General features: G+C 40.6%; 1 protein-coding gene across 1 annotated transcript; it reads right to left on the minus strand.

Annotated features, from left to right (window-relative positions):
- Positions 1-290: 290 nt before the first annotated feature.
- ALG14 (ALG14 UDP-N-acetylglucosaminyltransferase subunit) lies at positions 291-86,457 on the minus strand (the record flags this gene model as incomplete). Its single annotated transcript, XM_080690490.1, has 4 exons — positions 291-521; positions 50,398-50,529; positions 75,462-75,613; positions 86,322-86,457. The coding sequence occupies 4 exons, from the start codon at positions 86,455-86,457 to the stop codon at positions 291-293; spliced, it is 651 nt and encodes a 216-aa protein (XP_080546616.1).
- Between the last annotated feature and the right edge of the window lie 53,589 nt (positions 86,458-140,046).

The raw sequence follows: 140,046 nt of genomic DNA on the forward strand, positions 1-140,046 counted from the left end.
CATACAAACTCTATATTTAGGTTGAGAAAAAATACCACTAAAATAGCCAAAAATATTTGCAGTTACTAATACATTTATTTAAAAAAATTTTGGTGTTACAGAGACATAAACATTTGAGGTACTGTTTATTAATATTTGTCTTCTGAGCGAAGCCTGTTTCTTCACTGAATTCTCTGTACATTTTTTTACTCTCGATCATTGATACTTCTCAGGACTTTCAGATGTGTTTATAATAAATATATTATAGTAAATATTGTGGACTAAAAATTTTTAATGTAAGTTGCCATTTATCAAACAATTCGTCCGAGGTACACAGATTTGGGATACTTGTCCTTAAGAGTTGGCCACTGAACAACGAAGTAGTCCGAGAGATGAAAGAGAATCTTCCCAGACAGGGATAAAGTTTCTACTCGGCAGATGCTTTCAACGTAGACAATGATCACCTTCTTTATTCCTAGTATTCCAAGGAGAAGGGCAGATACACAGATAGGAATACATGTTCCTGGTCCATTACACAACACCTTAAAAAAAAAGTTCAGAGTCAAATTAATAATATAAAAACTAACCTAAGTGAGATATTTTGCACTAAAAACAGATCTTAGAGGGGATTATTAGTCCCCTAGTCTTTTCTCTTCAAGAACCAAGATGTAAGCCAGGTGTGGTGGTACATGCTTATAATCCCAGTACTCGGGAGGCTGAGATAATGAGGATTGCAGGTTTGGGGTCAGCCTCAGCTACTTAGGCCCTCTGCAACTTAGTGAGACTCTGTTTAAAAAAAAAAAGAATAAAAAATGGGGTTGGGGTATAGCTCAGAGGTAGAATGCCCATGCATTTGGTCCCCAGTACTGTGGGCTACGTCCTCTTGGCTTTCCTGCTCACCAGCTCTGTGACAGGGCAATAACTTAACCTCCAACTTCCAGCACAGCGCCTGGGCTAACTGGGGAGCCATGCTCTCACTGGGGAGCCATGCTCTGCTCTTCCTTGCTTTGTGAATCATGAACAGCACACAGTTATATAGACAACAGATACAATCAACTAGGAGCCATTCACTTTTCTTTCCTGCACCAGCCCTATTTTTTATTCTTTAAGCCCTATTTTTTTTATTCTTTAAGTCTTATTTAAAATTTTTTTTCTTTTTTTGCGGGTCTGGGGATGGAACCCAGGGGCATTCGACCTCCAAGCTACACCCCCTGCCCTATTTTTAAAAAATCTTTTATTCTTTATTTTGAAACCAGGTCTCACTGAGTTGTGGAGGGCCTCACTAAGTAGCTGACGCTGTCCGTGAACCGCGATCCTCCGGTCTCAGCCTCCCGAATGCTGGGATTACAAGCGTGTGCCACCATGCTCGGCCTATTTTTAATTTTTTATTCTTTAGTCTCGCTAAGTTGCAGAGGGCCTCACTAAGTAGCTGAGGCTGGCTGCGAACCTGCGATCCCCCTGTCTCAGTCTCCCAGGTACTGGATTTACAAGTGTGTGCCACCATGCCCGGCTTATTTCTTATTTTTTGAATCAGGATTTCACTCAGTTGCTGAGGGTGGCCTTGAACCTATGTTTCTTCTTTCTCGGCCTCCCAAGTACTGGGATGACAGGTATATGCCAACCACACCTGGCTAACAATTTGTTCTTGATGGAGGGAAGTATGCTTTTAAATGACTATTATGTAGAGTATTTCTGTGGGCTGTGAAATCATTTTGGGGGTTCAATCCAACAAATATGATATTCTAGAGAAGGCTACCACATAAATGAGATTTTTTCCCTCAAAAATTTATCTGTTTGTAATACAGAAGAATTTTAAAGCTCAGGAATTTTGCTAATTTTTTATTTTTTTTTGCAGATGAAAAAACTGAGACATAGAGACATTGGGCAAGATGCTTGATCATTTATTTACGAGGTAGAGAAGTTTTATTGCTTTCAGTCATTTTTTTCCTATGTTGTTCTATCTAGGAAATGGGTAGTCTGAACCAAATGACTTTCAGTGTCAGTTCTAGGATTCTATCACTAAGTTTTGTCTTATGTCTAAATTGCAAACTTGCTCTGAATCCTTTCTGGGCTTAGCATCCTAAAAATCCCAGTAATGCAAGGCACAGTTGCCGTTTCAGATGGGGTGGGGTTTTTCTTTAGGTGTGGGGGCCTGTCCTGTGTGCCACAGGCGGTTTAGCAGCATTCCTGGCCTCTGTCCACAAGATTCCAGTCGCCAAGACAAGAAGGACAAGCCATCAAGAATGACTCCACGCGCTGCCAAATGTTTCCAGCTGACAACCACTGCCTTAGTAATGCACTTCCTAATCCTTGGATTATTTGTGTCGCTTTTCTTAATCTTCTTCTAAATAGCACAGAACAAAATAGTGAGTGCAGTTAAAAAACATCGTCATGACTGCTTGTTGGATCTCAAAAGTCACAAAAGTAGCTTCACATTTGTTGCCTTTATTTATTTATTTATTTATTTATTTATTTATCGCACTGCTGGGAATGGAACCCGGGGGCTTATTACCTCCAAGCTGCACCCTCAGCCCTATTTTTTATTCTTTATTTTTGAAATAGGGTCTCAATGAGTTGCAAAGGGCCTAAGTAGCTGAGGCTGTCTGTGAATCGCAATTGTCCTGTTTCAGCCTCTTAAATGCTGGGATTACAAGCCTGCGCCACCACATATTAATTAATTAATTAATTTGCAGTACTGGGGGTGAAACCCAGGGGCATTCTACATCCAAGCTACACCCCCAGCCCTATTTTTTTATTTTTTACTTTGAAACAGGGTCTCACGGAATTGCAAAGGGCCTCACTAGCTGAGGCTGTCTGCAAACAGTGATCCTCTGGTCTCAGCCTCCCGAATGCTGGGATTGCAGGTGTGCACCACCACGCCCGGCCATCTGTTGCCTTTAAAACATGTGCGCATCCAGTATGCGTTCACTTCAACACTTGGTTGACCCGCTGTGTACAAGCTATGTGTACACTGATACGAGAGGACTGCGCGTGACTGGGGATTGGTGTGAGACACAGGAACAACCCACCATGGACCAGAAGTAGAACTGTTAAGGTAAGAGTGGAAATTAAAAGTATTTTGTTTATTTATCTCCGTTGTATATCTCCATGTTTTGAAGCACCTACTATAAAAGTCCCGGGTACAATAAAACCACAGGATTATAAATCAGAAATTGAAAAAAAGGAGAGAGAGGGATGGAGATGTAGTTCAGTAGTAGAGCACTTGTCTGGTATGCACTGCATGACCTTAGGCACACCCCCAAAAAAGGGCAAATTAATCTCAAGAAAAAACACTTTTAATTAAACATAGGTTTTAACTTTGCATTGCAGCAGCCTAGGCAAAACATACATACACACACACACACACACACACACACACACATATATATATAATGCAGTTTTCATTATTCAAAAAATCATACCAGAAAGACTTATCCCAAGCATTGAACAACAAAAAATTTACTGAGAAGACAGTCTAGGTAAAGATGATGTTAAACAATATAATGGCTGGAGCTGTCTTTTTTTTTTTTTTTTTTTTGCGGATCTGGGGATGGAACCCAGGGGCATTTGACCTCCGAGCTACACCCCTTGCCCTACTTTTTATTCTTTATTTTGAAACCGGGTCTCACTGAGTTGCAGAGGGCCTCACTAAGTAGCTGAGGCTATCCGCGAACCGTGATCCTCCAGGTCTCAGCCTCCCGAATGCTGGGTTACAAGCGGGCAGCTTGGAGCTGTCTTTTTAATTTCATATGAAACATAGACATAGTCTTCATATTTCCATTTCCAAAAATACTATATATATATATATATATATATATATATATATATATATATATATAGTTTTTTTTTTTTTGGTGTGTGTGGTACGGGAGATGGAACTCAGGGGCATTTTGTCTCTGAGTTACACCCCCAGCCCTATTTTATTTTGAAAAGGATCTCACTAAGTTAAGGAGTGCCTCCCTATATTGCTGAGGCTGGCCATGAATAGGCAATCCTTCTTTCCCAGCCCCCCAAGTACTATGAGTACAGGCGTGTGCCACCATGGATCACAAAATACAAGTTCTTAAAGATGGCCATTTCTTTGACCATCTTTCTTCCTTACTGGTCTGTAAGCTCTTTATGGGCAGGGTCCATTTCTAGGACATTCTACAGTCTGCACCTGGAACTAACAGACAAAAAGGAAAAGAGATGGAAAGGAAAGAGCAAGGAGGGAAAAGGCCGTGTGGATCTTTCTTTGCCCGTCCTAGGTGGAGTCAAGCGGGAGCCTTTGACAGACGTGACCGTTTGCAGCTCTGCCACACACACTTATCATAAAGGTGGCTGGCTGCCATAATGTCTATAACTCGCAGCCTCCATTTATTGGCTTTTCAGCATCTCACATCTGCTCACCTTTTTTCTCAGGAAACCCACTATAACCCTCATCCTCATTTAAGTGTTTAGAAAGAGCTGACTCCACATCTGGCTACAGGGAAAGGACATATGATTCGTGTCTGGCCAATCGGAGCATCAAAATCCTCTGGTGAAAGTCACTGGTTCAGGGAAGAGGATGTAATCCAGTTAGAAACCACAAGACTTGGTGGACCATTTGTTGGGGCTGCTGAGAGAGCAGCGCCTTTTCTACTGTTCTGGAACCCTGGAGGATGTGGACCTGGCACCAGTAACATCTTGCTTGCCGCCATGTAGAGAGCTTGGGAATGAAGCCATCACAAAGCTGAGCAGAGCTGAGAGATGAAGACAGGCCAGGTCCCGCAGGCAACATTTACGATCCATGAATCCAGCTGTGCCTGAAGGAAACCAGATCTCTCTCTAGACTTGCCAGGTATGTGAGCAAATACATTCCATTTTTCCTTAAGCCAGTTTGAATCAGGATTTCTGTCACTGGCAATAAAAAGCACACTAATTGACACAGTTCTTTATTTTGTCTAACTCTGACTAGCCTCTGACCATCCATGGCGCCAACGAGTAAGTGCTCAATATGTACCTGCTGGTGGAATTATCGAATCAATAAATAAATTTCTCTGAGAGCAGAAAGTCCAAGAGATGAAATGATGATAATGTAAGTTATGGGTTCAGAAAATAGAAAGAGTCCAGGGCTACTATAAATATGAAGTCATGAAGGTAGATGAGACAGATCAATGATCAAGAATGGTTTAACAGGATTGTCATTCTGTGGACTTGGGTCACCATAGGTCAGATCCTGATGTCTGACACATGGCATCTGCATCTATAGAAAGACATATTGAACTCGAGTAGTCAGAACTCAACTCCTAACTCAGCAGAACTTTCCCCTCCCTCATATTTGGGGCAAGATCTTGGGGTCTTGGATTGGTGGTAGGTCAGAGATCATGTGGTTGAGGATGACCCAAAGAGCATGTGAAGGTGGGGGTGAAAGCTATATAAAGAGCCCAGCTAGGACTTCAATCTTAAGAGACTGGACAGAAAAGAAGAGTCCAACTTTGAGGCACTGGTCTGAAAATCAGACTTTTTTTTTAGTGGTATGGGGATTGAATCTAGGGACATTCTATCTCTGAGCTACACCCTCAGTTATTTTTATTTATTCATTTATTTTTTGTGGTACTGGGGATTGAACCCAGGGGCATTCTACCTCCAAGCTACACTCCCAGGCCTATTTTATTATTTATTTTCAAACAGGGTCTCACTAAGTTGCAGAGGGCCTCACAAGTTGCTGAGGCTGGCACTGAACCTGCAATCCTCCTGTTTCAGCCCCCCAAGTGCTGGAATTACAGGCATGAGCCACTACACCAGGCTGAAGACCAGAATTTCCAATAGCTTCTTTCTGGTAGATGAAACGGCTGGAGAGAGGTCATGAACTATGGGAACATAGTTCAGGGAAGATTTTACTGAGCTCTAGAGCCATGTATGAAGCCTGAGAAATAGAACTGTCAAAATTGAGCCAGTTCAGGCAGGTAGCCTATATGGAGAAATTAGAGGACAGCACGAAGTCACTTGCCTATCCCCAAAAGTGTGTCAAGGAATGTAAAATAATTACTGATGTTTTTGCAGCAAGGAAAGCTACAAAAATAGAGACAGAGAAGTGATCTTTAAATTTGGCCAAGAGAAGAGTAATGGAAACTTCAGAGATGACTATTATTTAGTGAGTCACTGGGCTAAAATACTGGGCAGGGCAAGAGAGAGAAGAGAGAGCATGCTGGTAGAGGGCAGCTCTACCACAGGTAGTGGCTGGCTGAGCTAAGCAGTTCATAGAACACACCTAAGGTTTATAAAATAAAATATAAAGGCCTAGAATATAAAGCTAAGGTTTATAGAATGGGATAAGTGATGTACATGTGAACATAAATATCAGTGGGACCAAAGTGATGGCTGAGGGAAGAAATGATTATATGGAAAAGGGTGAGTTTTTTTTTTTTAACACTGGGAGGAAAGGGTGAAAGGGTGAACATTCAGAGTATTTGGTTCATGAGGTTGGTTTGGGAAAAATAGTTCTTTCTGATAACATGATAAAGGATAAAATAGTTACTCAGAAGTTTGCCATCAACAGACTTTATTTTAAACATAGGTAAGTTTTCAGCCTAATGTAGAAACTAAAGAGAAGCTCAAAGAAGAAAGTAATCTTTTTGACACATTGGGGATTGAACCCAGGGGTCTCCCAGTGAGATACAGCCTCAGCCCTTTATATATAACTATATATATTTTATTTTATATTAAGAAAAGGGGGGTCTGGTCTCCAATTTGTGATCTTCCTGTCTCAGTCTCCCAAACTGCTGGGATTACAGGTGTGTGCCACCTCACCTGGCAAGAAAGAAATCTTTTAACCTAACTGATCTGATATATTTGGTAAATTCTCTCTAAATTTATATCTTTGCACATACATTTATATTCTAGTAAAAAATACATTTATATATGAACATATATGTAAGTATTAGAGCTTATACATATATTATAAAGTTATTTTCAGTTTATTTTTGTAAAATAATTTTAGAAATCCTTAATGACTATGTATATTTAATCCTATAATGTCATAATTCATTTAATAATTCCCTGTTAATAGAAATGGTTATTGTTAGAAATTTAGGCTGACTCCTTTTTATTACACTGTTCTAAATCATGTTGTTAAGAACATCTTTATATATAAATCTGTGTCTTCTAAAGTATTAATTTTATATTGTAGCTCATTCCAGCATTTTTAACTGAGTAATAGGTTAGCAGAAATAACTTCAAGGATTTAAGGAAGTTGTAGAAAGTGTAATAAAAGGACTGTTATGGATCAGGGACGGGCCATGTGGTCTTTTAAAATTTTTGTTTTTTTCCCCTGCCTAGAATGTGAATGATTCCCTACCATATGAGTTCTGGTAGCAGGCAGACCCTGTCTCTCATGACAGATGTGAGGTAACTCTTTTCTAGACCCCTTCTGTAGCTAGAAGCAGCTGGCAGGTGGGCCAGTGACTTGTCCAGATGTCTCTGCCTAGACCTGACCAGGAGCTAGTGGTGCAGAGAAGCAGGACTGGGTGAGAGTTCTGGTGGCACAGATGCCGCTGGCAGCGCCCAGTGTCCAGCACCAATGGTGCCAGCCTTTGTAGTCACTGCCCTGTAGAGGTGGCACAAGTGTCCTCTGAAACCAGTTCTGTGGCCATGGAATTCTGGCCACAGTTCTAGCTGTTCAGCTTCCACTTTATCCCTCTGTGTTTTCTATTTTCTTAGCATTTCTGGTAATTGTGAGAGTTCTCAATGGCCTTTCACTAAACTCTTTTTGTTTCAAGTGTCAAGAATGGATGATGGTTTGCTACCAAGACCTGAAACTAGAATAAAAGGAACAAAGCTTTTGAGAGCAGCAAAAGCAGTCAGAGAAGGAATGGATTCCATCAGGGCCTTCAAGATTTCCTCAGGCAGGACTAAATGCACAGGGAGCACGGAAAGCAGATGGGGCGAGACACGGATGAGGATAACGTGGCAAAAAGAGACCAGGTGAATGCACCAGAATTTGGAAAAAAAAAATAAGCAAAAGGCTTCACCTAAGAGAGAAGGGCAAGAGCAATGTGATGTAAGCCTTGGACAGATGAGAGTAATCAAGAAAGTTAAGAAGCTGGGTGTGGTGGCACATGCTTACAACCCCAGCATTTGGTAGGCTGAAACAGGAGGACTGAGGTTTGAGACCAGACTCAGCTACTTAGTGAGGTCCTTTGTAACTCAGTGGGACTCTCTTTCAAAATAAAGAATAAAAAATAGGGCTGGGTGTGTGGCTGGGAGGTAGAATGCCCCTGGGTTCCATCCCCAGTACAAAAAAAAAAAAAAAGAAGAAAATGCAGTTAGAAGGCAGGTGGTCTCTACTAGGTAGAGGAGGACTGGAAGGCTGGGATAAAACCTGAGGGAGGACAGTGCCAAATGTCAGCGCTCAGTGGAGGTGGAAAGCAAGAAGGAAAAGAATGTGGAGCAGATGGGGTGATGCATGCTCCTGGCACACGCTATGGTACATTGTATTTCTTTATTTTCTGTATATTTAATCAACTGAGTAGTAACAGCCAAATAGAAACACCTAAATATCAAGACAATATGAAATAACCAAATAAATCCTAAATTTGAATCACCAACTCTTAGTGAGCCTCCAGATCTCTTAGGAATCTACTGCTAACAGGATTTTTAAAGCTATCATCATCATGTGCACAGCATTTTGAGGTTCACTTTTCTGCTTACATAACTATTTCCATTCCATGTTTCTGCAGAGGCATTAGTTGCTCCACTGCTATATACCACAGTCCATCTAGCTCCCTTATTTAAAATCAGAATATTGCCGGGCGTGGTGGCGCACACTTGTAATCCCTGCGCTTGGGAGGCGGAGATAGGAGGATCGCGCAGGTTCGAAGCCAGCCGTGCTAGCTTAAGAGACCCTGTTCCCAAAAAACATATATAAAAAATAGGTCTGGGAGTGTAGCCCGGAGGTAGAAGGGCTTCCAGAAACCCCAGTACCACCAATAAATAAATAAATAAATAAAAATAAAATCAGAATATTTATTGATTTCTATATATTGTCTTTAAAAATTGTATGAAGCTGACTATATGAACAGGAGCCAGTGATTTTAAGCTAAAATTAAGCTAATGGTGAAAACATCACCTCTTAGCCACTTTTCTATTTCTCTTTACCCAGGTGTAGCTTTTATCTTCTTTTAAACCGTATCAAAAAGGTAAGTTATCAATTATTTTTATCTAGTCTAGTGCACAAATGTTTTAAGCATACTGAATTCATTGTTGGCTCCTCAAACATCAGCTACTTGCATTTTGCTTGATGACAACTCAAAACCAAACAACCAGAACCTGTTTACAATGTAACCAAATAAATAACTGGGAAGAATGTTATACTTGATCCTGTGGGATTTTGCTCAGTTAACAAATTCCCTAAACTGATACCCTATCTTTGATGATTTCCATTCAGTCAAGAGTATCCCTAATCATTGTATATTCATATATCCAGCAAGTGATAGCCATGAAAAAGGAAGGATTCCTGTTATTTGTGGCAACATGTATGGAATTGGAGGATACTATGTTAAGTTAAATGCTCCAGGGACAGAAAGACAAATCCTGTAGATTCCCACTCATATATGAAAGCTGAAAAAATTGATCACATAGAAGTAGAGAATAGGTCGGGCGTGGTGGCGCACGCTTGTAATCCCAGCATTCGGGAGGCTGAGACCTGAGGATCGCGGTTCGCGTACAGCCTCAGCTACTTAGTGAGGCCCTCTGCAACTCAGTGAGACCCGGTTTCAAAATAAAGAATAAGAAATAGGGCAGGGGGTGTAGCTCAGAGGTCAAATGCCCCTGGGTTCCATCCCCAGACCCGCAAAAAAAAAAAAAAAAAAAAAAAAGAAGTAGAGAATAGAATAGAGTCACTGAGGTCAGGAGGAGGAGGTTGGCAGGGGGGACAGGGAGAGGGTGGGTAATGAGTACCAAATACATTAGAGCAGTGAGGACAGACATGCTGATGTTATAGGACACAAAAGGGCAATTATGGTTTACAATACTAATTATACATTTTAAAATAACAAGAAGAATTTGAAGGTTCTCAACACTTACAAATGAGATTTGAAAAGACAGAAATGCTAATTACCCTGACCTGATTATTTTACACTGTATAACGTATCAAATTACAATCCATAAATAAATAAAAATATTATATGCCAATCAAAAAATTAAAGAAACAAAAACAAGAAGCTGAATAACACAGTGCTTATGTGTCAGGCTTTGCAAACTTGCTGACCTTGCTTAACAGCAGTGTGACCTCGGAGAATTTACTTATTCATTCCAAGTCTTGATTTTTCCAATCATAGGTTTATTCATTTAAAAATATTTTATTGGGCAATGATCATATGCCACATGCTGTTCTGGGCATTAGGGATATGTGTATTAGTGAGCAGAAGTCCTTGTCCTCACAAATTTTGCATTCCAGTGGGTAAACAAACATAAAAGATATACATATGAACATATACTATGAAGCAGGATAAAGGAACAAGGTGATATGGAGGGCAAAGATGACCATTCTAAGATGACTTATGAGGAAATACCTGATGAAGTAACACAGATACAGATTAGAGCAAGAGTCAGGACAGAGAATGATATAGATTTAGTGGACTGACTGAGTTACTGAGGGTCAATAATAGGGTTTGGGAGGCTGTGGAGGAGTAGATGCTTGAGACAGTTTATAGTCAAACAGAGCTGTTATCCACAAGTGAAACTGTATGTTAGGGGTTTGAGATTCTTGTAGTGAGTAATATAAGCCGAGATGTAGGGAAAAATGGGATTGGTCCTACTGATTCTTAGGGGGAGGTAGAAAATCAGTTTTAAGGTATTCTCTTTTTGGGAGTCTGAAATGGTAAGGTTGAGCATGTCGGGGACAGGGAATGGCAGTCCAACTAGAAGCAAATATAACATGGGAAAACGGTATCTTCACAAGAGTGATGCAGTAGAGATTAAATAAAATATGCAAAGAATTTAACACAGTGCCCAGCCCATGACAAACTGTCAGTAAATAGCAGCTATTGTTATATTTTACTCCAAAGTAAAACAGCATGCGAGTGGCATTTTTCAAACTTTAAGAGTGCTGTGTGAGCCTGGTGTGATAGTGCATACCTGTGATCGTGCTGAGCCGGGAGGATCAAAGATTTGAGGACAGCCTCAGTTAAAACTTAGTGAGACTTTCAACAACTTAGTGTGACCTTGTTCCAAAAACAAAAAAGAAAAAGGGCTAGGGGTATAAATCAGAGGTAGAATGCTCCTGTGCCCAATTCTCAGAACAGAAAGAAGAAAAAGGAGAAGAAAAGAAAAATGTACCGTGTGGAACAAAGGACAAGTCTTGTTAAATTACCTGGGTTGTATCAATCGTATCCAAAGCCTGTCACCCTGTCATAGGCGTAGCATTAATCTGCCAGAATTTAGCCTACTTCTTCAAACATATACGGTAAGAGTAATCCTACCATTTTGGTCTCTTTATCTTCCAGTTATATTTTTTGCACTGTTTGATCTACTCCAAGTGATACTTGTATGAAAAATGACAGAAGACAACTGATTTCCAACAAGGACACTTTCTGGACTTCCAAGCTGGTGAATGACCAGTAGTTATTCTGTTCTGATCTGCAGTGCCCGTGGAGTATATTTCTCGGCCTATAACCAGTTGTCTCTGGCTAAGAACATGGTGAGCAAGCCCGATGACATGATGAGCAAGCCCTGATCTCATGTATTTCAAAAGAAGAAACTGGCTATTTTGCCCTTACATGGAAAACCAGTGCCCACACTAGTTGGCAATTCATTCCCTTGCCCTGATGTTCTACTATAAAAAATAAGTACACAAATAAAATAAAAACGTAAAAAAACCCTTTTTGTCAGAATGGTCAGGCATGCCTGCTTAGCATCAACACTGAAGATTACTGTCAGGCTAACGATTGCTTTCCCAACTTTCTGGCTACTTCCATTCCAAGTTTAGGAAACTGAATCATTTAGTTTTCTTGTTCTCTGGACCAATGGTCAAGGTGACGATTTCTTGCCTTCATGGTCTTTTTGTTTGTTTTCATTGTATTTTCAACCCACCAAGGTCTTTGAACCTATAAACCAGTATTTTTTTCTTTTTGTTTTCTCAGGGCTTTCAGAAGCCAGCTAAAGTGAAATATAGTCTCAGGAATTAATTTTGTTCTGTCCCTTCCCTTCAGCTTGAAGAGGAAGGGAAAGAGACATTTACTGGGCACCTTCTACTTGCTGGGCAAAGAGACTAAAGTGTAGCTTTCTGTACAACTATCATAATAGGTTCCCCTTTATCTGTGATGATGTGTTCCAGGACCTCCAGTGGATGCTTGAAACCACAGACAGTATGGAGCTCTATATATACTATGTTTTTACTGTACATACATATCTATTGACAAAGTTTAATTTGTGAATCAGGAACAGAAAGAGATTACCAACAATAACTATAATAATAAAGCAGAGTAATCGTAGCAGTAATCTGTACATCTTAGCAATGTTAGAATGCATTTTTCCCCTTTCCTTATGGAGCTGAGAACTTTGACTTTTTACGTAAAGGAAACACTTTATGGCTTCTGTTTGGCAAATCCAAAGTGTCAGCATCACCTCTCTTGGGCTGTGGGCCTTATTAAAAAAAAAAAAAAAAGGTTACTTGAATACAAGTACTGTGATACTTGAGAGTCAGCCTAGTAACAAAGAAGGTCATTAAGTGGCAATGGGCAGAAAATGTATATAGCATGGATATGCTGGACAAAAGGATGATTTGTGTTCTGGGCAAGACCGAAAGGGATATCCTAAGATAGGGCTACTAAGAACAATGTACAGCTTGAAACTTATGAGTTGCAACTTAGTGAGACTCTCAGCAACATAGTCCAAAAAATAAAAAATAAAAACAAACCAAAAATAAGTAAATAAATAAAAAAGGTATACAGCTTAGAGGTCGAATGACCTTGGATTCAAAGAATCCCAACAAACACATACCTCTCCAAAAAACAAAACAAGCTTCACAATTTTCCAGTTGATACTTTCAGATTATAGGTTAACTAAAACTATAGAAAGTAACACCTCTGATAGGGGGACACTACTGTCTATTCACTTAGACCCTATAATATCCTTGTGAGGTAGGTGCTGCTAAACTCATTTTGTAGATTAAGGGACTAAATCACAGAGCAATGAAGTGACCCACACAAGATCACAGGACGAGTTGGTGAGCTAGCAGAGACTCAAGTCTGTGCTTTGGAGACTAAGCCAGTGTCCTCTTCACAGCACAGGCCCACTTTGGGCCTGCCAATTAGTTACAGCATTAGTTGGAAGTAGAATTAGGAGAAGGGGGTTCCAGGGCAGATTATGGACAATTTAGTTGAAGGTTACATGGCAATTGTTTAAGTTTCATAGCTTTAACAGAGAACTCAGTGGTAGACTGTCACATGTTGTTGTACTCAGATGGCTTAGGAAAGCTTTTCCAAAGAGAAAATAGTGAAACGGTTAACATTTTCAAAAGGAAAGGGAGTATCATTTCTAAACAGGAAGAACTGGCCTGAATTCAAAGTAATTCTATAACCGACCTCTGTCAAGGCACTTTCCTAAGTAGGTAAGTGATATTTTCCTCATGACCCTCCCTTAGGTTTTGTATATGTACGTATGTATTATATTTCTATCTTGCTGAATTGAAAACTGGTCTGCAATTTTCCTTAGACATTTTATGTGTAGACTATTTTTGACTTTAAAAAGCTTAAGAATTTTAGTAGCAGATTATTTGATTTCTTAATTCTGAATCAAAGTATAAGATATAAGAACATTTATGAGAGTCTGGTTGCCAGGGAGAAAGAAGAAGAGGAAATGAGGGAGAGGGAAAGAAACAAAGAAACACCAGGAGAGAGGGAGAAATAGAGACAAAAATAAAGAGACAGACACAGGCACATACTTGAAGACAGTGTAACAGAGGTGAGAAGACAGAATTTAACAAATCGAGATGCATTAAATAGCTGTATTCTTGGTGTGGCTAAAGAACACAATACTTTGGAACCAAGTTGAGATTCCACATCTTGAATAAGCTGCGAAGGTCATCCAAAGAACAGGAGCTTTCGTCTGTGCACTCAGGCTTTCCAGATTTGTTTTCCTTTAGTTGTTCACCACATACTTTCCCAAATCCTAGCAATGGTGCACTGACATCACCAGTAACCCACAGAGGCAGAATAGTAATGCTTGTTAAATCCTCCTGCAATAGCAACAGCTGACGGCATTCACAGAACATGGACGGGATATAGGGAAGGCTCCCAAGGGTGGAGGACAGGATAGTAGGGAGGTGGCAGGTGCCCCATCACAACCCATCCCTGCTAAATGAGCATGTGGGGAATGGTTTGCTGCTCAAGCTGAGCATTACATACAACCTGGGGCCCTGGGGGTGATACCTGGGTCAGGAGGGCCTCACTGGTGGGGCTCAGTCTGTCAGTGTGGCAGATGGAAGGCTGTGCCAGATTAGTTTTAAGGACAGGTACAGCAGGTACTAATCCAGCACATAATTTGGGAAACATCTTTTCTGACCAAAGGCCTCATTTTTTTTTTAAAGGAAGATATTCTTAGCCACTGTGACAAGAATATTAAACCTCCAGGTTTTCTAATTCAATTACTGAACCTCCTGTTTCTTGCAACAATAGTTTCTGCCAAACTGCAAATAAGATGAAGTACTTGAGGTACAGTGAGCCTGGGGGAAAGACGGTGGCGAGGGCACAGACACTGGTGCCCCGCTGGCTGGGGCGAACTCCTGGCTCTATCACTTCTCCCGTGTGACCAGTGGCTAGCTATTTCAACTCTCTGTGCACCCATCTTCTGGAAACGATTCAATGGTGCCAGCCCCAAGGGGTCATAGTGAGCATTATGTGGAGTGAAGTCTGCAAGGCACCTAGGTCACAGCCAGCCCCAGATGAGTAAGTTCTGCTCCCACTCTTAGTTTCTCTGCCTTGGGATGCCTCACATCAAATACCAGAAGAGGTCTGAGAGCTGAATGGGGGCACACAGAATTTATGGCATATATATGGCAGATGTTCTTAGGATGACAGTGGCTCTTTTGACTGAGTTTATTTTTCCCTCTTTCCCCAAATCGTGCTGAGGGGGACTGCTGGGCCACAGTCCAGGCATCTTGTGTTGGGGCAGCAGGTTCTCAAGTTCTCTTTTAAGAGCCTTTTGAGGGAAAAAGAGGTGGGGATATGTGGTTCAGCAAACAGAGCAAATAAGGTGCATTATGCTATTTACTGGTAGGACTTCTCAGGATAGAATTTAAGATAATACTGTTAGAGAATTTAGAAGTCCATTCTGGGGTGTAAAATAGAATTATGCTAACCAGGATTAAATCGCATTTCCTGAGTATCACAGTGTTTCCAGGGAGAGTGGGTGTCATGCAGCCCTCGATGGCACTCCTCACTGCTGCTTGTGACTCCGGCCTCCGCTGGCTCCTAATCCCCTTCAGCCTTCTCTGCCAGATCACCATGGCACGAGTCTTTGAAACAGAGAGCTAGATCTGAGGGCAAAACCAGGCTCCTTCTGGCTGGGGAAATGCTGGTGCTATGAAAACACGAAGAGAACAGAAGCAAGAGCCCCATGCACATGACAGACACTGACGTTGAGCGTAAAGCTAATTATTAGCAAGTGTGTTCAATCCACACTATAGTTCTAATAACTACCACCTGCCCATCATTCTGGGTTGTCTCATCTCTATGTCGTCATTATGAAGTTTACTCATGAATTCAGTGATTGCGCCCTGAGCAGAAGGGTGGCACGGGATAACGATTAGACTATGCGTGCAGTAGCCTCAGGCTCTCTGGCCAGCTAGCCACCCAACTTTGGGTGAGTCAATTTTCTTTCTTATGTCCCAGTTTTCTTATTTGTAAAATGGGGCTACAAATGACAGGTAACTAACTCATAGTTGCTGGGAGAACTAAGTAAGTTACTATGTATAAGGTATTATAGTGGTACCTAGCTTTTATTTTCTCCCTCGGAACTAGGGCCTGGAAAGACCAGGAAGCCATCAGGAAGCTTACAATCTAGAAATGAGATACTGCAGTTAGCTCCTTTCACATGCTTTGCACAAAACAGGCGGCCAGCAGAAGTGTCAAGGGAAGCCTGCAGGAACTGCCCCTTCACTCCTTCATGTAGACGATGTCAACATGTGTTGGCCAGTTTATCACAATACATCAGAGCACACATGGCTTTATATGATGCTTTGAAATCTAAAAGTTCTTGTAGCATCCTATAAAAACTGACTGTAAGAGAGCTCATTCCAGGAATCAAATTCCCCCATCCCAGGTAATCTAAGGCAAAAGGAAGAATGCAATTTAAAAACTCAAAGACAATACGCTGTCCGCAAGATAAACAACCTCCAGGTCAATTCAATTAAGTATGCACTTTTGTTAAGTTTTTTTAAAAAGTAAAATAGGCTAGCCGGGCGTGGTGGCGCACGCTTGTAATCCCCGCGCTTGGGAGGCTGAGACAGGAGGATCGCGCAGGTTTGAAGCCAGCCGTGCTGGCTTAAGAGACCCTGTTTCCAAATAAAAATATAAAAATAGGTCTGGGAGTGTAGCCCGGAGGTAGAAGGGCTTCCAGGAACCCCAGTACCACCAAAAAAAAAAAATAGGCTTCACGTGCTCTATTTGAGTAGTTAGACATACTTATGCATAAGACAGGAGAGTATACAATATGCTGGTATTCTTGAAAACATGTGACCCTTAATATCCCCAACACACTGACTTCCTTTTGCACCCTTCTTCATTCCTCCTCCTCCCCCCTCTCTGTGTGTGTGTCTCTCTAGCCAGTGAAAGGCAAATCTCTGTGTGACACCCTACCCAGGAGCTCTATCCTGCCAGGGGATTTCCTCCCTAGCTCCCTGGGGGCTGGCCCGGTGCTCCTACTGGTCAAGTCCCTCTCTTGACTGCAATTGTCTTTCCCAGCCTGGAGTTCCTATGGTAGCCTTCTAATCCTGCTGAGGGAGGCCACTGGCAGCACGGTCATTTGAAATTTTATCCTTATAACTTTAGGAAACAGGCTTTTAATTTGATTTAGTTATTTCCTTTTCTCATCCAAACCCTACCAATTTTACCCTGAAGGCCTCCCCAGAACTGGTGCTGTTCCTTGTCTCTACTGCCCCTACCCGGTGTGAGCCGTCTCTCCTCTTACCTGGGTCTATCAAACCTCCTACCTATTTTCTCAGCCTCATCCTCTCCTCTCTTTCACCTTCTATGGTGCTGCTACATGATGTTTTCCCAAAATACATCGTTCTTCTTCAGTGGCTTCTTTCTGTCTCCAACATTAGGTTCAAATATCCTGGATTAAAATTTCCTTCCTAAGACTCACTATCTATACTGTTGGTCTTTGTTGTTGTGGTCAGGCTCACCTGAATGATTTCCATGTGATAGAAGGGCTGTCATAAGTATTGTTCCAGTTAATATCACAACAATAAATGTGAGGAAGCAAACACCATATTCTCATGTAATAATATCTGTTTGTAGCCATGTATTATGCTTTGGTGACCATTCAGGTACAACCAGTTTTGTCATTCTAAAGCAGACTTCTCCAAATACTTTCTTTGTCCAAATTAATGAGTTTTGGAACACATAAGCCAGGATTAGCAAAGATTTGGCCAGTGTGAATTAATTCAACTCATGCTTACTGGAAATCAAAAGCTTTGGGCCTGGTATTCCCACGTTAAAAACAAAACGGGGATGAAGAGGAGAAAATAAATGGCCAAACTGGGGGTTTAGAAAGAGGAGAAGAGTGGGCCACAAATCATGCCAAAAGAACGGTCAATCGTTGCTTAGGTTGGTCCTGATCAAAGGATGGCAGGTAACACATACTCATCTTTGCAAATGATGTCTCATTTCCTTGTAGTCTCTGTAGCCACAATAGGAGGTAGCTATGTTTATCCATATTTTAAAGGTACAGGAGTAGACTAGCAATATTTATTTTGCGTTGTGGTAAGTCTTAACACTTGGAGTTCCTGTTTCCCTGGAGGAAAGAGAATGTCTAGGTTTTAGGAGGGAAGTGTAATTTCTTTTTCTCAGACCTCTTACTCTGTCTTTCCCTAGGGGAAGGCTGGGTTGGCTTTATCAGTGAGATTAGAAGAACAGATTGAGGACCCTCAGCATAGCCAGCCCTAACTGCAGCACTGATCAGAGAAGAGGTTGGGCGTACAGTCTAATTTAGGAGAGAAGTATTAGTGATAGCTGCACATATATGTCACTCCAATTTGGCTTTAATCAGTTGATAAAGCTAATAATCTGATTTCTAAGTCTTACTTCTGAATTGGCTATGAATATAAGAGGGGAAGGCAGAGGGTTAAAAAGCCAAATATAAGGCACAAATATAGGCATTCAAGAAACATTTGTTAAATGAATAATTTAATTTGTCCAAGGCCACATATAAGTTCCCACTCTAATAAGTAACAGAGTAGGGACTTATATCCATATGTGACAGAAAAGCCCATGGTTTTCTAAAATTCTATTTCAGTACTTCCTGTATGATGTTTTATTTCTATTCTTCAACCCACACTTCAATATGGCTGCCAGGCAATTGGAAATGCTGGTTGACATGGGCATTAACTGCCCTAAAAACAGGTATAAGCCTACCAACTTTGCGGATAATCTGTCTACAACAGTGATGAGTTCAGCATGTCTGCATGCTACCAGCTATATCACTGGCCAGTACCACACCCTCGAGGTACCTGAGGAGGGGCCTGGAAGATGCGGGGAGGTAATGGAAGTGGCCCCAGCAGCAGCAAGCAACAGATGGGGGAGGAAAAAGGCAGCGGCCACGCACGAAGGGGCCAGAGACCGAGCACCAAGGAAAGGAGGCTGGAGGCCACACAGGACTTCCAGGGGAGGTGGGGAGCAATCACAAAGCCCAGGAAAGGCAGATTAAAAATAAAAAAAACAACAACCCAGGAGTAAATCACTTGCTATGGAAAGAGTTGGAAACAGATTTTCTATTTCATGTTGAAATGATAAAAAGTCATTTGATGATGAGAGCTGGCCTGTGTTCCGGAAGCCTTCAGAAACTCAGGAAAACACAAATACAAGCAAGAACAACAACCACAAACCATGGAGGTGGAAAACAGTTTGGGGAGCCAGATAGGAATCTTCCTGCAGGCAAAAGTGAAATGAAGGTAACGGTGGTATCCATCGCTCACCCCTCCCCTCCCCCAGTTACACAAGGGGCAAGCTGTTTGGCTGGGGACCACGTATGAGCTCAGCGGAACCCTGTTCTAAGTGAGCTAATATACTTGCTTTTTAAGAGTATCTGGAAGAACTCAGGATTTTGTGTTCAAAACACCATATAAAAATGGGGTCGCCTTTGCCTTCCAAGCAGTTTTTTTGCCTTTTTGGGCTTGGTCTCTTTTTCCCCTCACCAGAGTGGCACACAAAGAATTCTCTGACACACTGCCCCCACTGCAGATGAAAGAAAGAGCTTAAGTGTGAGTGAAAGCAACAATGTTTAGAGTGACATTTACTAGCTGAAAACAGTGAAATCAGAGCGTTCCAGTTCGTGGAGATTAAATGTCAGGCTTTAAGCATTTAGCAGAGTATTAACTATGGAAGTTTTAAAAATTTAGGATTCAATTTTAAATTGCAAACAGCACTTCAGACACATAAAAGAAAAAAGTTACAGTGAGGAAACAATTGAGGAGCTGCCTAAGAACCTATATTTTCTATACAAAGTGAGCTACAGAACAGTTGGTAAGATCAGCTCAGCAATGGTAGTGGTGATTGCTGTTCACTGTTCTAGATAGAGAAGGGAAGGGAACATTCCCTGCACGTCCCACTTTGGAAGAGACAAGCCAAAATCTAAAACACAGACATCTCCAGGCATATAATTTTCCACAATGGGCATGGACTTTAAAGGTCTAAAGTTTTTTTTCCCTTTTTTTTTTACATTATGGTTTTAGAAGGAATGCCTTTTAAGGCATCAAAAAAGTTAGAGGGGGGAAAAGATCACTTTTTTTTTTCTTTTAAGGATATTTTCCACAGATAAATTTACTCATGACAAAATTGGCTATAACTCCAAATATAACCTTTATTTCTGTAACTAAATGGTAATATCTTGGCATTTGACAATATCCTTCTTTCATCCTCAGTTCAGCTAGTAAGGATCTTCTGTTACGCTTACTGTGTTGGGTAGACACAAAGCTAATGACACTGGTTTACATTTCGAACTTTGCTTTCAATATCTTAAAAGCATTATATTTAATCCTCAATATCTTTATGAGGTGGTTACTCTTATCCTCACTATTTTATAGATAAGAAAATTGGGGCTTCAAGAGATTAAGGATTTGCTCAAGACCACAGGACTACAAAATTATATGGTGTTTAAACTCCAGTCATTGAATTCAAAGCCAGTAGTTCACTTATACTCAAGAAACTCTTCAGTCCAACAATGACCACAGGCATATGAAGAAATAAAGTTCAAGTAAAGAAATGCTGTGGCAGGGTCTGAACAAGAGAGATGCAGTGAGCAATCCAGGCTTGAGGAGACCTCACAGAGGAAGATATTTAAGCCAGGTCTTCACAAGGAAAAGTTTATTCAGGTGAAAAAGGCAACGGTTACTCAAGGCCTAAAGGGCTGTATGTACCGGAGCTTGGAGGGCTTACCATGTCCATGGAATGTTCAGAGTTGTGTGTGTGCTTTAAGGAGGGAGCCTGGATGCAGGGAGACAAGGCTGTTTAAAGTTGTAAAGGGAGGCTAGAGCAGGGAAGCTAGGGTCAGGGAAGGTTTCTAAGCCAGAGTAAAATGGTCCCATGACCTATTGGACATAGGTAGTAGGGGAGATAAATTCACAGTTGCTAGCTTTTTATATTACTGCATACTTTAAGACTCGAGAAGCAAGGAGATAAGTAGATTATCAGTAGGAATAGGAGGCAAAAAGATGTATACCTTAGTTCAACTTTAGAAAAACTGATAGAATAATGTATTTTATTTTGTTTGGAACTTTACCAAGAGCTATTCAAGATTGAAGACCATTACATCAAGGATAGTAAAATTGGTCATAGTTCTTCAGTTATCAGTACAATGCTTTGGATTAGTCTGAATTGTAGCTATGCTACTCATGGTAGGTACAAAATTGAAGCCGGTACCTGGGAAGCTGAGACAGGAGGATCGTGGTTTGTGGACAGCCTCAGCTACTTAGTGAGGCCCTCTGCAACTTAGTGAGACCCTTTTTCAAAATAAAAAATTAAAAATAGGGTTGGGGGTAGAGCTCAGAGGTAGAATGCCCCTGGGTTCCACTTCCAACTACCTCAAAAACAAAAACAAAAACAAAACTGACCTATTGATCATGCTACTGGGTTCCACTTCCAACTACCTCAAAACCAAAACCAAAACCAAAATTGACCTATTGATCATGCTACTTGTTGTGGTCTACAACTGAGTATTTATATATTGCCAAACATGTAATTTGATCATAAATTGCTTCCCTTTTATTTTTCCTCTTTATTACAATTACAGCATTATATTTTTGGACTTAATGTGAATGCAAGTCACATTAAACATAAAGTTTATTTTAGGGTAGAAGGTTTTTTTTTCCATAAAAAGAATACATTAGACTTGAAAGGTTTGGGAATCACTAGTGAGAGACAGACATGTTAATGAACTGAATACAAGGCAACCTAATGAAAGCACCTGAGAGGCAGAAAGTACAAAGGGCAGCTTACTAACCTTAACAAGGTTAACAAGGAAGAAAGGTACCAGACATGGGAAATTTTGGAAAGGTCGATGGAGGAAGGACAATATTAGCAGGTGCTAACTGAAATCCTCTGTTAGAGGACTTTAGTATCTGCCTCCAATGATGCCTACTTATTTTGACATAGCTTCTATTAGTATCATGTTCTTATTTATTTACTTATCTATTAATTATTAATACCACTTATCAGTGGTATTGGGGATTAAACCCAGAGGCATTCTAGATCTGAGCTACACCTCCAGCCCCATTATATTTTTATTTTGAAACAAGGTCTCACTAGGATGATGAGAGTCTCAATACTTGCTGAGGCTGCCCTTGAACCTGTGGTCCTCTAGTCTCAGCCTCCCAAGTACTGAAATTATAAGCGTGCGCTCCCATCCCCAGCTTATCATGTTCTTTTAGATGCTTCTGGGCCTTGATCTGGAAGGCTTCAATGGGCAGAGCATGATGAAACTAACCTCTGGGGTGTTTATTCCAGAATCTGAAAACTGTGGCTTTGTTATTTTTTTGTTAATATTCTCTTTTTTAGGATAAATCTCTCTACTTCCTCCAAATGTTTCTCATTTAACATGGTTTCATATTCCCTCACCATCTGGGTCATTTTCCTCTGAACATGCTCCAATTTGTCAATGGCCCTTTAAAAGTGTGGCATCCAGAACCAAATGTGGTTTCCAGAGCTGAAATATACAACTGTATTTCCTAATATTCCCCAAAGAGAAAAGCTTATTCCTTCACACAGACAGTGAGATCAGAATAGGAGAGGGGGGAGGGAGGATCTAATTTAATAATCATTGTCTCTCCAGTACTGAAAATTTTCACTTTTTTGTTTAAGTAAGTTGTATTTTTATTTTTAATATTTGCAGTTAGATTTCTGACCTCAAAGAGGCTTTCTTTCTCATTTTGAGAACAAAAATGTGGGTCTGGTTAACAAATACTAACAATTATTTTTACTTGCTGATTGTAGTTGTTTACCAGCATCTTATAGTCATTTCCTTTCTAAAGATACTTTTCTCTTAACAGACTGCCCTGTGCATATTCCAAGTCAATCTAAGCAAGACTAGCAGAGACACTATCCTTCCAGGGGTTCAGTCTATAAAATAGAATTAGTACTTCTGCCTTAGTCTGAATCTGGTATGTGTATGGAAAGCCCTTGCATTCCTGCATGTCCAGTGAACCTCGGCTATAGCCCTAAAATGCATAATTTCACCAAAGCTTGTGATTTTTTCATCCCATTCTGACCTGAGACTACAATCCTGCAGTAACTTGACTAGCTCTTGCCAACACGTTATCCACAGGGGCTAAAGCAGTAGCAGTCCATTTCCTCATCCCCTTAAACCACAGGCCTAATGACCCTTGAAATTATCATAGACCTCTGCATGAGGACATCACTCTGGCACAAATACTAGCTTGCTATCTACCCTGAATGCAATGATTTCAATAAGTAATGGATAAGTAACTTTATATCATATCTGCTAGTTGTCCAAGTTTCAACATGCGTTTCTAGCTGAGAAGACCAGCTGCAAGTTAAACATGAGAGTGGACACCTTTGTTTTGTTTTGTAAGCTTATGTAAGTATTCAACATACATTCACTAAATGAATTAATAAAATGACCTGGTGTGGCAGACATATATCTTTGTTTTTCCCAGTATTCCCTTGAGAATTGTCTTTTCTACAATCCACTTAATCTACTGGGCCCACCAGTTATGAGGCCTCACAAGCTAGCAATGGTGTCATGAATCAGGAGTTTTATGAGAATACAAATTCTTAAACCCTAGCTTCCCAACAGTAAGTAAGTATCTGCATTCCTTCCTATATCTAGAGAATTGGAAACATAAGGTCAGGAGCTTTGATAGTGAGGGTGGTAAATTCTGCAGGCAGATCATTCAGAATAAACTTTATGTGAACCTCTGTCACAAAACCAAGGCCAAGGGGATAAAATGAACCTCTAGGGAGAATAGGCCATGTTTCTATTATTGACTTTCATAACTAATCAAACACTAGCATTAGAAATTTTCTTTCTTTTTTTTTTTTAGTCGGGCATGGTGGCACACGCTTGTAAACCCTGTGCTTGGGAGGCGGAGACAGGAGGATTCCGCAGGTTCGAAGCCAGCCATGCTGGCTTAAGAGACCCTGTTTCAAAAAAAAAAAAAAAAAAAAAAAGGTCTGGGAGTGTAGTGTAGCCCGGATATAGAAGGGCTTCCAGGAACCCCAGTACCACCAAAAAAAAAAAAAAAAAAAAAAAAAAAGAGAAGAAAAGAAATTTTCTTTTTCAAATACATTTGAGATGAAACTAACAAATTTCTAGTGGATTAAATACAATTTTTGCAAGGTCAGCTTTAGATGATAATGCTATTTCAGGATTTTCAGAAAAGAATTAGTTTGTGTAAAATGAAAAAAAAACACTTATATATTGGGTTAAAATTATCCAATGAATAACGGACAGGTTGTATAAAGCTTTTTAAAAGTTGCACTAGGGGCGGGGCACGCCTAATGGGGCCTGGGTCGCGGGACTCTGGGCCCCCGGCCGAACTGCGCGTAGCACGCCAGACCCCTGGAGAAACCGGACCCAGTAAGACGCTGGGTTCTGGGCGGGGGTCGCGGGCTGGGCACGCCAGATGGGGCCCGGGTCGCGGGACTCTGGGCCCCAGGCAGAACTGCGAGTAGCACGCCAGATCCCTGGAGAAACCAGGCCCAGTAAGACGCTGGGTTCTGGGCAGGGGTTGCGCGCGGCGCACAAAAGCCGGGGCCTGGGTCGCGGGACCCTGGGCCCCGGGCCGAACTGCGCGTAGCACGCCAGACCCCTGGAGAAACCAGGCCCAGTAAGACGCTGGGTTCTGGGCGGGGGTCGCGGGCGGGGCACGCCTAATGGGGCCCGGGTCGCGGGACTCTGGGCCCCGGCCGAACTGCGCGTAGCACGCCAGACCCCTGGAGAAACCCGACCCAGTAAGACGCTGGGTTCTGGGCGGGGGTCGCGGGCTGGGCACGCCAGATGGGGCCCTGGTCGCGGGACTCTGGGCCCCAGGCCGAACTGCGAGTAGCACGCCAGACCCCTGGAGAAACAAGGCCCAGTAAGACGCTGGGTTCTGGGCGGGGGTCGAGCACAGGGCACGCCAGCTGGGGCACGGATCGCGGGACTCTGGGTCCAGGCCGAACTGCGAGTAGCACGCCAGACCCCTGGAGAAACCGGGCCCAGAACAGAAAAAGATAAAGAAAAATATCGGAGAGGTGGTAAGAAAGCCGTTATGGATGCCAGGACACTGGAGATGCAGACAAAACTTATCTAAATGCACTGGAACTTATAGAAAAATTCGCCGTGAAAGAGGACTGCTATTTCTCTATATTGTTAAGAATCTCAGACATCACATATAAGGAGAGAGTTTAGCGGAGACCAAGGAGAAATGCGGTGTTGAAAGAGTTCTTCGCGATGGTGGTGGAGACTTGTATTCAGGAGAAGCAGAAACCGGATCTTACCAACTTTATTTTTTTGGAGAAATTACACCAAATGTCGAATGCTACCATCACGCATGCTTAGGAACACTGGACAACATTCAGAGTGGAAAAAGAGCCTGGGAAGGATTTGAAACGGTGGAGGCAGTGGCAATGCCAGTGGCCAATATTCGGGGGAGGCAGAGATCTGATACATTACAACTGGAACCTTTGAAATACTAACCACAGAGACAGTGATCGGAACCTGCTGAGGGGTTAGGCGGGCGCCGGGGCCAGTGGCCGACATCGGAGCTTGCTGTGAGGCAAGGCCACTACTGAGGCCTCCGTGGCCGGGATTGGAACCTGCAGAGGGGTTAGACCGATGCTGGGGCCAGCGAGGCCGGCATTGGAGCCTGCCATGATGCAAGGCTTGTGCTAGGGCCTCCGAGGTCGGGTCCGGAGCTTGCTGAGGGGTTAGGCTGGTGCTGGGGTCAGCGAGGCCGGCATCGGAGCCTGCCATGAGGCAAGGCCAGTGTTGGGGCCCCCGAGGATGGGACCGGAGCCTGCTGAGGGGTTAGGCCGGTGCTGGGGCCAGCGAGGCTGGCATCAGAGCCTGCCATGAGGCAAGGCCGGTACTTGGGCCTCCGAGGCCAGGATAAGAGCCTGCCGAGGGGTTAGGCCGGTGCTGGGGCCTCCGAGGCCAGGATAAGAGCCTGCTGAGGGGTTAGGCCGTTGCTGGGGCCAGCGAGGCCGGCATCGGAGCCTGCCTTGAGGCATGACCAGTGCTGGGGCCTCCGAGGCCGGGATCGGAGCCTGCCGAGGGGTTAGGCCGCTGCTGGGGCCAGCGAGGCCGGCATCGGAGCCTGCCTTGAGGCAAGGCCGGTACTGGGGCCTCTGAGGCCGGGATCGGAGCCTGCCGAGGGGTTAGGCCGCTGCTGGGGCCAGTGAGGCCGGCATCGGAGCCTGCCGTGAGGCAAGGCCGGTACTGGGGCCTCCGAGGCCAGGATAAGAGCCTGCTGAGGGGTTAGGCCGGTGCTGGGGCCAGCGAGGCCGGCATCGGAGCCTGCCTTGAGGCAAGGCCGGTACTGGGCCCTCGAGGCCAGGATAAGAGCCTGCCGAGGGGTTAGGCCGGTGCTGGGGCCAGCGAGGCCGGCATCGGAGCCTGCCGTGAGGCAAGGCCGGTACTGGGGCCTCCAAGGCCAGGATAAGAGCTTGCCGAGGGGTTAGGCCGGTGCTGGGGCCAACGAGGCCGGCAGCGGAGCCTGCCGTGAGGCATGACCAGTGCTGGGGCCTCCGAGGCCGGGATCGGAGCCTGCCGAGGGGTTAGGCCGCTGCTGGGGCCAGCGAGGCCAGCATCGGAGCCTGCCGTGAGGCAAGACCGGTACTGGGGCCTCCGAGGCCAGGACAAGAGCCTGCCGAGGGGTTAGGCCGGTCCTGGGGCCAGCGAGGCCGGCATCAGAGCCTGCCTTGAGGCAAGGCCGGTACTGGGGCCTCTGAGGCCGGGATCGGAGCCTGCCGAGGGGTTAGGCCGCTGCTGGGGCCAGTGAAGCCGGCATCGGAGCCTTTCGTGAGGCAAGGCCGGTACTGGGGCCTCTGAGGCCAGGATAAGAGCCTGCTGAGGGGTTAGGCCGGTACTGGGGCCAGCGAGGCCGGCATCGGAGCCTGCCTTGAGGCGAGGCCGGTACTGGGGCCTCTGAGGCCGGGATCGGAGCCTGCCGAGGGGTTAGGCCGCTGCTGGGGCCAGTGAGGCCGGCATCGGAGTCTGCCGTGAGGCAAGGCCAGTACTGGGGCCTCCGATGCCAGGATAAGAGCCTGCCGAGGGGTTAGGCCGGTGCTGGGGCCAGCGAGGCCGGCACCGGAGCCTGCTGTGAGGCAAGGCCGGTACTGGGGCCTCCAAGGCCAGGATAAGAGCTTGCCGAGGGGTTAGGCCGGTGCTGGGGCCAACGAGGCCGGCAGCGGAGCCTGCCGTGAGGCATGACCAGTGCTGGGGACTCCGAGGCCGGGATCGGAGCCTGCCGAGGGGTTAGGCCGGTGCTGGGGCCAGCGAGGCCGGCATCGGAGCCTGCCGTGAGGCAAGACCGGTACTGGGGCCTCCGAGGCCAGGACAAGAGCCTGCCGAGGGGTTAGGCCGGTCCTGGGGCCAGCGAGGCCGGCATCGGAGCCTGCCTTGAGGCAAGGCCGGTACTGGGGCCTCTGAGGCCGGGATCGGAGCCTGCTGAGGGGTTAGGCCGGTGCTGGGGCCAACGAGGCCGGCAGCGGAGCCTGCCGTGAGGCATGACCAGTGCTGGGGACTCCGAGGCCGGGATCGGAGCCTGCCGAGGGGTTAGGCCGGTGCTGGGGCCAGCGAGGCCGGCATCGGAGCCTGCCGTGAGGCAAGACCGGTACTGGGGCCTCCGAGGCCAGGACAAGAGCCTGCCGAGGGGTTAGGCCGGTCCTGGGGCCAGCGAGGCCGGCATCGGAGCCTGCCTTGAGGCAAGGCCGGTACTGGGGCCTCTGAGGCCGGGATCGGAGCCTGCTGAGGGGTTAGGCCGCTGCTGGGGCCAGTGAAGCCGGCATCGGAGCCTGCCGTGAGGCAAGGCCGGTACTGGGGCCTCCGAGGCCAGGATAAGAGCCTGCTGAGGGGTTAGGCCGGTACTGGGGCCAGCGAGGCCGGCATCGGAGCCTGCCGTGAGGCAAGGCCGGTACTGGGGCCTCGAGGCCAGGATAAGAGCCTGCCGAGGGGTTAGGCCGGTGCTGGGGCCAGCGAGGCCGGCATCGGAGCCTGCCGTGAGGCAAGGCCGGTACTGGGGCCTCCGAGGCCAGGATAAGGGCTTGCCGAGGGGTTAGGCCGGTGCTGGGGCCAACGAGGCCGGCAGCGGAGCCTGCCGTGAGGCATGACCAGTTCTGGGGCCTCCGAGGCCAGGATCGGAGCATGCCGAGGGGTTAGGCCGGTGCTGGGGCCAGCGAGGCCGGCATTGGAGCCTGCCGTGAGGCAAGGCCGGTACTGGGGCCTCCGAGGCCAGGATAAGAGCCTGCCGAGGGGTTAGGCCGGTGCTGGGGCCAGCGAGGCTGGCATCGGAGCCTGCCTTGAGGCATGACCAGTGCTGGGGCCTCCGAGGCCGGGATCGGAGACTGCCGAGGGGTTAGGCCGCTGCTGGGGCCAGCGAGGCCGGCATCGGAGCCTGCCGTGAGGCAAGGCCGGTACGGGGGCCTCCGAGGCCAGGACAAGAGCCTGCCGAGGGGTTAGGCCGGTGCTGGGGCCAGCGAAGCCGGCATCGGAGCATGCATTGAGGCAAGGCCGGTACTGGGGCCTCTGAGGCCGGGATCGGAGCCTGCCGAGGGGTTAGGCCGCTGCTGGGGCCAGTGAGGCCGGCATCGGAGCCTGCCGTGAGGCAAGGCCGGTACTGGGGCCTCCGAGGCCAGGATAAGAGCCTGCTGAGGGGTTTGGCCGTTGCTGGGGCCAGCGAGGCCGGCATCGGAGCCTGCCTTGAGGCAAGGCCGGTACTGGGGCCTCGAGGCCAGGATAAGAGCCTGCCGAGGGGTTAGGCCGGTGCTGGGGCCAGCGAGGCCGGCATCGGAGCCTGCCGTGAGGCAAGGCCGGTACTGGGGCCTCCGAGGCCAGGATAAGAGCTTGCCGAGGGGTTAGGCCGGTGCTGGGGCCAACGAGGCCGGCAGCGAAGCCTGCCGTGAGGCATGACCAGTTTTGGGGCCTCCGAGGCTGGGATCGGAGCATGCCGAGGGGTTAGGCCGCTGCTGGGGCCAGCGAGGCCGGCATTGGAGCCTGCCGTGAGGCAAGGCCGGTACTGGGGCCTCCGAGGCCAGGATAAGAGCCTGCCGAGGGGTTAGGCCGGTGCTGGGGCCAGCGAGGCCGGCATCGGAGCCTGCCTTGAGGCATGACCAGTGCTGAGGCCTCCGAGGCCGGGATCGGAGCCTGCCGAGGGGTTAGGCCGCTGCTGGGGCCAGCGAGGCCGGCATCGGAGCCTGCCTTGAGGCAAGGCCGGTACTGGGGCCTCTGAGGCCAGGATAAGAGCCTGTCAAGGGGTTAGGCCGGTGCTGGGGCCAGTGAGGCCGGCATCGGAGCCTGCCGTGAGGCATTACCAGTGTTGGGGCCCCGAGGCCGGGATTGGAATCCTGCCAAGGGGTTAGACCGGTGCAGGGGCCAATGGCCAGCATCGGAGCCTGGCGTGAGGCAAGTTCACTCCTGCGGCCTCCAAGGTTGGGACCAAAGCCAGCTTAGGGGTTTGACCAGTTCAGGGGCCAGCGAGACCAGAACTGGGTCTTCCCATGAGGCAAGGCCGCTGCGTGAGCCAGCGAGGTCTGGATCAGTCCACTGAGTAGCCAGGCCACTACTGGGACCATCAAGAGTGGGATCGGTACTTGCAACGCAGCATGCACAGAGAAATATCGCAGAAAATATAAATCAGACGCTTCTCTTAATCAGCAATAACTAGGAGGAAAAGGGCAACAGGAAGAGGTTGAGCTATAGAAAGGGCCCTATAGTGAAGCAACTAATGTGACCAATCAGAGGGTATCTAATACTGGAGGACGGAGCCTCTTTAAAATGCAGGAGGTACATAAACAAATGTATCAAAGTAAATCACCAAAGAAGTGTGGGATGGAGGGAGGGGGAGGGAATGGGACGGGGGCTGGAGGAGGGCTAATTGGATGATGTGTGCTTGTATATCCTCTCAAGTCTTGTACTCCAATGTGATTGATATATGACTACAATGCACCAATTAAAAAAATAAATTAATTAAAAAAAAAGTTGCACTAAAGTATATTAACATAAAATTTACCCTTTTTATGTGTATAATTCAGTGGCTGTAAGTATATTTACAATACTATATAACTTTTACCACTGTAATTTCCAAAACTTTTTTATTATTCCCAAAAGATATTCTGTATCCATTAAAGAATATCTCTCTATTTTCCCTTTCCCCTCTCCCTGATAACCTCTAGTCTGTCTGCCTCTATGAATTTGTCTATTCTGGGTACCTGAAGTTGGTGGAAAAATACACTTTTTCCTTTTGTGCAGAGTTTTCAAAATTCATCCATATTGTAGCATTTATCAGAATTTAATTTTTATGGCCAAATGATGCTCCATTATGTTTATTCATCTTCTGATGGATTAGGTTGTTTTCATTTCTTGACTATTATGAATAATGATGCTATAAACATCAGTGTACAAGCATCTGCTGGAGTTCCTGCTTCAGTTCTTTTGGAATTATACCTAGGAGTGAAACTGCTGGATCATTCAGTAGTCATATGTTTAACTTTTTGAGAAATCTCTACCTAAAGCTTTTAAAGAAGACTTATAACACAAAATCGATTGTTTAGAAACTACATACTATAAAATTATTATTTATTACTTGATATTTCATTTAGCATTACTGGAGATAGGGATGTTGCTTTTAGTATGTAGAACAGAGAATATATTATTTCCTTGAAGTAAAGTAAGGAGAAATTTCCAGGTAACAGCAGATCCCTAAGAAAGAAGTTGCAATAATTATACCTGGTTGAAATTCAAACACCAGAATTTTGACAAACACAAAATATAGTCTTCTTTAGAAAAATGAGTTTCATTTTGAAATAAAGAATGAATCCCATGATTTGATGACATGGTTGTAGTCTCTGTACATGAAATAATTGATTAGTATTCTTCAAAAGTATAAAAGTCATTAAAGACAAGTAGACTGAAGAACTGGCACAGACTAGAGGAGATTGAGGAGATCTGATAATTAAATGCACTGTGAATCTTAGATGGAATCCGGAACAAAAAAGAACAATGGTTAAAAAAAAAAGGCTGGTAAAATCTGAAAAAAGTCTAGAACTTAGTTAAAAATATCATAGGAGTGTTAATATTTTGGTCTGATAACTATGCCATGGTTACATAAATGTTAAAGTTAGTGGAAGCTAGGTAAAAGGTATGCAGGAATTTGCTTCGATTTTTGAAATTTTTGTGTAAGTTTAATTTCAAAATAAAAGGCTAAAAATTTGTAGTCTCTAGACTTTAAAGGGAATCTGAAATTATTAACCCAAATAACTAGCAATGATAAATTTGAAGTTATAAATTTTATCCTTAAGCCCCAAATTCACAGATGAAAAAATATGGCTTTTATAAGTTGGTGCCTCTAAGAACCAGTTCTGTCCTGCACTCTCACTGTCACAGTGCCATGTGTTTCTTTCTCCTAAATCTATCTTCCTGATGCTTTCATCTTTATCTTCTAGAACAGACTTAACATAGGGAGGCTCTTCTGAACATTTATATCTTCTCAGATAATCATCCTCTTCAGCTGTTGCCAAATCAGTGGTTTTAGCTCAGATTGCTCCCTGAGTTCTGACAGTATATCTAATCGCCTACTGGATGTGCCTACTTTAAAAGCTGCTTAGTTTGACTTATTTGCCCAAGTCAGAAACATAGGACTCAGCTTAGTCTTGTCCTCAACCATCCCTATGCTCTGCTCCTAGTCAGTATCTTGTTCTACACTGTAGCATAAAATCCCATATATCCATTTCTGAAAGTGTAAAGCTGAAATTCAGTCATCTTTATTATTAATAGAAACAGATATTGTCTATCAATAATAAAAGATAACATCTCATTTTGGTCTAAAATGCTAAGAGATTGTGGTTATAGGCAAATTCAAGACTTTTTTTGGTGATACTGGGGATTGAACCCAGGGACATTCTACCTCCAAGCTATACCCCCAGCCCCATTTTATCCTTTATTTGGAAATAGGGTCTCACTAAGTTGTGGAGGGCCTCACAAGTTGCTGAAGCTAGCCGTGAATCTGTGATCTTCCTGTCTCAGCCTCCCAAGTACTGGGATCATAAGTGTGCACCACCACTCCCGGCTTCAAACTGAGGACATTTTTGATAGTGAAAATGGCCTTTTAAAAGAATAAGAAACAAGCTACTGTATTCTGATGTTTCTATTAGCTCTGTGACAGCTCATTTGTGTATTATAGATTTAGAAAATACCGCAATGATGAGTTAGTTATTTTTGCCATTCCTAAATTGTACAAGGATAAGAGAGCTTTTGACTGAAAAGGGGAAAAATCTTAATATCATTCCTTATTTAGCAAAAAGTTTTACAAATTTGAAAGATAAAATTCCAATTTCAACAGGGACTAGCAGAAATAAAAACAAAGTTCTTCCTTATATAAACAAAGACATTAAAGTCAGAAGGAATTGTTCCTAAAATATATTTAGAATACTATGTGCTGATCTAGTCACACTATGATCAGAAAGTGACTCAGAAAAAAAAAAAAGAATGGGGGAGGAGAATCCACAAGTAGATTAGTAAAGAATCCAAAAGATCCCATTACTTCCTGCTATGGACTGGATATCTGTGTGCTTTACCTGGCCCTCCAATTCATATATTGAAATCCTAACCTCCAAGGTGCCTAGATCATTTAGGAGGGCCAGGAGGTCATCAGGGTGGAGCCCTCAGAAGGGGAGTAGTGCAGATGGGAGTAGTAAAGAGACCTCAGAAAGTCCCCCTGAGCCTTCCGACCCTTCCAATGCTGTGGTGACAGTGAGCTGTCTAAGAACCAGGATGAGGCCCTCACCTGACACCAGATCAACTAGTGCCTTGATCTGAGTTCCCAGCTTCTACAATCACGAGAAAGTCACTGTTGTTGTTTGTAAGCATCCAGCTTATGGTATTTTTGTTATAGTACCTTGAATAAACTTAAAACGTTTCCATAAAAAACAGGATCCTTTCTTATTCTTTATTGTTTAAGTCCATGAACTAAATTTGATTCAAAAGAGCTTTAATTTAAAATTAAAATATTTCAACAAATATAACTTATTATTTCATCATATGAACTTTCATGTAAGCATGATTTAGAGCTTTTAATGAAAGCCATGGTAACTTGATATCTCTGGCTTAGGAAAATAATACCATCTAATGTTGTCAGATATGAAGCTGAAACTAAACTTTTTGAATTACTGTACAATTGTTTTGTCTTATTAGAGTAAGTTACAATGTTATCGTACTGGAGCCTGAAAAAATCTTTGTAGCTTATTCAGTGATAATCAGTTCTCCGCAATTACTACTGAGGAATACAAATATAAGGCTTGACAATCACAAAGGCATTGTCAGCAAAGTTAGTGGAAGTTTTGGGGTATCCCAGTCAGGCAACACTATGCAGATTGGTCATATATTCATTATATGTGGGCTCCCCCTTGAGAACACCTATGCTTAGTGGGGCCTGTTCCCAGCAGCCTTGCTTTGTTGCAATTTCCTAATAAATCATCATTTGATAATAAGTGAACTAAAGACTCTTAGAGCTGGACAGGACCTTAAGTATCAACAGTGGCATCCCAGGAAAAGTTATAATCTTTTTATTTTTTATTTTTATTTTTTGTGGAACTGAGAACTGAACCCAGGGGCCTGGCAAAGAGTAATCTAATGAGACTTTATTCATCTTTCTTATATTTGCTCTGCTGATGAAATAACCAAACTAAACCAACTAACCAAACAAACAAATCCAGAAGAAAAATTTCCCTCTTATCACAAATATTAGGATTCCTATATATGTCTAAACACAGAACTATCTCATTTTTCCAGAGCAGGATAAATAACAGGTCATATTTCAACTTGACAATAAGTTGTTATTCATTCAGAATTCATCTTAACTCTCTATCTTTTTAAAAGCGTTCTCCTGCCGTGTGTGGTGGTGCACGCTTGTAATCCCTGTGCTTGGGAGGCAGAGACAGGAGGATCATGCAGGTTTGAAGCCAGCCGTGCTGGCTTAAGAGACCCTGTTTCCAAATAAAAATATAAAAAATAGGTGTCTAGGAGTGTTACCCGGAGGTAGACGGGTTTCCAGGAATCCCAGTACCACCAAAAAAAAAAAAAAAAAAAAAAGTGTTCTGCTTTTTATAATAGGAATATAGCAGTCTGAACCTAGATATTTGTAGTGTTTGCCAAAATCTAAAATTTACCTAATGTGCACTGGCTATGAAGTCAAAGGAAGTCAATCAGTTATTACTATCCTAGGGAGGACTAGTCTTCAACTTGGATATTTTGCTATTCTCAGGTCCCCAGTGAGATAAAATGCCTCAGTATGTAGTTTTAGTCATGTATCATTTTAAATTTTTTTTAGCATTGCCTTCAAGTCAATTTTTTTTAACCAAAGAAAACCTTCCAACATTTCCAAGTTTATGATACTTCAGCTGAATTATGCAAGTCTATTATGAAGCAACAGTCTATAGTTTACCCTTTATCCAACTTTTATCATTTTGTATTTAGAGCCATTTTCAGAAATACAAATGAGGTGATTGCTAAACAATTTCTACTTCTTCCCCAGAGTCTGTGGGAGCCTGGGCTTTCAGTATTGTTCACTCTTTGGCTGTGAAACAGCCTTCCTCTTCTGGTACTTGACCCATTATTGATTTAAAGACTGACCTAAGGTTGTTGGTGGATAAGGCACATGCCAAAGAGCCCCTTCATGAGAGAAGCAGGTTCAGAAGGATGTCCTTGAATGGTGGCCCAGCAGAACGGAGCTGGGATTCATTGGTAAGTTCTGTCACACTGTTTTTGGAAGGGCTGGAGTCTGATGAAAACATGAAAGGGCCAGAAAGGCAAGAACAGAGAAGCAAATAATCCTTAGTTGTTTTCATGACTAAAGGGGCTCACTGTGGCATGAAAATCAACATGAACACAGAAATACCATATCCAAGCTGGGCACTGTGCAGACATTCCTTCCTCTAAGTTTAAAAATGTATTAACTCCTTGTTGGTCTCTTGATTTTTGGAAGAGAACATTTACCTAATGATAAAGAGTATGAAGTGGAGGGAGACCATGAAGTTTCCCTATTGACATATAGTTATGTTCACATGACAATTAATTATGGTTCTTGTGGAAAAGCTGAGAAAAAGGAGGTATGTGGAAATTAAATAGCTCATCTAAGCTTGTTCATATATTAGAATGTAGATTTAGATTTTAAAATCTAGTATGTATATGGCCTACGGCTATTTCCTCTGTTCCTTATAGACAGTATACATTTGATTATCCTTATGGAGGAAATAAATTGATAATGTCTCATTTGTACTGTGGTCTACAGCTGAGCCTAGAGCTGAAAGTTAGTAGAACTGGTTTTTGGTCTATGTTTTGCTATTAGTTCTATGACTGTGGACAAGACACCCACAGTCTTTTCTTGGTTTTATTATCTAAACTTTGAAAAGAGGCCTGTGGGATTAAATTACCATTAGGTATTGATAAAGGGCAGTAAGCTGGAGTAAGGGCCAGGGCTGGCAGCTCTTCCTGACTTTTGGGTGAGGACTGATCAGGGATTCCAAACAAGGATTGAAAATGGATCAATCAGGGCCCAGATCTAAAGACCAATCAGGACCCAGATCTAAGGACCAATCAGAGGAGGATATATAAGCTAGTCTCCTGAGAGCAGAGGTAGAGCAATGGGAAGAAAAGCAGAGATCAGCACAGAGTAATGGTGAGGAGAGAGGCATGGGGATAGCGGCTGTGGCTAGAGTGTTAAGTGAGCTTGCAGAGCAGTAGGGCCAGAAAAACCATATCAGCCAAAGAGATGTGATGGTGTCTCCTTGGCAGCAGTGGTGCCTGGGCCCAGTGTGAACACAGGGGTGAGGTGGCCCTTTTGAGGTCCCTTCCCTGTGGGTGCCCCACTGCCTTTCCCTCACTGATTCCTGTGTTGCTTAAGCTAAATTCATTTGGTTTTTGGACAGAAGGTAAGCCAAGGGTCCGAGGCTGACACTTCTTTGCCCTGGCCATGGGTAGTCGTTCCTTTCTTAATATCATCTACATACATTTATGATTACGAGTATATAAATGGATTCCCCAACAGAGAATCACCTATTTTGATTGTTCTAATCAAAAGTAGAGGTATGGAATATGAGGATATATGCTGATTTCTACATCTGGAAATCCACTGAAAAATAAATGATCTAAGAAATATTAACTACAACAATGAAAGTGGCAACTCCAGGACTTTAAAGAAGTGTTCAGGGACAGCAGGTCTCTGTCTTGAACGGTGTGTAGTCAGCCCACCATTGTCACAAGACACGCAGTTAGTCCACCATAACATCAGACCTTGGCGCTGCCTCTGTCCAGTCAGGGCCTCAAACAAGGCCTGAAGGCTGGACAAATGCAGCCTAGTTGAGAAGCCACCTAAATGAAACAACAGAGGTAAGAGACTGCAGGAATGGCACAATTTGGCTCAGCCCTTTCAATTTTACAAAAGGAGAAAGAATATGTTTTTTGGTGGGGTGTGAAATACCTTGACCAAGCCCATGGTTCAAATACTGACTGACTACATGAAATAGACAAAACACGTCTATGTTGACTGTGGCCCAAGGATCATCAGTGTGCTTTAGAATTAGTTGATAAAAAAGAGAAGACCAGGAGGCCTGATAAATGCTAGTTTTGGAAATAAAAAAGTGCTCGCTGGAGCAAAGAAAAGGCATTGAGAAAGGCCTTGTCTGGGCCTTTGAATAAAGTCCATCAGTAAACCAACCACCCCTGATCTTACATATCTAACTCCCATGATGCTTACAGTTTGCTTTTTTTCCCTCTTCAGTATCTGTGTGTCCCACAGTCAATAGCAAGAAAGGCTTTAAAACAAAGAGTTGAAGTCCATGATGGAATTCAAATCTGAAGGGGAAACAACCACAATAAAGATTAAAAAAAAAAAAAGATCCAGGTGTGGTGGCACACACCTGTAATCCCAGTATTTGGAAGGCTGGGAAAGGAGAATCACAGGCAGAGGCCAGCCTCAGCAATTTAGCAAGAACCTCAGTATCTTAGCAGGACCCTGCTTCAAATAAAAAAGAGGGGGGGGGACATGGGTGGAATACCCCAGGTTTGATTCCCAGTTTTAAAAAAAATGAGTTGGTATGCTAGGTGACTAATAATGGGAAAACTGATGAAAATTAAGTTCATCACCCAGAGTCCTGAGGGAAAAAAAATTCCTGCAAAGAGGCTGATGATGGCAGTGGAAAATGAGATAAATAGGCCAAACTCTATAGTTTTTTTTTTTTTTTTTGTGATGGTACTATGGACTGAACCCAGGGACATTTTGCCTCCGAGCTACATCCCCATCCCTATTTTTTATTCTTTATTTTGAAACAGGGTCTCACTAAGTTGCAGCAGTACTCACTAAGTAGGTGAGGGCTGGACTTGAACCTGCGATCCTCCTGTCTCAGCCTCCCAAGTACTGGGATTACAAGCGTGTGCCATCTCGCCCGGCCCCTATAGCTTTTGTAAAGAAAACAAGGTGGGAAAAGATGTCAAGTGAAGATGAACATAGGTACTTAGACATAAATTCCACAACTAAGGATAATGGATACAAACCATAGAAAGAGGAAGCAAATATGCAGGGTAAATGCTCAATGAGACCTATGTACCGAGGATGAGAAATAATTTTTATTTGAAGAGAAGAACATCTTCCCTTGAAAAGCTGAAATGAGAAAGTTGGCTTGGGATTAACTCAGTAACAACAAGCCAGGCTTCCTGAGCTCTAGGTGCTGCTCTCCCCCAACAAAACATCATGTTGTATAAACAACTCTTTTGAAAAGTGGCATCTGGAGCTTTGAAAATGTGGACAAAACTGATTTAAGAATGCAGCACCTGCCTTTGGAGAAAAGTGATCATTTGGCTCACAAAAGCAAACCTATTTTTACAAATTGTCAGTTGTAAATATATTTTAAAAACTGCTTGTGTTGAAGATTTATATAAGGGTCTTAAATGTGGATTCAGGAAGATCAAGAATGCAAAATGGTATTTTGCTAACAAACGGAATTTGCTGTCCTTTGCAATTCTGCAGCTGATTCTACTGCAGGATCTCATTCTTCATGGCAGAATATGGAAATTCTAACATTGTAAACACATGAAACTAATAAATCTGGCGTTCACATTTCTTAAAAGGAGTGGTTAGTCACAACATGTTCTGTCTATAATTTAAAGGTTTATCTATCATCAGGAAACTTCTATTTTTAAGAGTGTATAATACCAGGTCAATCTCTCTAACCTGTTTCTAATTGGACCTTTATTTTAACCTCTCTAAACAACAGTGCTAAAACACTTTTTTTCCCCTGTAAGCCACACAATGTTAGAACTGTGTAAGATGTTTATTTATTCTTCTTAGTATCTATGTAATCAGAGTTTCGTCATTTCTTTTTTAAGATCCTTTTGAAGAATATTTTTATAGTTATTTGTCCATGTATTTTAGGGAAAAAAGTCAAGGTACCCTTTTAAACATGTAGAAAAGACATCATGGAAGGGAAGAAGCAGTGTGGCTTTCATCTCATATAAAATGCTATCCTTAGCTGGGCATGGTGGCACACACTTGTAATCCCAGTACTTGGGAGGCTGAGACAGGAGATGGCAGGTTTGAGGACGGCCTCAGAAAATAGTGAGACTCTCATCAACCTAGCGAGACCCTGTTTCCAAATAAAATATAAAATCAGGTTGGGAGGTATAGCTTGAAGGTAGAATGCCTCTGGGTTAAATCCCCAGCACTTAAAAAAAAAAAAAAAAAGATATCCTGGTATAAATGGAATCTCAAATTGTATCCTAAGAGGGAAGTGATTGAATTTCATTTATGTTATAAACTTGGAAAAAAATTACCAGCAGATGTCACTGTATTAATATTACTAAAGATTAAATATCATAACAGAGCTGGGCATGGTGGCACACACTTATAACCCAGTACTTGGGAGGCTGAGACAGGAGGATCACAGGTTTGTGGGCAGCCTCAGCTACTTAGTGAGGCCCTCTGCAACTTAGTGAGACCCTGTTTCAAAATAAAAAATAAAAAAATGAGTTGGGGTGTAGCTTAGAGGTAGAACATCCCTAGGTTCAATCCTCGGCATTAAAAAAAAAAAAATTATACCAGAAGGCTAGAATAAAATGGAGTCACCAAACAGCAAACTAACAAAGGGTGAATGCTAACCTAAAAAGGTATATGTTACCCAATGACTTGTGGGGAGGGAAAATGAGAAATTATAAAGAAAGACTGTGAAGAGAAGATGGCCTTTCATCTCTATAGGCTGTGAGGAAACATTGTCTGGGTTTCAATAATTTTTTTTTGTTGTTAAATAAAAGATCCTATGTGGGCCAACCACACTAAGACATTAAAGTAAAACAACTACTGATGAAAATGTTTTGGAACCTGATAAAGATAACCATGGCACAATACTATGAATGTATTAAACGCCACTGAATTCTACATTTTTTTTGGGTTTGTTTTTGCTTTTTGCAATACTGAAGATGGAACCCAGGAGCAGTCTACCTCATCTACCTCTGAGCTACACCCCCCAGCCCTATTTTTTACTCTTTATTTTGAAACAAGGTCTCACTGAGTTGCAAAGAGCCTCCTTAAGTAGCTAGGCTGTCTGTAAACTGCAGTCCTCCTCTCTCAGTCTTCTGAGTGCTATGATTACAAGTGTGTACCACCATATCCGGCCTGAATTATACATTTTAAAATGATCAATTAAAAATTGTATTTGTGGTACTACGGATTAAACCTGGGGCCTTGTACACGCTAGGCAAGAACTCTCTCAGTGAGCTACGTTCCCCAGCCTGTTTTATTCTTGAGCCAGGGTCTTCCTAAATTGTCCATGCTGGGCCCTATCTTGTGATTCTCCTGCCTCAGCCTCCTGAGTAGCTGGAATTATAGGTATGTGCCACCATGTCTCACTAAAATAGCTAATTTCATGTTACACAAATTCATCTCAATAAAATAAAAGTAAATCTGCTGTGCTCTTTCACTTAAGGAGAATGAGAAACTTTGCTATTTCCTTTTGATGGCTTTGAGAAATAGAATATCTAACACTTTAGGAATGTGTTATAAAATTCCACTGATGAATTCCAGGAACTAATTAAGAAACAAAAGTTAACCAAAAAGCCAAGTGTGGTGGCGCACGCTTGTAATCCTAGCATCCGGGAGGCTGAGACAGGAGGATTGTGGTTCGCAGACAGCCTCAGGTACTTAGTGAGGTCCCCCCCGCAACTCAGTGAGACCCTGTTTCAAAATAATTAATAAAAAATAGGCTGGGGGTGTAGCTTGGAGGTAAAATGCCCCTGAGTTTCATCCTCAGTACTGCAAAAAAAAAAAAAAAAAAAGGTAATCAAAGAGAAGTTATGTAATCCCCCATTCTATTTTTCCACCCCATTTATTTATTTATTTATTTATTTATTTATTTATTTATTTGGTGGTACTGGGGATGGAACCCAGGGGCCTTCTACCTCTGGGCTACACTCTCAGACCTATTTTATATTTTATTTTGAAACAGGGTCTTTTAAGCCAGCTGAGGCTGGCTTTGAACCTGCGCGATCCTCCTGTCTCAGGCTCCCAAACGCGGGGATTATACGCGTGCGCCACCATGCCCAGCTTTTCCACCCCATTTTAAAAGTAGTAAGCTTTCATCACCATTTTAATAGCTTCCCTGACTCCTTCCTTCCTATCTCCCTCCTGCCTAACCTCTCTTCTTCTCTCTTCCAGTATTTATTGAACTTCTACATGCCCCAAACACTTTAATAGGTGCTGGGGTTGCCAAGAATAGGACATCTTACCTTTCCTTAAGTAGCTCACAATCTGTATTCAAATTTATAAAATTTCCCACGCTACTTTCATACCAACTCTAGTTATAAAATCTCAAAATCTTTAATGATCTCATGTAAGTGGACTGTAGCAGCCCTTCCTAAGCTCTCCCATTACACGCACAATGATCTCTTCTGTTTGTGTTCCCTTCTTTTCTTTTTTCAGATTGAAGGGAGATTTTTAAAAATTCTAAGCCCAAATATCATCTTCTTAATTTGCAAATGTTATACAAATAGAGTTACTGCTTCATATAAACACTTATTTATTTATTTTTGTAGTACAGATTGAAAAAAGGGGGGAGCATTCTACCTCCGAGCTATACTCCTCTGGGATTTCAGGTGTGTGTGTGTGTCGCTACATCTGGTTTCACATGCACCTTTAAAATGGGCATGTGAAAAAAAGTCTATGCACTGGACTGGTTCTAGGAATTACTTATGCATTTAAGATCATCTCAAAGATTTCTTTTCTTTCTGTTTCTCCCGAATGCAGGGATTAGGAGCATGTGCCACCACACCCTGCCTAAAGGTCTCCTTTCTTTTTCCCCATTCTCTGTTCTCACCTAGACACCAGCGCCTCCATGAGGCCAGGTCTTTCCGAGCTCATTGCTCTGATGATGCACCAGTCCTTTCTGCAAATCCAGCTTTACTTCCACATTTCCCTTTGTCTTAACCTCTCACAACTGCATTATTTTTTCCTTCCACTTTCATTTTTGCTTTCTCTGTAGCCACACTGCAACCCTTAGTGAAAACACACTAGCTTTCACCTTGGAAGGAAGAGGCCCCACTAGGCCTGGATCTAATATGCTCCTGATGGGCTGGAACAGTGACAACTCAGAGAATGACGCAAGCAAAGCCAAACCAGAGAGCAAAAATGGCAGGCAAAGCTATGCTGGCTTCGGGAGAGGGGAAAAATGTCATGTTTGCCAAGTGGAAAAAGCATCAACTTAGAAAGAAAAACCATTTTCGAGCTCCTGAGCATCCCTGAAAAGGGAGAATAAAAACAACCCAAAGCAATCTTTAACTGATAATACACAGCTTACTTTTAGCAGAATGTGTTCAGAGCTCTCTCAAAATGTGAACTGGAAGCCATAATGTTTAAATTAAATACCTCATCTGTGGGTGGAAGCAGCTACAGGTTGTCACCCAGCCAATGTGTCAAGTGGCACAGCTGGCAACTTCACCGTGCAGCTGGGGAAGCAGTTTGTCCGTCACAAGAAACCAGATATCTGGGGGGATTTTCACATCAAGTCACTTCTCACGCTAGACTCTGACGGTCATCAGATTGGTTAGATGCACGTTACAACACAGAGCTACTTTTTCTGTATCTGTGTGAAAGTCGCTAAATATACATGCCTAGATGAAGGCAAACAAGCTGGAAAGAAACTATTGGTGTTATCTTGATGCCTTACAGGAGACTGGGCAACAGAGGAGCTGAAGAAACTGGAACGAGTGGCTCCCAAGTATGACTTCATTCATCTTGGAAAACACCAAGCAGGAGACAGCGTGGTCTCATTGTTTCCCATTGGACCTGGCTTGAAAAAAAAAATCTCATTCTCACTTTAGCTTCATTTATATGGGCCGGTGTCTTGGGAAGGCTGACCTTGTATTTGTCTAGCTGAGTTTCCTTTGACCATGTTATAAATGTTTTTGATGATCAAAAGATATAATGCCAGATGATTATACAAGCAAAATCAAACCAAAAGGGGAAACACAGAGTGTTTCTCTCTAAGTGTCCTAGCATATCCACAAAAAGCTAACTGACTCTTTGTGGTGTTTCAAACACATGTTAATTAGTAGGCCAATAAAAATTTTATATGCTAGGCAAATAGTGATAATTCTGGTACCACCTAGTTTGTGGCTCACAATAGAAAACATCTAACTTTAAAAAAATCAGAGTCTCCTACTTACAGACAATAACCCACTATCCATGTCAACAGCTTGTTATTGCTATGAACTTAGGTACTGTACAGGTCAAACTGGGTGGAAAACAGGGAAAAATGCCTAAGTTAAATAATGGCCCTCTTTCATACAAAGCATGAGCATAGATGTAATAAATACATGCAAATTTGCCACGGTGAATTAAATCAGCTTCAGCTTCAGGCAAAGAGGCAGAATAGTCGATCAGAATGGTCCATTTCTTTCCAATTTGTTATACATTGAAAATGAGCCATTTATTTTTTACTTGATTAGAAATTAAATTAGGCTTCATTTTTGTATGCATAGCTCTTTCCTCGAGTATTTCATTTAACAACAGCCAGGTTGGAATGAAGCCAGTTATCAAATATTGCAGACTTTGGAAAACCTTCCTGCTTTTCTAGACTCTTAATAAGGCCTGAGAAAAGCACCAGCTTAGAGAGTGGGTGTCTTTGTTTTTGTGATGACTCACATTATCCAGCATTCATTCATTTATTTTTAAGTCATTCCACAAATATGAGGAAGCATTTCACTAGGAAGGGGCCCTGGAAAATGCAAAAGTACTTGTCCTTTACCCTCAAGGACATCACAGATCTTCCCCCACCCCCGCTGTTCAACATAATTCGTCCTTTTACTTTAATGACCCGCAATCTTGCAAATTAAATTTCCCTTTTTTTCTTAAAACAAACATTTTTTACAAGTGTGTCTGTGTCCATGTATGTTTATTTACATATATTTTGGTGTGTGGGGGCACTGAGGATTGAATCCAGGGGCATTCTGTTTCTGAGCTACACCCCAGCCTCAATTTATTTTTCTTTATTTTGAAACAGGTTTCACTAAGTTGTGCAGGGCCTCAATAAATTGCTGAGGTTGGTTTTGTACCTGTGATATTCCTGTTTTAGCTTCCCAAGTACTGGGATCACAGGTATGAGTTACCACATCTGGACTTTGGATAATATTTTTTAGAGAATATAAAACCATTCTACTGGCCCAAAGACTTCTAGTTTTAGGAGAAACTAAAGAAAATAGAATAATAAGGAGATCTTTGGGCTTCAAGATACAAAACTGATTGATGGGATTTGAATGTGGGATCAGCGCATACATGATATTAGGGCAAAAAGAGCATAGAGGAGATTATGAAAGACCAAAATCAGTGGCACCGTTTAAACATGGGCTTAGAAGGGGGCTAACAAAGTGTTCCATGACCCCACTAGCAATCAATACAATTATGAGAAAATTAGCAAAGATACAGAAAAAATCCAACAGCATCATCAATTATAAAATTTAGCAAACAATTATAGAACATTACACACAATAATAGTAGACTACTATTGTGTAGTGAATGGAATATTCACCAAGTCAGAGCATAAAACAAATCTCAATATATTTAAAAACAGTGTATGTTCCCTAACCATAATGGATTTGTACTGGAAACTGGCTAAACATAATTTTTAAAAAATCCTAAAACTTGGAAATTAAACAAAACACTACATATTCCATGGATCAAAGATGAAGTTTCGAAAAACATACATATATAGCATGGAACTGAATGAAATGATATTACAACGTGTCAGTATTTGTAAAATGAAGCTAAAGCAGAACTGAGACAGTTTTAGCACTAAATTCTTATAACAGAAAAGAGGAAAATCTTTAATAATCTAAGTTCCTGCATAAGAAACCAGAAAAAGAAGAGCAGAAAAAACCCAAATTAACCAGAAGAATGGAAGTAATAAAAAAGGGGACAAAAATCATCGCAAAGCTGATGCTTTAAAAAGACCAATAAAAGCCGGGCGTGGTGGTGCACGCTTGTTTGTAATCCCCGCGCTTGGGAGGCGGAGACAGGAGGATCGCGCAGGTTCGAAGCCAGCCTTGCTGGCTTAAGAGACACTGTTCCCAAATTAAAAAATATATAAAAATAGGTCTGGGAGTGTAGCCTGGAGGTATAAGGGTTTCCAGGAACCCCAGTACCACCAAAAATAAATAAATAAATAAAATAAAAAATAAAAAGACCAATAAAATTGATATTTTTAGTAAGATAAAATTCCCTATATCAAGAATGAAACAGAGGATGTTTCTGTTTAGAATTTAGAGATCCTAAAACTATAGGAAAGGATAATGAAGGTATACTACAATGAACTCTATACACATACATTTAATAATATAGATAAAATAATCCTTACCACAAACTATCAGAATTTACCCAATGTAAGATCAATAACATATTCTATGACTACTGAAGAAATATAATCCATAACCTTAGTGTGTTATGCGTAAGAAAAAAATCTCCAAGACCAGATGTTTACACTTTAGAATTTTACCAAACATTTCAAGAGAATGAATATAAATTATAAGCAATTACTTCTAGACAATGAAGAGGAACAAATACTTCCCAAATCATTTGATGAGGCTAGTATGACTTCAGTGTGAAAACTAGTCAAAGATAGTCTAAAAAAGAAAGCCAAAGGCTAATTATCTCTCATGAATACTTTCATAAAAATCCTCAACAAATTACTAGTAAATCAAATTCATTAATATACAAAAGAGTCACATACCATGATCATAGGATTTATCCCAGAAATGCAAGACTGTTTAACAAAATTAATCAATATAATACATCCCATCAACATGCTAAAGATAAAAAAATAACAGGATTGTATTAATTGATGCCAAAGCATTTGATAAAATTCAACATTTTTCATGTATAAAACAAAAACATAAGCAAATTAGGAATAAAAGATATGATGGTAAATGCTATGTCAGCTTGACTTAACAACGGGGTGCCCAGACATTTAGTCAAAAGTTATTCTTAATGTGCCTGTGATGGAATCTGTGGGTGAGAATAACATTTAGACTGGGTCAAGCAGATTACTCTCCCTGTGGTGGGCCTCATTCAATTAATTAAAGACTTCCATAGGACAAAAAAATCTGAGTAAGAAGGAACTAGCAATTTGAGCCAGTTACACAGTCTCTTCTTGCCTTTGTACTGAACTGAAAAACTGGCTCAAGCCTGTCAGCTTTTGGACTGAACTCATACCATTGGCTTCCCTGAGTCTGCAGCTTGATGACTGCAGATCTGAGGATTTCTAACCCTCCACATTGTGTGAAACAATTTGTTAAATCTCTCCATCTCTCTGCCCCACCTCAATAGAGTTAGAGACAGATATGTGGACATCTACATCCCATAGGCTTTGTTTCTCAGAAGAACCTTCCCTAATACAGGGAGGAAAGTTGCTTAACAAAGAGCATCAAGCTGAGCGTGGCGGCACACCCCAGCAACTCCAGCATGCAGGGAGCTGAGGCAGGATGATTGCAGGCTCATGGCCAGTGCAAGGTAGTTTAGTGATACCCTGCTTCAAAATAAAAAACTAAAAAAAAAGGGGGTGGGCTGGAGTGTAGCTCAGTGGCAGAATATATTTTCTTATTTTGAAACAAGTTCGCACTAAGTTGCAGTGGACTTCATGAAGTCCCTGAGGCTGGCTGCCAACCAGTGATCCTCCTGTCTCAGCTTCCCAAGTACTGGGGTTACAAAGTTTACTGGGTGTTTCCTTTTAACTACTTGTAATGTTGTAGACACTGAAAGAGGTTAATAAAATACAACTCATATTCTCAAGACGTTTGCACTTAGCTTTAAGAAAAGTAGAGCTGGGCGTGGTGGCGCAGGCTTGTAATCCCTGCGCTTGGGAGGCAGAGACAGGAGGATTGCGCAGGTTTGAAGCCAGCCGCGCGCGCTGGCTTAGGAGACCCTGTTTCCAAATAAAAATGTAAAAATAGGTCTGGGAGTGTAGCCCAGAGGTAGAAGGGCTTCCAGGAACCCCAGTACCACCAAAAAAAAAAAAAAAAAAAAAAAAAAAGAAAAAGAAAAAAAAAAGAAAAGTAGAGTAAAAAAATAGGTAAGCATGAAATAAAAGTAACTAAGCTGAAATAAAGAGATCCTATTTAAATCAGAAATAGTCCTTCTGTCTCTGCAGCCTATATTGGAATAGTTTTAGATTTTGTGGTACTTGAGATTCTCTAAGAAAGCAGTTCTACACAATTTTAAAATTATAAATACAGGATTTACAGGGAGAATCTACCATACTATAACCATTCAGCTAAGGGCAAAGCCCTCACAACCTGATCACCTCCCAAAGGTCCTTACTCTCAACTACCACTACCATATGACCTTAGATTACATTTCTAACCCATAAAATTTGAAGGAAACATTCAAAATAAAGCAGGGGCAATGAACCTCCTTCCATAGGCAGAGGAGTTAGGACACTGCAACTGGGGGGTGAGAAGTGAGATGGCACAGGGGCAGTGAAGATGGATAGGAACAGGACAGACTGGGGAACAGATTGAAGACATGGTTGTCAGAGTTTGCTACTGAACATAGGAACTAGGTTATGAGAGAGAGGAATTCAGGATAACTTCTGGGTATCTGACGTGAGCAAATTCACCATGATAGGGAATGGAAAGAAATACCTACTATCTTGGGTCAAGTAGGTTTCAGATGCTTATTAGATATCCAGGTAGAAAAGTAGCACATAGCAGGCATTTGATATATACTTTTCAGTACTTTTAATAGCTACTGCTTTGAGGATGATACATTCACCTACAAATCAAACATATAACAAAGCAGTCAAAATCTGACATTACTGTACTACTTCCAAGGCTACAAGAGAGACAGGCATAAGTGATTGAAATGACCAGATACCTCTGTTCATTTGATGAAATACGTCATTTTTGGCTGCCACTGATACTCTCTGACCTAGATTTTTAATAAAAGGATGCTGAATTTTATGTCAGAAACTTTAGACAAATGCCACCAACCCAATTCAAGCGCTTGCTCTACTTCTCCAGGCTTTATAAACACGGGAGTGGTTAAGTGTCAAGAAAGAAGCAAGCAGTGGCTTACCACGTCACCAGCACTCAGGTATGATTAGATACTGCACACACAGCTACTCAAAGCTAATGCCCTGATGTTTGTGACAGAGATCCCCATTCCAATCCACTTTATTTTTTAATGCATATTTATAAAAGTATAATTTACACACATAAAATTTACGCTGTTTAGTGTACAAATTTGAGTTCTGACAATGACTTATAGTCAAATAACCACTACCATAATCAAGATAGAACAGTTCCTCACCCCAAAAATTTCTCTGAGTCTTTCTGTAGTTAGAGAGACTACTCTTCCTCACCCTTTGACCCTGGTAAACACTGATGAAGCCGGGCATGGTGGCGCACGCTTGTAATCCCCATGTTTGGGAGGCAGAGACAGGAGGATCACGCAGGTTCGAAGCCAGCTGCATGTGCTGGCTTAGGAGACCCTGTTTCCAAATAAAAATGTAAAAATAGGTCTGGGAGTGTAGCCCGGAGGTAGAAGGGCTTCCAGGAACCCCAGTACCATAAAAAAAAAAAAAACTGATCAATTTTTGGTCCTTTTTTTTTTTAAAAAAAAAAACAACAAAAAAAAACCTCAAGCACAATCCTATGAATCTGTGACTTTTATTCACAAATGCCTGGCAAAGTCCTATAAAAATAAAACATCATAAAAATATGATATATGAAATATTAGAACCACATCAAAGTATTTTATAACTTTGTAAGAAAATAAATCATCTATTCTAATTGTTAAGGATTAAATTCAGGTCTCCAAAATAGGGTATATAATTTTTCTCCAAGCAAGGTTTTTCACCTAATTGTCTTCATAAAACAGCCTTATTTTTAATATACTTTCAATAAACAGATTTACAATTTTTCTCCTCAAAATAAGCTGATATTTTAGGCTACCATCTCATCCAAAAAGTAAATTAAGAGATTAAAAATAGCAAATTTCCTCATAAAAGTTATTAATTTTTTTATTTTGGTAGCACTAGGGATTGATCACAGGGGCATTTTACCTCTGAGCTACACCCCAGCCCTGTTTTTTTTTATTATTATTTATTTTTTAAAAAGTCTCACTAGGTTGCAGAGAGCTGGCTGTGAACCTGAGATCCTGTTTCCAAGTAAAAAGTAAAACAAGGCATAGGGCTGGGGGGCGGGGGAGGTGTAGCTCAGAGTTAGAATGCCCCTGAGTTAAATCCCAACAACCACACACACATACCAAAGGAAAAGAAAAAAAAAAAAAAGAATATATGCACAATTATCTGTGGTGATGGGAATCAGGACAATGGTTGCTTGGGGATAGGGGCTGGCTGGGAAGATGCAGGAAGAAACATTCAGGGGTAATGGAAATGTTCTACTTCAGATCTGCACATTTTACTGTGTGTAGAGTATCTTTTTTTGAGTGTGGTAATGGGAGTTGAACCCAGGAGTGTTCTACCTTTGAGCTATACATCCAGCCCTAATTTTATTTTTTATTTAGAAACTGGATCTCACTAAATTGTGGAGAGTCTCACTAAGTTGTTAGGCCGGCCTGGAAACTGCAATCCTCCTGTCTCAGTCTCCCAAGTACTGGGATTACAGGCATGTGCCATGATACCCAGCTCTAGAGTATCATCATCATCATTATCATTATTAATTATTATTATTTGCAGTACTGGGGATGGATTCCCAGGCATTGCATCTCCGAGCTACAACCCAGCCCTACTTTTTAATCTCTTTATTTTTGAAACAGGGTCTCACTGAGTTGTGAAGGGTCTTGCTAAGTAGCTGAGGCTGCCTGTGAACCACGTCCTCCAGTCTCTACCTCCCGAATGATGGGATTACATGTGTGCACCACCATGCCTGGCCTTCTAAAAAGTATTTAAAAAAAATCTCATGTGGAAAACTACTCATGTAGAAAATTCCAATTTCTCAATTTCCATCCAAAAGAGGGATCCCGCTGTAATCCAGCAGATGAAAGGCAATGACCAAACAGAGATCTTTCTAAATCATTGTAGCTAGACATATTTCAGTTCAGTTATTCATGAGAATAACATACACCTTAACAGAACTTGTGTATCTGGAAAGCAAATAAAACTTTCCTTTCAGGCTATGCCAGTTAATGGATTTTGCCTTCAATAGAAATGTGGGTATCATTTAAGAACTGTATACTGCTACTGTGATAACATATCCACTGATACACATTGTCCACTAAAGTACATTTGGAATTTAATAATAGAACTTCATAGTAAAGACCAAAAGAGAACTCAAGACATTAACAGATAAAGAAAGAAAGGCTGGACACAGTGTGCAGTAATTACATTTTCACCGTTTTATTTTCTGAACTACTTTCTTAGAACACCTGACGGTATGTGACATTCTGCCTGCTGAGTACCATATTTGGTAACAGGGCCTAGACAAAAACAAAAGACTATTGAAAAAGAGTAAAAATTGACTGTCCTCTGGTCGGCCAGCACATGATGCTGGCTATAAGCCATAGACTAGGAAAAGAAACTGGTTAAACATGCTGCTTTTAAGTGTTTATGACATGATGCGAGGAGAAAAGGGCAATTATCGAACCTGGGATGCTCTATCACTAAGCCACACCCCAACCCTTTATATTTTTTATTTTGAAACTGGATCTTGCTAAGTTACTACATACTGGCCTTGAACCTGTAATCCTCCCATATCACTTTCCCAAATACTGGGATTATAGGCATGCCCTACTGCACACAGCTGAAAAGGGCAAATTTTAGAGTTCAAGTAACTGCAAGAAAGGGAAGGCAAAAAACTCTCACCTCTTTTAGCAGAGCACATTTAAGTGAACAATTTTAGCAAAGTTTAGTAAGAAGTCTAGTATGCTATCTGGCACACTTATAAATGGTAGCTGTTTAAGGAAGCAATAAATTTAGTTACTAATGAAAGATCCATAGGAGAGGTACCTTCTCTCTTAGTGATCATCTTGCTTACCAAATCTGGCTTTATTCTGTGAACTAGAGGAAAGGAGAGCCATGTGGAGTACAAGGTGGTGAGCACTGTGGAGAACCAGGACTGCTGGACCTCACGGCTTCTTGGAATTCGGTGAATGTAGTATTTGGTATGCTGGAAGAAAACAAGAGAAATCCAAATCAATTGGGTACTAAGTTAAACATTTGTAGAAACAGGAAATGCTTTCTTGTTTATTTTTTATTTCATTCTAATCACTTTCATATTAGAGCTATAAGGCCTATATGATGCTTTATCTAACTATCATATCACTTAGGTATGAAAGTTCATAAATATAATTTTTAAAATGTTAAAATTAGTTTTGACAATAAGTTGGAAAAATTTTTCTATAAAATATATTATGGGCCAAGAGCTTAACATGCTACTATACAAAGGTCCTGTAAACAGATATATAAGACAATCTTCTATCAAGATGTGCAAACAAGACAGATAATTTCAAGCAAAATAAACACAAATAACCAACAAATATGAAAAATGGTCAAAAACTGAACAAAAAAGGAAAAAAAAACTAGTCATTTTTCACCTACCTGATGAAAATGATTGTGGATACTCAGTATTGTTGAAGGTTTAGGGAAATTGGTATTTGCATTCCCTGATCAAATACATTGGCACAACTTTTTTGGGTGGGCAATGTGGAAGTACTTGTGTGAATTTTAAATGAGTCTACTTTGGAGGCACCATTTCTGTTTCCAGAAATATATCCCACAGATGTGCTCACATGTCCATCTGTTCATATTTGTGGAAACTGAAAACAGACCAAATACTCTGCAATAGAAAATAGAGAATCTATACAATAAAATAATATTAACAAATAACACAGATCTACATGAATTTATATGGCAGATATGACATTAAGTGAATCCCGCAAGCTATATAAAAGTATGTTAAATATGATCCAATGTTTTTTAACAAAACACTCATATGTACAAATACATTCGTATTTGCCTGAAGAAAATCTGGAACTACATACCTTAAATTATAAAGACGATATTATAGAGTATTTTTTTTATCTGCCATGTCATATATATCTTATGTTTGAGATTCAAAAGAATATATTCTTAGTTTTATAATCAGAAAAACAACATATTTTCTTTGGATCTAAATTTCAAGTGTATTAGTTATCTATTGCTGTGTAACAAATTACCTCAAAATTTGTACCTTAAAACAACAAATATTTTTTGTTTCTCATCGTTTCTGTGGATCTGGAATCCAGAAGTGGCTTGGCTGGGTAACTCTGACCTAAGAGTGTCTCATGAACATGAATCAAGTTGTTGGGTTAAAAACATTTGAGGGCTTGACTGTTGCTGGAGAATCTACTTTCAACATGGCTCACCCACTTGTCCGGCAGTTTAGTGCTAGTAGTTGACTACTAGTCCTCGTGTCTTGCCACATGGGCGTTCTCAATTGGCTCCTTGAGTGTTCTCCTTACATAACAGCTAGCCTCCAAATGTGTGCACTCCAACAAAGGGCAAGGCAGAAACCACAAAGTATTACTACTGGTTATATAGGTCAACCCTATTCTAAATGAAAATGAGCTATACAGGAGTGTGAATATCAGGAGGTGAGACTCATTGAAGGCTTTCTTGGAGCCTGGCTATCATACAGTTTAAGTCAGAAGATAAAATAACAAATATTTAATACTCTCCCCCTTTCCCTTTGACCTTGAGAATCAATTTTCTCTTTGAGAAAAGAATAGAAAGGCCTTTTCCCTAAACTACTGGAAAAAAAACATTACTACTAGTCTAGTGTTAAGACTATTTTTTTTTCATTCAGAAAAAGGTGTAAAATTGTTTGGAGCTTTCTATTATGCTCAAAGAGGCGTAAGTGTGGTTCTTACATATTCAGCCACCAAGTGAAAATGACCCACATTGTGATCACTCTGTTTCCCTACTAATGGCAAAGTATATTTTCTTTTCTTTCTATGGTATATCAGTTAAGAATGGGGGATCTGGGGTCAATTTGTTCTTTACTATTTTTATTTATTCATCATTTATTCACCAAATCAATTTTTTTAATTCCAAAGATTCAATGTTGAACTAGAAACTAGTATTGCATAGTTTCCAAACTATAGTACAGGTAGCTGTAACCATACAGGGAGCAGTAACCAAACAGAGGCAAACTTGTTTAAGGTTTGTGCTTGCTTGATTGGTGGAGACTGTTAATTGAAAAATGAGTAACAGGTCAAGTAGTACTATCGAAGCATAAATCCCTTCTCAGATACCTTTTTGCTTAGAAGTGTGTGGACAGTTAATATGGTATATATACCATATATTATATAAAATCATCTTTTGGGATCTGGGGAAGTAATCAAACACATTAATATTTCTATAGTAAAATATGAATATTCATACTAAGAGGGATAAATGGACTATAAGCCTCAAATCAATTCAAATAAGGTTTTTCTGTTAAATAAGCTTGTGAAAAACTTGAAATTATTTCCTCTGGTTTTCAGAGTTTTAAGATTTTTAAATAAGACTATAAACCCATATTATAAGATAAATTTGAATCCCAAAAGATTCCATGTTATTATAATTATTATGACAAAGAAAACCCATTAAGGTGTTTTTTTAATTGAATACAGGGACATTCTATCTCTGAACTATATCCCATATATAAACTTATTTATTTCTAAACTATACCCCAAAACAAACCTATTTATTTTGTGGTACTGGGGATTGAACCCAGGGTTATTCTACCTTTTTTTTTAATAATTTTTTTTTTTTTGGTGATGAGATGAAAAACTTGTGGAGATAAACATGCACACATCACTCAACCCCTACCCAGTCCCTTACCCCTTCCCTCCCCCTCCCTTCTACCCATGCTTGTCTTCCTGATTGACTCTGATATGTTTAAGTACATCATGTGCTTTAAAGAGTTTCCCTTATCCTCCCTCTTATCCCCTCAGATATGTCACCTTCATTGCTCCTCTATTGGGTCGCTTCTTCATCTAAAGTTCCTCCTGTTACCCATTTCTCTCTAATATTTTGCACATTAAAAAAAAGCATCTGCTGGGCGTGGCACACGCTTGTAATCCCTGAGCTTGGGAGGTGGAGACAGGAGGATCGCGCAGGTTTGAAGCCAGTTTCGCTGGCTTAGGAGACCCTGTTTCCAAATAAAAATATAAAAATAGGTCTGGGAGTATAGCCCAGAGGTAGAAGGGTTTCCAGGAACCCCAGTACCACACACATACAAAAAAAGCATTCGATTTCTTATTTTTTTGTGAGATTTCACTGTTTATGCCATAATTTTGTTCTCCCTTATGGCTGGGCAAAATTCCATTGTGTACATATTCCATGGTTTTGAAATCCGCTCATTTGTTGAAGGACATCTTGGCTGGTTCCACAGTTTGGCAATGATGAACTGTGTAGCTATGAACATGGTTGTTTATGCATTAGTTTGGTATTTGGGTTTTTATTCTTTTTGGTAGATACACAGAGGTGGTATTGCTGGATCATATATTAAGTTCACTTTCCTTCTTCTGAGGATCTTCTATACTGTTCTCCAAAGTGGTTGCACCAACTTGCAATCCCACCAACAATGTATTAGATCTTCTAGATCTTCTATTTCTCCACACTTATTCCCACTTACTGAAAACCTGAAAGCCAGAAGGTGAGTAACTTTGATAGGATGATCCACTCACAACCATTTTTTTTTTTTTTAAATAGAGATCACTTGGATCTGGAAATCTACTGAGAGATTAGGTGAGGCAGCGGCAGCTTCTATTGCTTCCTGGCCACGCAGTTGAAAAAACCCGCTGGCCCTTTGCTGTGAAGCAGTCCCCAGTTCCAGGCCTGCTGCACAACAGGCTTTGGGCACAGCCTTGCTGGATCCAGACCTGGCCTTGCCACAGGTCAGGCTCCGGGCCCAGTCTCACTGGCTCTGGACTTGGCCTCGCCAAGCGGCAGGCTCCGGGCTTGGCCTCGCTGGCTCCTGACCTGGCCTTGCTGCCCAGCAGGCTCTGGTTACTCTCACTGTGGGCATGACATTTATAGAGGTTCCCATTTTCACACACACACACACACACACACACACACACACACACATAGGAGAAAATAGCATGTCATTTGCAGAAGCTGAGAGCCCAATACCCTAGCCTCAATGGATTTTATCTCCCCACTGAAAGTGGAGGCTCCTAGCCTCAGCGTGGAGAGCGAAATCCGCTGCTCCAAGCACACCCTGACCACCAACACAGTGCATAGGAGCACAGCGACCATGAGCCAAGGTCTCCCGGGACACCTGGCACAGTGAATCAGCCCAGCAATATGGGTGGGGCTCCCTCTGACTTGCCCTGGACATTTTTCTTATATAGTATGTTGTCTGGAATTCCTGCACATGTGCAGCAAGAGCAGTCTACTTTTGGGGAGATATTTTCAAAAATTCAAGGTGGATTGGATTGCATCTGTCTGCCTCTCCTGAATACTGGCCGCCATTGCTGCCACCATTTTGGTCTATCTAAACAAAACCTTTTCTTACATAGTATGTTGTCCAGAGTTCCTGAGCATGTAGAGCAGCTGCAGTCTACTTTTGGGGAGATTTCCTCAAAAGTTCAGGGTAGATTAGAATGAATTTATCCGCCTCTCCCTGATACTGGCCACTGCTGCCACTGCCATCTTGGCCCTCTTCCTGAGCATTTTTCTTACATAGTATGTTGTCCAGAATTCCTGAGCAGGTGAGGCAGGAGCAGTCTTTTCTGGGGGGGATTTATCCAACAGTTCATGGTGGGTTGGATTGGTTTTATCTACCTCTTCTGAATACTGGCTGCCGCCGTCTCCACCATCTTGGTCCATCTCTTCTTTCTTATATTTTAGTTAGGAAGTCATGGGTATAAATGTCGCTCTATATTGTACCGATTAGATATTAAACCAAAATCTGATGTTCGGGGTTTCTCAGAGGAATACCTGTCCTATTTGTCCGCTGCCAGGAATTGTTGCTGCAGCTGTGGTTGCCATCTTGGCCCCTCTGTCGGCCTTCTACCTTTGAGCTACACCCCCAGCTCTATTTTATTTTCCATTTTGAAACAGGGTCTCACTAAGTTGCAGAGGGCCTCATCACTTGCTGAGGCTGGCCTGAAACCTGAAATCTTCCTGTCTCAGTCTCCTAAGTACTGGGATTACAGGTGTGCATCACCATGCCTGTATTTTTATATTATATTTGGAAAAAAGTTCTTGATAAGTTGCTGAGTGTCCCGCTAAGTTGCTGATGCTCGCTTTGAACCTGCAATTCTCCTGTCTTAGTCTCCCAAGTCTGGGGATTACCAGCATGTGTCACCATACCCGACCAAGAGAGTCTTATTATAAAATGTTGTTTGGATGTTACTTCTGTTGAGCCTTAGGCCTTAAGTCCCTTCTGTTGAGTTCTGTTATTTTGCTATCATTCCTGCCTGGTAGCTAAGTGGGTCATGTGCTCCTTCCTAGAAAGGGTGTTTTAGTTGAGTGTTTTCTCTCTGTGCAGTTCAGTATGTATATCTGGAATACAGCCATACCTTGCATCGTGATCTGGTCTCTGTCATTGAAATGGCCAAAGAAAGTAAAACTTTCTCTATCTCTATGTTTTTATAGAAAACGATAAATCTTAGTGAAACATCCTGGCTATGTATCTGAGTTTTTCTAATTAAGGAGGGCCAAGGGCCATGTCTTATTCTAGATACCCCCAGGGCTCCCAATTCTCCCTACACAATTTAACTGATATATAACCAAGTGTATAGTGGAGAGATAGACAAAAAAAGTAGAATGCTGAAGAGTAAAGAAAGAAAGAAATGGACTTTAGGATTCTAGTTTGCCTGAAATTATATAAAACAAGAGTTAAATACTAATAGTATATGACAACTTATAACTTTTAAGTGTGTTCCAGAATTACATCACTGCTAAAACCCACAAACATCTCTGGCTTCAGATTTGTGAAAACCAAATAGAAGTTTGTAGTGATTTAGATGGAAATAATTCCACCAAAGAATCCAGATGGCATCATAAACCACAACAGAGCAGGCCAAGTGGTCTATGAAGTCATTTTTTGCTGTTACCATGCACTGAAATGTACAATATATTTATTATTTAATCAATGCCACACTACTGCAGAATCTTGGAAACAAGACAAAAATGAAATGGTAAAATTTCATTTAACCAAAGATGGTTTCAGCTTTCTTTCAAAACATTAAAAAAAATACAGTATGTATGTACATTAAAAAATTGGATGGCTCAATCATTATGTAATCAAGATGACTACAATTTTCCACAAAAAACAATAGATATGCATGTCTTTCAAGTATTTGGCAGATGTTTACTTCACAGTAGCTGATGAAGTCCCACAAAGTGACACATGAGTGGGGAAGCTGTGTTCCACACCGAGTCCTGGTGATCGCAGGCTCTGTCACTGAGCAAATCCGCCTCTCTGGGCTTCAGTATTTCTCGTGAAACAAGTAGGCCTGGCTCTGATCAGGCATCCTCCATTAGCCACTATGATCCCATAAGTGACTTTTGAGTTTGACTTGTCAAAGACAAACAGGGCTGTGGCCCCAGCTCCACCCAAGGTCCAGGGGTCACTCCTTGTTTCACTTTGAGAAGCCCTTCTTGTTTGGTGGTCTCGGGATTCAAGAAAATAAAAAAGCAGTCTGTTTCTGAAACAATTATGAGATTGTGGCCCAAAAGGTTATTAGCTCATTATAATGAACATTTGTTGTCTTCTTCCAGCCTTTACTGGCCCCTTCTTTTGACAATACCCCAATTTTCCTCTGGGCAGATCATTCCTTTTGCATTCTCAGCCAGATGGTTTTGGTGGTATTCACGCCATTTCCTTCATCCCCAACCCTGGTTCTGAGAGCAGGCCTGGAAAAGCTTAAGTTACATGGAGTATTTTTTTTTTTAAATGTATGTTGGACAGCTCAGTGAATCATTCTGAAATCAAAATGACCATAATTTACCACAAAAAATTTGCCACCCCTGGCCACAATGATTGGCTAAAAGATGGGAGTATAACCTAACTGGAGACCATGAGGCAGGAGATCTTGCTGGAGCTTTGGAAAAAGATTTCATCTCTTTCTCCCACATGCTATGAGACTCAATCCTTCCTCAGGAAGTCTAGTACAGAGTATGAAGTTAAGTTTTTGCTACCCTAACAGGAGAGCCTGGAGCTCCTGGAGGCAGTACTGTGTGTGTGTGTTTGTGTGTGTGTGGGTGCGCGTGTGCACATGTGTGCAATGTAGTTGCCATTGCAAAAGATCAGGCAGAGAGATACATCTGGGCAGCTGTACCAAGTCTTGTCAGAAATAAGATTTAAATTTTTCCTGTTTTATAAGATAAAAACTCCTTTGATTGTTCATTTTATTATATAAACAACTGTTTCTGTCACTGAATTTCAGAACTATTCATTATGAACACAGCCTCATTCATTCATTCAATACTCAGTGAGCACCTACCAGGTAGCATAAGCTAGGCTACACAAAGCTGAATAAGACATTCATAGGGAACTCTCTACAGTCTGGCAAGGCAACACTGGACAAGTGATAAACACAGCTAGAGAGATAAACACATAAGATATGATAATTAAATATGTTAGCATCAAGTAGAACACCACGAACTATATTCTGATAAGTCAGGTTTCCTGATCTTATATTTGATCTGATTTGTGAGGCGTGTAAAATTTATCGGGTATGGGGTGACAGAGCTGGTTCTCAGCAATACCCAGTCTGGCATCCTAACTTGGGCATGTGCACATCAGCTCTCAGGAACTGAGCACCTGCTAGGCCTGGGAGGACAGCAGACACGCTCTACACTCAGTTTCCCTCTCACTTTCTTGCCATATTCAGCTCCTCAGTTGATACTCACTAAAACTGGAAGTACATCACCATCATGGGGTTGCCCTTAGAAGGCTTGGAATTATGCTGTCCTGGGTGTGGCTGTCACTGCCAGGCTCCAGAAGTGTTTCCTGAGGCCTAATGGCTACAAGGCACCAAAGAATCTTCATTTGCAAAAAGAAAGAACATATGGGATTCTCAACAGGCTATGTCCTCACTTATAACAACAAAGCTATATGACTGCACTCACAATATAAATAACAAATTTTTAAAAATTGTGTTATTTGCGTCAATCCAAATACAGATTACTAAATGCCATTAATTTGCTGTAAAATGGAGAAATAACAGCAACACATTATAAAGTATTTCTGCTTTGCATATTGTAAGAATGCTGTACAAATTTAAGTGGTACAGAGAAAAGGTCAAGTCATCAAAGGTTGAAATAACTATAATATGTTGTTGATGGTTATTTCAATTCCATCAATTCAGAATGATTCGAAAAATATGTTAAGAGCACGTATAAATCTACTTAATATACTGTTTTGAAAATAACTACCTATTCACTGAAATAACTACAGCAGGATTTCTAATTGTAAAAACTTATGAATATTTTCTTATTAAGCTATTTCACTCATTTAGACTGGATTTCTTCCAAATTAGAGGTCTTTTGCCTTTAACTATAGCTGATGAGCTCGTTAGAATAAACTAATGAAATAAAGTTTATCAGACTAAGGAAAAGTGCATATATATATTAGTCACACCTTCAAAATGTTATTACACCATGAGTGTGTAATATAGTTTATAAGCTAGAACAAAACCCCACGATTGTAATTAGATAGTTTACAAACATTTCTAAAGCTGCTTGGGAATTGTTGAAGACAAATATCAAATGGATTAAATTTAGAAGTCTTAGGAAGTTGAACAAAGTCTCATTCTACTGTATGAAGTCAGCACCCCACCTTGTGGAAGAGAGTAGGTGGTGTGAGTAAAAGCTTATTTCATTATTGTTAGTGGTGCTGATTGATAAATTCTGCAACTACTAAACCATCACAGATTCATATACGAGCCAAAAATGCATAACCCCCCAATCAAAAACAAACCTAAGCCATTTCTACTTACTAAAGTGACAGCAAAACTTCGGTGCTCCCAAAATATAAGTATACTAGCCTCAAAATAGTGGGGCTTATAGTATGTGTTTGAGTTATTTCTCCAGTAAATAAATCTTCCACATCAATATGTAATTAGTTCCACTAGGGCTCCACTGTTGTCAATACCCTTTGAATCTCTCCTGCGACTCCTTTACTTATTCTCTTTAAAAGTTTCTGGCATCTTCTCCTTATTATTCATTGTGAAATTATAGATGACTTACCTTTTCATGGCTCGTTCAACTGGGCTGGGCACAGTCCTTTTAGTTTGAGGGTCATGTCCTTCTAGTTCTGAAAATTTTTCCTGGGTCATGAATTTTGGTTTTGGTTTGAACTTTTCTCTTGTTTCCTTGTTCTTTTGTGGCTAGTAAACCTTCAATATTCAGTTTAATTGTTAAACTTTCTTTTCTCTATTGTTTTATTTTTTATTATTTTGGTGGTACTGGGGTTCCTGGAAGCCCTTCTACCTCCGGGCTACACTCCCAGACCTATTTTATATTTTATTTGGAAACAGGGTCTCTTAAGCCAGCGCGGCTGTCTTTGAACCCGCACGATCCTCCCGTCTTTGCCTCCCAAGCATGGGGATTATAAGTGTGCACCACCACGCCTGGCTTCTCTATTGTTTTAGCTTTTTTTTTTTTTTTTGGTGGTACTGGGGTTCTTGGAAGCCCTTCTGCTTCTGGGCTACACTCCCAGACCTATTTTTTTTTTATATTTTTATTTGAAAACAGGATCTCTTAAGCCAGAGTGCCTGGCTTCGAACCTGTGTGATTCTCCTGTCTCCACCTCCCAAGCGCCGGGATTACAAGCATGCACCACCATGCCCGGCTTGTTTCAGCTTTTCTTTTCTTTTCTTTCTCTCTTTCTTTCTTTCTTTCTTTCTTTCTTTCTTTCTTTCTTTCTTTCTTTCTTTCTTTCTTTTAAAATGCTTTATAGCAGAGTTCCTTAGTGGGAATTTCTAATCCTCCATGAATTTTTTCATTCCCATAATAAAAAAAAATTTTTTTTGGTGGTACTGGGGGTGGAACTCAGAGGTTTTCTACCTCTGGGCTATACTCCCAGACCTAGTTTATATTTTATTTGGAAACAGGGTCTCACCAAGTTGCTGAGAGCGTACTAAGTAGCTGAGGCTAGCTTCGAATCTGTGTGATCCTCCTGTCTCAAGCCTCCCAAGTGTGGGGATTACAAGCATGTGTCACCACAACCGGCTTCCCACAATCAAAATTTTAAGAGCCAAGTGTTTCTAAGTATAAAAAAATAGTCTTTCTTTTTAAAAGAATATAATTAATATCCTATTTTTCTGAAAATACCTGCTTTCTTTCACCCCCCCCCAACAAACTTTTTCTGATTCCTGCTCTCAAAAGTTCCTTTCACTGACTATCATTTCATTTTCTCTCATGGTACAGGCATTCCTCATATAGCCTGTGGATACTGGTCCAAACCAATGATTTGCAAGCGGAAGGGGAGAAAGAAACTCCTCCTCACCCCACTTGGCAATGTCTGAGACAGCTGGGTTGCCATGACTGGAGGTAGGATTTGGGGGGACTTGGCATCTAGTGGATAGAAGCCAAGGTTGCTGCTAAACACCAAAGATTTATCTGGCCCAAAATATCAATAGCAAAAGGACTGAGAAGTTCTGGTATTAAGGGATAGATAGGTAGCTAGGTGTGCTGGGTGTGATATGTTGACTGAAGGTTAAAATTAGTCAGTATCCACGTGTTAGAACCTAGAGTTCTGCTCTCTTGTACAAATCAGTTTCTTTAAAACTGATCTTTAACTTCCTGCCTGGAGGATATACCTCTAGCATTTTTGGATAAGATCCAGAAAGAAAACCCAAGTGGTACACGGTGCAGGGACAGGGTAGGTATTCACTTCTCTGAAGCCTCTATTTTCAGGGCAATATCTCACCCCATCTTCAATTTGAGTTGTTGTTTTCAAAGCCAAAACCTTTTCAAGTCAACCTCTCCAGGGGTTAAGGCTCTGATTTTCTACCTGTGCAAGGTATAAAGTCTGGGACTCTGACTGCTCTGTAGGCAGACTTGAACCAGGAGGGCTGTTTTCAACCCCATGCTGTAGTTCAGGCTTCAGAGGCACCGGAAAAACTTATTTTTAATCCCTAGCACTACTCAGTTATGCTTTTATTTACTAACTCTTAAGGCTTCTAGACTTGTGTTCTTCTTGAACTGTACTCAAAACCTGAGACAAAGAGGCATTTCCTTTAATTATATATATATATATATATATATATATATATATATATATATATATATATATATATCCTCATAAAGCCTAGTACAAATTTTATACCCAGAAACTGCTCAATCAAGATCCACGTCTTTGCCACAGGACATAGCAAAGAAGTTTTTTTTTTTTTTTTTTTTTTTTTGTGGTACTGGGAACCCTTCTACCTCCGGGCTCTATTTCCAGATCTATTTTATATTTTTATTTGGAAACGGGGTCTCTTAAGCCAGCAAGGCTGGCTTCAAACCTGCGCGATCCTCCTGTCTCCGCCTCCCAAGCACGGGGATTACAAGTGTGCACCACCACATCCCACCACAAAGAAGTATTTTAAAAAGTATTTTACTTTGGAAAAGGCAAAGTTACTAGGAAACTGTCCTGCCTATGGCAAAGACCATCTGACACAAATATATCACTACTGCAACCTCAGCAAGGAGTTTGGTGAAGAAAAGGTTTAAATAAAAACTCTCTCCAAGTGGAAAGACTACTCCAAAACTATTTAAAGCCTTTCCAAAGTTCAGCCCTCTATTGCCCGCATCTGCCGAACTTGCTTTGCTAAGTCTGACAGCTCAATGTTTGAGGGTGTGCTGCCACCTGGTGGCAGTATGAAAGGATGGCATAAATGTGGACTAGGGAGGCTGCAGGAAAAGTCCATTAATAGTCAACACTCCCAGGACCTTTCAATACCATTTCAGAATCCTGAAGGACCTTTTTGGGGAAGGCCAGGGAAAATAAAAATGACAGGTAAGGAAAAGGGATATGATAAAAGGAATAAAGGAGAGAAGAGAGACATTGGGAACAAGTGTGTAGGACTTAGGAGTGTGGAATCAGTGCAAGCAAGGCCTGGGAACCCCCTTGGAATCTCAGGGAGTTTCCAGGTCCATCAGCCACGGCAGAGGCTATTTATTTGGCTTGTAGGTGTGAAATGCTATAAGACACTGGAGACAGGGATATTCCACTTAGAGACTACCCAGGGACAGTAATGACTCTACTCCTACAGTTGCTCAGACCAAAAGTTTGAAGTCATGTTTGACTCCTCTTATTCCTTCAAATCCCATATTCAATAGACCAAGAAATTCTGTTAAATATACTTTCAAAAATCTATCCAGAATCCAGCTGTTTCTACGTACTCCTATCATACTGGTGCAAACCACACTCTCTTTCGCCTGGACTGATGAGATAGCCCGGCTATTTCCCTTCATTTGGCCTTTGCTTTCTAATGCAGCAATGAGTGATCTGTGTAAAACAGCAGTCAGAGGAGCCTCCTCTGAGCAAAACTGTCCAGTAGCTCCTTATTTTCCTTAGAGAAAGGGAATATGTTCTGAAGATGGCCTGCAAACCCCCTATTATCCAGCTCTCGACCCTGCTCCTACTGCTGCCCCTGTATTCATTCTGCTCCAGGCTCCAGGACTCTGCCATTCCTCCAACATCCAGGAATGCCCCCACTCTAGGGCTATGTCAGAGACTGTTCCCTCTTCCTCCAGGCCCTGTGAGCATCAGAACACTCAGCCCATCTATCCCTGCGTAGCCCCCACAGCACAATCACTTTTGAGTTCTGTGATTTCCTATTCCCTCTGTCCTGCCTGCCCATCTTCTCACTTAGCCCAAGCTGATTTTAAGATCAGGCCACAAAGTTTGGTAGAAGTAATATCCAAAAATCATTTATAAGAAGACTCTATTGGTTGGGTATAGTGACACATGCTGCTAATCCTCAGTCTTGGGAGGCTAAGACAGGAGAATTGCGGGTTCAAAGCCAGCATTAGCAACTTAGCAAGACTCTTGGCAACTTATCAAGAACCTTTTTCCAAAACCAATATAAAAATCCAAGCATGGTGGTGCACAAACACCTGTAATCCCAGTACCTGGGAGACTGAGACAGGAAGATTTCAGGTTTCACATCAGCCTCAGCAAGCTGATGAGGCCCTCTGCAGCTTCATGAGACCAAGACCCTGTTTCAAAATGGTGGGAACCTCTGCTTTGTCCACTGATGTATCCTAACTGCTCCTAATAACCTGGCAAATGCAAAGCAGATATTTATCGTTAAATAAGCAATGTTTTAAAAAGCACTAGAACTCTGACTGCTATTGCATTATAAATTTGGGAAAATCGAACACCTCAGAGAGTGTGTGTGTGTGTGTGTGTGTGTGTGTGTGTGTGTGTGTGTGTGTGGTGGGGTGCAAGGGATTGAACCCAGGAGAGATCTACCTCTAAGCTATACCCCCCAGCCCTATTTTATTTTTTGTGGTAATAGGGATTGAATCCAGGACAGTCTATCTCTGAGTTATACCTTCAGCCCTATTTTATTTTTATTTTTTGAAACAGGGTCTCGCTAATTTGATAAGAATCTCACTACTTCCTGAGGCTGTCCTCAAACCTGCAACCCCCCTGTTTAAGCCTCTGGAGTACTGAAATAACATGCATGTGCCAAGCTCCTTGGCTTATTATTTATTTGAAAACAGGATCTCACTAAGTTGCTGAGGCTGGCCGCAAACTTGTGATTCTCCTGTCTCAGTTTCTCAAATACTGGGATTATAAGCATGTACCACCACACCCACCTAAAATAAGGACCAAGCTTCTGTATTTACTTATGACATTTAATGACTCTCAGTAAAATTTCACTAACGGGTCCATATTATTTCCTATTATTAAATATTATTTTCTAGTAGTTAACATTCTAATAGTCAAAGCTAAGCATATAAGAACATTGAATTTTGCACATTTTTCTCGCATTTGACACTTTTAAACTTCTATTACTTGATAGTCTTTGAGTTTATTTTTTCCCAGCATAATTATTTATAGAAAGAATACACCTCTTCGTTCATCTTAAGTGAAGGGTCAAAACAAAAAATAGTATCATTAGTGGCAAATATTCTTATTTGGGTTGTGATTTTAGACATAAAGAATGCCTCTAAGAGACACTGGCTTTGAGCTCTAAATATATTTTTTCATATTATGGAAATCATTCAAAATGTTAGAATAATGGATTCTTTGTGTAACGCAGTGTTATGTGGGCATGCATGGGTATCAATGTGATACAGAGAAGGCTAGAGTCTAAACCAAGAGCAGTTTTGTAAGATTTGCATATAATGGGTCTCTCAGCACTGCTGGCTCCAGCAAATTATTAAAAAAATAACATGAATGGAGAGCATAGGTTTTATTTCGAGGCCAGAAAAACAAGTCTAGAGTATGTATTGCATTGGTGTCTACTCCACGTTTTTATGCTCTTTCCTAATTTCTATGGGTGCTTCAAAGGAGGAATTCAACCAACAATCTGTCAGAATGCTATGCTGGACTTCTTTGCTTTTTAAGTTTTTTCATGGAAAATTTGGAAAGTTATAAGGATATCTGCAGAATGTGTGTAAGTACAAAAGTGTTTACTGCAGTATTAGTAAACGACTACAAACAATAAGGAAATGGTACCTCATTCCTATAGCTTAGTAGACAATGACTCAAACTATGAAATAGCCCTATCTGTACTAACAGGGACAGCTATCCAGGCATAGAGTTGTTTTTTCTTTGTTGAGCTCAGGGCCCAAAGCCAGGCAAGCGCTCTACCACTGAGCTCCAGCCCCCTTGCTCCAGTTTTTAACCCTTTAAATGACTCTTCAGCAACTTCTATTGTTGTTTTATATATTAAAAAGTTCACTATGATTTTTAAGTGCAGCTTATGTTTTAGTTGAGTGGCACTGAGCTTTTTTCTTTAGTTGAAAGGAGCCAACTCATGGTCTGACAGAAGTTACAAAAGAATAATGGTGACTCCCTTGATAAAAGGAGGCTGTTATGAGACAAGGCATAGGTTCAAAAGCAAATAAAAAAAGATGAATGAAAACCTATGTGTAATACCCTCAGCCTCACTTCCTTCCAGACCTTGCAGGGTGGGGTGGGGCCCTGCTGAAACAGTGCAATGATTGACTACTGCTCTCCAGGAAGAAAGCTCTGGTTTGAGTTATCATTTACTTTCATGTAGCTCTGGTAATTGGTTCTATTTGGAAAGGTTACTATCCAATTTTTGCTGGAAGATATTACTTTAGCTATTCTTTACTTTAGAACGAATCTCAGGGGAAATTACTTTTTCTTTGGAAGAATTTTCAAGATTTTTTTCATGTAAGTAATTTCACAGTCATACTTTTTTTTTTTTTTATCCCAACTCTTCACTTTCTAATCTCAGTTGCTATTAGTCAAGGGAACTCTGTTTCTCATAAGAAGGTAGTTAAACTACTCAGAGAAAAATAGGTAAAATAGTAGCATTTAAAGGTGCACCAGGGATAACTATGTCTTCTTGCTCTTGTATAATTATTAAATAAGGTAAACTAAGCACCTAGGGATTTTATTCAAACACCACCTTGCCTAATCATTCTACTTAACCCATCCCCCCAAAAAACTCTCCGTTTCCTTTCTTTGGTTGATTTTTCTTAATTAGTTCTCACTGATACATCATAAAATTTACCTATTTTGTATGCCCCATTACAATGTAGGCATCAGAGAGGACAGACTTTCCTGTTTTATTTACTACTACATAGCTAGCACCCAGTAGATATTCAAGAAATATCTATTTAATAAGTGAACAGATGCTAAATTCATAGTTGTGAGGGAAAAATCAGCCTACAAATCTAAATAAGAATACAACAAAATAAAAAGGGCAAAACTAAGATATATTTTTAGGCAAATTAACAAAAACCATGGGAAGAATAAGCCAATTACAGGCCTTCCATGAAAGAACTAGTTAAAGATAATACTTCTGAAAGAAAAAATAGTGAATGAATCCAAAGGAAAGGAGTAAAATATAGGAAGCACTGGTAAGCAAAGAAAATGCATCTAAATCTAAATACAAATAAGCACTGACTATCTGAAGCAATAACAACATCTAATTTGGGTGATTCAGCAATAAGGAAGAACCAAAATTCTAATCAATAAAAGGTAGGAGAGGATGCTCACAGCTAAAAAGGTTAAAAACACTCTAAAAGCCTTGTTTTAATAAAATAGTAGAAAAAATCTAATATATTAGTAGTCACAATAAGTATACATATATAAAACATGATAGTTAAAGGTAATTACAAGTTTTGCATTTTTAAAAGTTTGCTAAATGCCAGGTATAAAAGATATACCTAAAATACTATGACAAACAAAAGAAAACAAAATAAGGGTGGAAAAAAATATACCATAAAAACACTCATAAAAGGAAAGCATTTTGATAAAGCAGATTTTAGGAAAAAAGTTATTAGGGATAAAATGGATTACTTCATAATGATAAAAACAATAATTAACTATATAGAATCAAATTTGGAATATAAACTTGTCAATACAAAGAAAAAAAGACAAATTCAGAGTCACGATTTTTATATATTCTCAGAAATGAAGAAATCAAACTGTCATAAAATAATGACACAGCCAGGCGTGGTGGCACATGCTTGTAATCCCAGCATTTGGGAGGCTGAGATAGGAGGAATGCAATTCATGGACAGCCTCAGCTACTTAGTGAGGCCCTTTGCAACTCAGTGAGACATTGTTTCAAAATAAAGAGTAAAAAATAGGGTTGAGAGTGTCACTTGCAGGAAGAATGCCGCTGGGTTTCATTCCCAGTACCTCAAAAAAAGATGATTTGAACAATATTAATAAATAAAACCATGGGCATATAAAGAATCTTGCACCAAAAAGGAATAAACTTTTTTTTTTTCCAAACACACAGGATTTACTCAAACCATATCTTAGGCCACAAACCTAGTCTCAAGATAAAGTACTAAGGAACTTCTTTTTTTTTTTTTTTTTTTTTAAGGAATTTCTTTCAAACTGTGGGCAATATTTTTTTTTTATTTTTTATTGGTGCATTGTATTTATACATCATGATGAAACAAAAAACTTGTGTAGACATAAATGCACACATCACCCAGCCAGCCCCCAGCCAGTCTCCACCCCATCCCTCCACATCACTCCCTCTCATGCTTGGCTTAGTGGTTGACTATGATATGAATAAGTACATTGTGCGCTTTAAAGAGTTTCCTTCTTCCCCCTCCCATCCCCACAGTTAGGTTGCCTTATTTGCTCCTCTATAGGTTCTCCTTTTTCACCTGGAGTTCCTCCTATGACCCCTTTCACCTTAGCTTTCACATATAAGGAACTTCTTTTCTGGGACACATATTTTTTTTCCATTATATGAAATTGAAATTTTATAAAAAAAATCAAGCTACAAGTTACTTATAAAAGATACATCTATAACATAAAAGGATAAAAAGTTGCCAAGTATGAGAACGGAGAGTTAGGTTAGCCATATTAACATTAGAAAAAATATAGTTTAATAAAAAGCATTTTAAGGATAAAATACTATAATTATAAAACATTCAATTGACAACTGTAAGAAAACAAACCTATCTCCACAGAGGAAAACTTTGACATTATCTCTTTTCAAATAGATTAATTCCAGCATACAAAACTATTAGCAGGGTCCCACTAGATTTGAACTACACAGTGGTCATATTTAGTGAGTCTAACAATTAGAGAATATGCATTTTTTCTCAAGACTATATATATTGACCACATATAAACATATTGAGTAAATACCAAGGATATGACGAAATTTTCAACAATTTAAACCACTGAGTCTCACACAGGCTAATTTTCTGATTACATTAAAATAAAATAATGTTAATTTAAAAAGGTAATTATGTTTATAAATTTCAAATACTTTAAATAACTAAAGAAAATTCATTATGATAATTTTTTGGTACTTAGTAATGAATGATAATGAAAGTTTTATATATCAAAATGTATGAAATATGGCTAAAAATGTCACTTCAAGAACAAAAATAGTCAAAAATACTTATATTCAAAGATAAGAAAAGTTGAAATTAAGGGGTAAAGATACATCTTAAAATACCAAAAATGAACGGATTAAACAGATAAAATTAAATGGAAGATTATGAAAGTAAAAGGAGAAATTGAGGAAGTAGAAACAAAGATACAATATAAAAATCAAAAAGCTAAAAATGAAAAAGGATAATAAAAGTTGACAAATGTCTGGCTTTAGATTAGCAAAATTAGCAATGAATTTGTACAGCTATAGCACAGATTAAATATATTACAAGAGAATATTAGAAAAATGTCAAAAAATCTGCAAGCATATACAATGGGCACATTTCAAAAAAATCATTCTAGCCATACTGATATAAGAAGAAAGAGAAAGCTTAAGTCCTAAACCATAGCCTAAAGAAGACACCAGGCCCAAGTGGTTTTACAGACAAGTTCTACAAAAGAACGACAAAAAAATTTAATTCCATTCTTATATAAATTCCTTAAAAAAAATTGTGTGAATTCCACAATTCATGTATGGTAATGGTGAAACCTTGATACCAGAACCAAATAAAACTACAGAAAGGAAAAGTACATGGCACTCTTGGTCATGAACATAAGTTTAAAAAAAAAGAAACAATATGTTTGCAAACCAAAATAGCAATGCATTAAAATATAAAATATTATGAACAAACTGGATTTACTCCAGGAATTTAAGAATTATTTATACCATATAATTGTCCATATAAATAGATACAATTAAAAAGCTATCATCTCAGATACAGAAAAGATATTAGATAAATATCAACAACCAAATATAATTAAAAAATAAAAAAAACTCTTAAGCTGGGCATGGTGGTTCACACCTGTAATCACAGTACTTGGAAGGCTGATATGGGGGAATGGCAGATTCAAGGTCAGCCTCAGCAACTTAGCGAGGCCCTGTTTCAAAACAAAAAATTAAAAGGGCTGGGGTGTATAGTTCAGAGGCAGAATGCCCCTCGGATCAATTCACAGTAGCATACAAAAAACAAAATCTCTTAGAATACTTTTAAAATTAGGACAAATATAAGGATGGCCATTATAATGCTTTTATTTGTTAGTGTTCTGAAAGTTGTAACAAAATAAAATGAGAAAAAGTAAGAAAAGTTGTACCACCAAAAAAAAAAAAAAAAATTTAAAAAATCCGAATCATTTGTTTGTAGATGATAAGGTTATCTTCATAGTTAGCAAATGTTTGTAAACAAATTATCAGATTAGTGTGTAGCAAGGTTGTTCCTATCAGATAACTATATAAAAATCAACTATTTCTATACACCATGGCAGAGGAAATGTTATCAAAAAATACATAAATTACAATAGTATGAAGATAATACAAGGTACCTAGAAATAAAAACAACATAAGCTCTGCAGGACTCTTATGATGACAATTAGAAAATGTTACTGAAAAGCATTAAAGGAGAGCTATGTAACAGAGAGGTAGAAAGCATCGTATAGATAGAAGTTCTCTCCAAACTGATGTATTCAATTTAATTCAAATAAAAATATCAACAAAGTGTTTTTGTAAGCTTGTCGAAACTAAAAATGTACACAAAAGAGAAAGAAAAAACAAAATGATTCTGAAGAAGAAGGAAACTTAATATCAGCCCAGAATAGACATGTTAACAAAATTAAGAGCTAAGATACAAACCTTTGCATAAAGCGAAATATGATACAATAGTGGTGACACCAAAAGTCAGTGGGAAAAGGACTGTTAAATAAGTGGTACTGATCTGGGACAGTTGTTTAACCATATGGAAATTAGATCCCTTTCAAATATTACATAGAGAAATTAATTCCAGATGGATTAAAGATAAATGTAGAAAGGAAAATGTTAAAATTTTAGAAAATAACATGGTATAACTCTGACTTTGAAGTCCTAAGGGAAAATATAAAGTCCTGAAGGAAAATATAAACATTAAAATCTAAAACTTGTGTTCATCATAAGACAGTAAAAGAATAAACAGAAAGGAAATATATACAGCAATATATGTACACTGCAACATATCTATCTATATCTATATATAGAACATACCTATATCTATAGCCGGATTTATAATCTAGGACAAAGGATTGGTATATAGGTGAACAGAAAATAAGTTGAAAAAAAGATCCTAAAAAAAAATCTTAAGAGTTTAATGAATTCCAGAAAGAGAAAAAAAAACAGACATGTAGACGTGACTTAATTACATTTTGGAATTCTAATGAATAGAATCAAACTGGCATCAAAAGTCTTTTCTGGAACTCAACTGCTAATAGAGAACAAACAGTATATACAGATTTTTTTGAGGGAATATAATTGTGGCTTTATAAGTAGAACTGTCAGGGTATAATGTCACAATAAAGATATTCTCAGATTTGGAAAGACCCTGGAAACACACAGCCCTTGTAACCTTTTTACAAAAGAATCAAGACCCCAAACAGAAAAACACCTGAAAGATATACTTGAGCCAAATAGAAGATGAAATTCAAAAGATGATATATGTCTAAAGCTGCAGTAAGATATTATATAACTGCTGATGGTACAATGAGTTTAATTAAATTAGTTATTTGAGATAAGAGAAGAGCAATGAAATCCACTCTAGACTCATCTTCCTTCCTTCCTTCCTTCCTTCCTTCTTTCCTTCCTTCCTTCTTTCTTTCTTTTTTTTGTGGGCCTGGGGATGGAACCCAGGGGCATTCAACCTCTGAGCTACACCCCCTGCCCTATTTTCTATTCTTTATTTTGAAACCGGGTCTCACTGAGTTGCAGAGTGCCTCACTGAGTATCTGAGGCTGCCTGCGAACCCAGATCCTCCTGTTTCAGCCTCCCGAATGCTGGGATTACAAGCGTGCACCACCATGCCCGGCTCTTGTTTTCTTTCTTCTCATTCCTGACACTTCATAGTTCTTTCCTCTCATTCTTTGATGCCTAAAGAGAACTGGTTTAGCTCATCTTCTGATCCACTAAGGTTTTAGCCAATCATAATTACTAACTTGTAATTTTAACTGTGATAATCATTCTGTTTTGATTTTCAATTAATCTTTGAGATTGCTTCTTTTGTAAAAGAGACCATTCCTATTTAATTAAATGAATATTTTCTCCTTAAGCTTCAATGATAATAGAAATTATTTTGTGTTTTTATTTTCACTGTTTTAGAAAGGGCTCTTTCCTTTTAACCTGTCGATTCTCTTCAGCCTGTCTCAGCAATACCTCCATCAGTGTCATATGGTACAACTTTATGCAATGAAAATGTTCAATTTTGTACTGTCTAATGTGGTAGCTACTTGCCACATGTGTCTACTGAGTATTAAAGCTGTGGCTTTAAAGCAACTGGAGGACCAAATTTTAAATTTTATTTCATTTTAATTATTTTAAATTGAAGTATAAAGAGCCACATAGGTCTGGTGGTGACTATGCAGGCCTACATTGTTCAGTATTCTTGGCGCATGTGATCAGCAAGTACACTGATCACTATTGATTTCTTCAGCAAGACTCTTCCTTTCCCTAGTTTAGGGAGCTCCATGGAAGGTAAAAAAGATGGTTGTCAGGGGCTACAGGTGCCAAGTTCCTTAGGCTGTAGTGCAGAAAAAGGACAGTAGGTGGACCCTTCCCTTTACTAGGGTTAGTGTGAAAGTACCGATTTCTGTTGGTTTCTTTCTGCCCGCCCTCCATTCCAACATCTCCCTAAAAAACACACAGGCACACAGATTGAGGCAAACAGGAATGGCTAGCAAAATGGACCATGGGTATACTCATGCTAACTCCCTCAACAACTCTCCTTTTGCATCTCTATCTAGTTTCAGATTCATGAATGGAGATTTTTTTCAGGAATGGGATAGCATTTTTTCTCTAACAGTTGTTGTACTCTCCCAGTAGGAAATTAACTTAACAGAAGAAAGATATCAAATAGAGATGCTCAGTACTGCACTATGGTACCACTCTGATAATAAAAAAATGATGGCATTAAAAAAACCCTAAAATCTTTGGCTTTCTTACCAGTGTCAATCAAATACAACTTAATGGGTTCTAAAATAATATGATCCACAGTATATAACAATTTTCCAAATGTTTCACTAAGCCATAAAATTATTCAGTAAGCAAGCAATACATATGGTGATAGGGCCTAGAGGGACATATTCAATACATATGCTAAATTAAAACTAGAGCCTCTAAATTGAATATAACATCAGGAAGAAGAATATACACACTAATAATTGAGCAAAACCAAAGATAGCTGTTCCTTACATTGAAAATCCAGTAAGAATCTGTGCTTATTTTGACTTTATATCTTTTTAAGTGGTCTATACCATTGGTAAATTATACTAATATTTTTCACATTCTTCTAGTTTGAAAAATTTCATAATTTTCTCCTAATTCTTCAACAATTCTCAGATACATTCAATGAGATTAAATGACACTTTTAGCCTCTGATGCCCTGGATGAGAATTCCCAGGGCATTCTTTTTTTTATTGGCTTTTTAACACTGGGAAAAAAATATGCAAAAGAGGCAAAGCAGCTGTGTGGGAGAAGCAGCGGCAAGTGATACATATCTGGCAGGACCCTGGACACATTATTTATGTCTCTGACTCTCCTTTTCTCATTTATAAAATGAGGATATGGTTATCTGTCTTAAAACTATTGAAAGAGGTAATTATTAGCATTCTCAATTTTCTCACTTTGATTTTGTTTGCCTTTTTTTTTTTTTTTTTTTGGTAGTGGTACTGGGGTAGAACCCAGAGGGGTTTCTACTTCCGGGCTATACTCCCAGACCTATTTTATACTTTATTTGGAAACAGGGTCTCACTAAGTTGCTGAGAGCCTCACTAAGTAGCTGAGGCTGGCTTTGAACCTGTGCGATCCTCCTGTCTCAGCCTCCCAAGTGTGGGGATTACAAGCGTTTGCTGCCACGCCCAGATGTTTGCTGTATTTGACAAATAGGTTTTCTCAAAATATTTCTGTGTACATATTTACAGTGGATTGAATAGTATCCTCTGAAAATTCATGTCTACCTGGAAACTGTGAATGGGACCTCACTTGGGAATAATTTCTTTGTAGAATGTATTCAAGTAAAGGTGAGGCCATTGCGGATTAGAATAAGCCCTCATTTAATGACTGGGGCATTCATAAGACTATGAAGACAGACACAGAAAACACATGCGACAATGCGAAATGGGAGGGATGAGGCTGCAAGATAAAGAGTGTCGAAGACGGTAGAAAGCACTAGAAGCCAGGAAGAGGCCAAGAAGGATGACTTCCTGGAGTCTTGAGAAGAAACAGCCTCTAGGTCTGTGAGAGAACATATTTTTGTTGTTGTTGTTGTTGTTGTTGTTGTTGTTGTTGTTGTTGTTGTTTTGGTGGTACTGGGGGTAGAACCCAGAGGCTTTCTACCTCTTGGTTATACTTCAAGACCTATTTTATGTTTTTTATTTGGAAACAGGGTCTCACTGAGTTGCTGAGAGCCTCACTAAGTAACTGAGGCTGGCTTCGAACATGCGCAATCCTCCTGTCTCAGCCTCCCAAGTGCGGGGATTAAAAGCGTGCACCACCACGCCCAGCTTCATTTTTGCTGTTTTAAGCTATAGCCCTGAGTAATTAATGTAACATCAACCCCTAAAACAGAAACAGAAGCATTTTGGCTCATCTTTCACCAAAAAAAAAAAAAAAGGTACCATATATTTTTCTACTGGCTGAATGATGGCATGTAGGAGGCTCACATTTTGATCTTGTTTAATGTGGATTTTCCAAGAATACATTTTATGAGTGTGTTTGAGATCATGTTTACAAGTGACCAAAACTCAATTCAATAGGGTTTTTAAAAAAATGTGTGTAGCCGGGCGTGGTGGCGCACGCTTGTAATCCCCGCGCTTGGGAGGCGGAGACAGGAGGATCACGCAGGTTCGAAGCCAGCCGCGCTGGCGTAAGAGACCCTGTGACCCTGTTTCAAAAATATAAAAAAAAATAGGTCTGGGAGTGTAGCCCGGAGGTAGAAGGGCTTCCAGGAACCCTAGTACCACCACCAAAAAAAAAAAAAAAAGTGTGTATTTAGATGACTGGTGTATGTGTATGTGTGTGTGTGTGTGTGTGTGCGTGTGCGTGTGTGTTTAAAATGAAGAGATCCTGATTCTCAAGAAAGAGAACAACCATCAAGCCAGAACCAACAGAGGCAACAGGGCGGATGGGTTCCTTGAACTCTGGACTCTCCACCTGATTTCTAATCGTATTCTTCTCAGGTATTATCTGTATTCTTCTATCTACAGACTACCTTTATCTACCAGGTAAAAATATGTCTGCCAGCAGCACCCAAGTTACAGAGCTTGCCACTGAGGAGAGATGGACTTCTTTCTCTGGGTCTCAAAGTTCAAAAAACATAGCAGAAGACACTGCTGGGCCTGAGGTGAGTCAGCTGTCTAAGCCAGTACTACCTGAATTGGCTCCATTCCCAGAGAAATAGGTGGATGGAGACACTCTAAATAAGGAACAGCTCTACTTTCCCTCCTTAATAAAGAATTATCTTTTCTTTAAACTCACAAGTTTAACTAAAATGCCAAAATGAAGTTAGTGACTTGGGCTACAGAAGTAATTCTAAAGGCAGATATGATTTAGAGAATAAGAAACACTCATTAATAAATCGAATTATCAGTAAATACATTTATAAAGAACTTCAATATAGAGGCAAAAAGCATATAGACTGAATGCTTTATGTGTATAACTATAAAAACATTTTCACAGTTGGAATTCAATGAAAAACTGCTTTCTCTAAAAGAATAAAAAAATAAAGCAACTATTTTATAATTTAGAGATTTATTTTAAAGAAAATCTTATATTTTGGTAGTAAATTGTGATCCTCCTCTCTCAGCCTCCAGAATGCTGGGATTACAAGCATGTGCCACCATGCCCGGCTTGTGTAAAGTAAAGGAAATAAATTTCAACATATAAGTAAAGATTCGACTGCCCATCCTGGGTAGGGCACTAAAGTGTCAAGAGATTATTCTCAGAGATAACCAGACTCAATGTGCAACTTGTAACTTTTTTTGAAATAGAAATAACTTACCATGGTATTAAGGTCACTATCAGCTCGATTTTGTTCAAAAAAATTAATTTTATCAGCACTCATTTTATCAGTATCAGCAATGATGTAATGTCTAGGTGAATAAGCACTGGACAAGCTCCCAAGCAGCCTCAGGATCTCGGTGGTGTGTCCACCTGGAAAAAATATTGGAAAGCCTAAGTTTAAGACACCTACAATGGACATATTCATTTTACCATGTTATCCCAATGTCATGTTTTCAGGGTCGGGAAAACCACTTTAAATATGTATCTCTTAAAAGACTCACAAGCATTTGAAAACAATAACCTATGCCCTTATATAAATGTATTTTTATATAAGGAGAAGATAACAGATGTATAAAAATAAATTTTTCACTAGTGGTAGGTACTGAGAAAGGTACAAAAAAGTATCAGACATAATTCTGTAATCGAGAAGGCGGGTGGGAAAAGGGCAAGACACACACATTTATAAAGAGGGTGCAAGACAGCAAGAAAAACTAAAATGGGGAAAAGTAAGTGAGTAGTTACCAGTGCTCTCAGTGTAGGGAGGATCCCTGGTAAAAGCTTTCAATATTTTCACCTATGACTTGATAGCAATATCTTCACCTATGTCTTAATAGGTGAAGATAATGGACAGATAGGAGCAGGGAGGCAACTGGGTAGGGGCAGAGATTGTTAAAAGCATGAGATGGCAAGCTCTGAGATGTGCTCATGGGATGATGGGAATACTGGGAAAAGGGTAAAGGTAAAATATGTTGAGGAAAGCAGAATGAAGAGTCACTGATGGCTTCTGTGTAGAGAAGTAAAGTGGACAAGAACACTGACCAGTGGGGCTTGGGTCTTCCTAAGGAAGACTTTTTGGTCAACACCTTAATCTCATTTCCTAAAAGAGATCTCAGCACACTGCAGGTCCACAAATACTTATCAGTTACATCAAAAACATATGCATTCAGGGTTTTTGTTGCTGTTTGTTTGGTGCTGGAGATAAAATCCAGGGCCTCAGGCTTATTAGGCAAGTACTCTACCACTGAACTACAGGCTCAGCTCCAACATACAAGTTTTGAAATCATACAATCTCTAAAATCTTAAAACCTTAGTTCAAAAGCAGGAGATTTCTGTTTGTTTCATACTGGGAATTGAATCCAGGACATTCTAACTCCAAGCTATACTCCTAGCACTTTTCATTTTTAAAATTTTGAAACAAGGTCTCACTAAGTTGCTGAGGGTGGTATTAAACCTGTGATCCTCTTATATACTGGGATTATAGGTGTGAGCCACCTTGTCTAGCTCAAAGGCATGAGTTTAAAAATTAACTATAGTCATTCCCTCAGGATCTGTGGGATATTGGTTCCAGGACACCCCACAGAAACCAAACTCTATAGATATTAAAGTCCTTTATAAAAAATGGTGTAGAGCCGGGCGTGGTGGTGCATGCTTGTAATCCCAGCATTTGGGAGGCTGAAACAGGAGGATCTGGGTTTGCAGGCTCAGCTACTTAGTGAGTCCTTTGCAACTCAGTGAGAACCTGTTTCAAAAAAAAAAAAAAAAGAGAAAAAATAGTGGCTGGGGGTATAGCTCAGAGGTAGAATGCCCCTTGGTTCCATCCCCAGTACCACACACACACACACACACACACACACACAGAAGGAAAGGTATAGGATATATACAAATACACCTCTGTGTGTGTGTGTATGTGTGTTTGTGTATAAAATGTATATGATACACATATCACACACATACACACACACACACACACACACATATATATATATTTTTTTGGTGTGTGTGTGTGTGTGTGGTACTGGGGATGGAACCCAGGGGCATTCTACCTCTGAGCTACACCCCAGCCTTATTTTTTATTCTTTATTTTGAAACAGGATCTCACTGAGTTGCAAGGGGTCTCACTAAGTAGCTGAGGCTGGCCATGAACCGTCATCCTTCTGTCTCAGCCTCCCAAATGCTGGGATTACAAGCATGCGCCACTACGCCTGGCCCCGCCTGCTATTTTAACTCACCTGTAGATTACTTATAATATCTAGCACAAGGTACAAGCTACAGAAAAAGTTGTTATGCTGTATTATTTAGGAAATAATGACTAAAAAAGGTCTGTACATATTGAATATAAACACATTTTTCACCAAATATTTTGGATGTGCAGTTGGTTTGACTCCAAGAATGCAGAACCCACTGGATTGAGGGTCGACTGTATGTTCACTGTGGTTTCCTTCCTTGACAACAGCAAAAGAACAACACAGCCAAAAGTGGTTTGCTTAAACTATTTAAGCAATATAATGAAGTCTGTATTAACGAATTTTATTGCACCTGCTTCAGACAGGTAGTTCCAACCTGCTACAGACAGGTAGATGTCTTTGACATTCTCTGAGTTCATCTTCTTTGTCTCCTCCTGCTTGTCTTTGGTTATGCTGTCCCCCTACCTAGAAAGCTTCCTCCACTGCACCTCCATCATGGTTCTGAGAATGAGCTTTTAATAATAACAATATATGAAAACACAGAAATACAATCTAACAAATTAAGTATGGGTTTCCTCTCAACACAGTTTTTTTTTTTAATAGTACAAAAGAGCCCGGCGTGGTGGCGCACACTTGTAATCCCCGCGCTTGGGAGGCAAGAGACAGGAGGATCGCGCAGGTTAGAAGCCAGCCGCGTGCGCTGGCTTAGGAGACCCTGTTTCAAATAAAAATGTAAAAATAGGTCTGGGAGTGTAGCCCAGAGGTAGAAGGGTTTCCAGGAACCCCAGTACCCCCCCCCACACACACACACAAAATAGTACAAAAGAAATAATTTCTTTCCAGGTTCGAGAAGGAATTATATATAAAAAGAAATTTAACATAGACTTAGCGTGAACTTTAAGAACTAGAATAACACATTAACTTTATAGAATTTTAAGAAAGCAGGAGATGACTAGGGTAAGCAATTTACACATCTAGCTTATACTCATTTTAGTATTTATATTTTTAGCTTTGAAAAGTGTTGTGCTTTGCAAAGTAGGTACTTGTTTTCACAGCTGGAACAATTAAAGATAAAACCTAATATTCACAACACCTTCCACTGCAATAGAAACTTCATCATATCTGCTTTAACACCCTCCTCCTCCTCTTCCTTCTTCTTCTTTGAAAATTTACTTAATACATCCATTGAAATTTTAATCTTGTTATTGAATAAAGTCATTAAAATGATGGACTCTTTTACTGAGTTCATTTTACTATTTTATTAAGATATATTTTGAGGAATAAAATACTCACAGTTCTACCCTAAATACAACCAGCATCCAATCACTTATCACCTCTTTGCTACCATCCTGCTCTAAGCTACTATTACCTCTTATATGGATTATGCGCATAGCTTCCTGATCTACTCTTGCCACCCAATTCTCCTTCAGGGAACTCTCAACACAGCATCTAGTGTGATTCTATTAAAAAGAGCTGATCAAATTAATTACCTCTGTTCAAAAATCTCCAATGGCTTTGCGTCTCAGGTGGAATAAAAAGTTTCTTATAATCTGACCCCTGTGCCTCTTAACTGTAGGACGTCATCTCCTCCATTCCTCCTTATTCAGACCACTCTGGTCCCTTGTATATGTGTTATCTTGGGATTGAACCCAGGGGAATTCTACCTCTGAGCTCTACCCCCTGCCCTATTTTATTTTACTTTTAAATTTTGAAACAGGGTCTCATTAAATTGCTGAGGGCCTCACTAAATTGCTGAAGCTGTCCTTAAACCTTAGATTCTCCTGCCTCAGCCTCCCAAGTACTGGGATTACACGTATGTGCCATGATGATGGGAGATTCTGGTCACTTCCAACCTCCCTGCTGTTATATATCTGCCATTTTTATGACAATTTTTATTTTTATTTATTTATATTTTTTATTTATTTTTTTGGTGGTACTGGGGTCCTTGGAAGCCCTTTTACCTCCGGGCTACACTCCCAGACCTATTTTTACATTTTTTTAAATTTGGAAACAGGGTCTCCTAAGCCAGCGTGCGCGGCTGGCTTCGAACCTGCGCGATCCTCCTGTCTCTGCCTCCCAAGTGCGGGGATTACAAGCATGCGCCACCACGCCTGGCTATGACAATTTTTTAAAAAATGTATTCCCTCCTCCCATAGTTCACTACTATATATTTTATTTATTTTTTAATTAATTTATTTATTTTTTAAATTGGTGCATTGTAGTCATATATCAATCGCATTGGAGTACAAGACTTGAGAGGATATACAAGCACACATCATTCAATTAGCCCTCATCCAGCCCCCATCCCATTCCCTCCCCCTCCCTCCATCCCACACTTCTTTGGTGATTTACTTTGATACATTTGTTTATGTACCTCCTGCATTTTAAAGAGGCTCCGTCCTCCAGTATTACATACCCTCTGATTGGTCACATTAGTTGCTTCACTATAGGGCCCTTTCTATAGCTCAACCTCTTCCTGTTGCCCCTTTCCTCCTAGTTATTGCTGATTAGGAGAAGTGTCTGATTTATATTTTCTGCGATATTTCTCTGTGCATGCTGCGTTGCAAGTACCGATCCCACTCTTGACGGCCCCAGTAGTGGCCTGGCTACTCAGTGGACTGATCCAGACCTCGCTGGCTCAAGCAGTGGCCTTGCCTCATGGGAGGCCCCTGTTCTGGTCTCGCTGGCCCCCACACCAGCATAATCCCTCAGCTGGCTTTGATCCTGGCCTTGGAGGCTGCAGGAGTGGCCTTGCCTCACGGCAGGCTCCAATGCTGGCCATTGGCCCCTGCACCGGCCTAAACCCCTGGCAGGATTCCGATCCCGCCCTCAGAGGCCCCAGCACCGGCCTAGCCTCATGGCAGGCTCCGATCCCAGCTTCGGAGGCCCCAGCACCGGCCTTGCCTCACGGGAGGCTCCGATGCCAGCCTTGCTGGCCCCAGCACCGGCCTAACCCCTCGGCAGGCTCTTATTCTGGCCTCGGAGGCCCCAGTACCGGCCTTGCCTCACAGCAGACTCCGATGCCGGCCTCGCTGGCCCCAGCACCGGCCTAACCCTTCAGCAGGCTCCGATCCCGGCCTTGGAGGCCCCAGCACCGGCCATGCCTCATGGCAGGCTCCGATGCCGGCCTCGCTGGCCCCAGCACCGGCCTAACCCCTCGGCAGGCTCTTATCCTGGCCTCGGAGGCCCCAGTACCGGCCTTGCCTCATGGCAGGCTCTGATGCCAGCCTTGCTGGCCCCAGCACTGGCCTAACCCCTCGGCAGGCTCTTATCCTGGCCTTGGAGGCCCCAGTACCGGCCTTGCCTCAAGGCAGGCTCCGATGCTGGCCTCGCTGACCCCAGCACCAGCCTAACCCCTCGGCAGGCTCCGATGCCGGCATCACTGGCCCCAGAACCGGCCTAACACTTTGGCAGGCTCCGATCCCAGCCTCAGAGGCCCCAGCACTGGCCTTGCCTCACAGCAGGCTCCAATGCCGGCCTCTCTGGCCCCAGCACCGGCCTAATCCCTCGGCAGGCTCTTATCCTGGCCTCGGAGGCCCCAGTACTGGCCTTGCATCACGGTAGGCTCCGATGCCAGCCTTGCTGGCCCCAGCACCGGCCTAACCCTTCAGCAGGCTCCGATCCCGGCCTTGGAGGCCCCAGCACCAGCCATGCCTCACAGCAGTCTCTGATGCCAGCCTCGCTGGCTCCAGCACCGGCCTAACCCCTTGGCAGGCTCTTATCCTGGCCTTGGAGGCCCCAGTACCGGCCTTGCCTCACGGTAGGCTCCAATGCCAGCCTCGCTGGCCACAGCCGGCCTAACCCCTCAGCAGGCTCTGATCCCAGCCTTGGAGGCCCCAGCACCAGTCATGCCTCACGGCAGGCTCCGATGCCGGCCCCTCTGGCCCCAGCACCGGCCTAAACCCTCGGCAGGCTCTGATCCCGGCCTCGGAGGCCCCAGCACCGGTCTTGCCTTATGGCAGGCTCCGATGCCGGCCTCGCTGGCCCCAGCACCGGCCTAACCCCTCAGCAGGCTCCAATCCCGGCCTCGCTGGCCCCAGCATCGGTCTAACCCCTCGGCAGGCTCCAATCCCGGCCACTGCCGGGATCTACTTCCTCTCGGCATCTGCGTGGGCCCCCACGTAGTCAAATCGGCATATAGCCCCGAGAGAAGGTGTGGTCTCTGGCTAAAGTTCTTCCCATTTTTAGATATTCTTTCATAACTATTATTCTTTTGGTAATGATTCTTTTAACTCTCCACATAAATTGCTCCGGTGGTGTAAGATCAGGACTGTGAGAGAAACTGAGTCCATGGAAAATAAACTTTCTGGTAAACGTCCTCGGCTTTGTTCAAATGGTAATAAAAACTAGTTAGAATTTAGATGCAGTGGCAGCATTCCAGGCAGTAATTACAAATGCAGAACTCCTCCCTATCTTTGACCTTCATTCTAATAGAGCCAAGGGCTGAAAGGAATCTTGACCTTTGCACCTAGTGATAGCACTGCCTGGAGGCAGGGCGACACCACCTGGTTAAAATAACTATGTCAAAACAAAGGACAGATAAAATAGATGTGTAAATGTGAAAGAAAGAAAATATGGTGAGAATAAGAAAGCATTTTTGTATGAAGAGGAGCTTATCCTAAGATTATCCCAAATGGGAAAGAAAGGAATTAGAAAGATAAAAAGCAGGTTACAAAAAGAGTATGGTGAGGAAATGGATTATTAAAAGAGGAATAGGCTTCTAATAAGCCTATCGTTTGAAGAAAAGTGCTCAGCTGCTAGAGAAGTACATCTGACAACTAAATCTAAAAACTTCATGTTATTTCTTGGTATTTACCTGCTAAACTGTGTTATGAGCTTGCTTAAGCTTTCAGACAGCAGATGGTATCACAGACAAAATCCAGCAGACATTCATCGAAATCCTCTAAATCATCATAAAGGTACACAGATTTCCCTACGCCAAATACATGTATGAAAGCTGGAATCTCGGACTTCGTCCCCCATTCAGCTCAAAGGAGGTTGTTAGATAGAGAAGGACATTGGACCAAGCCCTAGGAATAAAAGTTCCAAAAGGATTAAAGAGAACTCTTAAAAACTGGATTTTTCAAGTGATTTTGGGTGTAACTTTTTGTTCTTCTGGAATTAGCCTATTAAAAGCCTCTGCAGCTGCAAGGCCAAAGGGGCTGACCCGGAGCACAAGACCCACCTGGGGTCATGGGATTGATTTCAATCACAAGGACCTGTGATGTCACAGGCCTTACTTTTGTCTTGTTCAGGGTTGGTAATGTGCCTGTGTATCTCTCTATTGTATTTTGGGTGTTTACACTTTTTTACTAGAGAATCATGGGGAAATGGGAAAATATAAAAAATCTTGTGTTTAGAATAAAGCGTTCGATTGCACAAGAAGCATTGATCCATGTCAGGTTCTTTCCAGAAGTGCCGCAAATAGGAACTTAAAGAAATTTATTTCCTAGAAGGGAAAGAATTGCTGCAGATAAGTGGCTGCAGTACGGGCACCCTATCCTCCCCCATCTTTTCTGAGATTTGATTCGATCGCGAGTGGAATCGAGCCCCATTTGGACTGAGCAAAGTCTGTGGCAGGCCACTGGCCCCGGCACCCGCCTAACCCCTCAGCAGGCTCGGATCACTGTCTCTGGGGTTATTATTTCAAAGGTTCCAGGTGTAATGTATCAGATCTCTGCCTCCCCTGAGTACTGGCCACTGCCATTGCCACTGCCTCCACCATTTCAAATCCTTCCCAGGCTCTTTTTCCACTCTGAATGTTGTCCAGTGTTCCTAAGCATGAGTGACGGTAGCATTCGACATTTGGTGTAATTTCTCCAAAAAAAATAAGGTTGCTAGGATCCAGTTTCTGCTTCTTCTGAATACAAGTCTCCACCGCCATCGCGGAGACCTCTTTCAACACCGCCTTTCTCCTTGGTCTCCGCTAAACTCTCTCCTTACAGGTGATGTCCATGATTCTTAACAATATAGAGAAACAGCTGTCCTCCTTCACGGGGAATTTCTCCATAAGTTCCAGTGCATTTAGATAAGTTTTGTCTGCATCTCCAGTGTCCTGGCATCTGCAACGGCTTTCTTAACTCTTCTCCGATATTTTTCTTTTTCTTTTCTTTTCCTTTTTTTTTTTTTTTTAAATAAGAGAAGACAGTATATGTGGTTTGAGGAGGTAGTGGGATCAGGCACTCACTCAGTAGCACTATAACCCGGTCAGTTTCCCCATGGGTCCAGAGTGCTCCGCACTACTCCGCCTGGGGTCCAGGGTCCCACGACCCGGGCCCCGGCTGGCGTGCCCCATGCGACCCCCGTCCGGAACCCAGGGTACTGAGCCCGGTTTCTCCAGGGGTCTGGCGTGCTATGCGCAGTTCGGCCCGGGGCCCAGAGTCCCGCGACCCGGGCCCCAGCTGGCGTGCCCCGCGCGACCCCCTCCCGGAACCCAGCGTCTTACTGGGCCTGGTTTCTCCAGGGGTCTGGCGTGCTACACGTGTTCCGGCTCGGGGCCCAGAGTCCTACTATATATTTTATTATGCGGCCTTACATATTTCTTTTGCCTTTATATCCCCCTCATCTCTAACTCCACCAAGACATATATTTTTGTTCATTTTGTCACTGTTGCACTTTCAGTATCTAAAAAACACTAGGCCTTCCTACTCAATGAGTTTGATGCCAAATTTAGAATTTATCTAAGAAGAATATACTGTGTACCAAGGAAAATTAGTAATTCTGCTATGTTTTCAATGAACAACATCTTATGGCACCTAAAGTTAAATGTTACTTGGTCTTCAAGATAAACATTGAAAATATTTTCTCCCACCTCCAAAGTTTTTGGCACAAACTATTACAATGTTTACTTGGTTCCAAGTCCGTTTTTTTGTTTTTTTTTTTTACTTTTATTGTTAAGGATTTCGCCTACTCCCTACCCTGAATGTTTTGAATAAGGCAGGGCACCACTTGCCAGATTTTTTTTTTTTTTTTTTTTTTTTTTTTTTTTTTGCGGTACTGAGGATGGAACCCAGGGGCATTCTGAGCTACACCCCCAGCCCTATTTTTTTTTTTTTTAATTCTTTACTTTGAAAACAGCTCTCACTGAGTTGCAAAGGGCTTCACTAAGTAGCTGAGGCTGTCTGCAAACCACATCCTCCCGTCTCAGCCTCCCAAATGCTGGGATTACAAGTGTGCACCACCACGCCTGGCTCAGATAAATTTTTTATCTTCATTTTTTTTCTCTGGTCCACCAAGTCTAAGATTGTAAAGTGAGCAGCTTTATCCTTTCCATCTCAAGTTCTTATACAGTTCCATAACACAGTTTCAAACACATAGTTTTTCTTCCTATATAATTATTATAAGATTTTAACACTTACCCCACTATGGCATAACATATTTTGTTTTGTCTCCTGTTAGTTTTTTCTATATTCTCTACTCCATTCACTGCTATATCTTTGTACATTTCATAGTGTTTGGCACAGTCAGTACTCAAAGGCAAGTACTAGTAGTGAGTTTTGTTATTTCTAGAGCTTAGCTTAGGGCCTCGCCTTTCCTACAGCTCAAAATAAACACATGGAATGAATAAACTAATGAACTATACTTGAACATACATTTGGTATAGTTGCTCATAGTATAAATACCTACAAGCAATCTCCTGGCATTTCCAAATGTACACTCTGTGTGTGTGTACCCACATGTATGCAAAGTCATTCACTGGATGGTGATGTTTTGGTCAATGATGGACAGCATATAAAACAGTGGTAGCCTGAAATTATAAAGAAGTGGAAAAATCCCTATCACCTAGTGACATCAGTTGTTACAACATAGTTGCTACAAGGTGATACATATGTTTGTGGTGATATTGGTACAAACAAACTTACTGTGCTGGCCATCATATAAAAGTTTAACACATATAATTACATATAGTAGTGCATAATACCTTTTAATAATAAATGCCTGTGTTACTGGTTTATTTGTTATAGATTATACCTTTACTGTTATTTAATATTTACTCTTAAAACAGTATGTCTTATTACAGTGGCAGCAGACTCACATACCTCGTTTACTTGCCTCTTAATTGTAAAATTTCTGTTGTGCTTGATTTAATGTTGTGTTATTTTGTTTACATGGCCCAAGGAGAAAGAAATTACACCACATATATGCATACCAGAGAGTCTCGGTGTGCATTATACTATATCATTTAGGTTTGTGTAATCACACTCTATGATGTTTGCATAAGGAAACATTCTCAGAGGTAAGATATGCATGATTATATATATATATATATGTATATATATGCATGACTATATATATTCTTGTCAAACTGTCTGTTTAAAATCCTAACTGCTTTGAGAGCTGGTAGACTTAGATTGTTTACTTACAGGATTGTTTACCTGATAGGACATTTTGTTGTTCAGACCCTGTCACCCGGCACATACCGCTCTACAGTATGTAGCCAATGTTTTTATCCTCGTGAATTCTGTATACTTATAAGTGTGACAATTCACTTTGTTTCATTTACCAGGTACTAATAGTGTTTCTTAAACTAAATGCAAAAATGTCAACATTAATAATACTCAACAGCCAAACAGGGAAACTGCACGTTAGCATCAAAAAGCTTCAGCGTTCTTTCTGCTCACTAATTACTTGTTAGAAAGCTATAAGCTCCAGGGAGGCTTAATTAGAGACAAGCGTAAATTGCTTAACTTGCCATTAAAAGGAACTAGGTCGCGTCAGCAAACCAGCATTTTTTTCCTGGTTGGGTTGACCGGTTCCGGGTAACTCAGGAGAAACTACAAATCCCAGCATGCAACGCGCCAAAGAGCGCCAAGGAGACCTGAGAAGAGAGTCGCGGTGTCTTCTGGAGTTTGTAGTGATCGACCCAGCCCGACAGTCCCTGCCTAGCTGCTTACCGGACCCAGCCACGACCAAGACGCTGAGAGACTCCCGGGGCGTAACGTCCTGGGCCCGAAGCACCAGCCATAATCGCAGGACTAGGACGACCGCCACAGCTCCTGCAGCTGCAGCTAGAATGAGAAGCCACACCATGCGAAGGGGACGCGCATGCGTGCTAGCCTAGGCGAAAGGGGTCAAAGTCACACTGGGGCGATGACGGGACTCAAACCCGGAGCACCGCCCTCTAGGTGGGCGGAGATATCCCGACCTGGGTGGAGTCAAGGGCCAGAGGGAAATACCGGGGCTCGGCGCACCTCTGTGGCTGCCGGGTCCATTTTCCGCGGATGCCGTCGGGGGCGTAGGCTGGAAATCGGGGCGTTAGACGCTGGAGCAGTTTGATTTTCATCAGTGACGAGGTCAGGCCACCTGTACGCCCGAAAGGCCCAGAGGCTCCCAGTTAGGAGATGTTCCAGCTCCGTCTGCCAGCTTTGGCCTGAGACTAACAGCACACATCTCTTAGCCCCCTTCTTTTTTTTCTTCTTTCCATCTTCCCTTTCTCTTTTCTTTGTCTCTATACCTTCTTTCTTTCCCTTTCAAAAATATTTTTCTGTTACACATAACAGACATTACTGAAAATGTTTTCCAATGAAAGGTACCCTAAGGGGGGAAGAAAAAACTAAAATGAATTTAGGGCTCTTTTGTAAACTCGCTCTTTTCCAACACTTAGGTTTTAAAAATTTCCAGGCGTTTTCATAGATCCCAAACAGTATGACCAGAGTAGTTGAGGTTGATAACATTAAGATAGGCCATGTTCCTGAGAGGACTGGAAGTTCAGTCAGTACTCAAGGTAACAAAAGAGAGAAGGCACGGTCCTACAATTAATATTCAGTTAATTTTACCACAAAGTATTTCAAATTTGTTTCTCATGTCTTCAGCCAAAAAAAAAAAAGATCTTCCAACACCTCCTCCAATATACTTAATCTATATTACAACAATATAAAATGTTCATATTAGAGAAGTCCCTTCATCCCAAATGTAATTTGCCTTTGGACTACTCTATGCAGACAGGTGCATAGACAGGCCAGAAAGGAGCAACAGCTTATCAAATGGAGTAGTGTCAGACCTAGAATTAGAAACCAGAAAGTCTAGCTGGGTGCGGTGACACACACTTGTAATCCCAGTACTTAAGAGGCTGAGACAGGAGTATCACAGGTTCGAGTACAGCCTTAGCAATTTAACAAGATTCTCAGCAACCTAGAGAAACACTGCTTTAAATTTCTTTTAAAAAAAGAGGTATGTGGGTGTAGATCAAGATCCTGGGTTCAATCCCCAGTACCAAAACAAAACAAAAACAACAGAACAAAAGAACATCCATAAGTCCTAACTCCTGCAACATAGAAATACTATGTAGTGTGTTCCTTTAATGGATTTAGGCTTTCCTGATGATTACATTTACTTGGAGACTAGAATGTATATTTGAAAGTGCAGACTTCCAAAGTCCACCATGTGAACTACAGAGTTACTGAGTCAGAATCTTCAGGGAAAGTGCCTGGGATCAGTTTATAAACTGGGTGTCGGTTTCTGAATCAGCAGGCAAGTTTGGGATACTTTGTGGGTACATCCTTTTCTGACTTATGGACCTCACAGCACTTTCCATCTAAAAATCTTAACTCTACATAATTACAATAAGTCCTTAAAAAGGTGATATCATTCCCCTCTTTATAAATAGAGAAATAAATTCCATAAAAGTGGAGAAAGGTGATAGTTGTGGACTTTGAGGTCATTGTTACTCACATGATGGTGGAAATGTAAAATTCTCTGGACTCAGGAATGCATAGTTTTAAGTCCAGAGGTAGGGCCACTGGTGTAGAAAAACAGCTAAAGAATGTTACGATGTCATTTTCTTTCATCTGCTGCCTCTGCCATTCTCAGAAATGGCTTCAGCCTAAGACTCTCTCCCCTCATACTTAAAAGACAACATTAGTGGTCCCAGAAATTACATTACAATCTAGAAATAGAGAACAATGTACAGAGCCCAAAATAGGTTATCTTGTTATTGGTTGTGTGTGTGTGTGTGTGTGTGTGTGTGTGTGTGTATGTGTATGAGAGTTAGCACAAGGAAATTTTTCCAGAACCCCTCATTTCTTTGGGGATTTTTTTTATTATACTACCCCATATTATAAAATGAAAATGACCCCAAAGCTTGCAGGGATAAGAATGAAGAATGACATACAGTTCTGCTATAGTATATGGCCATTATGAAGAGTGGTTACTGAACAAAATGAGCATTCTTTTGGAGAGGAGGGAGGGTTGTGGGTAGGCAAGCAATAATGTCTGGATTGCTATGAAGATAATGTGTCTTTGTAAACTAACACATGCAAGTCTGATGTTGTGCATAGTATAATTATTTGGCTCAAGTCCCAAGCTCCATATAAGGAGTACTTAGTGCTGAGAAAATATCCTTGCACTTCCTATTACCCCATCCTCTCACCACCTCACTATTTATAGCAAATATTAGTTGAACTACACTTGATATGCAACTGGAATGAATGGGGCAATCAAGCATTTGGGGGCTGCCAGTTAAATGCAGAGAATCAAAGATAGTAAACTAGCAGACATTGTTTGGAGTTATTGATTGAGTTATCCTGAATTAATGAGGTCAGACCATTCAGTTTTCCTGTCAAGGAAGTTGAGGACTATAGCATGAAGTTATGTGGCAGGCAGGGTCAGGATCAAAGTCGAGAATTCCTGAACAAAAGTTGCTCCTGGTGGGCCGAGTTCTGGGCTGTGACAGAATGTGTGGGCATCCAAGAGGGTCAGGAACTGTAGTGAGCTAATAAAGAGAGTCAGGACTGAGTCAGAAGAAGCAACAAACTAAAATTTCTCCTGAGAAGGTGAGTTGCACTGACCACAGAGGTAATAATTTCATGGAGGAAAATTATAGTGTTGTGAAAAACATGGAAAACATATCAATAGTTGACAAAATGCATAATGACATATGGTTCATAACCAATCATGTAAAGTCTGTCTAGAAGGTAATATCTTCTTAAGGCTATTTCCTACGGTTTCTATGTCAAATATCTATTATCCGTGCATATTTTTAAGTTTTCTAAAAGTTCAGATTCCTCACTATTTTGTAGGATTGTATGTGTTAATTTATTCAACATATTTAGTGAGCATCTGCTATGTGCTAGACACTGATTTAGGTGCAAGGGATGGCTTCTAAGTAGGACAGCAGCCCAGGCAAGAGCCATGGACAGGTGAGATGAAAGTGGAGGGTGAAGAGGGAGCACTTCAAACAGGTTTTATGGTTGGAGTCCATAAAACTTGTTAATGGATTAACTATTGGGAATTTTTTTTTTAAATGAGGAATCAAGATGACTCCTACCCTTTTTTTTTTTTTTTGCTTCAAAACTGGATAGATGATGTCATTTGCTAAGAATAGATGGATTGGAGGAAAAACAAGATTTTGTGGGTGGGGAGAAGGAGGAGAGGATGGAAATGAAGTGTTCTGGTTTGGACTAAGTTTGAATAGCCTGTTAGACATCAAAGTGGTTATAGCAAATAGGTAGTTTAATGACAGATATGAAGCTTGGGGCAGATATAAATGTATAAATTTAGAGTTTATTAGGTTGGTGGTATTTAAAGCCTACGGCAGGCACAGTGACACATGCCTGTAATTCCAGTACTTGGGAAGCTGAGACAGGAGGATCACAAGCTTCAGTAATACAGCGAGGCCTGCAGCAACTTAGACCCTTTTTTTTTTAAGGACCGGGGTGTAGTTCAGAGGTAGAATGCCATTGGGTTCAATCCCCAGTACCCCAAATCAAAGTAAAATAAAATAAAAGTATGGGACAGGGTAAGATCACCCAAGGAGGGCATTATAGATCAGTCCTGTTCAATAGAACTTTCAGTGATGATGAAAATGTTTTATACCATGTTGTACACTGTCTACATGTGCCTCTTGTGCATTTGAAATAGGGCTAGTAAAACTGAGGAACTGAATTTTTAACTTTACTTCATTTAAATTATTTTGAATAGACATCTATGAGTGGTGGCTACTGTACTGGGCGGTACAAAATAATGAAGAGTATGAGGTTACTACCATGTAGAAGTCTAGTAGAGGAAATTGACCCAGCAAAGATGGAGAAGGAAAAACCAGGGAGTTAAGAGGAAAGGCAGAAGAGAATGTATCCAGAAAAACTAAGAGAGGAACATGATTTAAGACTGAGAGTGCGGGGGTGGGGGGGCTATGGCCTGCGTTGCTGATAAGTGAGTGCAGATCACGGGCAGGTTGGTGGCTGGGTTCTAAGGAGCAGCCTCTGTGGAGTGGTGGTGATGGAAGTAGGTAGAGTGAACAGAAGAGAGAAAGGGAGATAGAGAAAAGCAGAGCTCTCTCCAGACAGTTGCTTCAAGTTTTCTTTGATGGGCAGTTGGTAAATTGGCTAGAAGATGGAGAATTCAAAATTGAGGAGACTTTCTTTTGTTTTCTTTTGCATTACTGGGGATTGAACCCAGGGGGCATTCTACCTTCGAGCTACACCCCCAGCCCTATTTTTTTATTCTTTATTTTGAAACAGGGTCTCACTCAGTTGCAAAGGGCCTTACAAAGTAGCTGAGGCTGGCCATGAACCTGGATCCTCCTGTCTCAGCCTCCCAAGTACTGGGATTACAAACTTCACCACCACGCTCCACTGAAACTTATTTTTTAAATGAAAGTTGTTGTTTTTGTTGTTATTTACATATTTGTTGAAGTTAAAGAGATCCTGCATACTGACAGAGGAGGGGAAGAGAATGAAGAAAGGAACTAATTTCAGAACATGAAATGGCTGGGCATCTAGAGCACAAATTAAGAGGGGGGACTTGGATGGAAGGAGTGATCCTTGCTGTCTGGTAATAGGGTAGAGGACAGGGATATGGATGCAGCTATGGGGAAGTTTGTAGAATTGGTGGTGAGGACATGACAGTATAGAGACTGGGGGGGGGTATTGAGTGATGAGGATTGAAGAGAGAAGGTATTTAATAATCTTGAGTTATTGACTCACTGGATCCAGGGTAGTATTTCTGGAAAAGTTAAAATGCTCAGTTGAAACATTTAACAACAAATGTAGTGAGAAACCAATTTTATGTATTTTCTCCCCACTGGAAAAGACTGATAGTTGACTTGAACCAGAGTTAGAATTTTGACAGGTGAGTACAACAGAGAGATAGATGCTTTTATTTTCAAGGGAATGGGGTAGGGTCCATTTTTTGTGGACACAGTGGAAAGTAAAGACAGGAGATAGGAGGTGGGATGAATAGTGGAAATATGATAAAATCAGTGGGTTAGATAAGTGACACTAGAGAAGGTTGAAAAGCTACCATGACATGAACTGTACAGATAAGAGGTGGTGGTCATGGCATGGTGGCTTATACCTGTAATCCCAGCACCTGGGAGGCTGAACTGGGAGGACCACAGGGCAGCCTCAGAAACTTAGCGAGGCCCTCACCAACTTAGTGAGACTCTGTTTCAAAATAAAAAATGTAATAGGGCTTGGGAGGTAGCTCAGAGGTAGAACACCCCTGGGTTCAATCCCCAGTAACTAAACACACACACACACACACTTCGAGGCCAGGAACTGGAATGCTTGAAGCCAATATTGTCCCATTACTTGTGTAGTGTTTAGGGTATGATATGAGAAGGAATAAAAAGGAATGAAAAGGATCAGTATCAGCATCTGAGGGTTGAAGAGGAAGCTAATAAGGTAGTAGCCCAAGTAGTCAAAGACTAAGAAATTAAAAGATGATAGCAACCAATCAGAGAACTGGGTATGAACCAGATAGCTTCCATATGTCTCACCAGATCAGCTATGGTTGGTATTTAAAATGTCCCCCATACTGCCATGTGTTAAACAATGCAGCCATGTTCGGAGGTGGAACAAGGCTAGAGAGGTGAATTCCTGGGGCCGTGGCCAGAGATAGTGCCTCTCCTGGGCCTAGCTGCAGCAGTGTCTCTCTCTGCTCCCCATTGCCATGAGCTGGGGGGCAACTTCCCCCTTCTTCACCATGCCTTGAGGTCTGTAGCCAGACCTAGCCTAACATGAACTGAAATCTCCAGAATTATGAGCAAATAAATCCTTCTCCCTCTAAGCTGTGGTGTTTGTTGGGTGTTGTGGTCACAATGGTGAGAATGCTGACTAAAACAAGGTATCTTCTCCATGCTTCTCCACTTCAGTGCCATGGGGACTAAAGCAGGTGTCTCTGCCCTCTGGTTCTGCTCAGGTTTGGCCAGTGGGGTCTTCAGCAGATCTGATGGGGGGAAGGCTGTGCCCTTGAGCCTAAGTTCTCTGCACTCTTCATGGCTTTCTCTCTACATGGCTCCCTTCTGGGTCCCAGCATTCCTTTGTTCCTTCTGTCCCAAGGTAGCTCAGGCTCCATTGTTTTTATTCCTGGGCTACTGCACTCGCTATTTTTTTGTGCTTTCTCCACCTCCTTCATACCTTGGTGAATAATCCTTTCATTGAATTACCTGTAAATAACCTAATATGAGTGTTTTGTCTGTATCTCATTGGGGACACTGAATGATACAGGACATACAATTACCTGACAAGAACTTCAAAAGAAATGAAGGTTTTTGAAATAAGGAGAAATGGTTTGGAAGCAGTAAGAGGGAAAAAGAGACATGACTTTCCCATCTTCTGTGGGGGTATGAAAAACAAATGGCTTTCGTTTGTGAGATGTACTGGGGAAGTGGGAGAGCAAGGCTTCAGCTTAAGCAGGAACAGAGAGAAGCTATTCAAAGAGAGGTTTAAGATAGAGGGAAAGTTTGTAGGCTACATAGAGGAGGTCCAAAGGTGCTGTGAAAGAGCTTGGGGGTGATTAGGAATGAGGGTTGGGTCGGACTGGGGGATTTTAAAGGGACTGTGGAGATGAGAATCAGAATAATAATGGATGATATGGGAAGTATCTAGAAATTGAGGCAAATAGGGATGTGAGCAGACTCTCAAATTGTTCTAGTTCAGATCTATTAGTACCTATCACGTGCTGTACACTAGACCAGGCACTGAGGTACAGGTAAGATAATACCAGTTAATACCCAAGCAGTGACTTAACAATGTACCTCAGCATGCAAAGCACAGGCCTTTTGACAGAACCACCTAGAGAAAAGCCACCCAACCCATGGGCTGTCAGGGAGTATGAGCCACCAGGGATCCTAGAAGCTGGGTCCCTTCCCACCAGACTTCAACCATAAATCCTAATAAAGGCAGAAAAGAATGGACAAAGAAGACTGAAGCTTTTCTGCAAGAGCCAGGGAAATCACTTGGTCAGCATTATGTCTGCTTATGACAAGGTAGGACAAATCTGGGAGTCCTTAGTCTGGGTCACAGACAGTACAAGGGCCATATGACCACCAGGACTGATGGTTGTATGCCTTAGCACTAAAGATTTCTGGAAGGTTGGGCAGGATGGATTATTATTCCAGTACAACCCATATTCAATATAATTTTAGCCATATCTAAGAATTTCTTGTAAAATGCAGTAGTATCTGTTTGAGTCACAACCTTTTTCTGGATAAAACCACTACCTTAGGAGTCTGGACGCTGACCTTTGAAGATGAAGGCAAATATTGAATACTTAAAATAGTTGGCATTAAGGCCGGGCGTGGTGGCGCACGCTTGTAATCCCCGCGCTTGGGAGGCAGAGACAGGAGGATCGCGTAGGTTCGAAGCCAGCCGCGCGCGTTGGCTTAGGAGACCCTGTTTCCAAATATAAAAATGTAAAAATAGGTCTGGGAGTGTAGCCCGGAGGTAGAAGGGCTTCCAGGAACCCCAGTACCACCAAAAAAAAAAAAAAAAAAAAAGTTGGCATTAAGCTGGGCGTGGTGGCGCACGCTTGTAATCCCCGCACTTGGGAGGCAGAGACAGGAGGATCGCGCAGGTTCGAAGCCAGCCCCACGCTGGCTTAGGAGACCCTGTTTCCAAATAAAAATGTAAAAATAGGTCTGGTAGTGTAGCCAGGAACCCCAGTACCACAAAAAAAATTGGCATTTATTCTGTGCGTACTATATGCCAAGCACTTAGAACATGAAGTAACTGTGTTCTTACAACAGTGCTATGAGATAGACATTATTATGATCCTCATTTCACAAATGAGGGCATTGAGGTACAGAAAGATCATGCTATTTGCTCTGGGCCAAATAGCCAGGAATTGATAGAATCAGGATTCAATACTAGTCAGTCTTGACTCTATAGTCCACACACACTTTTATCATTTACTGTTAAAACTGTTGCATATTTACAATAGCCTCTGTGCTATATGTTAAACAAAGCAGCTAAGCATGATGGCATATCCCTATAATCCCAGTACTCAGAGGCTGAGTCAGGAGGATTGCAGGTTTGAGGACAGCCTCAGCAACTTAGCAAGGCCCTCAGAAACTTAGACCCTGTTTCAAATTTAAAACATAAAATAGATCTGGGTATATAGTTCAGTGGTAGAAGATTCCTGGGTTTCATCTCAATACACACACACAGAGAGAGAGAGAGAGAGAGAGACAGAGAAATACAGTATTAAGCCGGGCGTGATGGTGCCTGCTTGTAATCCCCAGGGTTGGGAGGCTGAGACAGGAGAACTGCACAGGTTCGAAGCCAGCCTCAGCTACTTAGTGAGGCTCTCAGCAACTTAGTGAGACCCTTTTTCCAAATAAAAATATAAAATAGGTCTGGGAGTATAGCCCGGAGGTAGAAAAGGCCCTAGGTTCCACCTCCAGTACCACCAAAAAAAAAAAAAAAAAAAAAAAAAAAAGAAAAGAAAGGAAGAAAGAAAGAAAGAAAAAAAGAAAGAAATATGGTATTAACTATGACTTCTAACTTATGAAATGAGGAGGAAAACTTTTTTTTTTTTTGGTGGTGGTACTGGGGGTGGAACCCAGGGGCTTTCTACCTCCGGGCTGTACTCCAAGACCTGTTTTATATTTTATTTGGAAACAGGGTCTCACTAATTTGCTGAAAGCCTCACTCAGTAGCTGAGGCTGGCTTCGAACCTGAGCGATCCTCCTGTCTCAGCCTTCCAAGCATGGGGATTACAAGTGTGCGCCACCACGCCTGGCTGGAAAACTCTTTTTTTAAAGTGGATTTTTAATATTACAATAAAGGGTTACTTTTGCCTTTTCTAGCTTTTTCCCTCATATTTCAAAAGAATACTATATACTTATATATCTATCCTATATTTATAAAAATCTTGACCTAATCCTTATTTCAGGTGAATTTATAGTGAGATTATTAAGACATACTTTTATTCTGTTTCTTACATTAAATCCATTTATCTCAAATACATTTTCCCAGGCATTCATAAATTCCTTCTTCTACCCCTGAATATTAAAAGTACTTTATCAGTTCAAAATTTAACAAGAGATTAAAATCTTATTTACAACTATATTTCAAAATGATCATGGGAAGTATTATACTACATCATTATAATGTTTATTAATGACAGTCACAGTTGTAGCTTTAATTTTCAGTGTTATCAGCTTTTCAGTTTTTGACCTATAAAGTAAATGCAATTATTTCTGTGTAAAGTACTGCTGGTCCTGTCCATCCATTGAATTGACTTTTTCATCTTCCCAATCTTCCTTTCACCCTCAAAGCCTTTTTGTCTTTGAAGAAACACACACAAAATATCTTTACTCTTATTCAAGTATTTGTTATTCCTTAACTTTATAAAGAAAAACCATGGCAAACCTCCTGTGAAATTCATATACACAGTAGTACACTGTCTGACATTTAGTAGACCCACCTCTCAAAACCACCTCATAAACTTAAGTGCTGTTATTATTCTCATTTTGTAGGTGAGGAAATGGAGATTTTTACCATGCTAAATCAACACTGCTTGTGCTTTGATTTAACTTCCTGTGGATATATTGTGGCCATCTAGTGACTTCAGAATATAGTGGTATTTGGGGAAGGTACTAAGCAAAGAAAACATTTTACATAAAAAAGGATAAGAAGAACGGAACTTATAGATGTACTACTTAAAGGTTAGTGTTATTTTTCTCTTAAAAGATTTGTGTAAATAATGAATGTACTTTGCTACATGGATAGGTAACTTGCAGTATCTAAATTATTCTCAGCATCTCCATGATGTATTTAATATCCTGTTCATTGTTCATCCACATTAAGTACACTATTCATTATGAATGAATCCTTTCTCAATTTGTTACAAAATAGGCTTGTTAATTTATTGACATTTAAATATATATGTTTAACGACTCAGCTATTTCCCAAAGTTAAAATTCTCTTCTTTATTTCAGTATTCATGTTGGACTATTTGCTGATTTTGTTTTGGACCTGTTAAAAGATAATGTAAACAGACTTAGGAGACATTTTAAACAATTTCTGATGGAACTGTGGAATAACTATATCTTGACTTAAAACTGGGAAGAATCTCTAAATTTCCTTTTTTTTCCACCAATTATTCCCTCTCCTCAGTCTTGAACCACCGATGTCATCTCTCTGTGTCTTTACACTTAGTCTATAAAACAAGCTTAAGTTTTCCCCATTAAAAAATGAAAGCAAAATCAATAAAACCATCCCTCAATCAGTGTGGCTCAGCATAACTCCTTTAAATTATGCAGCCAAACTGCATTAAAATGGCGCTGCAGTCTTTAACCACACCTTTCTCCCTTTGCCAGAGTGCTTTTCCACTCGCAAGTCTATTTTTATGCAGTTGGACCTTCTGCTGAGCACAGAGTAAAGCTTTATTTCAGATACTGAGAGACAGTCATCCTAAACCATAATTCTCCAACAATCTTTCTAATAGGGCTGACAGATCACCCAAGAGAGAGACCTTCCAGACTAAGGCCTCTCAGAAGGAGAACATTTCCTTTACTCCCTTGATACCAGCTCCGCTGCTTTGCATTTCTTTCTTCTGTACCTCTTAGTCTAGTGGCCTTGTCTTTCTCCTTCGGAAACATTGAACCACTTTCCCACCAATAGAGGTTTCATCCCTTAGCATATAATTTCATATTATAATGCCCCATATGTCACCCGAATGAGCATTCAGACTTCATCTGAATACGCTGTTGGTCATTGGGGATTCCAGAGAATAATGGGCTCTAAGGGCAAGTCTCCCAAAGGTGGTTCAATCCTCCTCTTAATACAAGTGGAGGCACCTAGACTGTATGCATAATTGTGGTAAGAAGCACTTGATTTCCTCAGAGATGACACAATCTAATCCTTTCTCTATGAAATGATAGTTCTTTTCTTAAGGGAATTTTGGGCTTATCATATAAACAAGAGATCCCTGCTTTCTCTACCACTTGAAGAAATTGCACTAACTTTAATTATAATTTGACTCTACGTCTCTTCTGATGGGAGTTTTGAATGGAAGGTGGTCACATAGCCAGTTTAGTCTGCCAGACAAAGATGCTTGAAGTTTATAAGTTTTACTATTGCTGATCCATATCCCATCTCTCTATGTAGACTTATTCATTTATTGTACCCTCCACGGAAAGTCTAATAGAGCTTTTTTTTCCAGACTGCAGCTGTGTCTGATGTGTTTCAGGTCCTTCTTCATTCCCACATCTGGCTTGGATCCCTGAATCTTCAAGAACAAGCCATCTATCCGGTACAGAATTAGTAGTTACTGACTATTAGAGTAAAGGTGAAGGTCTAGTCTTTGCAGGCTTTGGGATCTCATTCAATTACCACATCCAAGAGAAGTTCTGAAATTTGGGAAAAGCTCACCAGCCCAAGAGGCACAGCCAGTGAGAACTGTGGACCACTTACTTTTCAGGACTGGCTACCCCAACTCAGTCCTCAGGTTAGTCCACATGCTTGCTGTTTCCGTTTTCTTCTTGTATTTTCACTTCTCAATTTACTGATGTATAATTTCTGCCACATTTATTCTCTAATAACCCTGGGATTTCAAGTTCAAAGAGAAATTCCTTTTCTTATCTCTTTTGTCTTAGGCAATGAAAAAACTTACTTTAAAAATGTTGTCTCCAAATGACTTTTATTACTCTATTTTCTTCTGATTCTCCTCATTACTATTATTGTCTTGTTTATTATTCTTGGATCTTTCTTTTTCTATCTACCTCCCTTAAAAATGTTTTATTTATAAATTATATTCTCCAAAGTACTGATAAGAATAAAATGGAAACTTGAGTATCCATCAGCCATACTCCGTACTCTTTTATATACATTTATTTCAGATTTTCATTCCTTTTTCTTATAAGAAACAAAATTATTCTCCTTCTACCCCACCCTGATCTTTGTATTTCTTTTTTTTTTTTTTTTTTTTTTGGTGGTACTGGGGTTCCTGGAAGCCCTTCTACCTTCGGGCTACACTCCCAGACCTATTTTTACATTTTATATTTGGAAACAGGGTCTCCTAAGCCAGTGCGCGCGGCTGGCTTCGAACCTGCGCGATCCTCCTGTCTCTGCCTCCCAAGCGCGGGGATTACAAGCGTGCGCCACCACGCCCGGCCTGATCTTTGTATTTCTAAGAATTTTATACCTTGGGTGTCTTTCCCCCTTCCTTTTTGTGGCAGACTAATAGTTGTCACCTCATCTTGCTGATCACATGTTCACTCATCTGGAGACTCCATTTCTTATCTTTGTTAGCAGCGAGGTGTGGGTTTCTGGGGTGTGTTCTTGTCAATAGGATATAACTAGGCAATAAGCGCAATCTTTTCCTTGCCTTTTTAAAGGAAGACGACTTGCCTTAAACTGCTTTCTTTTTCCATCATGGGCATGTCTATGACTAGCTGCAACAATGAAGATAAAGTATCCAGAAAACAAGATGGATGGAACCTGGGTCCTGAATAGCCTCACAGGACAGGGATGCTCTCATATGCTAGGCCCTGCTGTTGTGGGAAAGAAACTTCTGTGTTTTTTTTTAATGCCACTGAATTCTGGGGTGTTTTATTATAGTAATTTAGCCTTTGCTCTAACTAATACAGAAATTGATGCCTAGAAATGGAGGGCTTTTAACAAAACCTGAAAACATATAGCATTAGCTAAGTAGCCAGACAATTGGCAGTGAGGAAACAGATCTATCAGGTAGGAAAACTGGTAAGCATTGTTATGTCATGGCAAAATATTTGGTAAAAATTTTGCCAGCTACTGAACTTGGAAGGCTGACCATGTTTCTTCTATGGCTGCAATCTAGGGAAAGCATTTGAAAAGAACCAGAATATAAATGTATAATTTCTTTTCCTTGTTGTATTTAGCAACGTTTTTAAAGAAATAAATGAGTTCACACAAGAATGTTTGCCAGCAGAAATAGAAGGAAATGAAGGATTTACAGAAAATTTGTCTTCATAGGGTTGGAAAATCCAATAGAAGATAAGACTCTTGTGCAAAGACTTTATGAAAGCTCTCCCATTAAAATTCTTAATCTTAATAAAATCTAAAGAAAGAGATGTAGCCTTGTAGGTACAGGAAAATTTAAACTTCCATTCTGAAGGTTTGGTATTTGCAGTTTATGAAATGACTGGCAATAGATTAATAGGGAAAGTCACACAAAATTTATTAACATGCAGAAGCACAGGAACCATACTTAAAGTAGAGACTCAAAGAAAATGTTAGCTGTTCAAAGTTTAAATACCCTCTTTATGTGAAACAGGACAGTGGTGCCACAGGCAATTTTAAAGGGATAATAAAATATTTTTAGGACAGATGAATGGGGTCAGAAGAACAATGTCCTGGGACAAAGGTCTGGCCTTTAGATGTGATGTTTGACTTTTCAGTAGTCCTTTCTGTTATATGAATTTAATCTTCACCAGTTATTGAAATTTTAATAATAAGACTGAGGGCAATAGTTGATCCTCTTCTGCTGTATCTAGTCAGGTAGACACATTTTGTCAAAAGCTTCTCTTTGTTCTTGGAGAAGGAAAAGCAAGGGAAGGTCAGAGGGACCTAGATTCTGAGGCCTCTCACAGATCAAAGCTCCAGTTATTGGAACAATTTTCTGAGCCAAGCAGAACAAAGATCAAATTAGTGAGCTGGGAGTGGTGGCACACACTTGTAATCCCAGCATTCGGGAGGCGGAGACCAGAGGATCATGGTTTGTGGACAGCCTCAGGTACTTAGCAAGGTCCTTCATAATTCAGTGAGACCCTGTTTCAGAAAAATTAAAATAATAAAAAATAGGGCTGGAGATGTAACTCAAAGGTGGAATGCCCCTGGGATCTAATAATAATAATAATAATAATAGTAGTAAATAATAGTATTGCTTCACTTATTTTTAAAGATTATCCTAAAGTAGAGGCTTGGGGCATAGTTCTGTGATAGAACTCTTATCTGGTGCAAATGAGGCCTTGGGTTCCTGTGTTCAATCCTCAATCACACACACACACATACAATTATCTAAAATTAGCCAGCATTAAAACAATGGGAAGAGGAAAGACTTATAGCATAGAAGCTAGAGAAAGGCATGCTTTTGAGGTAGGCCTGAGTTAGGCATTGTAGCACACGCCTATAATCATAGTATCTGGGAGGCTGAGACAAGAGAATTGAAGATTTGCAGAGCTTCAGCAACTTAGTGAGACCCTGTTTCAAAATAAAAAAATAAAATAGAGCTGAGGGTGTAGCTCAAAGGTAGAACACCCCTGGCTTTAATCCCTAGTAACACACATACACACACACACACACACACACACACACACACACACGCACACACACACAATAGGTAGGTCCAGAAAAGAATTTGAGGTATGGATTTGGGCGCATGTGTAGATGATATGAGACTTATGAAGGGTTCGTGTCCAGATAAAACTATTGTAAGTTGAAAAATACATTTAATACACTTAACTTGTCAGCTTTTCATTACTGTGACTAAATACCTGAGAAAAACTAGCTTAAAGAAGGAAAGACTTATTTTGGCCCATAGTTTCAGTGACTTCAGTCCATGGGGTCACTTTGTCCTATTGATTTGGGCCTTTGGAGAGGCAGAGCACCATGGTGAGGAGCATGTAGCAGAACAGTGCTACTCACTTCATTTTCTTTCCAGGAAAAGCAAAGGTGGGGTGAGGAAAATATACCCTTCAAGGACATGCCCCTTGTGACCAAATTGCTTCAACTAGATCCTACCACCTAAGGTTTCTACCACTTCCCATAACTCCACCAGCTAGGGACTAAGTTTTCAACACATGAGGCTTTAGGGGATATTTCAGATCCAGACTGACATCACTCAACATAATTTAGTATGACAGAACACTGTAGAATCTCTGTGGATTGGTTCCTCTGGTGGACTGAATTCCCTTGTGGCTGAATGGGAGCTGTGGCTGGCTGCAGTAATCCACCATCACAAGAGGATGCTGTACCACTTGTTGGTATCTTAGGGAACAGTCAACATTGAACATTTGAAGTATATTTTCTACTAAGTGTACATTGCTTTCACATTATTATAAAGTCAAAAAATTGTAAGTTGGACCATTATTAAGTTGGGGATCCTTTGTAATGCACTGGAGACAAATAACAGAAGGTTAAGCTTTTGAGGAAATTGTATTGCTCAAGGAACCACAAGTCCAACAAGCTAGTCATAGTTCATATTCTAAAGAGGTTTCTAGGAAAACATAGTCTTCAACATCCACTTCAATTTTGAAACTGGAAGATAATGAACAAGGCTATAGGATAAGTCCAGGGGCCCTGAAAGCATAACAGAAGGCATCTAGAGGGATTATTCAAGAACTTCTCCCATGGCCAGGGGAGGGATTTCTGCCTGGAAACAAAATGGAACAAAACAAAACTTTAAAGATTGCTAATTGCTACACATTTCCTATTTTTTTCTTTTTCAAATGGAAGCTTATAGTTAATTCTATTTTACAATCCTGTATATTGGGTTGAAAGAGAAGAGTGTAATTTTCTCTTAGTTTATAGGTCTTTGGACTGTGAGTAGCCATATCTGGACACCACAGAGAAGGTTACACTTCTCCCAGAGATACTGCTAGTTACAGAAAGTTAATAGGATAACAGATGTTCTCCTTGGAAAAGAGGGTTGAGATGTATAGGACAAATAGTCCATTCAAATATTTGGGTATCCTAAGGGGCTGATTATATCTCTTTAAACTTCACTTGATCTGTGCAGTCTTTGTGGTAGTTCTGATCTGTTTGGAAAGCTATCTTCTTTATGTTGACAACTCCTAAATTTGTACACTTCACCAGGATTCTCTTTTATGTTCTTTTATATTTTCCAAGTACTGTATGCCTTTGCATGGATTTACCAGGAAAGACTTTTACCATATGTCCAAAACTAAAATGATTTTCTTTTTCCATATATAGATACGTTTTCTGCAGCACATTGTAATAAATGATCACAAACTTGTCCCATTCCTCTACGTAGGCCCCTTTGCAATGTGATGTTTTTTCTTCCTATCAAGGGGTGGACTCCAGATGCTCTATGTCTTTATATCTGGGCTTGCCTAGGATTTCCTTAGTGAGTAAAATATAAAATATATATAAAAATTGAAGATAGGGAAATTCTGGGCCTAGACCTTGAGAGTCCTTATTCTCAGTCTCTTTCAAAGCTCCTGTCATCATGTGAAGAAATCTGGGCTTGTATTATTGTGGATGAGAGGCCATGTGGAAAATAGATTCCCAGCTGATATCCAGCAGCAACTGCCAGCAGGTCCAGCGGAGCCTCTTGTTCTTTAGATATTAAGAATTTCATATGGCAATAGGAAAACAAACTAAGCATAGTACCTTCTGAGGGTGGACCCTGTGCAGCTGGACAGATTAGGCCCCTGTAACTGCCAGAGATCAATCTTGGACCATCAAGCTCCCACCAAGCCTCCAGGTGACTGTCAACACATGAGTGAGTACAGATGGAAGCAGAGGACCCTCCAAACTAAGTCCAGGCTTGTACTGCCCCACAGAATTGCTACCTAATAAATGAATATTGGTTCAGGTCACACAGTTCTGTGGCAGTTTGTAAGGCAGCAAAGGATATACTTCCTATTTACTACCCAGGATAATTAAAAACTGAATCATTCAACTTCAGCCTACTTTTTATCTCATCCTGTGAAGGGCTGAAGAATTCTTAGGTATTCTTCTTCCATATGTATTTTCTCTTTACAAAGGAGTATGAGTGGAGCATCAGGCTACATGGGTTTAAATTCTAGACCCTTCCATACTAACTGTGTGACCTGATATTTTGCTTTTTTGTGGTTCTCTTTCCTCATCTCTAAAATGGAGACAACCTTATCTTCTTTATGATGGTCTGTGAAATTTGGATGCAGTAGCACCTGAACAACAGTTAGTGCAATGACTGTGCTGAGTAAGTGTTATGATTATCTTGGATTCAACCATGCTCTGCATGAGATTCAGGATGAAACTTGCTGAAGCACCGTAGAAGTCTTTGAGGTCTACAGGAATGGTATTCAGAGAGGTATAAGACAGATACGGTCATAAGGAAACTACAAGGTAGTGTAAGGTTACAAACTTGAGCTCTGCAGTCAAAAACTGTTTTTTTCTTCAGTACCAGCTCTACAACCTTTTCTGTATCTTTGGCACATTGCTTAACTTTTTTTTAGGGTTTAAATCTTAATTTTATCAACTGTAAATAAGAGTAAATAAAGGAAGTCTCTCAGAGTGTTATTGTGAAGATTGAGTATGAACCAAAAGATTAACTCCTAAGGCCCGGCACATAGAATATGCCTGCCACAAGGTATTTAAAATGTGAATATTGGTCAGAAGGAAAGGGCACAGTTAATTTGAAAGAAAAATTACAAATTATATTTGATGTTGGTCAGTGCTTCAGTTAATCTTGGAGATGTATGTTTCCAAACCCCCTGTGCAAGCTACAGCATCAAGCTGAGAACATTTTAGCAGTGGACTTTGGTTAGAGGGAACAGTTTCAGTAATCCCAGTTTATTTTCCACCACTTAGTTTTCAAGAGTGCTCTCTATCTTCAGGTTGATCCTCTTGTTTCCCCCCTTACTTATAGATCAAGAATCCATTTATTTACCAGTTATTTGTTGAGAACTTTGGAATACAACTGTCGGTGACAGCGCAGTTTCTGTTCTCATGGAGCTTCTGATTAATAGGAGATTCAACCCATTAAACGAGTGATCTCAACACTGGGAGCTTAAGGGTCAGGGGGGCTTCCTGCAGGAAATTGTGTTTAATGTGAGACTTGGACTATAGAAGAAGAGGTGTCAACTAAGCTAAGGGTGGGGGCAGTGGCCAGTGTGGCTGATGGCAGAGAGAAGGGCCCCAAAACCAGCATATGCGAATGTGTGGAAGGAAGAAAAAGCCAGGAACTTGGGGAATTCAAAGGAGTTTGATATCATTCAGAAATGTAATTAGAAGTCATAAACGGCTAGAGAGGAGGCTAATGGATGGAAGCTTTTGACCCAGCTAAGGAATTTGAATTTTATCCTATGGGCAATGGTAGCCACTCAGGTGTTTACACAGAAGTGTCACGTTTAGAAATAGCTTTCTTACTATAACGTGGCAAACAGAAGGGGTAGGAGAGAAGGCCTACCACCTGTTGTTATAAATAAAGTTGTATTGGAACCCAAGCATACCCATTCATTTGTGTATATTCTCTAGCCACTGCCAGGCCTTAAGTGTTGAGATGAGTAACTATAACCATCTAGTCCATAAAGCCTGAGGTATATACTATCTGGCCCTTTTAAGAAAATGTTTGCTATTCCCAGGGAAACTTTTGAAGCAGCCTAGTCAAAGATAGTGGTGGCTAGTGTTGGGTAAGGGACAGTAGGGATCTTGGAAAGACAGAGCTAATGGTGTGCCAAATAGTCAATGACTGAGGAAATCATGACCTAGATATCAGTTGGAATCATCTGCTTTGTTTTTGTACTAGGTAAAATTGGCTCAAACCCTTGTTATGCAACTCTATGCAAAGAGTACAGCACTTTCTGTCAACTTTCAAAGGACCTGTGATTTTAGCATTACCTTGGGCCTCCACTCCTACTCATGGGTTCCATTTAAGAGCTGCCTCATTGTTCTGATATAGTAGTATAACTTGGCCCTATTCTGTGATTTCTTCCCTTACCCCACTGCCACCTCCATTTACACTGTACATGTAACCTGGAAAGATGTGGAAGTTAAAAGGTAGTGAAAAGCTTCCTAAAGACTTGGAAGCAATGAGGGAAGTTAAAGAATGCAAGTAACTTAGAATATTTATATCTCAAGAAGTATTTTAGGCATATCCTGAAGTTATTTTGGCTTCCGTCTCTTTTCTCTTTTTCTATACTAGTCTCCTGTCTCCCAACTCTTTCCATACTCCCAAGTTAATTTCTAATGTAGAACAGTCTCTCTTTTGTTATCAGTTTCTTACTAATACAAGTTCTGTAGGCATACCATCTATATCAGTGTGTTTTCTTCTAACAAGAATTTTAGTACCAGCTGTTGAGAGAATTGGTTTAACTTCACTTTAGTAGCAAAGTATCTTGGAACCAAAGTAGGATACTGAGAGTAGGGTAAGGTCAGAGAAGGTGTAATCTGACTCACCCAGCTCAAGTAGCCAGGAAAGAAGGTAGTCTAAGAAGGAATAATCAAGAAGGGAAACCAAGGTTACTTCTCTGCACTAATGTAAATATCTAAGGGATGAGCGTAAGAAGAGAGAGGGCCAGGAAATGAAAGAACTAACCAAAGAACTATATTGTAGACTCTTTTTTTTCTTACTGTAGACTCTTGACTCCTTGAGAAAGAAGGTTATTTCAACTATTTATAGTGTTTTATAGTTTGAAACAAGAAATATTTGATAAAAAGTTAATCTAATATGATTCCTAAAATCTAGTTCTCACCGGGCGTGGTGGCACAGGCTTGAATCCCCGTGCTTGGGAGGTGGAGACAGGAGGATCCTGCAGGTTCGAAGCCAGCCGCGCTGGCTTAAGAGACCCTGTTTCCAAATAAAAATATAAAAAATAGGTCTGGGAGCGTAGCCTGGAGGTAGAAGGACTTCCAGGAACCCCAGTACCACACACACACACACACACACACACACACACACACACACACACAAATCTAGTTATCTTTGTGTTTCTAGGATTTTCCTGTTTTGATACAGAACAATCTATATGCCTGAACAAGCAGCACAGGGTTCATTTCTGAACAACCTAAGCAAAAGAGCAACAAGCATATTAAGTATATTTAATATGTTCCTCCTTCAAGAAGACCCAAACTAGATCTCAGTGTATTTGTATCACAATAACAATACACAGCTTATATATAACCACCATTATTTACTGAATGCCTCCTACATCTGAAATACATTATCAGATGGTGACCTATGTTCTCTCAATTACTCCTCACGGTCCTGTTATTATATTCATTTTACTGATGAGAAGAATCTGGCTCAGAGGTTCTCTTTCCTAAGGTTATGATAAGATGATAAGTATCAGTTTGTCTGGTTTCAAAACTCTTGATCTCAATAATACTGCCCTTTCACCTCGTAATTGGTTGCCCTGCTTCCAGTTTCTAAACCTTTGATCTTCTCCTTGCTTAAAATCTTTCATTGTTTTCTCATCGCCTCCTGAGCAGAGTCTACATAATTCAGTGGGGCATAATATATTTCCCACCATCCCCGACTACCTTAGTGGCCTCAGCTTCTGCTGCTGTTTCATTAAGTGCACATTGAGTTCCCGGCACTTGTGGTTCCTGGAGACATGCCGAGCTCCTCCATGCTTCCCTGGTTTCACAAGTTCTCCCCTTTCTGTAATAGTCTTCTTTCTCATCTGCCCAGGCTTTAAAACTATAGACTCAAGTTCTAGTCAGTTTCTCCTGTGAAATCTCCTAATCTCTCTGGGTTTTGATTCTCCTATTAGGAAATTGAGATTATATTTCCTCACTTTGGAAATAGGTTATCTGAGATGAACTGTGGCTTTCTACTCACTAATTGGTCATCTTGGGAAAGTTAGTTTCTCTAAGCCTTGGTTTTTGGTTTTTGTTTTACTTTTTCTTCCTTCATAAAATAAGGTACTATGGTGCTTTTAGAACAGTGCCCGACACAGAGTAAGTACTCAGAATAAACTTTTAAATGGCTATCTAATAAACTATTATATGCAGATTAGAGTAACATATGTAATGATCCACCACAATAATTGTTACTACCCTGTGCTTTCTCAGTGATTTCCTGCTCATCCCTTAAGATTCAACACACATTCATCTTTGTAATCCTTTTCTGTAAACATTTCGTACATTCTGTACATGTTTAGCCATTTGACCACTATGCTCAAACACCTTATATTTCACTAATTATATCTCATGCAACTATTTGTTTTAATTTTCATCTTCTCTACTAGCCTGGACTGCTTGAGGACAGGAACTATTTCATTGTCCACCCAAACTTAGCACAAAATGGTATTCAATGTGTGCATCAGTTGATTGATTGAATGGATCCATGCATTAGTAAATAAGAATGTGTCTTCAAGGACTAACAATGAATAGTATTGCTACTACTAGTACAAATACTACTAGGTAAAGTTTATTGAGTAAAATTTGCTTTATACTTTCTAAAACTCCTAGAACTCACTAACTCATTTAATTCTCCAATAACTCTATTAGTTTAAGTATTACTCCTGTGAAATCTTTCTTAAAATTATGAAATCTTATCACTATATTCTAGATATATTATTATAGGTATGTTATTATGGTAACAGACTCAGAGAAATGAAGTAGCATATGTAAGTTTCATAGCTACTAAGGAGTGTAAGAAAAATTTTGTTTTTCAACAAAAAACTGCCTTTCTTAGGGATCACCTCCCAGGTCATCTGATTTCTGCCTTTCACTGTCTTTGAGCCATTTTATAACTCTCCTATAAGTGTGTCTTTTTTTTTAATTGGTGCATTGTATTCATACATCATAGTGGGATACAAACTTTTGTAGACATAAATGCACACATCGCCCAGTCAGCCCCCACCCGATCCCCACCCCATTCTCTCCCTTTTAAGAATCTCTTTAAAACAGGTATCACATCTGCTGCAGTCTCTCATTGAATGAATTAAATAATATCTTTTACATTCTCTTCCATCTGTAATACAGTCACAATTTTCTGGAAATTATCTTTTAACAGAGATATAACTGTAATGAAGTTTCCATTCTGAGTAATTTAAAGCCCAGGTCTTCAACTCAGAGGTCTCTATCTACACTTAACTTTACTCTGAAGCTTTCTCCTAAAGGGTAAGAGCTCTTATTTTTACTGCAGAAGACTCAGATTTTGTAGGATTTTTGTTTGTTTGTTTGTTTCTAATTAAACTCCAGTTTTCTACTGCAGGTGGTCTGAAAACACCACTAGTAGGATAAATGAAATAGTTGTACAAACCAACTTATAAACTCACTCAAACTCTCAAAGGGCAGAAAAGCAAGAGAGAAATTCCATTTGTGGGAATCTAAGTTTCTTGAAGAAAACGGTATAGTATTCAATGGAGGCCTTAATAATAACTAGGAAAGATGTGACAAGAAAAGATATGAGGAAAAGAATTCTGTGTTTGGGGGCAGCATGCACAAGGCATGGAGGCAGGAAAGGATTTTTTTTTAATGACTAGCAATTGGATTTGGCTAGACGGAGTAAAGACTGAATAAAAAATATGGAGAAAGAAAGGCAGGTTTGAGCTAGACTGGAGGACTTTCATGCTGATATTTATTTGATAGGCAATAAAGAGTAATAGAAAACTTGATTTGAGGTGAAAGATAAGGAGATAACCAATAGCAGATCAGAAGGATTCTAAAGAAACATGAAGTTTAAAAAAAGGCCATTTACAGATGACAAGGAACGATGTAAGACTATAAGGAGTTGAAGTCTTTTCTACAGTTAATATTTATTGAAGGTCTCTTTTATGTGAAATGTGATACCAAGCACTGGGAGAAGATACAAAGGAAATTATTCTGATAGGATGCCAGGGAGACAACAAAGGTGAAAGATGGTATTGTGGGCTGTAAGTGACTAAAAAAGGAAGAACAGAGGAGGTAAATAAAATGAAAAATATTTGGTGAGCAAAATTGACAGTTTGGTTGTGTTTGGATATAGAGGTCTAAGCAAGAGGGAATTCCGAGTGTAGGAAAATTGAGGTTTCTGAGTTGGGTGGTTAGGGCATAATGACTTCATAAATGGGAAAAAAAATGACAATGAGGCATATGGGCGGTGGCCAGTTACATATTTTGTTGCAATTGAAGGACCTGGAAAAACTTGGGAGGATTCTGGGAATATAGCTCAAGAAAGAGTATTTTGGACAGCTTTTGTATAAGTGGAGTTGTTATATACCATGGTGGAATGTGTGAACAGGGAGGACAGACTAAGCAGGATCTGAGATAGGGTTGAAATTGGGTGAAGGCCATTACCGGGAGTTAGGCAGAAGTGACTGAACAAAAGGTCAGTTGCAAAATACAGAGCTAAGAATCAAGCACGAAAGCCTATACATTTTCAGGCTCAAGGAATTACCCAAACGCGGACATAAACTACTCAAGGGCCAGGAGAATAAAGCAAGTGTGTTGAGAGCAAAGGTGATGGCTTGCAATGAAAAAAATTTTTGTACACCTTCTTTGAGGGAGCATGCTGTGTTTGTTTGGAAGAACTTCTTTAAGTAGGCAGTGAAATTTCAAGGAATTTAAGCAACAGAAGATGATCAACTCCTACATAGGGAAGAAGAGACTAGAGCATAGAACTGGAGGGAAAAGTCAGCTCCTTAGAAGCTCTTAATCTTGTGTCAAGTTGGGGAGAATCATGACATACTTGGAGAACATTTCATCTAGACACCAGAGGAAGGACTGAATTTAGGTTAAGGTAATGAAGCAATGTAGGAATATCAGTAAGATAATTCTGTATTTTTATTTATTTCCTTATGGTCAAAGAATGTCTTTATTGTTGTAATGGTCATTACAATCTGAAGAAGATAAAATTGATAAAAAAAACATATCTAAATTATTTAGGAGATACGTGGTTTTGAACTTCAGCTTTATTTCTTCATCCCCTTCTGCCTGAATCAATATGACAAATATTGAATCTAGATATTTGTTTTTTTAGCTGTTGGTTATAGTGACTTATTTTCAAAGCACTTATTGTATGGCTAGTAACCATTTTCACAACTGTTTTCAAAGTATCCTACGGTGCTCTTACAATAGACATTCTTTGTTGGAAGAATTAATAATTTGACTTAGGATGAAATGAATTGAGACTGAATTCCTTACACTTCTATGTTAATACACTAGGCGAACAACTTTCCCTTTCTATGCTAGTGAAATACTATGTGCAAAAATGATGTTAAAAATCAGATTCTGACAGTTTTAAAAAATGTCATCTAGTACAGGCCAAACTGGAGGGCAGTTCCTTTGGGGGAGCTCTTTAGATTACTTAGCACCTTAAATCATGTGATACCCTTTTGCTCAGAATAAAAAAGAGGGTAATGTCATTCTTTCACTCTTTTCTATCCTAGGATGTCAATTATCAGTTAAGACTCTCCCTTAGCCATGCAATATTGAACTTCCTGACTTTCCTGACAAACTGAGAAGTGGGAGAATTTATGGAGATTACCCACCTTGTAGGGTGCATTGTAAGGTGCAGAAGTGTGTAAGTTAGAAACTTGGAGGTAGGCATAATGGTGCACAGCTGTAATCCCAGTACTTGGGAGGCTGAGACATAAGAATCATTTAAAATCAGCCCCAGCAATGTAGGCAGACTCTTAGCAACCTAGCAAAACCCTATTTCAAAATGTAAAATAAATAGGGCTGGGGTATAGCTCGGAGGTAGAATACCCTCGGGTTCAATCCCCAGTACCAAAACAGACAAACACATGAGCGTGCACGTGTGCATGTGTGTGTGCGCGCGCGTGCACACACACACACACACACACACACACACACACGCAACCAAAGATAGAAACTCAGTCTTTAAGTAACTTAGAATTCAGATGTGTATGATTATTTACTCCCAGAATACAAATCTGAGATTTAAAACAATGCTTTGAATTCCTGTGTCCATACTGTTGCCTCTCCTATGAGTGGTGGATTTTGATAGTCACTGTCCAAAAAAGCTGAGCTCTGAATGGATATATGATTTTATTTCTAAATTTAGAAAATATTTGTTTTCTTATTAGTGGTAGCAGTAGAGGCAAATATGAAGGGATATGTATGGCAAAGGAAACTAATTTGGAAGCAGTTGTTCTAATGCAGACACGGAATTCTGTGGGATCAGGACAGGAGCTAAGGGTGACTCCCAGGTGTCAGTGGTGGCTTGTTGGATCATGTAGCCAGGCAAAGAGAGAGATGGAGACCACTACAGATAATATTCCATTTGAAAAATGGTTGTTGCCAAAGATCATCTGAATTCTGAAGACCTCAATGTCTGTCTATAAATGTTAGGATATACTATGCATATATTTATAGATTGTAAATCAAAAGATAAAGTGAGTTTCTTATTTATATATGAAGTAATATCTTCTTAATATATTCTGACATTAGCTTCCATTTTTTGTCTGTGAAGTTCTTTATTTTTACTTGATTGGCAGAAGTATTAATATATCAAGTTAAATTTTTCTTATCCTGATGTCATTTTCATTACTGATACTATAGTTTCTTACAGGTTATACCACACAAGACCTCCCCACCTTTTTTTTTAAATCTAGTTTCACAAATGAGTGAAAACAATTTTACTTAACACAATGTTCTTAAGTTTCATCTGTTTTCCTGAAAAAGACATAATTTTGTTCTTTTTTTTTTTTTTTTTTTTGGTGGTACTAGGGGTAGAACCTAGAGGCTTTCTACCTCCAGGCTATACTCCCAGACCTTTTTTTTTTATATTTTCATTTGGGAACAGGGTCTCGCTAAGTTGCCGAAAGCCTCACCAAGTAGCCGAGGCTGGCTTCGAACCCATGTGATCCTCCTGTCTCAGCCTCCCAAGCGCAGGGATTACAAGCGTGCGCCACCACGCCCAGCCATAATTTTGTTCTTTATGGCAGAATAAAACTCCATTGTTTATATGTACCACATTTTATCCATTTCTCTATGGATGAACACCTAGTCTGGCTCTATAACTTGGCTATTGTGAATTACACTGCTATAAACATAGATATGCATGTACAGATATAATATGTTGACTTTAATTCTGTTAGGTAAAACAGAGGAGTGGTATAGCTAGGTCATATGGTGGTTCCATTCCTAATCACAAAGGAATATTTTCTAAATTCTAAAATTGTATTTAGCTATAAAGTTTGTAAAATTACTCATGAATAATTCAACTATTAAACTTAATTTAAAAATATTAGTTCATAGAAATAAGGCAGGAAGCATGTTTGTACTTATTTTTAGTATATTGATATATGATAAAATATATATACACACATATACAGATAAAACTAATTTGTAAAATTAAGAAAAATTTGTGATAACATTTTAGTGCGATTTAAAAATGTTAGGAAACTTAAAAATAAACCTATTTTTCTTCCTATATCTTTGTTTTAGATCTCTTTTGGTTAGTGCTTGTTTTATAATACAAAAATAAGACTTTCCTGTCTAAATATTGAGTGACCACAGGCATTTATCGTTATTGTTTGCAAAATAGCCCTAAAGTGGTAGTGTAGATAGGGTTTACAAGATATAACAGTTGATATATCAGTTGACTCTGTTTAGAAGAGACAAATTTATAAAAAAAAAACTTTGCTTCATTGAATATTTTTTCTTAGCCAGGTGTGGTGGCACACTGTAATCTCAGCATTCGGGAGGCTGAGACAGGAGGATAGCGGTTTGTGGACATCCTCAGCTACTTAGTGAGGCCCTTTGCAACTCAGTGAGACCCTGTTTCAACATAAATAATAAAAAATAGGGCTGGGGCTGTAGCTCAGAGGTAGAATGACCCTGGGTTCCAATCTAAGTACTGCAAAAAAAAAAAAAAAATTATTTCTTTTCTCTTTTCTTGAGAAAAGTCTACAAAAAAATCCAATAAATTTCAGAAGCTAGAAATTGGTAATTGACTTGGCAAAGCGGAAGAGGGATTAACCTATGTGTTTAGAGGAGACCTAGTAATTAGAAAGTCAGGGGCAGGGATAGGGCATCGGGTTGAAGGAGGATCGCCCTACAGGGAACTCTTCGCTAAGCTTCTGAACCTCTGGGCTCTTTCCACACCTACCTCACAGCCAGCACTCCATCCTAAAGGTGCCATCAAGGTAATCCCTCTGTGAAGTTAAATGTTTCTCCTCTGGAAAAATAAGTTTACCCATTGATGGAGAGTTCTCATAACATAAGCATTAACCAGAAAATGCAAAGGAGCCCTTGGAAAGGAAAATATATATTTGAAATAAGTAGGAGCTTAGAAGATAAAGTGAAGGAATTCTCCTAGTCTAGGATTTCACAGTCTTGGCATGATTGACATTTGGGGTGGGGAACTCTTTGTTGTGGGAGGCTGTTCGGTGCATTTTAAGATGATAAGAAGCAACCTTGGCCTCTACTCACTGGATGCCAGGGCATCCCCGCTTCCCTATGGTGACAACCAAAAATATCTCCAGATATGTGGCACATAGCTACCACATGTGGCCCTGGACAGAGGAATCAACCTGCTGACTGGATTCCGCCCTTTGAGAACTTCTGTCTCAGATAGTGGAAAAGAAAGATGCAGAGATGGTCAATAGGCTAAAAATGTATACAAAACTTAGAGTATATAATTGTAGACATTCTAGTACTCTACCAATAAGAATTCACAAGGAGAGAACAGAGGAACTTAGCAAAGAAATAAAATAAAAATTGCAGAAAAGATTGAAAAGACCCCCTTAGTGTTCAACACAACCAGTAAAAAAAGACTCATTCTAAGATACATCATTGTGAAGTTTCAAACTACCGAGGAAGTTTCTCAAAAGAAAAACAGATCAGCTGGGCATGATGGTGCATGCTTGTAATCCCAGTGCTTGGGAGGCTGAGGCAGGAGATTCGTGGTCCGTGGACAATCTCAGCTACTTAGTGAGGCCCTTTGCAACTCAGTGAGACCCTGTTTCCAAATAAAGAATAAAAAGCCAGGCGTGGTGGCACACACTTGTAATCCCCATGCTTGGGAGGCTGAGACAGGAGGATCACTCAGCTTCAAAGCCAGCCTCAGGTACTTAGTGAGGCTCTCAGCAACTTAGTGAGACCCTGTTTCCAAATAAAGTATAAAATAGGTCTGGGAGTACAGCCCGGAGGTAGAAAAGCCTCTGGGTTCCACGCTCAGTACCACACACACACACCACACACACACACACACACACACACACACACACACACACACACACACATACACACACACCACCACCACCACCACCACCACCAACAACAACAACAACAAAACAGATCAGTTTAAAAGAAATAGAAAGTAGAAAGGTGTTAGATATAAAAGACAGTGGAATAATATTTTTACAATTTGTGAGAAACTGAATTTCAACCTATTTAAGTTATCAATCAGGAATAAGAATTGATACATTTTCAGACATGGAAGTACTCTAATTATTGTTCTTTATGTTCCCTCACCCCAGCAAGCTAGTAGAGTCTGCTCCAGCAAAATAGGAGTAAACTAAGTCACGTGTTGAGGTATTAGGTACTGAAAGATATTATGGATGGACATTTAAAACATATGCTGAGGAAATTGGAAAAAATCTAGATTAGGTACTTTTTTCTCTTTTATACTTTTTTGGTGAATTGTAACTATACATATATATAAATATATACATACATATAAATACATACATACATATAAATAAATATACATATATATAAATATTTTTATTTGAGATTCAAAGTGATTCATTTTTAAAGGTGAAAAAGCGGTGATTGTTAACTCCAGGAAGAACAGGAGATTGCCAAGAAAAGCGTTATCATGTCACATCACTCGATCAAGCAATGCATTATATTTACACTGTCAGGATGATGTAAACTAATTACTGTTTATCAACTGGGGTGTCTATTTTGGAAGCAAGGGTCGGGACAAAGTGGTGGTGATGGTGGTATACGAAAGCTCTAGATCCTCAAGTACCATGACAAGGTGTCAATAAATAATGTCTAAAATAGAAAATCAAGCAATATTGATATAAGGATACCAATAGGAAATGAACACACTGCAGAGTTATAATGTGGGGTAAAGATGGGTAGAAAAAAGTAGGGCAGAGACTGATAGGACTCATGGCTGATTTTTGTTACAAGCCTTTAAGTACCATTTGAGAGCCAGGCATTGTGGCTCACACCTTGTAATTCCAGTACTTGGGATGCAGAGACAGGAGGATCACAGGTTTGAGGCCAGTCTCAGCAACTTTGTGAAGCTTTCTGCAATTGAGGAAGATTCTGTTTCAATAAAAAATAAAATAGGGCTGGGGTGTATGTCAGATGGCCCCGGGTTCAAACCCCTACCAAAAAAAAAAAAAAAAAAAAAGAAAAAAAGAAAGAAAGAAGCACTTGAGGATATGTGAAAGTATCACAAAAAAAAATCCATCATTTTGTAATGGGCTAATAGTTATAATAAAAGTAAGAAAAAGAACCGTTTGAATTTTCACTTATATATGTATTTAATTAAAATGAAAGCAATACATATATATTACAGAACAAAAATAGGCCAAAAGGACACAGATATTTGTTGCCAGACATTGTGTCACTCAGCTATAATCCCAGTACTTGGGAGGCTTAGACAGGAGTACTGCAGGTTTGAGGCCAGCCTCAGCAACTCAGTAGGACCCTCAACAGCTTAGTGATATCCTATTTCAAAATTTAAAAAATTTAATAAAAAGGCTGGGACCTATCTTCAATCCCCAGTACAAAAAATATCAAAAATCAAAAGGATACCACAACAAAAAAAATTGTTAATATTTGAAATAATTTCTTCCTTAAAATTTCTGAAAAACAGATGAAAGTACTTTTATTTTTATTTTATTTTATTTTATTTTTTTGGTGGTACTGGGGATGGAAACCTTCTACCTCCGGGCTATACTTCCAGACCTATTTTATATTTTTATTTGGAAACAGGGTCTCTTAAGCCAGCCAGGGCCTTCAAACCCGCACGATCGATCCTCCTGTCTTCTCTTCCCAAGCGCGAGGATCACAAGCGTGCGCCGCCACACCCTGTCGAAAGTACTTTTACTCAATAGCTTACAAAAATTTCTTGATACACTAGAACTTCCAATATGGGAAAAAGTAGTGCTTGAAATTATTCACTTTTTACTCATATGACCTTTCTAATTAAAAGGTCTGGTGTCATTTAGGTTATATCATCATTAACAGCCAAGTGAATAATCGAAGTAGACAGATTTCCAAAGCACTTTTATTTCTTATTTTTTTTTTAGAAAGAAGTAGATTTTTATCTCAATTTTCCCAGTACTTGGCTCAATTTAGAAGTTGACCAATTTTGGAAAATAAGTTCATCAGGAAAATTTGCTTCATTTACAAGATTTTTCTGTAATTTTTTTCTATTTAAGTGTAGATGATTTCTCTGAACTGTTTTCTTGAACTGTTTCTATGAGCAAGAAATAAAAAGTGTAGCCGGGTGTGGTGGCGCACGCTTGTAATCCCTGCGCTTGGGAGGCGGAGGCAGGAGGATCGCGCAGGTTCAAAGCCAGCCATGGGTGCTGGCTTAAGAGACCCTGTTTCCAAATAAAAATATAAAAATAGGTCTGGGAGTGTAGCCCGGAGGTAGAAGGGCTTCCAGGAACCCCAGTACCACCAAAAAAAAAAAAAAAAAAAAAAAGGAAATAAAAAGTGTAAGTCAGCCTGTATACTTTATACTTCAAATGGCAAAAACTTCATTAAACAAATACAGAATTTTAGGAATTATCTTTGGAAAGGGAATATTGGTAAAACAAAGTTAAGAATAAAGATTTACCTTATTTTATTTAGCACTGGGAATTAAACTCAGAGGTATTCTCTCTCCAAGATTACCCAAGTCCTATTTTATTTTATCTTATTTTATATTTTATTTTTTTGCAGGTCTGGGGATGGAACCCAGGGGCATTCCACCTCTGAGCTACCCCCCACCCTGTTTTTTATTCTTTATTTTAAAACAGGGTCTCACTAAGTTGCGGAGTGCCTCACTAAGTAGCTGAGGCTGGCTGTGAACCGAGATCCTAAGGTATCACTAAGTTGCTGAGGCTGGCCTCAACCTACGATCTTCCTATCTCAGCTTTCCAAATATTGGGGTTATAGACATGGGTTACCATGTCTGGCTAGAAATAAAGATTTAAATGTGAATAATGAAATGGTTATTTATTTATTTATTTATTTATTTATTTATTTATTGTGGTACTAGGGATTGAATCCAGCACATTCTCCCTCTGAGATATACCCCAGCCTTATTTTTTATTCTTTATTTTGAAACAGGGTCTCACTAAGTTGTAGAGGGCCTCACTAAGCTGAGGCTGGCCATGGGCCTTTAAGCCTCCTGTCTCACCCTCTCAAGTACTAAGATTACAAGCTTGCATCACCATGCCCAGCTGAAATGGATATATATTTTTTTTTTTTGATGGTGGTACTGGGGTTCCTGGAAGCCCTTCTACCTCCGGGCTACACTCCCAGACCTATTTTTACATTTTCATTTTGGAAACAGGGTCTCCTAAGCCAGCGCGTGGGGCTGGCTTTGAACCTGCGCGATCCTCCTGTCTCTGCCTCCCAAGCGCGGGGATTACAAGCTTGCATCACCATGCCCAGCTGAAATGGATATTTTTAAGGAAATTAAATTGCATTCGAAATTTCAGGAAACATATACAGTTGTATAACTTGTTTAAGGTCACCAAATCCCGATTAGTCTAAACGTTTTAACATTCAACTAATATTTATCAAATCGCTCTCATATCTCAGGCTTTGTCCTTGTTATATTTACTTACACGTTCTGCATAACCTCAAAACAATCTTGCGTTTTTGGCCGTGCAGTCATAGAGGCCTGACAGGAGGAAACAGTGGGCACCGTGTTTCTGTGGGTTTACTGGCGGTGCGTTACTGCCGCTGATGTTATTCTTCTGCACGTCGAAGATAACGATGTGCATTTATCAGAAGAGAACAGCGCAAGTAACAGCCAACGGCGACTATCATAGGTGAGTGTCTTGTCAGAGGGAGCCCTGATACACACTCCTGAGATGACTCTGAAATCTGTCCTTTCTGGGCTGCCCCCACAGATGTCCTCATCCAGCCATCCTACTGGTAGAGAGTTGTGAAACAGCTGGGTGAGCACATTAGGCAGCTATGCCTTAAACAGAAGTTGTTGGGCTCTACACACATTGTGAAGCAACTTGGATGAAACAGGTGCCTCAAAGTGCACTGCTGCTGGGTATGTCCTGACAGTCTCGGGGAGAAAAGGGACGCCTGCATTTGGGGCCTGTGGGAGCTCTCCCTCCCTGCTGGATGGGTTTTTGTCCCTGTGGGTTGGTATAAGTTTTTACTTTTCCAAGTCAAAAGTTTTGGGAACTTTTGAAAGTTCTTTTGCCAAGATCTGAGTGATCAGAAGTAACCGAGCTGTTGTTCCTCTTTATACATGAATAAATTAATCTCCAGTGGGGTTCAGCTAATGTCACACAGCTCTAATAAATAGATGGACAGAGTTCTGATTTCAGTTCTATTGTTTTTCCCTAGAAAGCAAATATGAACAAGGTATGTGAAGTTTTTTTGTGTGTGTATATTTTGGCCTAATTCTGTGGCAGAGATGTATTTGTGTTCATATATATATATATATATATATATATATATATTAGGTCAAATCTGTGAATTTTATTATTTCTGACAAATAACAAATTTTACAATTTACGTCTTTCCGAAAAAAAGAGGACTTAATGATTCCTTTTTTTAAAACAGCCCAAATATATCTCTATTCTTTTGTTTTATTCCAAAAAATTCTACCTAATCTACCTAATCTACTGATTCTAGAACACTTGGAAGTTTTTGAAGCTGTAACAGGTCATAAGATCTATTTAATGGCAAACTTTATGCATTGGGCAACCTGGGATTCTCAGCCAACATCAAAATCTCAAACCTGACTTCTACCTCCCAGCAGCAGAGGGGTTCCAGCTGTGGGTGGAGTGCTGGTGCACCCCTTGAGGGTGTTTCCCAGCGATTTCGGGGAGGCTGCTTGGAGAGAGCTCGCCTCTGCCGCCGCCTCCTACCCGGCTGGGAACGCACCTGCAGCCCCAGGGGATGGGGCGGGGCCGGCCTCGACTTTGGCACCCGCGACGTGGCAGGAAGGGGCAGCAGTTGCCCTTTCCTCTGCTGTCTGATGACCGAGTCATGCTGTTCATTAACGCGGCATCTGGATATTTAAGGCAGAAAGTGTCACAATCTCTAAAAAGCGCTTTGGTTACGTGGCGAATCCCGGTGCGGAGCGCGGCGGAGGCGGCCCGCGCGGTGGTGCCCCTGGGAGTGTCTCCTCGCGGGGAGCCGGGCCCAGGCGCTCGGGCCGCGAGTCCCCGCGCCCCGCCCACCGCGGCCGCCGGCCCGGAGCCGCGCTGCGGCCCCTTTAAGGAGCCCTCTGCGGTAACCCGAGCCCGCAGTCGGGCGGCCGCGGCGGTGGCGGAGCCTCGGCGACTGCGGCTCGGGCTCGGGCTCCGGCTCCGGCTCCGAGCGGCCCGGCGTCCGCGGGCATCGCGGGGCGGCTCCGGCCGGAGGACCGGGCGCCGGTAACCGCCGCAGCCCCGGGCCCGCGCCCGGCGCCGCACAGGTGACGCCGCTCCGGGGCCGCGGGGCGGGATCGCCGTCCTCCCCGCGGTCCTCCCGGCGGTCCTCCCGGCGGTCCTCCCGCCGGCCTCCCGCCGGCCTACCCCGGGCCGGCGCCCGCAGGTGAGCGCGCAGCATCCTCGCCGGCCCGCCCGGGCTCCCGGGAGGCGCGCCGGGCAGAGACCCGCACACAGTCAGACGCATCAAGTGGTAAGCCCCCCCTCCCCCGCCTCCAGCTCAGTCGCCTTTATTTACCCGTGTGCAGCTCGCAAGTGGGTCCCGTTTTTAGTCACCGAGGGCTCAAGAGTCTAGAGGGAAAGGGACCCAGCGCAGAGTCAGGAGAAATTGGTTTCTATTTCCAGCTCTGCCACTGTAACCCCTGCCAAGTTTATTAAACTAAGTGCCTCGGTTTACCCAGCCTTGAAACGGGGTTTATAATGCCAGCATTTTTTTTTACAGCCCCCAAATTGTAGGCAAACCTCTGTCATAGAGCTTTGAGTTTTCTCAGTTTACTTAAGGTTAACTGTTGCTGGTCAGTATTAATTGCACGTGTTTGAGTGTTAATGTGGGAATTTTCACATGAAACAGTGAAATTTAATGAGTGATCTTTGTCGGGAGTAGTGGCACATGCTTGTCATCCCAGTACTTGGGAGGCTGAGATAGGAGGATCGCAGGTTCGCGGCCAGCCTCAGCTACTTAGTGAGGCCCTCTGCAACTCAGTGAAAACAAAAAATAGGGCTAGGGGTGTAGCACGGAGGTAGAATGCCCCTGGGTTCAGGCCCCAGTATCGTAAAAAAGAAAAACAAAAAAGAAAGAAAGAAAGAAAAGAAAGTGATCTTTGATGATGTTTAAAATTAATTCAGAAGCCGGTTGGGGGCAAGATGGGATGTGGGGATGGTGGGAATTGATGTGTGAAATACACAGAAAGCTTCATTTTAGTAAAGTCTTTTAGGTGGTTATAAAAGGGGGTTAAGAAAAATGAACACTGGACGAGGTTGTTTTTAGATAAGCTACTCCGGGGGGAGCATGTGACACAGAGTAGAAGAGACCCTCAGCTATTGAAGGTAATAAGTTTGAGAATCCAAGTTCCCTTTTAAGTATGCTATATATGAAGTAGAGAATCCCCCCCCCTTTTTTTCTTTTCCTAAATTCTATTGGTGAAACTGTATTAGAAATGCGTGCTCCTGCCAGGTTGAGGAACGTTCAAAGAATGGCTTGAGAAACCATGGATTTTAGTTTGCCTTCCCTCTCCACCATATGATGATCCAAAGAATAACTTAGTTTGAGGATGCTTTCTTCCCTCCAGCCCTGCAATTGCGTTTGTTACTTTGCCTCTCTCCAGAGTTTGAATCTTTACCATCATCTTGCATCTTGCAGAGAAGTGTCCAGGCTGGATGTCTTAGATCCAGCTGCTTAGTCATTATTATTAGCTTTCTGTTCTGTTCTTTTCACTCTCAGCCTTCTTTACCTTGTAGAAAGAACTCTGGCTCTTGGCTACTAAAGCCCTACACTTAGTTGGAGGTGACTGGGAATGGTACTTGTCAAGGGGCTGAAACTTTATTGCTAACTAGAGAAGCTGGGTATTTTGGGGGTCTTCTGAATAGACAACAGAGAAATTTCTGTTGGTGAAATTCATTTGATTACCACGAGAAGCCTTGGTATCAGGAAGTATCAAAAGCCTGACTAGTGAGGAGCAGCCCTTGTAAAGGAGCAGGCCTAGGGAAGTGTTGGCTGGACAGGGGATGGAAGGCCCACCCTACAGCCAGATGGCAAATGTGGTGGTATAGGAGCCCTGGTTTCCTGATTGGGACATGGGGAAAAGTTGGGTTGCAAAAAGGGAACAGTACAGTTTTTGAGGTAAATGCTTGAGTATACCTGCTTTTTGATTGGCCTCTCTTTCCTTTTTTCTTTAAGAGTATTTATTGTCCTTCAGCATCAAGTGCCTTACAGTTATCAGACATGTTCCTTCCCCTCCCTTGGTGCTCTAAAGAAGGCCCAGCCTATCTTCATCTCTCAAAGATGTCTATACTGTTAGTAGACAAAATAAGCAGTTTAATTTGGAAGGAACCCGTCAGACTTCGGCGCCCCTCCACTCTTCCTTCCAAGTCAGCATCCCATATCTTACAGATGAACGATTCATGTAGCCCTCAGCATCTCTTGGAAGGCTGAAGACGTATAATACCCAGTTTGGCTGAGACGAGTAAGCGGAACAGTCAGTGCTGAGTTTTTCTCGAGGAAGATAATGAATGAATTGTCTCTGAACTGTGGGCACTTGGACTGGGGAGGTAGGCGTGGGGGTAGAGTGTGCTGGACTGCTTGTGCTCTCATACGTGAGGGAGGGAAGGATCCCAGTCATGTGTAGTTGCTTTGTGCTCTGCCTCCTTCCATTTTTGCCTTAGAGGAAGAAAGTTAGCAGTATGGAGGTGGAGTAACAGCTGTTCTCAGGGTGGAAACAGTCTCTAATTGAACAGTACAGTCAGCTATGTTCACCTGACAATGGTATTAGGCACTGGATGTGTTCATACCAGACAACATGCATCAGGAAAGGGAGGATTATTTTTGTAAGAAAGCCTCAAGTATTTAAAGAGTGACTTCAGCAGTATTTTTCTCTTTGGGGATGAAAGGTCGCACACAAATGGAGTCCTACTGCTGTGAGGCCTGCTCTTCCTGGTGAGACAGTTGGATGTGCTGCAAGCAGATCCCAGACAGAGAAAGCAGGATGAGGCAGAACTAGCAAAAGGTGTCTCTCTACTTAGCATTAGTTTGTTGAAGGAGAAGGCCATCCTGTGGATACATGAGAAGGAACTTGTGAAATCCATGTAAAAGGCCAAGGTTTTTGAAAATAGCTGATGAACAAGATAGCTGGAAGTCTGTTCACAGCTTGAGCCCAACCAGAGGAAAGATGCTGAACAATGGGACGAGTGTGTCATGGGGGAGGTTGCTAGATGACAAAGGCTTGTCTAAAGCAGTTTCTCCAGCATTTTGGATGACAACAGTGCAAAATGCATTTTTATTTTGAAACCCATGACTTAATTATGTACATCTGAAACAACTTTCTATTCGATTACTGTTTCTATTCTGTGTTCTTAAAAATTTCTAGCCTGTGTGTGGATCACAGTCCACTACTTGTTTAATAGGTGAAAAAAAAAAAAACAGGTTGCAGTGGAGCAGGCTGGGCAGGGGTTGGAGATACTGGAGGAGGTGGGATTGGTATACAGCTGATTGAGAACTGTCCACTCCTTTTCCATGGGGCCAGGGAGTGTGGGAACTTACCTGGTGCCTGAGGGTTATAGGACTCACACATGAAAGGCGCCCGGATGGGGTAGATGCAAAAAGGAGACTTCCATAAATTCTATCCACTTGAAGGCAACACAGTGGTTTTGAGGGAAAAAAAAGAAGTGTCAAAGAAAACGAATTTGTTAGCAGATTTCTTAAGATCGTTAGATTTTTCTCTGTAGGCCAGTTGAGAAGACAAATGGACCCAGAACAAATTGACTGATGGCTTTAGGTCATGTCCACTTTCAGAGGCCCGATGGGAAGCACAGGGGTTTGTACTGCAGAGTGACTGAGTGGGAGGCTCACACCTCTCCTTCCAGCTTCAAGAAGTTTGAGCAGAAGTTGATGGAATGTGTTGTTTCTAAACCCCACTTACTGATCAAACTTGTTAGGAAGTTGGCTGCTTGCCTCACAGGGAATCAAAAACCATTCTCATTCCATTTTATTAAAGGGTTAGGATATCAAGACTTAGAAGTCTGTTTCATGATATACAATCAAACTTGGGTTTCTGCTTCAGCCAGCATCAGGGAGCTGATTGTAGTGTCTGCCTTGCAGTTAATCAAGGTCACGGCCTTTCTTCAGGCTTTTGATTTTCTTTTTCATAACAATTAACATCTTATTCCAACACCTCATACTTGAGTAAAACAAAGCCTGCAGGAAAAGTACACAGGTATCAGAGTTCACTCCAGGGTTGCTTAGTTACTATTTGCTTTTATCATTGACTTTGCAATCTCTCTGGATTTTCCTTTGACCCACCTTGCTGTCCTATGGGCTTTTCTTACCTTAGTTGACTTTTTCAGTGTTTGACTTCTCTCTTCCTCCTAAACGCCCCCCCCCCTTCTCCACTTTCTCCTTCACTCTTCCTAAATGCCATCTGACTTTTATCTAATACTTTCATTTCAGGCTTCTCTAATGTTATCCCTGACTTTGGTGTCTACCTGACTACTCCTGTGGACCCAAGTTTGGATTCTGGACTCTAGAAACAACTGCACATTGATAAGTTTGTGTGTTGATTTTAATTTAACTTTAAAATTTTGGACATGGAGAAAATATCTTAGTCAAATTAATTTTAGTTTTCTCCAAATAGGCTTAAACACCAATTACCATTTTGGGGCTGGGTGTATAGCTCAGTGGTAGTAGAATAGTTAGTATACTTGCCTCAGCATGTGCTGTGCCCTGTGTTTATTCCCCAGTAAACACACACACACACACACACACACACACACACACACACACACACACACGATTTTATTCATATATATGTATAATGCATGAAAAATTTATTTCTACTTGATATGTGGGATAAGAGGAAAAGGGAATTTTTATTTGATTAAAAAAGTTTGAACAAATTTAAACTCTTACAGAGCATACATTTTGGGGACATGATTTTTAAGACTAGTCTTAGTTGACATGTTTGCTCTACTACATGTAAAATATTGAGACAATTAGGAATTTAATTAAATGCTCTATAATTTGTTACATGCTATTTTAAGGCTCTATAAAGACTATACCTTTGTTCAGTTTGAGAAAGATTCCTTGTCTTTTCATATTTTTAAAACTTGTGTGAGTGCCACTAAATAGATTTCTTATATGTTTTGTGGGAAAATGGGGGAATCTGGGGCAGGATAAAGGCTAGAGGGAAGAAGCCAAAAACGGAAGGCCTGGTCACCCGAGCAAAGGCAGCATAATGGAGAACTCCCAGCATTATCTCCTTGAACCAAACCCTTAAGACTGTGCATTTTGAGGGTTTGAGAATTCCTTATAGCCCAAGATCATAAAATTTTCTCTAATTTTTAATTATAAAAGTAAAACTAGTTTATTATAAAAACATTAACAAACAATCAGTATGCAGGAAGGTGAAGTGAAAATTTGTTCTGCCCTTCTCCAATTCCCCTCCCTCTGGTTTTACTCTCAAGTACCAGCAGTTACCAGTTTTAGTTACAGCCCTACAGATCTCTTTTCCCTTTCAAAATGTGCTCATTTATTTATGAAAAATTGATCACTTTGCAGCCTGTTTCCTGTATCACTTTGTTCACTTAGATGTTTTTAAAATGGGGCCATACACAACCTTTGCTTATGAGAGCTCACCTTCTAGTAGTGATAATGATGTACACCTTGACTGTTATGTTTTATTTTTCTTTATTCTCCACACTTGTTCTGAGAGGGACTTGGAATGGCTTACAAAGATGCATAACACTATGACAAGATAAAGCAAATGTAGTATATAAAAAAGAAAAGATGGAAACATGAGCGAGGCTGGTTTCTATACTTCACGGTCCAATTCTTGCTAGAAGTTCTAGCATATAAGTTTTCTAGCAGCCAAAGAAAACAGCCAAAGAATCCATAGCAGCTTCAAGATATATAGAAGGGAAACCAAATTGAAAATCTCACCTATTCCTGCTTTCAGGAGGTGAGGAAAATTGCTCTTTTGGGTTTTCATTAAGAAAACACTGCATTTGCAGTGGCCAGCCTTCTTCACAACATTCCCAATATTGTACAATAAAACTTAGCGATCTGGCTTTATGGTGCCATTGGCTGACCAGCACGGTCACATCCTGTCACTACTCAGTAAAAGGGGACTGATAATGTGTAAGTTCATGGGTTAAGATGAACTGATATAGGATGAGGTATAAGTTCATGGTTTTAATCCAGAAAGAGCTTTAAAAGGACCTAAAGGGAAACATGACCTATACAGACAGTCATGTGATCTTGTTCCTAGGTAATTTTTCCACAAGGCAGTATGGATATACAATTTACATGACACATCTTTGATCAAAATCTATTTGTCCAGTCATAACTTATGAAGCTGGAAAAGAGGATATTTGAGATGGCCTTAACTTATGAGAACTATTATAATGGTTAGAAAGGTGCTAAGAAGTCTTGAGAGTGTCTTGAAGCTTGAAATTGATGATAGGTTGTTGAGTGAGAGTGTCACCAGGGTTTAGAGATCTACATGTGGAGGTAGCTTGACCCTGATTTGTGAAGTTACATAAGTTCACATTTCATGAGCCCACCTGGATCTGAGCTTCCATGACCACACACACTAAATTCTTATCTCAGGAACATTGTCCCAGAACAGGTCTTTATTAACTAAGTCTATGCACAGACCTTGGATCATTTCCCATGGTTTAATTTAAATGTGAGGTTTGTAGTAAGCAACCAGAGAAATAGGTATGGCATTTCTTGGTTAGGAAGGGGCCAGTAGGATCAGGTACTGTTATTTACAGAGTGGTCTTTTGATCTTTTGTCAAATAACAACAAGAACAACAACAACAAAAACCCCTAAACCCTAGTGGTTCAAAACAATGCTTTCTTGTTTCTTGTGATCCTGAGGGGTGGTGGCTAGGTGGTTACTCTCCTGGCTACAGGCTCACCAAGTGGTTGTGTTCAGATGCAGGGGCAACTGGGCAGGCAAATCTGAGGTGGCTTGCCAGCCTGCATGTGAGTGGTGTTGAGTGTTGGCTATCAGCAGGGTGGCCTTAGTTTCTTCTGTGTGGCCTCTTCTCCTCCAGCAGACTGTACAGGCTTTCTTGCATGGTAGTAGAAGGAAGCATTCCAAGACTGGAAGGTCTTAGGGTCCCTTTGCAATGTGACACTGCCACTTCACTTCCAGGAAGCTGGCTTGGCCTTGCCACCTGCTGGCACACAGAATACAGTAGAAGGAGGGGTTCTGAAGGTTTGGAACCTAGGCAGGAGAAGGAATTGATATCTTTTAAATGATTTACCACACGTGGCTACATGTGCCTGTAGGTTCATTTAAGGCATTGTGTCACTAAGCCACACAGCCACCTTGCAGCATAGGCATTGTTATCTTCATAGTATAGTAAATGCAGACCGGAGAGGTCATGTTCTGCCTACCCAAGACCACTCGCAAGTATTGAGATTAGGATTTCATTCTAGGTCTTTCTCTAACTGAATGGTTCTTGAGAACCCAACAAGTGGGAGAAATGTGCTGAATTTTTCTTTAGCCCCTCTAACCCATTGACTACTCTTTCCCATTTGCTGTGGGGAACAGGCATAAAGGAAAAGAGAAGGTAGGAGATAGAGCCCCACCATCACCACTGTCCTGCATCGGAAGGACTTTCTCAGGGGGAATCAGCTTGTTGATTGGGAGGTGTGAAGAACTTTCCTATATCCTTAGGTTCTGGTTTCCTAGGTACCTTGGCAGGTATCCTATCCTAAAAAAAAAAAAAAAAAAAAGAAAGAAAAAACTGTATTTGGGAAAGTGCATGCTTTGTCCAGCTTTTCCTTGATTCCACAGTATTGGCAGAAAGCCAAGAGATGTTCTAGCCAAGAGGCTCCTTCTGTGATCCCTCCACGAAGGGAAGAGCACTGATATGGAAATAAGTTCATTAGAAGCCTGGCAGAAAAAGCTGGCTGCAGACCCCCTTTCTCCCTCCAGAGAGTCACCCCCAGCATTGCAGTGCCACCTGGTCCCTCCCCCCGCATCAGAGCCCTCATAGCACAGGCTCTTTCTAAGGCTCCAAGCTGCTGTGGCATTTGAAATGTTACCCCTCAAATTGTATCGGCTTCCAAACCCTTACTTTTTATTCGTGCCAGCTACTGTATTAGTGTGACCTTCCAATTACTGAGGTCTCCTGGCCCAAGATGTTCTGGTTTATCCAAAATCCAGTGATTGTACTTAGAACTCGGGTTTAAAAAACAAAGCCTTCTTTATGAAAGTTTTAAGTGGGGTGAGATGTGAGGAAGCAACATTTATCCTGTGAATCACATGTGCCATCTATCTGCATGTTCAGGCCCTAGAACATGAACTCCTAAACTTCCTACAGGTAGAATTCTCCCATGTTTGGGACCTGAGAGTCAGAGAGCTCTAGGGGAGAGCTGGGAAAGGGGGCACTTTTCTTTTGCAGGCTTCCCAGAGCCTCATTGCTTGTTAGTCATTGTTGCAAACAAAGCCCAAGGAGAGGAAGTAAGTGCAAAGCCAAATCAAAAATTTAAATATGACAAGAGAAAATGTTGACATGCAATAGATTAATTACACATGATTTTATTTTTAAGTTAAAAACTAAAACATGTAAAGAGTTTAAATGTAAGAGAGGAAGATAAGAATAAAAAGTTTTGTTAAAATTTCAACTAAAAACACCTGTAATGGAAGGGAGAATTTAATTGGTGTTTTGGAATACCAGGAGGAGAAGTTTTTCTTGAAAGAGTAGAGATTCTCAGGGACGGGCAAAGGAGATGAGATAGCCTCCACCCTTGTTGTGTCAAAATCTTTTGGTAGGGACTATATGAACTTTGAGAAAAGTCTATGTCAAGAAATCTATTTCTCTCCAACAAAACAAAGTTAGAAAGGAAGACCACAAAATCTTCTTGATTGGTTGGAATAAGAATATATACTGATAAAAAAGAATATACACGCCGGGCGTGGTGGCGCACGCTTGTAATCCCCGCGCTTGGGAGGCAGAGACAGGAGGATCGCGCAGGTTCGAAGCCAGCCACGCGCGCTGGCTTAGGAGACCCTGTTTCCAAATATAAAATGTAAAAAGAGGTCTGGGAGTGTAGCCCGGAGGTAGAAGGGCTTCCAGGAACCCCAGTACCACCAAAAAAAAAAAAAAAAAAAGAATATACACTGAGAAAGTGTTATGTATACTTGTGCGGTAGAAATCTCAGATACTGGAATTTGAAACACTGAATTAGGGGATCAGAGAAAGAATTCCAGAAGTATTTAATATAGGGTATAAGAAGACTGATAAGATTATGACAGATAAAAGGAAATTTTAACTTCAAGATTTGTAGTAGAGATAGGAATTAACTGTCATAACAGTTCTCTCAGCTGTAGTGGGTCACCCCCTGGCGTTTTAGTGTGGGTGCTGTCTTACTGGGGTTGGTGGGCCTAATAGAGCGCAGTTTAGGCAAAAGCGTTTAGCTCCTTTCTACTCTAACATCCTGTGCTTGTAATTATTAGATGGAATTATGGAAAAATAAAAGCCCATGAGAAATGTATGAATATTTTGCCTTAAATATTTTATTCTTTGTTATAAACAAAACAACCTATAATCTAAAAAAGGTTGTTTCAGAAAAGTGTCAATTGCCATGGTCTATAGCGGGCAGAACTAAACAATTTCTTTTAAACTTGAATTCTGTTACATGCTGTTGGAGGACAAAAGGCTGAAGGATGAGGAAATAAAGAATAAAAATATAAAAAATCCTGTTATTCAAAGTTTAGTATCAAAATTGGAAAGGAGCAGCCATAGAGAAAAATTTTTCTGTAGTCATGAGCATTTCCTTGTTAAACCTTAAGTAATAACATATTCAGAAAGAAAGTGTAATTTAGTCATATTAATATAAGGTTCCTTAGCATTTCATGATTGTCTTCATTTTTTTCTTATTTGCTTTAGTTTAAAAAGTGGTGCCATCAGGACTGGGAATGTAGCTCAGTGGTAGGGTACACACACACACACACACACACACACACACACACACAGTATCACCATGAATATTAGAGCATTGATAGAAGTTGGGTTGACTGTTTTATGTAGCTGACTTTTTATAGACTTTCACACTAATACTAAATGGTTCTTGAACTTGATGACCAGAAAAGAAAAAGAGATTCAATGCTTTGTGCACATAATTCACCTTTTTTAGGTAACTGTCAATGCATGACTTTAAAAGATAACAAAAACTAGCAGCAGTTAGCTGAGACATTTATATATATTTCCTTAGATGTTTACCAGTCTTTACAATAAAGAACAGGTGAAAGTGAGTAGTGTGATAGTTGTTCTGTACTAAGGAATTTTAATGCCTCTTTTCAATTATTGACATTTTATCAGCATTTCTATCATTGCAATGTGTCATCTATATGGAAATTTAAACAAAAATCAGAATGAATGAGGGATAGGCACATATTTTGTGTGATAGGGTATTTGTTTTCTTGACCAAATAGCTCATCTGCTGTAGTCATGTGTTCATTTACAAATTTAATTTGCAGAAGTCTTTTATATCCAAGAATGTTAGGGCTACCAACAATGGTAAACAACTCATTGAGTAAGTACTTCTGCAGTTGGTTAGAATTTGAAAACACAGTACATATACACACAGTACACAGTATTATATATACACATGAAAGTCTTGAATACATATCATGTGTTAGAGGGATTTTGGAGTAGATAAATAATATACTCAGTATTCATTGATAACATTGTACCTTTTGCTTTTGGACATATTTGGAGGTGAGAATCTTTTTGATCAGTGTATTTCATGCTATAGTACTGGGGGCTTATAATTTAGAAAAATGTATTTCCAGTGTTCTGATTATATTGATAAAATGAGGGCCCTGTAATTGATGAGGTTCTAGAAAAATAGAAGGCATATGTAAGAATGGCTGTTATCATTTTATTTAAAAGACATTTCTGTTTGTCTTTTTAGAACCAGGGATTGAACCCAGAGCACCACACCTGAAAAGCAGGCCCCTGAGCTTCATCCCAGCCCCATTAACAGACACTTCTTGAGTGCATGCTGCACGGCATGCACAGTGTTAGGCATGAGGGTGCAATGGTGAGAGGATACGTGGCCATGTTTTCCACCCTCGTGGGGAAGGAGACATTTGTTTAGGTTGCAGCTGTAAAGTAGAGGGATGTGGTACTGAGGGCAGATATCAGGTGAGCTGATGTATTGACAGGACTCAGGAAAGGCTTCCCTGAGGAAGTGAGGATTGACTCATGGGCTGAAGAGGCAAGGAGTGAGCTTGGGAGTGGAGAGGAGGGCATGGGGGAGGGGAGAAGAGGATGTGCAAAAGCTTTGTGGATGAGGGAACGCTACACTGTTAAGGAAGAGAAGGCCACATTATCTGGAGTGCAGCAGGTGAGGGTAAGTGGCAGTTGCAGCTGGAAAAAGTGAGTCCTCCTTGTGAGAGCTTTGGGAGACCAAAGAGGTTTTTTTATGTTGGGGATAAGAAAGGAGGTGACATGACTGGAGACAGCTTTTAGGAAAGATTTCCCTGAAGCCCTCCAGTCTTTTCTTCACACGGAGACTAGTTTGGAGACAATCCAGAAAAGTGATGTAGTAGCTTGAGAAAAATGAATCTTTTTGAAAGCTATTTAAGAAGCAAAATCCATAGGATTTGGTGGTAGATTGGATGTGGTGTCAGAGTTGGGAGGCGCTGAAAGTGTATTGAAGAAGCTAACTTCTGGGTTTCTGGTTGTCAGATCTGGATGTATGGCAATACTATGCACTGAGATAAACTAGACCCAGTTTAGGGGTTAGGTCATGGTCTTGGTTAGATGTGCCTTTGAGGCACTATGTAGTGATGACAGCTAGCAGTTGGCTGTATGTGATAAAAGTTCCAGGGGATTCTCTGGAGTTGGTAGTTGAGCTTGATATTTTTTCCATATAAATGGTAACTGAAGCTGTGTGTAACGATGAAATCATATAGGAAACAAATCGGAGAAGGTCTGGAGACTTAGAGAAGTACCTTAGTGGCTGGGAAGAAGAAGTGTGGGGTGTTAGGGAGGCACAGGAAGAAGGTATTTCAAGGAGAAAATGGTCATGCTGAGGTTGCTGAGAGGTCAGATGACATGAAAGCCCTTACACATAGGTGTCACCATTGACTTTGGCAGTGGCCATTTCGGGGGATTGATGAGCCTGGGGATGAGAAGGGAGTGGGCTGAAGAGTGCGGTGAGGAATGATGGTGGAGTATGGACACAGCTTTTTTTTGGTAAGGGATCGGAGAGGGCGTGCATGAGAAAATTATATGGGAAAAGAAGATTGAAAAAGTAAAAAAATGTATATCTGTTGACTTTTATTTTTGCTGGGGACGTGAACCTGTTTAAAAGTGAATGGAGGAGCCAGTTTAGCAGGAAAGAATAAGGGATGATAAGGGAACAGATTTCTAAGATGTCCAGAAAGGACTGATCCCAAGTACACATGTTAGGCTAGTTGCAAATAAACTGCTAGTGGAATATTGAAGTTTTTATGTGTCAGCTTCCATGTTTTTGTTAAGTAGGGTGGGGTTATCTGTTGAGAATGGGAGTGGATGATTCAATGTCTGAAAAGAATAGGTAAGATTTGGAAATTTAACCATGGAAATATGAGAGAATTGGTTGGGCAAGGCAATGTGGTTAAAGTGCAGGGTAGCACTGATTTTATCGCCAGGTGTGGTGGTGTACTACAAATACAGGTGTAGTACTTGGCAACTAAGACAGAAAGATTGTAGGTTTGAGGAAAGCCTTAGCAATTTAGGCCCTCAGCAACTTTATGAGGCCCTGTTTCAAAATAAAAAATAAAATAAGATAGCCCTGTAGGTGTAGCTCAGAGGTAAAAGACTCCTGGATTCAATCCCCAGTACCACACAAACATACACACAAAATGTGATTCTGTGAAACCAGTATATTAGTTATCTTCCTAGCTCTGTATTACATGTAGGTTAAGTACAAATATGTAGATTGTTTACAAATATTTACTAAAAATACTGAAACAGGACCAAAAAGAGAAACCTGTCAAGCTATCAAGAATTACTTTTAAAGTCTACTTTGGATCATTGACCTACATACGGCTTAGTGTTTCAGCTAGTTCTAGATTTACCTAATTTTTTCCCCCAGCCACATTCTTTGTAAGACTATCATGATAAACTTTCAGAATGTTGCTAGAATCCAGTTATCCTTCATTTGGTGTTCTCTGGTATCAGGATTTGTTAGTCAATCATTTGAGGGAGTGAGGAATAGGAAGGGATTAAGGATAACTGAGCAGTTCTAGTTTGGAAGATAGGGAAGTGTTGTGAATGGCATTGCCATTCATTGAGATATGGAGACTGGGAGGAAAGGCTGGTTTGGGGTTAAGTTCATCTCGGACCACATGGAGCTGTGAGGCATTCCAGGATGCTTACATGGAGCCATCTGGAGGCTAACTGAGCATCCAACTCTGGTGCTGCTGGTGGTGGGCTGTAGTTGCATACAACATAAGCAGTGTTTTGAGTATAGGGTGCGTAGCCAGGTGGAGCCTTTAACATGAAGAGAAGAGGTTCAGGGTGGGTGAAGGTAGGAAACATTGGCAAACTAAGGGGGTTCATGTCCAATATCTTTAATTTTCTTGGTGAAATTGGAAGAAACCTCCTCTGTTAGAAGAGGGGGAGAACTGGAGATTTGAGAACAATGAATACATATTTGAGCTCAACGTGGGAAAACGGAAAGGGAGCTTACCCTTTTGGATGGGAAAAAGAATGCTAAGATGTGTTTTCCTCAGCTTTCCTCTTGCTTACTGGCTGAAGATACACAGGCAGACCTTTCTCCCTCCCTCTTTCTCCCTTTTCTTATACTTTTTAAATACTTTCATTTTAGTCTCACATCATAATGTAGTTCATAGTGATGGTGACATACATGGAATAAAATTTGGTGGGGTTTTTCCCTGGCTCCCCTCCATTCTTTCCCTTTCCCATGCAAGGTATTGAGATTGGCATTGACATATATACATAAAGTCATTGGAAGTGATTCCTTCATTGATCCTCAATTTCCCTCCCCACTTCACCCAGAAAACCCCCTGGGTCTGCTGAATGTTCTCTTCCATTATCTGAAGTCCCTCTGGTACCTCAATTACTCCTTAGCTTTCACATATGAAAGAAAACATATGAGCCTTCACTTTCTGTTACTGACTAATCCCACTTACATTAATGTTCTTCAGTCCATTATTTTCTGCAGATAGCATAATTTTGTTCCTCTTGATTGCTGAGTAGGATTCCATTGTGTGTGTATCCATACTTTGTAATCCATTCATCTGTTGATGGACTCCTAAGTTGGTTCCATAATTTGGATATTTTGAATTGTGCTGCTGTAAATATGGATATGCATATATTAATGATTTTCTGATTTCAATCTCTTTGAAAAAATACCCAGCAGTGGTATAGTTGAATTGTATGGCGAATCCATTCCCAGTTTTTTGAAGAATCTCCACACTGATCTCTATAGCAGCTATACTAATTTATGCTCCCATCAACAGTGTAGAAGAATTCCATTTTCTCTACATCTTCACCAGCATTTATTATTATTATTTTTTGGCCTTCTTGATGATTGCCATTCTGAATAGGGTTAGATGGAATGTCAGCATAGTTTTATTTCGCATTTCCTTGATTGCTAATGATGTTGAACCTTTTTTCATGTATTTATTGGCCATTTGTATCCCTTTTGTGAATTTTATGTAGTTCAGTTGCTTATTTCTTGATTGGGTTTCTTTAGTGTCTAGTCTTTTAAGTAATTGGTATATTCTAGATATTAGTCCTCTATAAGGGGGATAACTATCCTGTCAAAGATCTTCTCCCATTCTATAGGCTCTCTCTTTAGACTCTTGATGGTTTCCTTTGATGAGCAGAAACTTTTAAATTTAATGCTATCCCATTTATTGGTTCTTATTTTAAATTCCTGAGATTTGGGGGGTCTTATTGAGGAAGTTTCTACCTGTGCCTATATGTTGGAGTATTGGATCTAGCCCTGCCTCTAGTAACTTCAAAGTCTTTGATTTAATTTTCAGGTCTTTGATCCATTGAGAGATGAATCCTGTGCAAGGTGAGGGGTAAGGGTTAAACTCTTTTCTACAAGTGGATAACCAGGTTTCCCAAAACTACTTGTTGAAAAGGCTGTCTTGAACATATGTTTTTGGTACCTTTGTCGAAAATCAATTGGCTATATGTGTGTGGATTTGTTTCTGTATCTTATTTCTGTTCCATTGGTCTGTGTGTCTGTTTTTGTGCCATTTCCTTGCTGTTTTCATTCCTATAGCTCTGTAGTATAAATTGAAGTCAGGAATTGTGAGGCCTCCTTCACGGTTCTTATTGCTGAAAATTGCTTTGCTTATATTGGATTTTTTTCCCATATGAATTTTATGACTGATTTTTCTAGGTCTCTGTGAAGAGTGAAATTAATATATTGATAGGGATTGAATTGACTCTCTAGATAACTCTTGGTAAAATGGCTGTTTTGATATTTATTCTGCCTATCTAAGAGCAATGGAGAGCTTTCCATCTTCTAAGATCTTTAATTTCTTTCTTTACTGTTTATTGCTATCCATAGGCTAAAAATGAAAGGGTAGAAAATGATATACTATGCAAATGGAGACCAAAAATAAGCAGGGGTAGCAACGCTCATATCTGATAAAGCAAACTAGAATCAATTGAAAATAGAGACACAAAATACCAAAATATGAGGGACAGTTTGAAGGTGGGTTTATGAGGAAAATTTATAGCACTAATCACTCATATAAGAAAAACAGAAACTCACCAAACAAACAACCTAATGACACATCTCAAAGACCTGGAGGAACAGGAACAGTCTAATTTCAAAGCCAGTAGAAAGAAGGAGATAGTTAAAATCAGAGCAGAAAACAATGAAATAGTGAATAACAACAACAGTGACAATGAAAAAAAAATTTAAAAGATCAACAAAACAAAAAGCTGGTTATTTGAAAAGATTAACAACATTGATAACCCTTAGCCATCATAACAAAAAAATAGAGAATCAACTCTATATTAAAATCAGAAATGAAAAAGGAGATATCACCACAGACAGTGGGGAAATCCAGAGGGTCATCAGAAACTATTTTGAAAATTTATATTCTGCCGGGTGTGGTGGTACACACTTATAATCCCAGCATTTGGGAGGCTGAGACAGTAGGATCACAGACAGCCTCAGCTACTTAATGAGGCCCTCTGCAACTCAGTGAGACTCTGTTTCAAAATAAAGAATAAAAAATAGGATTGGGGGTGTAGCTTGAAGTTAGAATGCCCCTGGGTTTCATCCCCAGTATTGCAAAATAATTATATTCTAATAAATTGGAAAGCATAGAAAAAATTGACAGATTTCTAGACACGTACAGCCCACCTAAAATGAGCCAGGAAGATATAGAAAACCTAAACTGACCAATAGCAAGCAATAAGATGGAAGCAGTGATAAAAAATACCCTTCTATCAAACAAAAGGATGGGTCCAGACAGATTGCCAGTTGAATTCTACAAAACCATTACAGAAGAATTCAATCTAATACTTCACAAGTTACTTCATGAAATTGAAAGAGAAGAATCCTTTCTAACTCCTATGAGGCCAGTATTACCTTAATACCAAAGCCAAATAAAGATTCCCTCAAGAAAATTATAGACCAACATAATTGAACATAGATGTAAAAATTCTAAACAAAATACTAGTGATACTCATTTAAAACCATATCAAGAAAATTATACACCATGACCAAGTTGATTTCATCGCAGGGATGCAAGGCTGGTTCAACATATGCCAATTAATACATATTACCCACCACAGAAATAAAACTAAGGACAAAAATCACATGATATATTTCAATAGAGGCTGAAAAGCGTTTGACAAAATCCAACACCCATTTATGTTAACAACACTGCAAAAGATTAGAATAGAAGGAAGTTAACTCAACATCATTAAGGTAATATGCAAAAAACCCCAAGCCAACATCATATTGAATAAGGAAAAACTTTAGGAATTCCCTTTAAAATCAGGAACAAGACAAGGATGCCTATTATCACCACTCCTTTTCAATGTAATCCTTGAGACTTTTGCCAAAGAGGTAAAGCAAGAGAAGGAATTCAAATAGGAAAACAAGAACTAAAATGATCTCTATTTGCAGATGACATGATCCTATATTTAGAAGGCCTCCTCACCCCAAAAAAAGACTTCTAGAGCTGATTAACAAATTCAACAAAGTATACAAAATCAATCTAAAATAAAACCAGTAGCTTTTCTATATGCCAACTATGAATCCACTGAGAAATAAATTCAGAAAACAATTTCATTCACAATAATCTCACAAATAATAAAATACCTAGGAATAAAGCCTGGTGTGGTGGTGCATGCTTGTAATCCCAGTACTTGGGAGGCTGAGAAAGGAGGATCTGGGTTTGCAGCTAGCCTCAGGTATGTAGGCCCTCCGCAGCTTAGTGAGACCCTGTTTCAAAATAAAGAATAAGAAATTGGTCTTGGGGTGTAGCTTGGAGGTAGAATGCCCGTGGGTTCAATCAGCAACACACACACACACACACACACACACACACACACACACACACACACACACACACAAAAAACAAACAAACAAACAAACCCAAAAAACTATGAATAAATATCCCTCTCTTTAAGGGTTTTTTACTGATAAAAAAATGCAGCAGTGGCCCTCACCTGGAGAAGAGGGGTGTGTGTGTGTAAATGGTATGGTGTCTCAGACATATTGCCCAAGGAATCCCTGTATTTACAGAGGAAAGATGAGCAGAAGGGCAGAAGAGTAGTAGTTGTGGTTGCAGGAGGGGAAGTTGTTTAAATCTCACCATAGTGGAAGTGAGTCTTTTGGGCTTCACTCTCAAAGCACCTTATTGGGATTTTAGTAGAAGAGAAGATATCCTTTTAGTTCACCTTGAATACCTTTGGATATGCCTCACTGTTTAGGTGTCATCTGTGCTGGCAGTGTCCCTGTAACCCCCTGAACTTACTACTTTCTGTGGTGGGAATTGATTTCTTTGCTTCCCTACAGACTTGTAATCATGTCTCCCATTCAGTGTTCTAAACACCAGCACAATGCCCAGTCTGTGGTAAATAGGTGATGGTGTTGGGTGGACTGTTGGACCAAGGGAAGACTGAATCAGCTCTGGCTGTTTTGTCTGGGGGGCCCCGCTTCTGGGAGTGTCCTGCTGGAAGAAGAGGGCTTTCAGAGCTGCTAGTGGAGAGCTTTGATATTCTTTTCTTCATTTCATTGAAGAAACCAGCTTCAATGAAAGTTTATACTCTCTCGGAGGACAAATATAAACATTATGATATATAGTAGGTCTCTGGAAGAGTTTCTGTGTTGTCCACAATTTCCATGAATCAAGATGGGCTAATTATGTGTTTGAGTCCATGTCTAGACACTCTTGTAAGTGGTTCCAGAAATATTTCCCATATCTGTAGGACACCGTAAGTCCTGGCCTCTTCCAGCTGCTAGCCACATAGAGAGGTGTATGGATTAGGCCTAGTGCTTTTCCTGTGTGTTCCAATGCTGAATAACCACCATAGTGTCAGAGGCCTTTTATTTATGTTAGTAATGAGCATCATTTGATCTTATTCATTGTATCATTTTCTTGCCTGATTCATGTAAAGTGAATGAGCAGGACAGCTGCTTCCTACTAGAAGCCTTGGTTTTCTGAGGAAATTTATAAAAACCTCTGTATTTGTGTTTGATTTGACATGACTGATTAAGCAAGCAACTGCTTATTAAGAAGCAAAGCTAGAAGTAGGACAATTTAATTAGTACTGGGGTTCCTGGAAGTCCTTCTTCCTCCGGGCTACACACTCCCAGGCCTTTTTTTTTTTTTTTTTTTTGGAAACGGTCTCTTAAGCCAGTGAGGCTGGCTTCAAACCTGCGTGATCCTCCTGTCTCTGCCTCCCAAGCGTAGGGATTACAAGCGTGCACCACCATGCCCGGCCTTATTTAGTTTTAAATGAAATATTTTTGCAAAGGAAGACTCAACATGTACCCCAAAGACTTAACTAAAAATAAGTTTGTTGAAAATTTAAAATATTTATCCAGTATAACAAAAACTTAATGAAACTATGTTCTGGTAGGGATGATAAATTTCTTACTGATGAATTATGTGTTTTTCAATGCACTTGTTAAAATAGCAATTCATTAACTGGATCATGTCACAGTGATATAAATAAGTTTTATGACAACTTTTAACAAATATTCATGAAATGATTATTGTATATATTAAATGTTAACAAAAGTAAATGAGCATCCTATGCCCATGTACTGCCCTAGGGCCAGCGGCAGCATCAAAATCCTTCAGGAAAAACCATCCTTACATTTCAGTTAGGCTCTCTCTTCTGATTGCTGGTTCCATATTTTTAAATTACCTGATCACCTGGCCTCAGATCCCTGATTGTGCTAGTCATTGGAAACCATTTCCCCTTTAAATCTCACTTAGCAAACTAGAATCATATTTAATTTATGTGAAAAACTTACTTTTATGTATTATTTGGTTAATAGTAAACCTAGACTAAAAGGCCGCAAAGTAAAATTTTAAATGCCCAATAAACACATGTTGAACTAAAACAGCTAAATGAGCAATAAAGTTAATGGAGTCTCACAGGGAAGAATTGCAATATCAATAATTTTACCAAGCACACACACACACCAAAAAAAAGAAAAACAAAAACAATTCATTGCCCACATATGACTTCTGTGGGAAGGGGCCCTGTGGGAGGCTGATTCTCACTATGAGACCCTGGTTGGAAGGGAATGAAGTGGGGTTATTGCTAGTATAGTCAATGACTTGATTTTTCTCTAGTGAATTGGCTTCAGTAGGTGACTTTATTTCTTCACAATAGGCAGCTGAAAATGTGTATTGATTCATTTCCTTTTCATTTTAGGATCAGTGCTATCAAAGATAGAGCCATAGAAATACTGTATTTGCTGGTATGAGCAAATGCTTTAGTGCCCCACCACCCAGGAGCCAAGTCTATTCAGTGAGATAGAAAGCATACCTTAAGTCTGTGTGTGTGTGTGTGTGTGTGTGTGTGTGTGTTATGCATATTGCTATTTGTGCTATCTCTATCCTAAAACCTGAAGGTCTTTTAAAAATATTTTTTAAAAATAAAAAGCCCAGGGAGTCTTTTTGGTCTATGGAAAAAATATTAAATACTGATTTAAGTAGCTTTAGGAGTACAGTTTTTTCCCTAAGACTGTGTTATTCTTAAGATTTAATTTAGTTTTAAATGTTGTTTGTCCCTCCATAGAGTAAATTTCTATTTATTCTTTGTTTTGTTATTGTAGGCAATGTTAGTTCTGTGATTTTGGGCTTGTTTCTTAGAAATTACCTAACTTCCACTTTATAGATGAAAAAAAAAATTGAGTCATAGAGAAAGTGGTTGATTTAATCTAATATTATTAAAATACTTTGTTA

The sequence above is a fragment of the Muscardinus avellanarius genome (assembly GCF_963383645.1).
Source record: "Muscardinus avellanarius genome assembly, chromosome: 3".
Lineage (NCBI taxonomy): Eukaryota > Metazoa > Chordata > Mammalia > Rodentia > Gliridae > Muscardinus > Muscardinus avellanarius.